The sequence below is a fragment of the Mobula hypostoma genome, chromosome 16, assembly GCF_963921235.1.
Source record: "Mobula hypostoma chromosome 16, sMobHyp1.1, whole genome shotgun sequence".
Lineage (NCBI taxonomy): Eukaryota > Metazoa > Chordata > Chondrichthyes > Myliobatiformes > Myliobatidae > Mobula > Mobula hypostoma.
In genome coordinates, this window is record NC_086112.1 from 65,440,019 (window position 1) to 65,563,502 (window position 123,484).

Here is a 123,484-nt window from a genome sequence, read left to right on the forward strand (position 1 = left end):
AGTCTTGTCTGATTCTATTGCTCTGGTGCTCTGTGCTTGTTCCTGTTCAGCCAAAAGAAAATGTGTGTGTGTTTAAGCACAGCTCCAATGCCATATTCAAGTTTGTTGATGACACCACTGTCGTGAGCTGAATCAAAGGTGGTGATGAATCAGCGTATGGGAGGGAGACTGAAAATCTGGCTGAGTGGTCATGACAACAACCTCTCACTCAGTGTCAACAAAACCAAGGAAATGATTTTACACTTTTGGGGAGGGAAATCAGAGTCCATGAGCCAGTCCTCTTCAGAGGATCAGAGGTGGAGAGGGTTAGCAACTTTAAATTCCTGGGTGTAACTATTTCAGAGACCCTGCCCTGGGTCCAGCACGTACGTGCAATTGCGACAAAAGCATGGCAACGTCTCTACTTACTTGGGAGCTTGCGGAGACTCAGCATGACATCTAAAACTTTGACAAACTTCTATAGATGTGTGGTGGGGAGTATATTGACTGACTGCATCACAGTCTGGTATGGAAGCACCAATGCCCTTATGTGGAAAATCCTATAAAACGTAGCAGGTTTGGCCCAGTACATCATGAGTAAAGCCCTCCCCATTATTGAGCACATCTACGTGAAACGCTGTCATAGGAAAGTAGCATCCACCATCAGGGAACCCCACCATCGGGATCATGTTCTCTCCTCATTACTGCTATCAGGTAGAAGGTACAAGAGTCTTTGGACTTGCACCACCAGGTTCAGGAACAATTATTACCCCTCAACCATCAGGCTCTTGAACCAAAGGGGATAACTTCTCTCAACTTTACTTATCCCATTATTAGAATGTTCTCCCAACCAATGGTCTCACTTTCAAGCAACACACATCAAAGTTGCTGGTGAACGCAGCAGGCCAAGCAGCATCTATAGGAAGAAGTGCAGTCGACGTTTCAGGCCGAGACCCTTCGTCAGGACTTTCAAGGTCTCTTCGTCTCATGTAATCATTATTCATTGCTATTTATTTATAATTGTGTTTGCACAATTTGTTGTCTTCTGCACTCTGGTTGAACAACCTAGTTGGGAGGTCTTTTTTTGATCCTGTCCTGGTTACTATTCTATAGATTTGTTGAGAATGTCCACAAGAAAATTATTCTCAGGGTTGTATATGGTGACATATATGTACTTTGATAATAAAATTTACTTTGAACTTCAAACTTCTTCAAGTATCTAATTACCCAGTCTCTTCTCCTTAAGAAAAGTCCAAAGATCCCAATCCAAATAATTCCAGCTCTACACCTATAGCTATCTTCTCATTATGCTGATGCTTCTTTGATTAATGGTGCTGGTTGTTTCTCACTGAGCTGCCGATGGCTGGAATTCCTGAGGATTAATCTAAGTAACGGGGATAGTACTAAGAGTCTTCAAGAAATTATGAGTTTTTTTGTTCTCCAGTGGAACAGAAAATTTATCTATTCATCTGTGCAAGATGACATTTTTCAGTAGCCAATATATTCTGTCATTGAAAATGGAAAGATAATAAAGCACTATGTATACTATGTGTATATACAGTACAAATTCAAATCATGGTTATTCAAGAGTGGAATGAGGCAATAAAAGAAATAAAACTCATAATGTTGTAAATCAAAGACTTTATTGCGGTCAATTTGCATTGCTATACCTGACATGAAAATGGTATACTTATATAATATTATGCATTTTTGTTCTTGGGGTCACAAAACCAGATGCACATTATCACACCTTAAGTGTTGTGTTTGCCTTGCCTGTGTTAAGGAAAGCACTGATCAAAAGCTAATTATTCCAGGTTTGGGTGTCATTTCAACATTGTAAATGTAACAACATGATCTGGAGCAGCAGTGATTATTTTCTATAACAACAGTCATAATATCTAAATGTGAGACATATTCCCAGGTGCAAGGCAGTGAAGAGCTGAAAGTGGGCTTTAGTGTTTGTATTGCCTTAGTAGTCAGTTATTTTTATTTGTCATTTAGCACCCTTTGCTGGTAGTTTTGTATAGCAGTCATTTAGGTCATGTGATCCGTGTCTCTAGTTGATGACATCATCAGTAGGGTCAAGACAGTTCTCCATGTAGAGTTGAGAGAGAGCTTGTGCCTTTTCATCCGACATCATCTTGATGTTCAGGTCCTTGAAAGCATCATTGTTTTACCCTACTGCCAGTTGCTACTGTAAGGGGTTTCTTCTTTTATGTTACTGTGTAGGTTAATCAAAATGGCTTCTTTGTTATGTTAACTGCTGAGAAAGTTCTCTCTCTAGCAGCTTGTTTGGGTTATAAAGAGAGTTGTATTCATTTGCTAACCAATTGGGATAGATGTTATTCTTTCTTGTGTGTCTGTAAGCCATTGTGATGCGCGGGCTTTGGGGCAGAAGGCCCAATGGGGACAGAGAGAGTGGACGCGATGCTGTAATCTGGCTGACGGAACAGACCCCGAGCGGGAGTCATAGGCCCAGGGTCTTCGGCAAAGAGAGGAGACGAAGGCAGACTCGTGTGGAGCGTCTGGTCGACGACCGTGGTTGGTCCCAGGCGGCAGGTCAAGGTGGTCAAAGGGGATTGAATGGTGGAAAGAGGACTCCGTTACTTGAGTTCCAACTGTTGTGCACGAAGTGGTTGAACTTTGATAAGTTTGGCACCTTTTACTTTCCTTTTATATTTTATCTCTATTAATTACATAGTTCCAGTAATATTTATAAATTGTAATCATTTAATCGCATATGGTGTATTGTCTGTTACTTGGTGGGGTGGGGTACATCACACAGCATCCACACAAACTTGATTACCCAGTTTGGTGGGGCCAAAGGCTACTCCCCCAAGACGAAAGCGAGCTGAGCGAGCTTGAGGCTTACCAGGGGGCTACATTTGGGGCTTTTGTCCGAGATTGAATTCAGTGGTGTGCTGCGTGATTGCCCTGTTTAAATCAGTAATGAGTGTCTCTGTGGGATTGCTGGTTATTACTGCATGCGTATTGGCTGGGGTGGTTGTTGGTACCCTGGAGGTCTTTGTTTGAGTTCAGACTGGCACTGACGAGTTGGTGGTGGGACTGCCAGTGTCTATTGGTGCCCCGGGTGAGGCGGGACCATGGGATGTCCATACTGTAAGGAGAGAGAGGAAAGAGTGGTCTGATTCGGAGAAAGTGTCTGTGAATAAATGTTCCAGCTATGGCAGGCTCCGCCTGGCTTTTGGGATATTGTCCACCCTAAAGGGGCAGAGGAGTACGAGACGTGGGCGGAGCGGATCTCTCAGTTGTTAGATGAGTGGCAGTGCTCGTTTGAGGGAGAGCGACAGGGATTGGTTGAAAGTTTGAGTGGGCGGGCTGGTGACGGTGTTAGAACTGTCGGGGTCAGTTACCCTATAGTGACAGCTGCCAGTTATCTGAAAGCAGGGGAGAATGCGTCTGGTTCGACTGGAAGTAAAATGCAGCGCCTGGGGGGCTTTCCATACCTGTGTCAGGAGATTGGGGAAAAGCTTTCAGTGTATCTTCTCTGGCTAGGGGAGCAGCTAAATTGCTTGCAGTGTCAGGGGGATCATTTCAGGGGATCAGCCCCTCCCTCAGTTGTTCAGCTGCTCAGAGAGGTGTCGGGAAACTTAGGAGAGATGGCTCTCGCACGGTTTTAAGTTCAAGGAAGAGCATAATGTTCCTTCTCCACCGTTTGCCTACTTTGTGGATTTCGTTTGTCGGCAAGCCAAGATGTGAAATGATCCCAGCTTTTCTCTCATTCCAGACAGTATTGACCCTCCGGTGATGGGAAAGTCAGCTCCTTGGAGTTTAGAAGAATGAGGGGAGACCTCATAGAAACATTTCGAACGTTGGAAGGCATGGACAGAGTGGATGTGGCAAAGTTGTTTCCCATGATGGGGGAGTCTAGTACGAGAGGGCATGACTTCAGGATTGAAGGGCGCCCATTCAGAACAGAAATGCGAAGAAATTTTTTTAGTCAGAGGGTGGTGAATCTATGGAATTTGTTGCCACGGGCAGCAGTGGAGGCCAAGTCATTGGGTGTATTTAAGGCAGAGATTGATAGGTATCTGAGTAGCCAGGGCATCAAAGGTTATGGTGAGAGGGCGGGGGAGTGGGACTAAATGGGAGAATGGATCAGCTCATGATAAAATGGCGGAGCAGACCCGATGGGCTGAATGGCCTACTTCTGCTTTGTCTTCTGGTCTTATGGTCTTATGGTCTCCTAAGTCCAGCAGTCAGAGGCCTCCAGTCTCAGTCCACAAGACTGAAGTGTCTCCTTACACCTCCTCTTCGGCTGATACAACACATAAGAGTAAAGTGGATCCTGCTAGGCAATGCCCCTTACACAACAAACCACACCCCCTCCAAAAATGCCGGGGGTTTAGGGAGAAGTCCATCAAGAATAGGAAAGCCTTTTTAAAGCAGCATGGCATCTGCTACAAATGCTGTGCATCATCAGCACATCGAACCAAAAATTGTGACAGCAGCATAAAGTGTGCTGAATGTGGAAGCGAGAGTCACAGCTCAGCCCTGCACCCTGGACCTGCTCTTTGGTCCTCAGAGGCCCAAACCTCTGCACGTGAGCACAGCAGGGAGGAAGGGGACAATATTGAAGAAGCTACTGTTTCCTCAACTCAAGCTGTATACAGGTCGGTGGAGGAGACCTCACTAAAAAATCGTGCTCTAAGATTTGTCTCGTGAAAGTTTACCCAGCTGGCCAGCAGGCAGGAAAAGGCAATTCAGTTATATGCGATATTGGACAATCAGAGTAATCCCAATCGCTCATTAGTAAGTTCCGAGTTCTTTGACCTTTTTAACATCAAAGGCCACAACTCTCCTTACTCCCTGAAGACGTGTGCTGGTGTGGTTGAGACAGCAGGCAGAAGAGTGCATGGCTTTCAGGTGGAATCCATGGATGGGCAGGTTATTCTCTCTCTACCAACACTGATTGAGTGTAGTGCGATTCCGAACAATCGCTCTGAAATCCACACACTGGAAGCAGCACTGCGTCATGCACATCTGAAACCCCTGGTGCAAAAGATCCCAGAGCTCGACCCTCAGGCTCCCACCATGATCCTGCTCGGAAGAGACACCATAAGGATCCACAAAGTACGGAAGCAGATAAATGGGCCACATGACTTCCCTTATGCTCAAAAACTGGACTTGGGGTGGGTAATTGTTGGCAACGTCTGTCTGGGAAATGTCCACAAGCTGGCCACTGTGAGCACCTTCTATACCAACACTCTGGAAAATGGTCGCTACTCCGTCTTTGAACCATACCCCAATCACCATGTTGTAAAGGAAAAGTGGTACGGCAGCAAGGCCCCAGGTCTCCCCACACCTGTCCATGTGGAGGGTCCCACATCTGAGGACTACGGAGACCACCTGGGATGTAGTGTCTTTCAACAGACAAAAGATGATGACAAGATGGGCCTTTCAGTTGAGGATATACTCTTTCTGAAGACTATGGAACAGGAAGCCTATAAAGATGAGGACAATAGCTGGGTAGTTCCCCGGCCATTCAGAGAGTCACGACCTCGCCTTCCCAACAACAGGTCACAAGCAGCAGACTGTCTTTCTTCACTGTGCTGATCCTTTAACAAGAAGCCGGAGATGAAGGATAATTTCATCTCATTCATGGAAAAGATATTCTGGAATGGCCACACAGAGGTATTTCCTCCCCTTGGAAGAGGTGAAGAACGTTCGTACCTCCCTTGCTTTGGCGTTTACCATCCAAAGAAACTGAGCCAGATTCGGGTGGTCTTTGAATCAAGTGCTCAACACAAGGGAGTCTCACTGAATCAGGTCCTCCTGACTGGCCCGGACCTCAACAACAGTCTTCTCGGGCTACTTATCTGCTTTCGTAAGGACATCACAGTGGACATATAACAGATGTTCCATTGTTTTGTTGTCAAGCTGGAAGACAGAAATTTCCTGAGATCTCTTTGGTATCGAGACAACAACCTGGAAAATGACATCACGGAGTATCGCATGAAAGTGTATGTCTTCAGGAATAGACCATCGCCAGCAGTCGCCATTCACTGTCTCAGACGAGCGGCTGAAGAAGGGAAGAGGGAGTCTGGCAAGGATGCAAGACAGTTCGTTGAAAGAGACTTTTATGCTGATGATGGGCAAGTCCCTGTCCACATCAGAGGCTGCTATCGACCTGCTCAAAAGAACGCAGAACATGCTGGCTTGTTCCAACCTCAGTCTACATAAAATAGCCTCAAACAGCAGAGAAGTCATGGAGGCATTCCCCAATGAGGATTACGCCAATGACCTTAAAGATCTGGATCTTGGTGTCGACTCCCTACCTATACAGCGCAGCCTTGGACTCTGCTGGGACTTGAAGACAGACACTTCCCTATTCCAGGTGGCAGAAGAAAGGAAGCCATTCACTCACCGGGGTGTATTATCAACAGTGAACAGCTTATATGACCCGCTGGGATTCGTAGCACCGGTCACTATGCGAGGCAAGGCCTTATTTCGAGAACCCTCAATGGAAACGAGTGATTGGGATGCTCCATTACCTCCAGACAAAGAAGAACTATGGGAAAAGTGGAGAGAATCCTTAAAAGAGTTTCAGCACCTGAAGATCCCAAGGCCATACACAAGTGTGTCTCCAACAGAGGCCCAGCACAAGGAACTTTGTGTCTTTTCAGATGCTTCAGATAAGGCAGTAGCTGCAGTTGCCTATCTAAAGATCTCAGATGCAGAAGGGAACTGCCACATAGGCTTTATATTAGGCATGGCAAGATTAGCTCCATGTCCAGAACAAACTATACCTCGGTTAGAGTTGTGTGCTGCTGTGATGGCTGTGGACATGACGGAGCCCATTACCTTTCAGATTGAGATCGAGTGTGATGCAGTCACTTTCTATACAGACAGCAAGATAGCTCCGGGTTACATTTATAATGAAAAGCCGAGATTCTACGTTTATGTCAACAATCCGATCCAGAGGATCAGGAGGGGCACACAGCCACAACAATGGAATTATGTATCCACTGAACACAACCCTGCGGACCAGGCCACAAGGTCCATCCCTGCAGCCTGTCTGAAAGGCACCATCTAGTTTACCGGCGTTCTTATCTCAGCCAGAGAAAACTCCTCTCAAGACAGCTGTCTTTGAACTAGTGGACCCAGAACAAGATAAAGAAATTAGCATGCAAGTGAGAGTGCTCACCTCCACCACCCAAGACAGACGACTTGGATCTCAGCACTGTGAGTGCTTTTCTACCTGGAGGGCTCTTACTCGTGCCATATCTTGTCTCAGACGTATTGCATGCCTTTTCAAGAAGACCTCAGAAGACTTGACAGGGAGCTGCAAGGGATGATATCATTGTGAGACACCATACACAGTGGAGGAACTCAGTCAGAGCAAAGATGTCATCATTCGATCTGTGCAGCAGGAAACTTATGCTGAAGAAATGGAATGCATCAGGACCCAAAGAGATATCCCTAAGGTCAGTCCTCTGAGGATGCTAGATCCATTTATTGGTGAGGATGGCCTATTAAGAGTCGGTGGACGTATACAGGAATCACAGTTGGGATATGCAGAGAAGAGGCCTCTAATCATTCCCAAACGGCATCATGTTACATCCCTCCTTGTGCAACATTACCATGTGGAGTCACAACATCAAGGACGCCATTTTACAGAGGGCGCTGTCTGCTCAGCTGGCTACTGGATTGTGGGTGCCAAATGGTGTGTAAGCAGTTTCATCTTCAAGTGCATCACCTGCCGTAAGCTTCGGGGCACATGTGAAGTCCAGAAAATGGCTGACTTACCTCCTGATAGGCTCAGCATGGAATCGCCTTTCGCGCATGTTGGTGTTGATATATTTGGACCTTGGACCATCTCTGTGCACCATATGAGGGGTGGCCATGCCAAAAGTAAAAGATGAGCAGTTTTATTTACCTGTTTAAGCGTCAGAGCCATCCACCTCGAGGTCATAGAGTCCATGGACAGCTCAAGTTTTATAAATGTCCTGAGAAGGTTCCTGCCGATCCATGGGCCAGTCAAACAAATCCGTTCTGACCGGGGAACAAACTTCATCAGAGTATGTAAAGATCTAGGAATCTCCTCCAATGTTGACGAAGATGTGGTGAAGAGGTATCTCTCAGTAAAGGGCTGTACCTGGACATTCAATCCGCCTCATTCCTCCCATATGGGAGGGGCGTGGGAGAGAACGATCGGCATCACCCGCAAGATCCCGGACTCCATGCTTCTCCAGTCAGGGCCTTCTAGACTCACTCATGAGGTGCTCACCACCTTTATGGCCAAGGTGATGGCCACTGTGAACAATAAACCTCTACTGCCCGTGTCTACAGATGCAGAAGATCCATTCATTCTAACTCCTGCCACACTGCTCACACAGAAAAGCAGCCCTTATCCCATTCCTCCAGGTGAGTTTGACAGCAAGGACCTGTACAAGAGACAGTGGTGGCAGGTGCAAAGCCCCGCCAGTACCTTCTGGGACAGATGGCGCAAACAATACTTGCCTACCTTGCAGTTACGAAGGAAATGGACGTGCAGTAGGCCAAACATCACACCAGGATCTGTGGTGCTAATGAGGGATTGTCAATCCAAAAGAAGTGACTGGCCTTTGAGAGTCAGAACTCAGGAATTTCCCAGCAAGGACAGAAGAGTCTGTAAGGCTGAGGTGAAGATCAACAGAGGTGACGGAACAAAGCTGTTACTCAGGCCTGTGGCTGAAGTGGTCCTGCTGCTCTCCCCTGAGGACTAGGAACAAGGGACTTCCACATTTAGAGGTGAACTGTGAAAGGGTTAAATTGTGGTATCTAGGGATACCAGGTGGGGAGTGTGCTGCCTTAGTAGTCAGTCATTTAGCACCCTTTGCTGGTAGTTTTGTATAGCAGTCATTTAGGTCATGTGATCTGTGTCTCATGTCATGTTGGTGACATCATCAGTAGGGTCAAGACAGTTCTCCAAGTAGTGTTGAGGAAGAGCTTGTGCCTTTTCATCCGACATCACCCTGACGTTCAGGTCTTTGAAAGCATCGTCGTTTTACCCTGCTGCCAGTTGCTATATTAAAGAAAGTCAACTTGGAACATCTTTGTCAGTGTAGTAATTGGGGATGGAGTTTAACTGCCTGTCAAGTCATGCAAGGCGCGTGAAGAGGACAGGACAGTGTTTAAGAATTAAGCTGTTATTATGACCCAAAGGAGATGTTGAATGATCTATTTTCCTATCTTCAGAAATTCTTATAATCTGGACATGACATTAACAATTTAATACATTTAATGAAACTCCAGGTGAAACTCACAACTGAATATAAAACCAACTTTTACAAAGCAGAACCAAGCCCTTTGAATTATCAGGTTTTACTTCCTTATCCCAAACAAATCATTCCTTAACCCCTACTTCCATATACTGTATTCCAGCGCTTTGGAGCCTCAAACTCCAGGAATATTGAACTTCTCATGGCATTGTTCTATGACCACATCGGCATAGATAATTCATGAGTTATTCGTTATTTTCTTTTTGTTTTATTTAAGCATTCTTCACCCTCTAAAAGTAACAGTTGCAAATTAAAGCACTCTGGTAACTATGTCAGGTGTCTGAATCGGAGTGCACTACAGAACCGCTCTAGCTATTAAAGGACCAAAAGCCATTTCCTAAAACAACAACTGTCATATTGATTATGCCTTAGTTGCAGGCATGTATCTCTTGTAGTGTATCTCAGCCACTGTACATATCATTCAGTGAGTGATTATCTGCAGGGACAGTTTTTTTTCCCCTTTTTTTTTTACTTACTTATTCATTGTTAAAGTCAGAATGGGTTAAGTCAATTTTCAGAACATCTCTTACTGACATACAGCATCCTTTTGCATGTTGCTGCAATGTGCAAGTGGAGGAAAACATTCCTGCTGAGAAACTTGAGAGGATTGCCTGTAGGTGCCTGGCAAATTCTGTGGGTACCATTAATTCCATCTTGGACCTTGAGAGGGAAAGAACAATAGCCCTGTAACACTCAAAATCAAAGTGAGTACATCAGTCAATGTAAACCGGAAGAATCTATTCTATCGGGAAGCTGAGGTAGAACATACTTCCTAATAGGAAAAAGGGCACCAGTGAATTTAAAGGGAGTCTGGGAAACTAGGTTTTGATAAGTTTAAATAGAGTATGGGAAACATAGACACCAGTGAATTTAAAGTGGGCACAGAATGTATGGCCCCAGTAAGTTTAATAGGAGCACAGGAAACAGAGCACCGGTAATTTACCAAAATTTACCGAAAACAGAATAATTCACAGGAAATAGAGCCCAGTAACTTATTGGAATTTACCGGAAGAAAATTCTAAATTTAGAATTAGTTGGCACATTGGTCAAATAGTTACCAATATTTTGGTTGATGAACCCTGGCATACTGATTTACCTCATGTCAACCAAATCAAGAAAGCTGAAGAGTAACCAAGAAGCTATGATAGACTTGTCTCCCATTTACAGAACCACTAGGGGAAACTGAAGAAAAAGTAAGAACAAAATAGTTCTGCAATTATTCAGTTTTTATAAACTATTACTTTTTAAATGTACTTCAAGTCATTTCCAGAGAGAGAAAATTAAAATCCTGGATTCTGAAATAAATCAGAGTGAATAGAATTTTTTTCTGTTAGCTACTGGACACTCAAGTTAAATTATTAAACATCCATCGCTGTTAAACTGAACGATAATTGCTACCTCTAGCTTTCCTAGACTTATGGCCATATTAGAAAATGACTGTAGTTTACTACAATTTCACTTACAAATTCAGTTTACACTGCAGAGAATTTTGCAACTCAGCATCAATTTATTCACAAAGGCACACTGCTAAACATGTCTTGGAGCAAATGATAGAATGCATAAGATATAAGCAAATGACATGAAGAGGGTATTTGCAACCCATTCTCAACATCCTCTGTCTCAGTTGGATATCAAGATCTGAATATTAAAGGCACAATCAGCATTAAACCCTTGGAAAGATCAACAAAAGCATAAATTGTAAATACTGACCAAGGCATCAATAGTCTTTAAGATCACTACAGCCTACCTCTACCTTGGATAGAAAGAAAATCTACTTTTATTGTGTAGGTTATTGGGAGATAAAGGGGCAGAGATCAATCAAGATGATTCTACAGGGATTCCTTTTTGATATCAGGGCAAATTGAAATACCTTCAGCTCGATCAAGCATGTAGCTGAATTGTAGGAACATAATAGTAATCGATATATAAACAGTAATCTCAATATAAATAATTCACTAATACAAACAGTAATAATTGACAACTAAAGAACTGTAAATACACCAGAATAATTCATAACAAGTTAACTGCTCTTTTAGACAAGGTGATTCGTTGTACTAAGTCTTTATGATAAATTTTAATTTTTTTTAAAATTCTAATTCCAAAGGGAAATCTATTACAAAAATTCATGTTCCCAGCCTAAAGAATGCACTTCACAACAAGAGAATCAAGCATTCTATCGAGAACCTTGTCCCCATCTCTATAGGAATAACTGCAGTATCAGTTACTCCAACATTAGACTTGATTCAGTGATAACACTCACCAAGTCAGAAGGTCCATGTTCTTTCCCCATTCTGCAGAGATTTGAGCAAATAAATTACATTGACATTGCTGAGTGGCACTATATCTGTACTAAACTGTTGAAAATAGGATTTTAAATTCAGATGTTATGAATTCAGGTGACAATTAAAATTCATATGGGTTCCAAGGTCTGAAATGCTCAATTTACAGAACTGAATGTCAGCAATAGTTTTTTAAATTGCTAAAATATTAATTTCTGGGCCTGGTAATCATGACATTATGCTGCTCATTAAGGGAACAAGTTGAACAGGCACTATTTAAAAATCTAAATCCAGCTTACATATTCTAAATTCCTTTTGCCTTTGATAATAGCAAGCTCAAATCACTCAAAGGGATCTTCAATTTCAGAAAAGCCAAACACAACTACTGGAAATAAATATATGAATATTAAACAGAATAAAGATTTACACTGCATAATATTACCCAGGAATATGCATAAAAGATTGTTTTGAATGTTTCTCTCCAGAAAACGATAGTCAACATTCACAACATACTAAATTATATATCAAATTCAGAATTGAAATGCATATTTCATCAGAACCTTCTTGTAGGTTACTCCAGTATCTGTCATTTTTGTATATGGCAATATGATGTCTTTTTAATGCTCAGGTCAGCAGACCACTCTGATCAGTAATTGTGTAATTTGATCTCAAAGTTCATACAAATGCTTTTGTTTCTCCAAATAAAAATTATAATGCTCAAATTAAGTGTTTCAATGTAGTCCATCAACTTTTAATACTTTGCTTTGATATATTTATTTTTGCCCTGAGTTGTATTTCTGCAAGCTGGATTTATGATGTGCAATTTGAGAACATATAATGCACAAAATTTCCTAGAGTACTTTTGTACCAATGGAATATTTTTCTTTATCATCTAGTCATTTCTATCCAGCTGTCTTTCTTCATTGTTGAAAATGGGTAAAATCTGTAAAGTTTTCTGAAGCTAGATTAACAATGGTATCATAGATTTATACAAGATGGAAAGCGGAATTCTGTCCTGCATTGCCCATGCTGCTCTTTTTGCCCACTAATACCATTAGCCCACATTACATCTGTATCCTTATGTTTGTCTAATTGTCTCTTAAACATTGTGATTATATCCGATATACGTGATTATGTATGTTCCAGATATCAACTACACTCTGTGTAAAAAATCTTTCCCCCCAGATTTCCTTTAAAACGCTTTCATCTCACCCTAAATCTAAGTCCTCTTGTTTTTGATACTCCTACCTTGGGAAAAAGATTTTGATGAACTACTATATCTATGCCTTTCAATTTCTTTCTCTCCAGGGAAATCAAGGGTACAGCGGGATATACTTTAAATGGAAAGTGTGCAAAATACTGGCAAATGGAACTTAATTCCAACAAGTGTGAAGTGGTGCATTTTGTTAAATCAAACAGAGGTAGGACATGCACAGTAAAATGTAAGGAACTAACGAATGTCGAGCAATATACGTTTGTATATATGCCTAAGACTTTTGCACAGTACTGTATTTATCAATGTGGAACAGAGAGTGAGTTGGTAAATTTGGCGGCAGCAAAGGATGTTGGGAATGGTGAGAGTGGAGCACCATGGGAGAGGTGCAGGATAGATGGCAGAGGAGTGCCTGGGGCAGGGGATGTTGTGATGCAGACACCAGGTAAGGTCATTTGATTTCAAACAAACGGCTTACTTATCATTACAGAATGTCCCTCTGGTACTTTCCACTCCCTCCCCTCTCCCCTCCCCTATTCCCAACCATGATTCCTCTTCCCTTGCCCTCTTCCCACTCTCAGTCCATAATAGAGACCCATATCAGAATCAGGTTTATCATCGCCCACATATGTCTAGAAATTTGTTTTGTTTTTGTAGCAGTAGTACAGTGCAATACATCAAATTACTACAGTATTGTGTAAAAGTCTTAGGCACCCTTGCTATATATATGTGCCTAAGACTTTTGCATGTGTCTTTGGAATGTGGGAGGAAAGCTCTGTGGTCATCGGGAGAATGTGTAAACTCTTCAGACAACGGTGGAACTGAACCTGGGTTGCAGGCACTATTATTATTATGATTATGAGGACACACAGTCCTCTTTTATTGTCATTTAGTAATGCATGCATTAAGAAATGATAAAAATGATTTTCCAGAATGATATCACGAAAACACATGACAAACTGACTTAAAAACTAACAAAAACCACATAATTATAACATATAGTTACAACAGTACAAAGCAACACTGTAACTTGATAAGGACAGACCATGGCACAGTAAAAATCTCAGAGTCTCTCGAAAGTCCCATCATCTCACACAGACGGTAAACCTCCAGCGCCGTCAACTTGCCGATGCAGCATCCTGGAAGCATCCGACCACAGTCCAACTCCGAGTCAGTCGGAAAAACTCCAGGCCTCCGACCACCTATTCGACACTGAGCACCGAGCACCATCTCTGCCAAGCGTTTTGACCCTGGCCCCAGCAACAGGTGATACACAAAGCCGAGGATTTGGGGCCTTCGTCTCCGGAGATTCTCGATCGCACAGTAGCAGCAGCAGCGAAGCAGGCATTTCAGACGTTTCTCCAGATGTTCCTCTGCACTTTCACGGCTGTCCCCGTCAAATCCAGATTGATGTATGGCACCCCTAGTTACACATATCGATATTCATTCGGAACGGCCGCGCATGCTGCGTCGCGCCGCCATCTTCTGCTCCCTCCGAATGATAACATTACGCTAACCACTACACTGCCTTGCCACCCAAGACACTGTTACAAGGGACAGTTATTTGTGGAGAGTGTCATGAGATTGCTTGGATTATTAGGCACTTGACAAGGGCCAATAAAAAGTTAGCTTTAAGTGGAGCAGCCACGGGCGGACAGAGTTAGAGTGAGAAACTGAGGCTTCGAAGGAGAGGTGGAAGCTAGGTTGAGGTTTCTGTTGTTTCTTATTTCTTTTTTATTAGTAACTAACTAGAGTAATGTGAATGGATCCCAGGTCAGTGGTGTGCTCCTCATGCAAGATGTGAGAGATCTGGGAGACATTTAGTCTACCTGATTTTTATATTTGAGAGAACCGCAAGTGGCTGCAGCTCCTTACAGACCATGTTAGGATGGACATAACAGCAACGGCCGGGACTGAACATATGATAACAAGAGGGCTCAAGCAAACAACGCTGACCTGAGAGGCATTCATTGCAAAGTGCCACTGTGGCAAAATCTGCAAAAACATCGAAGGCCTCAAGATACACTGAAGCACAGGTCCAGCTGTGGAACAAAGGTGACTCACAGACTCACATCCAGTGAGACGATGAGGAACTCCAGGCAGGAAGCACCCCACAGAGCTGAAGATCTCTCTGCACCTGAGCCGCCCCAGTGCCAAAGAATAGACCAAGTGAGTGCTCCGTCTGACAGCCTAATCCATTAAATCATGGAAAGAGAGGATCAGGTGGCCTAGATCATCAGACAACGTATCTTGGAAGCAGTCTGATAATGACCCGGATTGCATCTTGGAAGCTACAATGGAAGGACCTGTCTACAGGAAAATGAACTCCCTCACAACCATTGTGATCAACTTTGATAAAGAGCAATTTGACCCAATGGAGAAGAAAGGGGATCTCAAACCATCACAGCAACCAAACAGGAGGGAAAGGGAGATTCACCACCTAAGAGCGAGATAAAGACTCTGTACAAACAATTGAAAAACAGTTCACTTGACGAAAAAGAAGGTGTCAAAGATCTAACCAGCAAACTGCGGGAACGGCTGCACAAGCTCAGGAGGGTGGAGCCGCAGCGAAAGTGAAGAAGGGAGAAAGAGAGGAGGAGAACGCAGTTTGTTAAAAACCCATTCAGGTTCACCAGGGCTCCTTTGAGCCAGCAAAAATCTGGCACCCTAACCAGCACAAAACAGAAGGTGGAAGAATTTCTGTGGAAATCACACAGCAATCCCTGTAGGAATCAGGGACTAGAATTCAATCCAAAAGTCCCCCCACCAAGAAACCCGCACCAAGCTGAACATGGCAGAGCTCACTTGGCAGAAAGTCCAGGATATCATCTGCTGCCCCAGGACCAATTGGTATACCCTACAAGGTATATAAGAAATGTCTAAAACTCCTCTGGAGGTTGTGAAAGATAATGAGGAAGATTTGGACCAAAGGCTCAATCCCACCAAGCTGGAAAATGGCTAAAGGATACTTTGTTCCCAAGGAAGAAGATTTCTCTACAATCACCTAGTTTAGGACCATCTCCCTCCTTAGCATGGAGTGCAAGATATTGTTCTCGGTATTTGTGAGAAGGCTGACTTTTTTACTTAATGGAGAACCACTACATTAACACATCCATCCAGAAAGATGATATCCCGGGTTTCTCTGGGTGCCTTGAACACATCTCAATAATCAGCCAATTGATCCTAGAGGCCAGGCAGAAGAAAAGTGACCTAACAGTTGCCTGGTTAGACCTAGCCAAAGCCTACAGATCAATTCCACATGTCCTCATCCAGGTTGGCTTGGACCACTACCATATCTCGCCAGTAACGTGAGATATGATCACCAGCCACCGTGGAGAAACCAATCTATGCTTCACTTCAGCCCACTTTGCAAACAGGTGGCAAAACCTCCAAAACGGGATTCCAACCAGCTGTACCATCTTCCCCATTTTGCATGTCATGGGTATGAACCCCCCTCATATCAGCAGCAGCAGACGTAACCTGAGGCCCAGTGTTGAAGCTTGGCATTTGACAACCCGCAATACAGGGGTTCATGGATGACATCACAGTAACCACGGTAACCCATATCCAGGCAAGATGGTATTGGAAGCACTGGACAATGTAGCTACACAGGCAGGATGACCTTCAAGGCTAGGAAGTCCAGATTCACGGTGATCAAAAAGGGCAAGGTTACCAGTAAGAACAAGGAGAAGTCATTCCATGCATAGTACATAAAGGGTAAAAGAGAGTTGAGGGTAGATATAGGACCAAAAGAAAATGACGCTGGAGATATTGTAATGAGAGACGCAGAGAATGCAGAGGAACTGAATGCATGTTTTGCATCAGTCTTCACAGTGGAAGACATCTGCAGTATACTGGACATTCAAGAGTGTCAGGGAAGTGAAGCATGTGCAGTGAAAATTATGACTGAGAAGATGCTCAGGAAGCTTAATGGTCTGAGGGTGGATAAATCTCCTGGACCTGATGGAGTGCACCCTTGGGTTCTGAAGGAAGTAGCTGGAGAGATTGCAGAAGCAGTAACAATGATCTTTCAAGAATCAATAGATCCTGGCATTGTACTGGATGACTGGAAAATTGCAAATGTTACTCCGCTATTTCAGAAGGGTGGGAGGCAGCAGAAAGGAAACTATAGACCTGTTAGCCTGACATCAGTGGTTGGGAAGTTGTTGAAATTGATTATAAGGGATGAGATTACACAGTACCTGGAGGCACATGACAAGATAGGCCAAAGCCAGCATGGTTTCCTGAAAGGAAAATCTTGCAAGGGTAGACAAGGAGATGCAATAGATGTGGTGTACTTGGATTTTCAGAAGGCCTTTGACAAGGTGCCACACATGAGGCTGCTTAGGAAGATCAGAGCCCATGGAATTACAGGGAAGTTACTAGCATGGGTGGAGCATTGGCAGATCAGCAGAAAACAGAGAGTGGGAATAAAGAGATCCTATTCTGACTGGCTGCCAGTTACCAGTGGAGTTCCACAGGGCTCGGTGTTGGGACCGTTGTTTTTTTACGATGCATGGCAATGATTTGAACTATGGGATTAGTGGATTTGTGGCTAAATTTGCCAATTCACAATGTTAGGTGGAGGAGCGGGTAGTGTTGAGGAAACAGAGAGCCTGCAGAGAGACTTAGATAGTTTAGAGGAATGGGCAAAGAAGTGGCAAATGAAATACAATGTTGGAAAGTGTATGGTAATGCACTTTGGTGGAAGAAATAAATGGGCAGACTATTATTTAGATGGGGAATTTAAAATGCAGAGATGCAAAAAAGGGACTTGGGAATCCTTGTGCAGGATACCCCGAAGATTAACCTCCAGGTTGAGTCGGTGGTGAAGAAGGTGAATGCAATGTTGGCATTCATTCTTAGAGGTATAGAATATAAGAGCAGGGATGTGATGTTGAGGCTCTATAATGCACTCATGAGACCACACTTGGAGTATTGTGTGCAGTTTTGGGCTCCTTATTTTAGAAAGGATATATTGACATTAGAGAGGGTTCAGAGAAGATTCACGAGAAGGAATGAAAGGGTTACTGTATGAGGAACGTCTGGCAGCTCTTGGGCAGTATTCCATGGAGTTCAGGAGAATGAGGGGGGAATCTCATAGAAGCATTCAAATGTTAAAAGGCCTGAACAGATGAGATATGGAAACGTTATTTCCCATGGTAGGGGAATCTAGGACAAGAGGGCACAAGTGTGGAAGATCTGTGGAACTCGTTGCCACGAGCAGCTGTGGAGGCCAAGTCACTGGATGCATTTAAGGCAGAGATAGACAGGTTCTTGATTGGCCAGGGCATCAAAGGGTATGGGGAGAAGTCAGGGATGTGCGGATGACTGGAAGAATTAGATCAGCCTATGAATGAATGGCGGAGCCAACTCGATGGGCCGAATGACCTACTTCTGCACCTATATCTTATAGTCTTATGGTCATAGAGGAAAACACAATAAAATTAATTGGAAAGTGATTTAATGCAGCAATGACAGACAGCGCCAACATCACCAACGCAGTAAAGCAGACTGAAGAGTAGCTGAAGAAGATCAACAAAACTGCACTCCCTGGCAAATTTAGACATAGCTGTACCACCATGGTCTTCTACTAAGGCTATTCTGGCTTTTCATGGTGTACAAGTTCCCCATGACCACTGTAGAAGGCATCAAGAGCAAAGTCAACAAGCACCCGCAGCGGTGGCCGGGAATCCCCCCCAAGTTTTTCTTCAGTCGAGCTCTATGTTAGATTAGGCCAGCTACAGCTCCTGTTGTCATCAGTAGTGATGGAGTTCAAGGTGGCAAACTGTAGAGTTGTGTTAACACTGAGGGGCTCCAATGACAAGCTAATGAATCAAGCAGGCGTCACAATGAGGTTGGGCCACCACTGTAGCCATAGACCAGGCAGTGAGCTCCCTGCAATTGAGAGACATCATTAGCAAACCATTATTGGGAAGGCAAGGCCTTGGCTCTGCACGCTACCAACATGGGGGAGTGCAAGGGCAAAAGATAAGCGTGTGACATGGTCCAAGCAGAGGAACAAAAACATTGAGGATGAAAGGGCGGGTATCAAAAGCAGTGGACTTGGGGTCGCAGGGCGCCTGGAAGAAATGGAATCTTCCCAAGCGCAAGATCACTTGGGCAGAGCTTTGGAAACTGGAGCCCTTCCGCACTTCTTTCCTCCTGCGGTCTGTATGTGACACTCTCCCTTCACCATCACAGCTGCATACATGGGGGCTGAGAGAGGACCCTAACTGCAAGCTTCATGGTCAGTGGGGTTCACCAGCAGACATGCTGTCAAGGTGCAAAACAGCTTTAACACGAGGGCGGTATAGGTGGCACCACGACAAGGTCCTGCTGTCCCTTGCTGACACACTCAAGAGGCAGAGGTGAAAAAAGAGACCAGCTGGCAGAGGGACAATCAGGGCAGTCGTTTTCATCAAGGAGAGGGCCATGCCAGTCATATCAAAGAGACCTAAATCCAATCTGCTGCAAACTGCCAAATAATGGGAAGTGAGGGTTGATTTGGTGAGGAAGCTGCAGTTCCCAGAGGTGGTGCAAACCACACTTCAACCAGACTTCATACTGTGGTCCACCAAAGAGCTCACAGTGCCATGGGAGGAAGGATATGAGGTGGCTCACATAGAAACATAGAAACATAGAAAATATGTGCAGGAGTAGGCCATTCACCCATTCGAGCCTGCACCGCCATTCAGTATGATCATGGCTGATCATCCAACTCAAAACCCTGTACCAGCCTTCCCTCCATACCCCCGATCCCTTTAGCCACAAGGGCCATATCTAACTCCCTCTTAAATATAGCTAATGAACTGGCCTCAACTGCTTCCTGTGGCAGAGAATTCCACAGATTCACCACTCTGTGTGAAGAAGTTTTTCCTCATCTCGGTCCTAAAAGGCTTCCCCTTTATCCTGAAACTGTGGCCCCTCGTTCTGGACTTCCCCAACATTGGGAACAATCTTCCTGCATCTAGCCTGTCCAATCTCTTTAGAATTTTATATGTTTCAATAAGATCCCCCAGTCAATCTTCTAAATTCCAGCGAGTATAAGCCTAGTCGATCCAATCTTTCATCATATGAAAGTCCTGCCATCCCAGGAATCAATCTGGTGAACCTTTTTGTACTCCCTCTATGACAAGAATGTCTTTCCTCAGATTAGGGGACCAAAACTGCACACAATACTCCAGGTGTGGTCTCACCAAGGTCTTGTACAACTGCAGTAGTACCTCCCTGCTCCTGTACTCGAATCCTCTCGCTATAAATGCCAGCATACCGTTCGCCTTTTTTACCGCCTGCTGTACCTGCATGCCCACTTTCAATGACTGGTGTATAATGACACCCAGGTCTCGTTGCACCTCCCATTTTCCTAATCGGCCACCATTCAGATAATAATCTGTTTTCCTGTTTTTGCCACCAAAGTGGATAACCTCACATTTATCCACATTAAATTGCATCTGCCATGAATTTGCCCACTCACCTAACCTATCCAAGTCACCCTGCATCCTCTTAGCATCCACCTCACAGCTAACACTGCCGCCCAGCTTCGTGTCATCCGCAAACTTGGAGATGCTGCATTTAATTCCCTCGTCTAAGTCATTTATATATATAGGAATGCAGGGACAAAGGATAGCAGACGCGGCTAGTCCCAGTGGAGACCGGCTGTAGAGGATTCCTGGCAAGGTCAGCATGGAGGTTGCTGTCTGCTCTGGGCCTTGATGAAAAGAGCAAGAACCAAGCAACTCGCAGGATGCGGTGGCTGGGGTGGGGGGGGGTGCGGAAGCGGTTGTGGGGAAAGCAGGAAGAGCCTCTTGCTGGATATAGAGCAGGCGAGAGGAGTTGAGCTGGAAGTCAGGGACAAATGGACATGACTTGGCCACCACTGTTGTCCTGCCAACTGGAGAGTGTATTGGTTAAGGGTTGAAACAGTCTATGAAGGTTGGGCACCTCCTGATAACATCTGCCCCTGGCCAAAGGCTACGGTTATCTCATCAAGTAGCTGAAGAGCGCACCCTGGTGTATGATACAAGGAAACTGGAACTAGAGCTGGATGACCTACAGCTCATTTGGGGGAATGAGGAGGTGTTAGACAGGAGCTCGGGGAGGTTGTAACACCAAAATTGCTGGAGGCAGATAGCTGGGTGACTGTCAAGAGAGGGAAAGGGAACAGACAGAAAGTGCAAAATAGCCCTGTGGCCACTTTCCTCAATACCAAGTACATAGCTTTGGATTCTGTTGGGTGGAAGACGTATCAGAGGGAACCTCAACAACGAGTCTGGCTCTGTGGATCTGAATACAAGGGGGGAGAAGAGGAGAGAGTTAGTGATATGGGATTCAATGGATAGGGGAACAAACATGTGAAAAAGTCTCCTGGACGGTATGTTGCTTCCCAAGTGCCATGGTCAGAGATGTCTCAATCGGGTCCATAGCATTTTTAAGGGGGCGGGTGAGCAGCCAGAAATCATGGTACATATTGGCATCAATGACAAGTAGGAAAAGGAATGAGGTTGTGAAGAGAGGATATAAGGGGCTAGGTAGGAAGCTAAAAAGCAGGACTTCAAGGGTAGTAATCTCTGGATTGCTGCCTATGCTATACACCATAAGAATAGGGTGATATGGCAGTTGAATGTGTGTCTGAAGAATCGGTGCAGGGGCAGGGTGTTAGGTTTGTGGATCATTGGGATCTCTTCTGGGGGAGGTACGACCTGTACAAAAGGGACAGATTACATCTGAACTTGAGGGGAACCAATAACTTGCAGGTAGAGTTCTAAAGCAGTTGGGAAAGGTTTAAACTAGTTTGGCAGGTGGATGGAAACCAGACTGAAAGGTCAGAGGATGGGGCAGTTGATATAAAGGTAGATGCAGTGTGTATAGAGTGTGAGGAAGGATAGGCAGTGGACAGGGAATTATTGCAGTCAGTTGGATGTATTGAATTGAATATTTAAATGCAAAAAGTATCAAGAGCAAGATTGATGAACATGATGATCCTATCAAGGAGCACAGAAGGTGTACCTGTTTGGGTTACCTGGGGAAATCGGTAGTAGCAGAACATTACATTCGCAATGGCCACAGGATTGACTTCAGCGGCACAAAACTACTGTGCAGTGCAAATTGGTTTTGGGATCACCTGGTGAAGGAAGCCATTGAAATAAAACTGGAGGAAAAGAATTTTAACAAGATGAAGGTCTCGCTCTATGTGAGAACTGGAATGAAATTGTAAGCAAAGTAGGACACTGGAACACCTGATTGGATGAGGACTAACCAATCATGAGGGACTATATACCACTGGACTAGACATGCCTAGGCATCATCCCTGATGAAGATGACAGAGTTTGGCATCAAAGTGTCAGTTAAAATCAATACCTGTACCCCTTCATTGGCTATATTTAAGAGGGAGTTAGATATGGCCCTTGTGGCTAAAGGGATCAGGGGATATGGAGAGAAGGCAGGTACAGGGTTCAGAGTTGGATGATCAGCCATGATCATACTGAATGGCGGTGCAGGCTCGAAGGGCCGAATGGCCTACGCCTGCACCTATTTTCTATGTTTCTATATCTGGAAGCCCAAGAAGAGTTTATTAATCACCACTCTATGGGGAGTATTCTATAGGCCTTGCTATAGCAACAGAGACATGGAGGAGCATATGGTGGTAGGGGGAGGGGGGAGCAGATCTTGGAAAAGTGCAAAAATAACCAGGTTGTTGTCATGGGTGACTTCATTTTCTCTAATCATGACTGTCAGCTTCTCAGTGCAAAAGGTTGAGATAGGGTAGAATTTGTTAGGTATGTCCAGGAAGGATTCCTGACACAGTATGTACCAGGCTGACTAGAGGAGACGCCACACTGGGGCGAGGCAATGAACTAGGTTAGGTGACACATCTCTTGGTAGGTGAGCATTTTGGAGACAGCGACCACAGCACTTTGACCTTTACTTTGGAGACAGGGATAGGAGCTGACAGTATAGGAAAGTACTGAATTCATGTAGGGCGTATTATGATGCTATCAGGCTGAAACCTGACAGCGTGCATTGGAAAGATGCACTCAGGGAAATGCACAATGGAAATGTGGAATAAGGTTGGAAATGGAAATGGAGCATATGAAGATTATAAAGAAGCCAGAAAAGAACTAAAGCATGGAATTAGGAAAGCTGGGAGAGGCCATGAAAAGTCCATGGTAAGTAGGATTAAAGTGAAGCCCAAGGCATTCTGTACATACATCAAGAGCAGGAAGATAACTATGGTAGGACCATTCAAGGATAAAGAGGGGAACATCTGCTTGGATGTGGAGAATATGCATAAAGTACTTAATGAGTACTTCACTTCAGTATTTACCAAGGAAAAAGGTATGGAGGACCAGGAGAATGGTGCTGAGTGTATACATATGTAAGGGTGTTTAGAGCTCAAGGAGGAGGAGGTGTTGGGTCTCCAAAGGTGGATAAATCCCCAGGGCCTGATGGGATTTACCCTAGGTTATTGAGGGAGGCACAAGATGAGTTTGCTGGGACCTTGAACACTATCTTCATGTCCTCTCTGGGCACAGGCAAGGTCCCAGAGGACTGGCAAATGGCTGAAGTTGTACTTCTACTTAAGAAGAGAGCAAGGTAAAATCCTGAGAACTATAGACCAGTGAGTCTCACGTCAGTTGTAGGGAACTTGCTGGAGAAAGTCCTTAAGGATAGGATATTTGAGCATTTGGAAATCCACGGCATAATTAAGGAGAGCCATCATGAGTTTGTGTGTGGTAGGTCATTCCTGAGTTTTTTGACAAGGTAATGAGAGAGATTGATGGATGTAGAGCAATAGATGTCTACATGGATTTTCGTAAGGCATCTGACAAAGTCCCTCATAGAGGGCTAATTCAGAAGATCAGGATGCAAGAGGTCTGCAGCAAATTGGCTGTTTGGATTCAGAACTGCTGTGATGTATAGCAGTAGTTGTATTGTACAGTAGATAAGTTGAGATGCATTCTGTATAGAGTTGGAGTTTCTAGCTTGGTTCTTGGTTCTTGATTCTCCAGAATATTCCGCATGGAATTTAAACTGGAGGTGGCGGAGGGTGGGCTTAAGGAGATTTTTGAAGAAGAAGAGCTGCCTTAAATTTAATTGGGTTTGGTTGTGTGACTGTGTTAGGATTAAGATTATTCCATGCTTTAATTGTGCAGGAGAAAAATGAATTGCTGTACACATCTGACTTGGTAGTTAGTATTTCAAATTGAGTTGAGTGCCCTCGTCTGCTCCTAATAGGTTTGGGTTTGATGCGGGATGGGTAGTCTATGTCGAGTTGACCATCTAACATTTTGTAAAAACAGGTCAGGCGGTGTGCTCCACGTCCATCTTGGAGAGAGTTCCACTGTAATGTAAAAGTTGAGTAACACTTGCTTCTCTCTCATAGGTATTTGTGACAAATCCAGCTGCCTGTCTTTGGGCTCGCTCGATGGAAGTAGTGTTTTTGTTTGTGTATGGGTCCCATGCAGCAACTGCATATTCCAAATGTGGCCTAACGATGGTGAGGTACAACTTCTCCTTAACTGAAGCTGAACAATGATGAAAATTATGAATCAAAAAAATTTAGGACTCCTGTTGCATGATGCGTCTGACTATTCCAGCGTAGATCATTCTGGATTTTGATACCAATTTACTTGAATATGTTCGGTTTCTTCAAGGGTGACACCTAGGATCTTATATGATGTTTTACCTGGTTTTCTCTTCTTGGTGACACGCATGGTTTCACATTTGGAAGGATTGAACTGCACGCCCCATTGTTGAGCCCACTCAACCATACTATCAGGGAGCTAAGCAGGGAGGAGTGTTTTGTATTTAATATTTCAGTAATATTTGAGTAATATTGTAAATACATAATTTGATAAAACATTCTTTGTTGTGTATATAATTTATTACAGGTTATACGTACCTTAAAGGTACGTGAATAGCATGTCTTACGTCATCACTTTAGTGAGCCTCACTCAAGTACACGTTATCCTGGGCTCCCGTGTTTTGCTTTCGATTAATTTCTTGAGTTTCATAACAAAAGTTGAAAAGTTTAAGGGGAACGCGAGAGGGAACTTCAAGTAGAGGGTAGTGAGAGGGCTGAACGAGCTGCCTCGAGTTAAGAGGTGGGCGCGGGTTCAATTTCAACATTTCAGAGAAGCTTGGAACCGTATACGAATGGGAGGGCTTTGATCCGGGGGCAGTCCGAGGGGAATAGGCAGATTAATAGTTCGGCAATATTTGGCTGAGGTGCCTATTCCTGTACTGTAGAGTTCTGTGATTGTTACTCTCTTACCCCTAATCTTTCTCTTCTATTTTCGGTAAATTATGAAATGCGAGGTAAAAACTGCAGTGCAGTCGGCTAAACTGTTTCTACGTGAGAAAGAACAGGGAAGCCGTGGTAAGTCATCAGCAGGAAATCAGAACGAGGAAGAGAGGAAATTATGCCTCTACCTGCCGCTCCACTGGGGCTCGCGTCTGTTCAATGGCTTTGCGCAGCTCACCACCAAAGACCGAACCGACGGTCAGCGAGCCGAGCCGAGCCGAGCCGAGCGGAGCCGGCCCGGCCCGACCCGAGCCGAGCCCTCCAGCAACGCCCGAACTCCCCGAGTGTACACCGGCCCGCATCTGATTGGCCCGTCGGGCTCGGACAGGAAGTTGTGTTTGAAGGAGGGAAATTTGATCGTTGGGCTCGAACTGATTTTAAAAATAAAGCGAGTTGGCGGACCGAGTCCCAGCTCAGGACGGGACACGGGAGATCCGACTTCTGCCGAAACAAGGTAGGGGCCGCCGCAGGAGAACTTAGACCTATCTTGTCTCTCGGTTCTTTTGTGGACCGGGGCACATTTCCAATAAAAACGGTCGTTGATTGAAAACATTAACCCTGTTCCCCCGTAGCTTTTTTGCGTGACTTGAATGTTTTCAGTATTTTTTAATTCAAATTTTCAACACGTGCAGTTTTGTTTTGTCTTTTCGATTACCGTACTTGGGCTTGCTCTCACCCAAACTTTAAATTGGCCGAAGGAAACATTTATTATTTGGAGGTCACAGATAAAGGTGTCTGAAAAAACTCCTTCCAATTATGTAACGGTTTTCCTTGAAGTAACTTCATAATCAATTGGTTTCTTTGGAGTATTGTCACTCTAGTCTTTATAGTGACTTCCGTTTGTTACAGCGATTAACTGATGATAAAATACCGGGAATTTTCACTACTAACGTTGGAATCTCGTGTGACTAAAGGGGAGGATGGGAAAAATGCTGGTCTGATGGCCCAGATTTTGCTGAACGAGCTTGTTCGCTCTTGTAGCTTGCAATTCCCCCATAAGCTCTATACTGAATAATCAGGTGCTTTTCCATAAGGTTACCTGTTACTCTTTGAACTACCAATGACGAAAAGACTTTTCTGCTTGGCCCTTCATTTCAAGAATCTAATATAGTGAAATTTATTTGAACGCCCTCCTGCATATGAATATCCCTTTTTATCCATAAGGGTACACGGAACATTGTATGGTCTTTTGGTTACTTCATGTAGCATTCTCTTTACAATAAAGGCTATAATTCCATTTGCTTTCCCAATTAATTGTACTTCAACTTTATTTCCTATCCTTCATGTTGGTCTTTGATCTCTTCACAACTTATTTTCTCATTTAAAACGAACTTGACTATAAAACATTCAGTTAGAATGTTTAGAAATTTAAATATTGAAAAGGAAATGACTAAAACATGACTGACTGCAAGAAAGTGCAGAGTTGTGGATACAGCTCAGCACATCATGGAAACCAATCTCCCTTCCATTGACTTGATGTACTCTTCTTGCTGCCCGTGTAAAGTAGCCAATACAAGTAAAAGACTCAACCCACCCTGCACATTCTCAGTTCTTCTCCTCTTTCCCCCCCCCCACCCCATTGGACAGAAGATACAAAAACCTGAAAGCTCTAGGACAGCTTTTATCCCACTGTTATAAGCCTACTAAATCGTTCACTTGGATGGACTTTTGACCTCATAATCTATTTTATGACTTTGCACTTTATTGTCAACCTGCACTGTACTTCCTCGGTAACACTTTGCCTGGAGGACCCACACCATCAAGTTCAGGAACAGTTATTACTCCTCAACCAATAGGCTCTTGAACCAGGGGAGATAATTCACTCATCTTCACTTGCCCCAACACTGAAATATTCCCACAACTTATGCACTCACTTTCAAGGACCCTTGAAGGTCCTTATTTATTTCCTTATTTGTTTATTATCATTTGTTATGTTTGCATAGTTGGTCTTTTGTACATTAGTTGCTTGTCTTCCATTGATTCTGTTGTATTTTTTGGCTTTATTGCCCCCAGGAAAACAAATCTCAGGGTTGTTTATGGTGACATGTATGTATTTCACTAATAAATTTACTTTGAATTTCATTTTGCATGCTGTTATTTTACCTTGTACTATGTCATGTCAACACACTCCATAATGAATTCATCTGTATGCAAGACAAGCTATTCACTACGTATGTACTTCAATACTTGTGACAGTAATAAACCAATTTACCAGTGGTTATTTTAATAATGAAAGGAAAAACGGCATGCAGAATATTGGATAAGCTTCTTTAAATGAATAGGCGCGAATTGGGGGAAATCAGGTCACCATTAGTTCTGATATGAGCCTGGCTGTTGACCAAATTTAATTGGTCCTATGTGTCAAATTATCAATAAAACTATGGGTTTGGGTTAGGTTTGGATTGGCTTAGCTTTTTTGAAAAAAAAAATTATACCCTGGCAAACTTGTACACTAGAGCATGCTCTAGGATTTTTCCAAGTGTATGTTCCAGAGCAGAGAGGGCAGGTGAGGGGGAAAGTGTGTGTGGGGTGGTGGAGGAGGGGTGACAAAATAAGATGCAGGGAAGGAATAGGTGGAAGTGGTAAAGGGCTGAAAAAGGAGGAATCTAACATGGGAGGACAGTGGGCCATGGAAGAAAGGGAAGGAGGAGTGGAACCAGAGGATGCCTCCCCTAACCATGCACCTTCCCCCTCATCTGTTCGCACCTATCATCTGCTTGCTTCTACTCCATCCCCTCCTCCCACCTTATTATAGCTTCTGCCCACTTCCTTTCTACTCCTGATAAATGGTCTCATCCTGAAACGTTGTGGTTTATTTTCCTCCATTGATGCAGCCAAATTTCTTAAATTCCTCCAACATAAACATGAGGAATACTGCAGATGCTGGAAATTCAAGCAACACACATTTTGTGTTTCTGAATGACATATTAGCCTTTATTGCAAATTCGCTGGAGTTTATAAATTGAGAAGTTTTGTTACAATTATACAGGGAGTTGGTGAGCCCATATCTGGAGTACTGCACTCAGTTTTGGTCTCCTATGAAAGCATTGGTAGCCGTCCAAAGGTGATTTATCAGGCTAATTCCCTTCATTCAGGATTGTCCCTTCAAGAGGATAAACAGGTTTGGTTTATAAAATTAGCAGTGTTGAAGAATGAGATATGATCTTATTTGAAGCACAAAGAAGATGTTGAAATACGTTGACTGTACCTCTTCCATAGATGCTGCCTGGCCTGCTGCGTTCCACCAGCATTTTGTGTGTATTGCTTGAAGTTCCAGCATCTGCAGATTTCCTCGTGTTTGCGTTGAAATATTTTCACCTGTTGGAAGATGTCACATGAAGGGGCATGCCTTCAAGATAAGGGGCCAGCATTTTAAAAAAGAGGCATGTAAAAATTTTCTTCTAGTAGAGAGTTGAGTCTCTGCAATTCTTTGACCCAAAGTATTGTGGAGACTAGATCATTAGTGTTTAATGTGGAGGTAAGGAAGAATTCTGAAGATAGTACACTATGGAATTCTGACATGGAGGAGGAGTAGATCAGCCGTAAATATACTGAATAGTGGGGCAGACTTCAAGGCTCCTACTTTCCTGTGTTCAAAATATTTCATGGTATTGAATTACTAAGACATAATCTAGCCATGTGTCATCTTGCCATGCAAAATCACAGTGATGTAGGACACGATTACAATTTGATCTGAAAGTAATCTAGTTTCATATTAGATGTCTTCAGGCAATGAAAGGAGCCAGAGTATAGGCAAAATTTTCTCCAGTTCTTTTTCTGCTTCCCATTTTCTCTGCCTTGTTGCAAAGCCAAGGATTTTGTTTTTTTGTTTTGAAGTTCATTCCTTGAGCCTCCACCTTTTCTTAAATATGGAGATTATGTTGTTCAAGATTTACAGCAATGGATGTGGTTTCACTGGGCCGCCTTTGAAAATGTGTAATTACTTCAGATTGCAGCAATGGTCTATCTTGAGGTCTCCAAATATTTTACCAAATGGACATTAACAAACTTGGAAGAGTCATCCTCTGAAAACATCGGTGAGATTGAAGTGCTTGCTTCTCACAAGTTAAGTGGCCAATGTATCAGAGTTTTGTTTTGAATTCAGCAGTGTAGACTCTTGCCTGCACATGATCATAATACCAACATGATTTAGGATTTGATGTGGCAGTTCTTGCCTGTGAAAGGGTCTGTTCACAAATGAGCATATCTGCAAACACAGCAGTGAACTTCTGCACAATTTTTGTCATACTGGTCACTTGAGACTGAGATGCTCTGTTGGCTGGAGTTGACCATGAGATGTTGCATCCCAGCTGTCTACATGAGATGCATACCAGTACGCAAGCTAGGACAGTCTGGTACGTAGAGCAATCTGTTGCCCAAGCAGCAGGCTCACCCTCTCCATGGAGCTGATAAATCCAAAGGAATGGCAGAAACTAATACAGTTTGGAACCGTTGGTATCGCAGGAGTTGCCAGTTGGTGTTGAATTCTATATAGGACTGTCTTAGGGACTCCAGCTCCAGATACTTCCTCCGGGTTTACTCCTGAAGCCTTCCCCGTGAGTGTGTATAGCTGTAAAGCAACAGAGGTTTGAGTTTCCCTTCTAGGTGAGCTGCCAGCCATAGCTGATGAGCCTCATTTGTTCAAAACAACTGGTTTTAAGGCTCCAGTAACCTGCTTTTGCATCTTCTCCTGTCAGTAGAAACAGTTCTGCTGGGCTCAGTAACTAAGCCCCACATGAAGACCAGGAGCCTGACTTGGTTATCAGGGGCTACTTGAGAAGCACGCTACTAGACACATTTTATAGGTAATGGAAGATTATCCCTACTACCTCCTCTGGCTATAACTACCACTTGAGAGATGCTTGTATAAAGCGGTTACATCATTATACTTGCCTTACAAAACATTGTTTATCTAGTGATCAGTGAACACCATTGCAGAGATTTGAGTGTTGAAACAACTCTGACAGCAAAGAGATTTTCAAAAAGTCAAATGCTGGTATTCTGTTAGTGGAAGCATTAGAATCTCTGAGTGATTGTAATTTAATGCCCTGAATGTGTCATTCTTTCCTAAATCTGTGTCCATCTCTCCACAGAAGTTGATTGGAGATACTGCCAGAAGTTTATCCCTACCACAGCTCTGAAATGTCTCCAACAATAAAATACAAATAATTATATTCTCCCAATATTATTGTGAGAAATTATCTCTCCAACATGTCTATGCAATTTATAATTTATGAAAGATGCACAACAAGATGAATCACAGCAAACACCAAAATATTTATATTTGGAAGTGACAAGATGAATGAAGGTTTCAAGTCTGACACAAGGAAAGCAGTCACAATTTGGAATTGGATAAATTGTATTTTTCCTAAGATTAGGCATAAAATTAGCAAATGGCTGCAGAGTACTGAAGGATGATGGAACATTATCAATTGTGTGCAGAAACCAATTGCATATCTGTAGATAACATAATTGAAGGCTGCTGTGAAGATAAGGAAAGGGTGGAGGCAAAGTGGGGCTTGAAATTCCAAAAGTGTAATGTGAAAGGCTGAGGAGGTCTCTATTTTGTAATAATGAGACAGGTTAAGTGAAACATGGGATGATACCAAAGCAACACCCACAAAATGCTGGAGGAGCTCAACACATCAGGCAGCATCTACGAAAGTGAATAAGCAATCAACATTTTAGGCGGATACTTTCATCAGGACTGGAAAGGAAGGGGGAAGATGCAGCATAAGAGGTGGGGGGAGGGGAAATGAGGACAAGCTTGAAGGTGAAAGGTGAAGCCAGATGGGTGGGAAAGGTAAAGGGCTGAAGGAGGAGGAATTTGATAGAGGAGAGTGGATCATGGAAGAGGGGGAAGGAAGATGGACACCAGGAGGACATGATACCACTTTTGTTCTGTATTTTCTTCCCGCTTGCTTTCTAAGTGCTTCCCATATCCCTCTGATTTTGCTGTTGCATAAATGGCTCAGTCTTTTATTTGTTGAATACAGGTTTCCCCTACCACCCGAAGGTAGAGCTTTCCTATGAAATGGTTCAAAAGCCGGAATGTCATAAAGCGAAGAAGCAATTACCATTTATTTATATGGGAAAATTTTGTGAGTGTTCGCAGACCCAAAAATTACCTACCAAATCATGCCAAATAACAGATAAAACCTAAAATAACAGTAACATATAGTAAAACCAGGAATGATATGATAAATACACAGCTTATACAAAGTAGAAATACTTTTCCACAATCATTGCCTGAACTGTTCTCCGTAGCGAAAATCTCACGCAAGCGCTCTCCAGTAACCTTTAAGCTATGAAGCTGCCAAATCATACCAAATAACACATAAAAATACACAGCTGATGTACAGTAGAAATAACGTATGTACAGTGTAGTATCACTTACCGGAATTGGGAAAGCATGGAGCACACTGATGGTGGTGTGTTAGACTGAGTCGTCAGAGTTTAGGTGGTGCAGTGCCCCCACCCTCCGGGCAGCGAACAGATACCAATTCGCGGAGAACGCAGCGGTAGCTGGGAGGCACCTAGCACATCTTTAAGAAAAAAGCCGAAATAAACAAGCTAATTAATTAGATGTCGCCCGGCACATAATTGTCGGGCGACACCTAATTAATTAGCTTGTTTATTTTGGCTTTTTTTAAAAAGATGTGCTGGGTGCCTCCTGGCTACCGCTGCATTCTCCGCGAATCGGTATCTGTCTGCGGCCTGGGTGTTGGGGTGGTGGGACACTGAGGTGTCATCTTGTCATCGTCTGTTTCCATTAGAGCAGGCAGCTAATCTTCTCCTATGACTGCCCGCCTCGATGTCGAAGGTTGAGTTTCGTCGTCTGCTGTGGCTGATGTGGAAGGCTTGCTTGATTGCTGAGCCTCGCGCATTTTTCTATCATACAGTTCTTTGTAAGCACTCAAACCATCCTCCAAATATCCCCTAAACCGACATACCCTTTCAAAATTAAGGTCGTACTTTATCATTACTCATTCAGTTTCGATTGTTATCCTTTCCTCTTCCAATTGCATTAGCTCTTCATCTGTCAGTTCTTGGTCATGGGATGTCAAAACCTCTTCAACATCATCTTCGTCAGCTTCCACAAGCCAAACTCACGTTGTCCTTACTTCGTTCACCACGATCAAAATGCTTAATTATATCTAGTTTTACACTAAGTGTAACACCCTTACGAGCTCTTTCAGGCTTTTCCGATCCCATAGAACTCATCTTGCAAACGGCTGCTCACAGGCACGTGTTTAAGCAATGCCGGCGAGAATGCAGTTCCAAATCCGGGGGAGAGTGAGTGCTCGGGGCAGGCGCTGCTTTTTTTTTTCGCGCACTGCCTTTTTTCGTAACAGTAGAATCACCTTCTGTTCGCGAAAACAGGGTAGTAATGTAGTTCTTTCGTAACAGTGAGGTTTCGTAAAGCGAATGTTCGAAAAGCGGGGGACACCTGTATAATTAGTCCATACATTTGTACCTGGTAATCATTTTTATTATTTGCACTAAGTATGCATGAGAAATTGCTATACAGTTGGCATTTTTCATCCTTTTATTTTGAATACAACATGCATTTCCTCCACAGTATCTAGTAAATCTATTGTCATAGCTGCCTTTTCCCAAATTTCCTGTTTATTGCATATTTTCTGAATTCCAGGATAAATGCACTTCTCTCCTAATACAGAAATGCATTGCTTGGTCCATACAGTACAACAGTCACCCAAATTCAATGAAATAGTTTAAAATGCATTTGCTTACCCTATTCTTGTATCTCTTCAGCAATATTCCTTAATACAAACTGATTTTGAATATTAATGTAATTTTTGGCCTGTCGAGTAAACCTGGAAAGAGAATTCTAAATCCTTGTAATTCTAATCGCAAAGAAATTTCTCCTGTCTACTATTCTCTTCCTATCGCATCCGGGATTTTCATTCTGATCTCCATTATGTTATCCGGAATATCATGCCAAAAACAGGGAGTAAATTGTTTACTTTTTGAAGGGATTCTTACGGGTACATTGCCAAGTTGCTGACGAATAAATCCATTAGAGTTTCTACGAACTTGTGTTCAATTTTACAAACGTTAAGGATGACCTCCAAGTGCATCACTGAGGGGAATGCTACACATCTGAAGGGACTGTCTGAAAATTGAATCATTATTAGATTAGATTATGAACACACGCAATCCTCTTTTATTGTCAATTAGTAATGCACGCATTAAGAAATGATGCAATGTTCCTCTGGTGTGATATCACAGAAACACAAGACAGACCAAGACTGAAAAACTGACAAAAACCACATAATCATAATATATAGTTACAACAGTGCAAGCAATACCGTAACTTGATGAAGAACAGGCCATGGGCACAGTAAAAAAAAAAGTTCAAAGTCTCCTGAAAGTCCCATGATCTCACGCAGACGGTAGAAGGAAGAAAACTCTCCCTGCCATGCTTCCAGCTCCGCAAACTTGCCAATGCAGCATCCTGGAAGCACCCGACCACAATCCGACTCTGAGTCGTCCGAAAACTTTGAGCCTCCGACACCGAGCACCGAACACCATCTCTGCTGAGCGCTTCCACCCTAACCCCGGCCGCCAGCAACAGGCAAAGCTGAGGATTTCGGGCCTACCCTCCGGAGATTCTCAATCCACACAGTAGCAGCGGCAGCAAACCGGGCAGTTCAGAAGTTTCAACAGATGTTCCTCCGTGCTTCTCACGACTGTCTCCATCAAATCAGAATTGTGTACGGCCCCCTATTTAACAAATACGATATCATTTCACAGGAGAGGCTGCGCGCGCTGCATCGCGCCGCTATCTTCTCCTCCCACATGGAAGAAAGCCATGTGCCCTATGAAATCTGCGAGATACCGTTCCCCTTGTGGTTATCTTTCTCAGAATTTTATACATTTCAAGAACAAATAACTCCAATTTGGCTAATCATTCTGGAAAAACTAAAATCTCTGACCCTGGCAACACCCTCTGGACCTCTGTACCTTTCCCTTTGCAAATGGATCCTTGACTTCCTCATCAGGAGAACGCAGTCAGTGCGGATCAGAAGTAACATCTCCTCATTGACAGTCAATACTGGTGCATCTCAAGGATGTGTGCTTAGCCCACTGCGGTAGTCTCTCTACATTCATGACTGAGTGGCTAGGCACAGCTCAAACACCATCTATAAATTTGTCCATGACACAACTATTGTTGGCAGAATTTCAGATAGTGAGGGGGGAGGAATACAAAGATGAGATGGATTAACTGACACTCAATGTCAGTAAGCCCAAGGAATTGATTGTGGACTTTAGGAAGGGAAAATTGAGGAAAAACACCAGTCCTCTTTGAGAGATCGGTAAGGGAAAGGCTGAGCAGTTTCAAGATCCTAGGTGTCAGCATCTCCGAGGATTTATCCTGGGTCCAATATATTGATGTACTTACAAAGAAGGCACAATAGCTCTATGTTTCATTAGGAGTTTGAGAAGATTTGGTATGTCAACAGACTCTCAAAAATTCCTGCAGGTGTACCGTGGAGAGCATTCTAACTGGTTGCATCACTGTCTGCAGGGCCCACTACAATGGATCGGAAAAAGACGTAGGAAGTTGCAGACTCAGTCAGCTCCATCATGGGCATTGTCCTCCCCAACATTGAGGATATCTTCAAAAGGCGATGCCTCAGAATTGTGGTATCCATCACTAAGGACCCCCATCAATCAGGACATGCCCTCTTTTCATTGCTACTATCAAGGAGGAGGCACACAAGCTAGAAGACTCACTCAATGTTTTAGAAAGTGCTTCTTCACTCCACCATCAGATTTCTGAAGGGACAATAGATCCATGTACACTACCTCACTACTTTTTCCCTTCCTTTTGTACTACTTATTTAATTTTTATGTATTTCTTAGAAATTTGTAGATATTTATTATGTATTACACTGTAATGCTGCTGCAAAAAGACAAATTTCATAATTTATGCCAATGATATTAAACCTGATTCTGAAAACTTTGCAATTCTGTCTCTAATGCTCCTTTTAACATGATATAGTACATTAAAACATTAGTATTTATTATTGTAGTAACACTAATTGTTCACAGTTGTCATTTATTTGTATTCACTTTGCAGTAATACTTTCATCTGAGAGAATATGGGTGCAAACTGCATTCAGAGCAGATAAAACACTTAGAATCCATTAAATGTTATTTATGTAGTTAATCTCTTATTGTGAAAAATAAAGTGACCTCTAAAAGATTTTGTCCATTTTTCTTATAGTTTTCCTTTGGATATAGACAACTTGTTATGTGTAGAACAGCCTTTCACAACCTTTTTCCCCTGAAGAAACCTTTGAAATAATTTCAGGTCTCGGGGAACCCCTGCATGACAATTATGAGCTCTAGAGCTCATGGTACATTAACGTGGTTGGTAAGTTGTAGATTTAATAATCCAAGAATAATTGTCGATGTTGTTTTGAGCAGGGAATGAATTTTTAGCCAGCCTGCCTGGGGGTGGGGGGGTGCGGGTGGTGTAAGCAGGTAGTTAAGCTTAACTTACTTTTCTTGAAATTACTATTTCTTTCTCTTTAATAAATTTTAAAATCTCATAAGGCAAACATAATAAATTTCTCAATTATGGGTCAAACTTGAGATAAGCACACACAGATTTCACCTTCAACTGAAATGAGATGATTTCTGTCCTTGCTGTTGATGCTTGTTAAACAAGAAAAAGCTTGCTCACACATATAAGAGTTGAGAACTGCAGCAAAATATTTATTGCTTTCCTATGATTGGCATGATACTCTTTCACAGAAATCCAGAACTTGTCCAGGGGCAGGTCAGTAAATCTCTTCTTGAGTGCATGATCAGACTGCACCTCACAAAGTTCTTCCTCTTCTCTCAAAGTCAAGTTCACAGCTGAACAGTAGATTCAGAGAAAGGGTCCCTCACCCAGTCATACACTTGTGTTGTAAGGTTGGAAAAAATTTTGTTCTGCAGTTCTTCCAGGTGATTTTCAATAAAACAAGTCTTTTTAATATCCTTCCTCATGCTCAAGCCCAAGCAGCAGTGGAAACATTTCAAGATTTCTTTTTGCAGCATGATTTTCCAAAGATTCAGTTTCCTTTTAAATCCAAGAATCTTGTCACTTGATGTCAAAACATTATCTCCAGGGCCTTGCAGAGACTTTTTCAACTGGTTCATATGATGAAAAATATCTGTTAAATAGGCTGGTTTCTGCAGCCATTTTTCATCTTCAAAACACTCAGCAAAATCTCACCTATTTTCTTGAAAGTACTCCGGCAATTCATCTTTCACCTTTGAGAACTCTTCCTCTGAAAAGCCATCAGATTTCTGTATGTAGCAGGAGATTGGTGTGCTCTTTGTCCAGGTTTTCACACAATTTTTTAAAAACATTCTCAAGTGAACTGGTCTTAAAGCTACTAAATAACTTGCTTCCTGAATTGCTTTACTGACTGTGACTTTATTTTAAAAAGCTTTAAACTGTTTGTTTTGAGGTTCCAATAGTTGTTTAAAATCGTCTCTTTTATGTGTCATATAACTGATTTGTAGTTAAGTGTCTTTTCAGTTTTGCTGGAACCATTGCTCCATTTATAAGTTGTTTGCCACAGACTAGGCACAATGGAATAGGACAACTTGGATCACCATCGATAAGTGTCTTTCATTGTAAAGATATGGTATCGGCTGATTACATTAGTCCCACCTACTGATTTTGTCCCCAGGACCCAGAAGAGGCTGGTGGACGACTTCTGGGGCAACGGGAGGCATTGGATCTTTGCTGCCGCCCTCCGTCTTCCGATTGCGGAGGACGGTCAGTCATTGATGTGTGTGCACACCCAGCTGGTGCCTCTTCACCTCAGGACCCTGCAGAGATGCCTCTGTAGCGATCACCCCCAAGATGGCATACGCTGGCAACACACTTTCTCTGCTGGGGACATTGCCTGCAGGGGGATGTGCAGCTTCCAGCAGTCAGTATCAGTCGTGCCACTTTGAGGGAACTGCCTCACTTTTACCGAGAGCTGTTGAGGGTATGGGGTCTAGTCTCATCCAGACAGAGTGTTTCTGTGCCGCTGGGGGATGCTGATCTGGTTACGAGGGGACTGGTCCCCATCCTATCACGGTGAGTGTCGAAGGGGCTCGGGGAAGTGGAGGGGTTCCGGCTGCACCACCACCTGATGGGATGGATGTACTCGTCAGACCCAGGCCTCTGGAGACCACGAGAGGTGGATCTCCTGGTGGACTTGCTGCTGGGCCCAGCCAAGATGGCCATTCATGGGTCCAGGCGTCGGAAAGTCGAGGACTCTGCCTGGGCCTGACTTCCTGCCCCTCTTCCGAAGATACTCCGGAGAGCCGGACATGAAAGTATGTGGTCACAGTGGGTACTGTGGGGGATCTCCGAGAGTGATGCCCCCTCCCGGGAATTGACTGTCATATAGACAGTAATAATCATATGTTAATTTGAATATATTCACTGTCTTGTAAATACTTCAAAGGTACATTTAATGTCAGAGAAATGTATACAATATACATCCTGAAAAGCTTTTTCTTTGCAACCATCCCTGAAAACAGGAGTGCCCCAAAGAATGAATGACAGTTAAGTGTTAGAACCCCAAAGTACCCCCCCCCAGCTCCCTTCCTGCCCGTAAGCGGCAGTAAGCAATGAACTCCCTCCCCCACTGGCAAAAAAGCATCGGGACCCGCCACTGAGCATTCAAGCATGCAGCAAAAGCAACAGCAAAGACACAGACTTGCAGTATTCCAAAGACTACATGTTCACCAGGTATTCGACTACCGCAGGTTCGTTCTCTCTCGTGTTCTGTCTCTCTCTCTCTCTCTTTCTCCCCCTCCCCCATAAGTGAGAAAGATGTCTCTGTTTCACAGCAAGAGCAAAGACCTAATAAACAACTTGCTGGTTTACCATGTTAAAAGTCCGTTGCGTTGCTTTTGCCAAGCTGTGCCCAAAGGTCTCAGGTCTCCGGGCACATAGCCAAAGATCTTCCAGCTCCCACGACACACCGGTCTGGGACACTGACCTTCGATCCGCCCGTCTCCAGAGCCCCGAGATCCTAGGCCTCCAAAGGTGTACTGAACTCTTAGGCTGCACCCTTGGCATGTTGGATAATGGCCAGTCGTGACACCCCCAGAGTGGGTCCCATCCCACAAAGAACTGAAGTCAGCGTGTAACTCCAGGTCAGGGTCTTCAAAAGAACCCTGAAAGGGAAAAATAGAGATATTAAAGATGGAAATAGCTGTTTCCGAAGATGCAAGCAAAGGAGTTGCTGTTTAGCGCCATCTTGACTACTACTTTGTAGTTTATGTATTTGTTGTGTAAACAAATTTGTATAGTTTTCTGAAAAGACTTTTTTTTGTGTCCATTGCTGTACTAGTGCAGTAAAATGACTCAGAATTTTAACCTCCTCTTCCATCTCACACCTCTCCTTCACAAATCGCCACACCAGACCATCTTTAGAATGAAAATTTCCCTCCAATTTTTTACTACACCAGCAGAGTAGTAGACTGCTCGATTACTAACTACCACTGTGAGTTCTAGCATTGTGCATTGCGTGAAGTTCAAAAATCTGTTTGTTTCATTTTGATCATGGTCTCTCACAGAATCCCTGGCAGTTCTGTGGAATCCTATGTAGAATATAGATGTGAAGCTATTCTAAAATGCTTTTTAAATATTTCAGGTGCAGATTTGAAGGTCTACAATGGCTATCGATAATGAAGAGCTACTTAAACACTATGAATTACAGGAAACTATTGGTTCAGGTATATCTTATATTTTAAATTTGCCTCTAAAATTATTCTACCATTTTCTTACACTGGAATGTACCTTGAGAAATTTTGAGCAGGTTTGCCCTTGCTATATGTATTACGTGAAAGGTTTTAAAGTTAAATATATGCTGGTTTGCTATTTTTTACTCTCAATTTAAAAAAAATTGTTTTCCATCAATCTGTATATTTGAATTTATCCTTCATTTAGGAAGATCATCCTTCAGTTGGCATGAGAAATGGTGATTTTATTTTTGCTTTAAAGTGATCAGCACATAGGTCCTGTGTTCTTATTTTTAAATTTCTAATGTTATTGGCTTTCAGTCTTCTATAAAAGGCCTTGTTTATAAAAGCAGACGTGAAGTAGCTACTTAAGTGTCTATCAGTGAAGCACTATAGGAGTATCAGTGTTTGAATGGAGCATTTAAGGAAATGGTAGCAAGGGTTCAGAAGAAATATCCATCCATTTAGGAAAACAATGGGAGTGCCCAGTTCTGCATCTTAGCCTGGATGTGATGGATGATGGAGCATACAAGGGTGATAAAAGCAAAATAAAAGAAGCCCATGACTGATAACCAAAATATATTGGGACAGAAGTTGTAAAAGGAATATAATCTAGAAGCGTGAGGTAATGTATTTGGGAAAGTTGGCCTGAAGTGGTGTAGAAAGTATAATTTATAACTTAGAGCACTTTTCATACAGATAATGTTGTTCAAAGAGCTTTACAATGAGATAAAAATACAAATACGAAAATAAAATTAAAAAACATGAAAATAAAAGACGTCAAGATGTTAGTTAAAAGCAAAGTTAAATAAATAAGGCTTGAGCTGGTGTTTAAGTGTCAATTGAGTCTGCAATAATTGTAGGTTTAGGTATTGAATTCCACAGTTTAGGAGTGTAGTTTGAAAAAGTTGACCTGGCAAATTATCTTTTGAGGATGATAGTTTAAATTTAAGAGACAGGTGGAAGAAGACCCAAGAACTCCAGCAGGGTTATAAAATGAAAATGATTCTGTGGTGTACTCTGGTCCCAGACCATAGACAGCTTTAAAAACAAGTAAGAGAACTTTGAAATCAATTCTAAAAATGCAGGAAGCCAATGCAGAGTTGCTAGTACAGGAATGATGTGTTCCTTCATCCCGGTTTTGGTTAAAAGTCTAGCAGCGGCGTTCTGAATGAGTTGAAGTTTATCAATAGATTGTTTTTGAAGGCCAGTAAAAAGTGCATTGCAGTAATCTAGTCTATTTGATATAAAGGCATGAATTAATTTTTATCATTATGTGACAAACAAATGTACCTTTTCAATATTTTTAAAGTGTAGAAATGCTGCTCTGGTCATTTTCTTTATGTGGGATTTAAAATTCAAATCTGAATTGGGACTAACACCCAGGCTTCTGATTTTACGAGGGTAACCAAGTTCCTAAGTTTATCTCTTTTGGCTATGGGACCAACCAAAAGTATTTCAGTTTTATCTTCATTTAGTCTTAGGAATTTATTGCTTATCCAGTTGTTATTGCAACTAGACCACAATTTAGAGAAGATAGGATGTTATCATCATCCGACTCCACCGAGATCTACAGTTATGTGCCATCTGTCTAACAGTGGATATCAAGTTATACTTTCTAATGATAACAACAGGAATTCTGCAGATGCTGGAAATTTGAGCAACACACATAAAAGTTGCTGGTGAACGCAGCAGGCCAGGCAGTATCTCAAGGAAGAGGTTGCAGTCAACGTTTCAGGCCGAGACCCTTCGTCAGGACTAACTGAAGGAAGAGTGAGTAAGGGATTCCCTTACTCACTCTTCCTTCAGTTAGTCCTGACGAAGGGTCTCGGCCTGAGACGTCGACTGCACCTCTTCCTATAGATACTTTCTAATGATGTCTCCTAAGGGGAGCATATATAAGGAGAAGAGAAGGGGACCAAATCAGTTTTCCTGAGTAACACCAAAAGATGCATTGTATCTGTTAGAAAATTGGTCTCTTAGACAAGTGGTCCCCAACCACCAGGCCGCAAAGCATGTGCTACCGGGCCGCGAGGAAACGATATGATTTGGCGATGTGAGTCAGCTGCACCTTTTCTCATTCCCTGTCACGCACTGTTGAGCTTGAACGCACACGAGGTCATTACCCGCACGTCATCCATGTCAGCGTGGGAAGAAGATCAACTCCTCGAGCTTGCAAATGACAGCGGGCTGAAAAGTATGTTTGACATAACATCTCTGCCGGCATTCTGGATCAAAGTCAAGACTAAGTATCCTGAGATAGCCACGAAAGCACTGAAAACGTTGCTTCCATTTGCAACATATCTCTGCAATGAATGCAATGAAAACTAACTTGTGGAATAGACTGGACATAAGGAACCCCCTTCGAGTATCGCTGTCTCCCATCACCCCTCGATAGGACTGTCTTGTTGCAGGGAAACAAGCCCAGGGCTCCCACTGATTCAGCGATACTGGTGTGTTGCAATGATTTTATATGTTCATATGGGGAAAATATGTGCTGTGTCTTTAATATCCAAATGTTACTTAAAATGTTATGCTATTGACTTATAAGTGACTTATATAACCATATAACAATTATACTTTATTGTCGCCAAACAATTGATACGAGAGCGTACAATCATCACAGCGATATTTGATTCGGTGCTTCCCACTCCCTGGATTACAAATATTAAATATTTAAAATATTAAAAATAGTAAAAATTAGTAAATATTAAAAATTAAATTATAAATCATAAATAGAGAAGGGAAAGTAAGGTAGTGCAAAAAAACCGAGAGGCAGGTCCGGATATTTGGAGGGTACGGCCCAGATCCGGGTCAGGATCCGTTCAGCAGTCTTATCACAGTTGGAAAGAAGCTGTTCCCAAATCTGGCCGTACGAGTCTTCAAGCTCCTGAGCCTCCTCCCGGAGGGAAGAGGGATGAAAAGTGTGTTAGCTGGGTGGGTCATGTCCTTGATTATCCTGGCAGCACTGCTCCGACAGCATGCGGTGTAAAGTGAGTCCAAGGACGGAAGATTGGTTTGTGTGATGTGCTGTGCCGTGTTCACGATCTTCTGCAGCTTCCTTCGGTCTTGGATGGGACAACTTCCATACCAGGTTATGATGCACCCTAGAAGAATGCTTTCTATGGTGCATCTATAAAAATTAGTGAGAGTTTTAGGGGACAGGCCAAATTTCTTTAGTTTTCTCAGGAAGTAAAGGTGTCGGTGGGCCTTCTTGGCAGTGAACTCTGCTTGGTTGGACCAAGTCAGGTCATTTGTGATATTGACCCCAAGGAACTTAAAGCGTTTGACCTCTTCCACTTGCGCACCACCTATGTAAATTGGGTCGGGCAGTCCGCTGCTCCTTCTGAAGTCAACAACCAATTCCTTCGTCTTGTTGACGTTGAGAGATAGGTTATTGTCTTCACACCATGCCACCAGGTTCTTAATTTCCTCTCTGTACTCAAACTCATCATTACCCGAGATACGGCCTACAATTGTTGTGTCATCAGCAAACTTATATATTGAGTTTGATGAAAACTTGGCTACACAATCATGGGTGTACAGTGAGTACAGCAGGGGGCTGAGCACACAGCCTTGTGGGGCACCAGTGCTCAGAGTGATTGTAGAGGAGAGCTTGTCTCCTATTTTCACAGCCTGGGTCCTGTCTGTGAGGAAGTTGAAGATCCAGCTGCAGATCTGAGTGCTAAGGCCCAGGTTCCGGAGCTTAGGAATCAGTTTATTTGGAATGATGGTATTAAAGGCAGAGCTGTAGTCAATAAAAAGGAGCCTTACGTATGCGTCTTTATTCTCCAGGTGTTCTAAGGAAGAATGTAGGGTCAGAGAGATGGCATCTGCTGTTGACCTGTTGCTCCGGTAGGCGAATTGCAAAGCGTCGAGGTTGACCGGTTGGCTGTGGTTGATGTGTGCCATAACCAATCTCTCGAAGCACTTCATAGTAATCGATGTCAGAGCCACAGGTCGATAGTCATTCAGGCATGCCACCTTGCTCTTCTTCAGCACTGGGATTATCTTTGCCTTCTTACAACATGAGGGGATCTTAGACTGAAGCAAGGAGCAGTTGGAGATGTCAGCAAACACTCCAGCTAGCTCATTTGCCCAGGCCGGAGAACCCGTCCTGGGACGCCATCTGGGCCTGTCGCCTTCCTTGGATTTATCTTCAGGAAGGCCCTTCTAACGTCCTCCTCGGTGACAATGAATCTCGATGCCACCAGGTCCGGTTTATCCGGAGGGAGCGGGACGTTCCTCTTCTGTTCGAATCTTGCGTAGAATACTTTAAGTTCATCAGGAAGAGAAGCGCCACAGTTATTGATATTCCCAGCTTTTTCTTTGCGCCCCAGTGATCTCATTTAGACCTTGCCATAGTCTACTGGCATCCTCGTGGTTAGCCTAGGCTTCCAACTTGTCTCGATGTTGCCTCTTGGCGCCCTTAATGGCTTTCCGGAGTTCACGCCTGGATTCCATGTAGCGACTGGTATTCCCGGACCTAAAAGCCGCAGCTCTAGCCTTTAAAAGGGACTTGACCTCATAATTCATCCAAGATTTCCGGTTAGGGAATACCTGGATTGTCTTGCGAGACACACAGTCTTCCATGCATTTCTAAATAAAGCACGGAAACAGGCCACCTCTGCCCTTCTAGTCCGTGCCGAACGCTACTCTCACCTAGTCCCACCGACCTGCACTCAGCCCATAACCCTCCATTCCTTTCCTGTCCATATACCTATCCAATTTTTCTTTAAATGATAATATTGAACCTGCCTCTACCACTTCTACTGGAAGTTCGTTCAACACTTACTTCAAGCTCCCCTTTCCTCCCCTGATAATTGACTTATCACTATATTCATGCGAGGAAAATGTGCGCTGTGTGTTTAATATTAAATTTGTTAGATAAACTCTTTTAGAAATGAAATTGAGCGTATTAGCCACTTATCACCTATATTCCGGTCATGATTAACAACCCCCCCCCACCCCCCCCCACTGAACAGAATTTCCAAAAACGATTTGTACACGCACTGGTGCCCACGTAAGGCTTCATGGTCATGGTCGTCTTCTCGGGGTTAAAGGCATCTGTTAGTCTTGCGAGACCATGGGTCTGCGCCTGGAAAGTCTTCACTCTCCAGGGTGCAGGCCTGGGCAAGGTTGTATGGAAGACCAGCAGTTGCCCATGCTGCAAGTCTCCCCTCTCCACGACACCAACATTGTCCAAGGGCATTAGGACCCATACAGCTTGGCACCAGTGTGATTGCACCAGCTCGAACTTACGACCTTCAGGTCACTAGTCCAATGCTTTAACCACTTGGCCACGTGTCCACATGGTAAACACAACGTTTTTGACTGCTACTCTTGTCTGTTGGCAACCCTCCTCCCCACCCCCCGGATCGGCCGGTCCGCAAGAATATTGTCAATAATAAACTGGTCCACAGTGCAAAAAAGGTTGGGGACCCCTGTCTTAGACAGACAAATAATTCTAAAATAGATGACTGAAACCAAATAAGGGCACTACCAGAGAGGCCAATCCAGTTCTCAAGGTGACTTAGGAGAATGTTGTGGTCAATGGTGTCGAAGGCAGCACTTGGATTTAGAAGAATTTGAACTGGGACGCTGTTGGCATCGCTGAGCCTAAGGTCACTGGCAATCTTGGTAAGGGCTGTCTCCATGCTATGGTTTGCTCTAAAACCTGACAGAAAATTTTCTAGATTATTGTTCTTATTCAGAAAGATATTAAGTTGATTAAAAATGACTTTCTCAAGAATCTTGCCCCTAATTCTCAAGGGCCGGTACCACCCCCCCCTCCCCCACCGCCCCTAAGGAGGTTGTTACATGTCCTAAGGGTGCATGAGGGGAAATAGAAGTCATGGGGGGAGGCGTACAAGATTCTTGGAGGTGGCGGTAAGCGACACCTTAACTATGGCACTATAATTATGAGATCTTGTGTGATTGGTCAACTGCTCTAACTGGAGTAGTATAAAGGTAGCTTGCCAGACACCAGCTCTACCTTGACTAACATTCAGATTCCAGTGTGAATCCTCGTCAATGTAATTTTCGTATGTAAATACATATTACACGATCTCTCGAGTCTGAAGGTGGTGAAGCCTTGAATTCTAATCCTGCTAAGAAACAGAAACTACAGAAAGTGCATCAATACAATGTTACATATCTAGGGTATGGTTTTATTCCGTTCCTGTCAGATCAGTGGTGCCCCATGTGTCTAATTTGTTGGAATATATGGAATTTGTTGCCACGTGCAGCTGTAGAGGCCAGGCTGTTGTGTGTATTTAAGGCAGAGATTGATAGGTTTTTGATTGGACATGGCATCAAAGGTTACGGGGAGAAGGCTGGGAAATGGGGTTGAGGAGGAGTGAAAAATAGGATTAGCCATGATTGAATGGCAGAGCAGACTCTATGGGCCAAATGGCCTAATTCTGCTCTTATGTCTTATGGTCTTATTTGTAATACTGTACTGTCTAATGAAGCCATGAAACCATCAAGATTGCAGGAACATTTCTGTAAAAGACACCCTGAAAAGGCTACTTGTGGTATTAATCAGTTCCAGAAGATGAAAGAAGCATTTGAAAAGTGTTGCGCACACAAGTCATTTGCTAAAAAAGCTAAAAATGTCCTTGATAGTGGTTTCATTGCTTCCTATAACATTTCCAAAATGATAGCATTGTGGAAAACCTCATACAATTGGTTAATATTGATTAATATTGTCTGCTGTATCAGAAGTCCTCGCCACTGTTCTCAAAATGGATACCAATATTTTAAAATCAATTCCTCTGAGTAATAACTCTATAGCTTGTTTTATTGATGAAATGAGAGAAGACATTAAGTATCATCTATACACGGAGCTACAATAAGCAGAATTTGGTGTACGACTGGATGAGTCAACTATGCGATACGAGACATTGCTAATGACATATGTACAGTTTGCAAAAATGGAGATTCTCTTTTGTAAAAAGTTAAAAACATATCAATATAGAATCAATCTTTGAGCTCAAAATGTATATTGAGGATAAAAGTATTCCAATTAGGAACATGATTTCTTGTGCAACAGATGAAACACCAAATATAACAAGTTGCCATGCTGGTTTAGTGGCATTTATGAAAAAAGAAATTTTAAGTCTGTTTGCAATCTATTGTGTAATTCATCATCAACACCTTACAGCCAAAAACCTCAGCCAGCAACTTTTTTTTTCCCAAGCATGACTCTTGTAATAGCTGCCACCAACAAAATTAAAGCTCATCCATTAAATAGCAGAATATTTCACCAGTTATGCCAAGATAACGATGAAGAGTTTGAATGCTTGGCTGTCAAAAGGCTGCTGCTTAACATGTTTCTTTGATTTTTTTTTGACACTGGTTGAAATTTTGCTCAAAGTCAGTAAGAAGTTGGGAAGCAAGGTTAAACTTCTGCGCGGCAATGTGGCATACCTATCTGATCTGTATGACAACATGAACATTCTAAATATGAAAGTGCAGGGTGAGAATTTCAATTTAATCCAGGCAAAAAGTGCAGTCTCCACTTTTATCAGAAAATTGGAAATATATAAGCAAAACATTGGGAGAAGAATGTTCTCACAGTTTCCCTGCATGGAAGTATGGCACTTCCTTTCACAGACGGTGATTTGTCAGCTCGGAGAATTTAAATTGCATTGCAGCTTCAAGAACTGTTCTTAAACTCTAATTTATTTTGTGGTATTGGTTTCAGGCAGGAGGGCATCTAGAAGTACACAAATGATCAGAGACAGTGGTATCAGACAGAGACATTAACAATATTTAATCCTTTTGTCATTACTAAATCAAATGTATTTCCAAGTCAATGAGTGGGCTCAGTGACATGCTGGGTAAGTACAGGGGGAAATTTAAATGGGAATTAGGAAGTTAAAGTGGATGTACAGAAAATAGCTGGGTAGCCACACAAGTGACAAAAGGAATCCAAAGCAATATACAAAATACTGGAGGAACTTAGCAGGTCATGCAGCATCTATGGAAATGAATAAATAGTTGATGTTTTGGGCCAAGATCCTTCAGGATTATAAAGGAATGCAATCTAGAGAAGTGTGAGGTAATGCTTTTGGGAAAGGCAAATGGTAGCACAGAGGAATTCTGGAGTCCACAGAAAGGAGAACTGTGTACTGTTCAGACCACCACACAACAAGGAAGGTTTAATAGCACTGGAGACTGCATATGACATTTACAAAGTTGTATCAGGCTAGTAAAATGTAGTTACATGGAGTGGCTAACATGGAATTGTATCTTGTGGAACAAAGATGATTGAGAAAATTTAGCTGGTGTTTCATAAAAAGAAGAGGCTTTTTATGAAACTGGAGGAATAGATTTAAGTTAATTAATGGAAGAAATAGATCAGGGTTGAGAGAAAGATCATTTTTGCAATGATTGATGGGAGTCTGAAAGGGATGGTGGAAGCACTACATTTAAGCAATATCTGAAATACAGGGAAAGTCATAAAGTGAAGCACTCTTGACCAAGAAATAGAAAGCGAGATCATTATAAAGTTGATTTTGAATAGCCTGAAAATGATGGGCTGAATGGCTTCCCTCTATGTCACTCATTTCTGAGATCATGTGACAGCCCCAAGTGACTTGCCTGAAGTAATTAATTAATGGAAGAAATAGATCAGGTTTTAGGTAGTGGGTAGTGGCTCCATATGTCACTACTACAGGGTGTGACGACCCTGCCTTACACGAGTCCCGTGCTCGGCTGGCTCCAGCTGACTGTACCCGGTATGGGCCCCTTACGGATCCCACTGCCTTGTGGGTATCTTCGGAAGAAGAGAAGGCTAAAGAGTAAATCCCACACAAATCCGGAGTGGAGCCCCTAAGGCAGTTGGATGACGTATCATGTCACCTCCCGGCAGGCCCTGCAGCCAAGCTGATGCCAAATGTACTGCTTCGCATTCCTTTGAACCACATCCACGAGGCCGAGAGGGGGATCTTGATGTCTGGGCAGCCCAAGATCTCCATATTTATCGCCTACGTCTGCGCCCCGGAACAGGTGTGTCCATTGTCTACTTAGACAGATGGAGCCAAGATGATGAGATCAGATTTGAGAGAAAGATTATTTTCACGATGATTGATGGGAGTCTTGAACTCGCCACCTGAAAGGCCGAAGGGTCTCGGCCCGAAACGTCAACTGTATTTTTTTTTATATAGATGCTGCCTGGCCTGCTGCGTTCCTCCAGCATTTTGTGTGTGTTCAGACTTCCAGCATCTGCAGATTTTCTCTTGTTTGTGCTTGAAGTAATGTTTTGGACTTAATGCTTGTTTATCAAGTTTCTGCTTCTGGTAGTGTTTTCCTTTTACTGGAGTTCACCTTTGTACCTGTGCTCATGTGGAGACTAAATGTGGCATGAAGGGCCTGTAATGGCATATTTCTAGATTAGAACTTCTGTGCCATTTTTATTTGCCCCTGCACTTTCTTTCATCCATATGGGGTTGATTTTACATTTACAACAGCTTTATAGCCTCCAGTTTTTCAGTGGGATGGTTAAAAAGCCCCTGTGGATATTCAAAGGTTCATTTTATTATCAAAGTATGTACACAGAATACAACTGAGATTTGTCATCTCCAGATAGCCATGAAATACAGAAAAACCATGGAGGTCATTTGAAAGAAAATACATCACCCCCCCCACACGAAAAAGAAACAGAACTCGTAAACCCCAAACCCATGAACCCCTCCTTCACACAAAATAATAACAGATTACTCACCCAGACATGGCAACTAATACATCAAACCCCTAACTCACAAGCCTCTCCCACGCAAAAAAAAGTGACAATCACATCATGCTCACATGAAAAAATACTAACAAGACCATCAGACCTCAAATCTCAAATTCCCAACCCCTCCGTTGCCCACGAAAAGTAACATATTGCCCACCTGCCAATCAGCAGAAAGAAAGAGAACAGGAAAACTGAAGGAGACCAGTATAACCTACATTCCACACCAATGGTCACATGTCTTGGAATTTCGAAAATGTCCTCCGTCACTCTTTCTGTGGGGAGCGACTGACAACCTCCGGCCTGCCCGTGAAGAGTAACCGCCAACCCAGCCTTCTCTGCATTTGCCTCATTGTTTTCAGTCTTCCTCAATGCTTCAGTTGCTGGGAAATGGAGTTGATCATGGCCCCGTGCCCTATCTCTGGTCTCCAGATCGGTACAACTCGTGCTCACGGTCCTCTCATGGAATCCTCTTGGGGAGGGCAGAATGCTAGATCACTTGATTGAACTCTAAAGTATAAGTCACAGGCTCCAACAGTTTCCAAAACACAATTAAGATCAAAAGACCAAGTAAAATAATAAGTTTAAAAAAATATATAAAAAATATGGTGGTTTTGGGAAATTGGTTTATTATTGTCGAATGTACAAAGTGCAGTGAAGTAACTCGTTTTGCTTTTCGTTCGTACAGATCAATTGATTACAATACCTCATTGAGATAGTCCAAAGGAAAACAATAACATTGCCGAATAAGGTGTTACAGTTGGAGAAAGTGCAAGTAGACAATAAGGAGTAAGGTCATAACGAGGTAGATTGTGAGGGCAATAGAGCATTTTATTATACTAGAGGACTATTCAGTAGTCATAACAGTGGGATTGAAGATTCCTTGAGCCTGAGGGTACACACTTTCAGGCTTTTGTAACTTCAGGGGAGAATGGCCGGGGTAGGTGATGTCTTTGGTTGTTAGCTGTTCACCAAAACAGCGAGAAGTGTACACAGAATCTATGGATGAGAGGCTGGTTTCCGTGATGTGCTGAGCTGTGTCCACAACACTTTGCAGTTTTTGGTGTTTGGGGGTAGAACAGTTTTATTGACTATAACTTAGTGAGGGTTGAAAAAATGTGTCTATATTTTTGTGTACTTGAAAATGATTACTGTTTTTTTGAATAGGCTTTTCTATGGTTTTGGGGGTGGGGGGAGGGAAGAAAAGAATTATTTTCTAATGTTTGTTGTCTGCCCACTATATAAACACTGGGCATTTCCAGAATATACAAAATCACCAGAAAAATAAGTGATGTTTGAACCCTGTTAATTCAGCTCCCTCCCATGGCCATTTTGTGTAACGTTTTCCAGCCGTGTTTCCAAAACATTGCATCCTGTTTAAGTACGAATAGTGGAACTCAAATAATAGTTTTGAGTATTTTGTCTACTAAACATTGATCTAGTTGGTATTGGAGTCAATGGATAATTCTTCCCCATGGCTTGAGCTAAACTTAGCAAATGTAAGATGGTTATTGTTAGAAGTTGATCCTTTTAGCTCTGGACATTGCTGAAGGATTCTCAGTGCCGTGCAACCACCTTCAGCTACTTCATGGGGAAGAAGTTGGGTTGGAGATGTTTACTGCCAAATGTACTGGGTTCAATTACATAAGAAACTCTTCAAATAATGATGCTGTCTGGATCAGCATGCAAGAAGAATGGAACAATATTTGGATATGGATAAATGGCAAGCAACATTTATGGCATAAAAGTAACAACCAGTGAATATCTTCAACTATGTGCCTTTCACTTTACAAAGCATGAGTGTAATCTGTTAACTCTAAAGAAATTTGATACTGGCCAGGATACATTGTATTCATTCTTCTTCCCTAAAGGTTCACTTCCTTGACCACTGGCAGCCCACACATTTTTCAAACAATGCATAAACAGCAGACCTGGGGGAAATTGCTGATCATGAGGGAGATTGGGTACAAATTTTGACCTTGTCAGTGATATCCAAACTTCCTAAAGTATTTTTATTAATGTATTCACAGTTATAGTGTGAATTACTGCCACTGGAAGTGAATTGGCCATGATCCTTGTAAAATTGCCAGGATTTTGAAAAGTGTCTTTACCAAACTACAAAAAAATTTGAAATCTACTAATTTGGCTGTTTTCCTCCATATGTATAATCTACTGTAGATTTTAGAAAGTGACTACTTGAAGGTGTCACTAATCATTAATTTTACATTTGCAACACACATCAAAGTTGCTGGTGAACGCAGCAGGCCAGGCAGCATCTCTAGGAAGAGGTACAGTCGACGTTTCGACTGTATTGATGTGGCCTTCTATATATTGACAAGACCCGACGCAGACTGGGAGATCGTTTTGCTGAACACCTACGCTCTGTCTGCCAGAGAAAGCAGCATCTCCCAGTGGCCACACATTTTAATTCCACATCCCATTCCCATTCTGATATGTCTATCCACGGCCTCCTCTACTGTAAAGATGAAGCCACACTCAGGTTGGAGGAACAACACCTTATATTCCGTCTGGGTAGCCTCCAACTTGATGGCATGAACATCGACTTCTCTAACTTCCGCTAATGCCCCACCTCCCCCTCGTACCCCATCCGTTATTTATTTATATACACACATTCTTTCTCTCTCTCTCTTTTTTCTCCCTCTGTCCCTCTGACTATACCCCTTGCCTATCCTCTGGGTTTTTCCCCCCCTCCCCCTTTTCCTTCTCCCTAGGCCTCCTGTCCCATGATCCTCTCATAGCTCTTTTGCCAATCACCTGTCCAGCTCTTGGCTCCATCCCTCCCTCTCCTGTCTGGATCTCCCCCTCCCCCTCCCACTTTCAAATCTCTTACTAGCTCTTCCTTCAGTTAGTCCTGATGAAGGGTCTCGGCCTGAAACGTCGACTGTACCTCTTCCTAGAGATGCTGCCTGCCCTGCTGCGCTCACCAGCAACTTTGATGTGTGTTGGTTGAATTTCCAGCAGCTGCAGAATTCCTCGTTTACAATTTTACATTTGCACTTATTTTTAGGGCCCCTGGTAACGTAGTTTCAAAACATTTGCAGCATCTGTGACAAGGAATTCCAAAGAATTTTAGCACACTTTAGCTAACGGAATTCCTTCTCCTCATATCTAAAGGGACACCCATCTATTTGAGAGGCTGTGCCCTCTCATTCTAGACTCTTTCACTATTGGAAACATCCTTTGCATATCTGCTCTGTTTAGGCTTTTCAATAATCGGTAGGTTTCAATGAGATCCCAAAGTATTCTTCTAAATTCCAGTGAGTACAAGCCCAAAGCCATCGTATATTACATGCTCCTCATACCTGTCGTTCTTGTGAACATCCTCTGGGCCCTTTCCAATGCCAACACATTCTTTCTTAGATACGTGGCCCAAAATTGCTCACAATACTCCGAATGCAATCTGCCTTATAAAGCCTTAGCAATACATCCTTGCTTTTATATTCTAGTCCTCTTGAAATTAATGCAAACATTGCATTTACCTTTTCTACAACTGACTCAACTTCCAAGCTAACCTTTAGAGAATCCTGCATTGGGACTCCAAGACCCTTTGTACCTCTGATTTCTGAATTTGCTCCCCATTTAGAAAATAGTCTGTTCCTTTATTCCTTCTACCAAAGTGCCTGACTGTACACTTCCCTATGCTGTATTCCATCTGTCACTACTTTGTCCATTCTCCTAATCTTCAGGCTTCTCCAGTCCTTTAGTCTTTCTGCAGGCTCCTTGCTTCCTCAACACTACTTGTCCCATCACCTATATTTGTATTATCCACAAACTTGGCTACAAAGCCATTGATTCTGTCATCCAAATCATTAATGTATAACTTGAAAATGAGCAGATCCAACACTGACCATTCCTCCTAGGCAATTTTTCTTTGATGTTTAGGTGGATTTTTTTTGGATTACACTATTCTACCAGTTTGATGCTTAGCCATTCTCTTTGAATTAAGGTTAGCTCATTGATGTTGACTCAGTAAGCAAGATGGCTTCTTCATATACTGTATCAAATCTACAATTCCAGGTTGATAATTCTACATTGTGTAATTCAGTCATGTGTGTAGATATCTAATGATTTAATTGGACTCATTCCTTCTCCTTGCTTTCTTCCAGTTTAGGAAAAAGGAAATGATAAAGGTTGAAATGGCTCCATTATTGTTCAGCTGAGATTAAGGAATTCTACAAAGATTGAGCCCAACGCTACTTTATTTGCAGTATCTTGATTATAGCAGCTAGTGAGGGAACCTGTGCTGTTGGTCAAAAATTTTTTAAAAATGCTGAAATGAATGCTTTCTCTGTAAGGCAACATTCAATTTTTGATTACAATGAAACAGTTAATCCAGGTTTATGAGTAATCTTTGTACAGTATAGAAAAGAAAACATTGTTAGAGATACATGTAAACAGAAATTATGCAAACTAATTCTTGAAGAGAGCACCCTTACTCTAACTTTACTTTCCAGCCCATTCTCTGCTTCTTGAACTATCAAGATTTCATCTTTCCTCTCCAAATGAGAGAGACATATACTAATTGTTTCTGTTATTGTAACCATATGGGTAGCAGGGTGGTGATGCTTCTCTACCAAAGGAGGTATAAGGCGCTCCTTCCCTCCGCTAGCCTGGAGGTCACCCTTGGGTAAGGTGCAGCACCTGCTTAGCCATCCCCGATCAGGGTCATGTGAAGCCATGGGAGCAGATGATGGATGGTCATATGAGCAGCTGGTGCATATCACGAGTTCTGATTATGCGACTACTGGCGCCAGGCAAACAATCTCTGAAGAGTATTGATAATGGCTGGGGTCACTCATCTTGTAAAGACACTGCCCAGAAGAAGGCAATGGCAAACTACTTCTGTAGAAAACTTTGCCAAGAGCTATCACGGCCATGGACAGACCATGGTCGCTCGCGTCATATGACATAACACATAACAAACGAACAATTGTAACCATGCTGAGGTTATGTGCTTCTCCCCTTTAACACTGTGATATTGATTTCCCCCCACCCTGACTTTCTCTTCCCCACATTTAGTTTCAGTGTTCCCCAGCTTCTAAACTGGAGGGTATGATATTTCAAATTCATCCATGTGCTACAACGTAGGAGATTCTAAATTTACATTACTTGCAGAAAATAAATCTTTCAACTGAAAAGTGTGAGATGATCTAGTTTTCCTAAAACTACCGTTTTGTGGAGGACACTACTATGTAATTCTTTCTTGTCTTGGAGAAACATCAAGTAAATCTTATAGATTTTTTTTGTACTCCAGGAGGTTTTGCTAAAGTAAAGCTGGCTTCTCACAAACTGACAAGGGAAAAGGTTGCTGTAAAGATAATGGACAAAGAATCACTTGGGGTAAGTTTGTAGAAGGTTGATGAAACCTATTGTGGTTAAAGCCTTGAAAGCTTGATATTCATTGTTTCAAAATTTTGAATCAATTAACACTGTACTTATTTTACTTAGAATTTTTAAAACTTTTTATCTTAAAAGAAATAGGCTGGATTCAAGATAAGTCAATCAATTGTGTGTTCCCTTGTTTGATAGGAAGACCTGCCTCGTGTTCAAACAGAAATTGAAGCGATGAAGAATTTGAGTCACCAACACATTTGTCGTTTGTATCATGTTATTGAGACTGCACATAAAATCTTCATCATTATGGAGGTAACCATCTAACTAAAGTAACTGAAACTGCATGCATGTAATTTGGACTAAAATCTCTGCTTTAAGTTAGATTTATAGATGAAAATGTTGATAAATTGATGTGATTTGAGTTCCATCCCATTCCTAGATGAATGGGGAATGTATGGGCAATTCATCTACATTAGCTGTGCCGCTGTCTTCTAGGAGCGTGTTGACCATAGTCTTGGGAGGGCGCCCAGAGATCATCCTCCTGTGCTTGGGCTCCCATATGATGACTAGGCTGGCAGGTAGCTCGGGGTGGCATAGACAGTGCCCCGCTAGTTGCAGTCTTCTCGCCTCAATTTTAGTGGTGAGCATCAATAGGTTTTTATAGAGCTCAACATTCGTCATGTGCTGTTGCCAACTCACATCAAGAGCCATCCTGAGCATTCATGTATAGCAACCATCTAGAGACTTGGTGAGTGTCCACGTCTCGCATCGGTACGTGAGAATGGACTCTGACTGCTATGAAAATCCTCTTTTTAAGCCCTCTGGTCAGGTTCAGCTTCCAGATTTCCTTCATGTTGTTCATAGCCCTCCACGCCAGTGCCTTCCGTATCTTTATGTCCTTCTCTGAACTCATCATTCTTGACCCGAGGTACTTGTAGTCAAAGACTTTCTTAATGGTATCATTCTCTACAGTCTTGAGAGTACCTTTGTCGCAGTTAAACACCATGTACTCTGTCTTTTTAGCGTTTAAGTGATATCCAACTTTATTGCACTCTATTTCCACTTTTGTCAGTAGCTGCTGTGCTTCCTCCATCTGGTCAGAGAGCAGGACTATGTCATCTGCAAAATCGAGATCTGTGAGCGTAACTGGTCTGACCCTTTTGGTTCGCCCTGGTTTTATGGTAAAACCAAGCTTGTCATGATCTTTGGTTACTTGACGCAGAGTGTAATCAAGGACGATTATAAAGATGTAGGGTGCCAGAGTGTCTCCTTGCAGCACACCAGCTAGGAGCTCGAACACTGCTGTTTTTCCGTCTGGTGATACAACTTTCGCCATGGTTTTGGTATAGCTGGACTCTATCGCTCTCAGTAGATGGTCTGGCACTCAGTAGGCTTTCAGGATCTTCAGCATTTTACCTCGGTGAATGGAGTCAAAAGCTTTGCAAAAATCGATGTAAGTAAGCACGGCTGGTAGGTTATTCTTCCTGACTTCCTCGATGATCCTACGGAGAGCAAGTATTTGCATTACTGCTGTGCGCTTCGGCCGAAAACCATTCTGATTGAATCTTAGCTTGGGGTCAATGGCGGTGCGAATCCTGTTCAAGATCATCCGATTGTACAACTTTGCGAAGATGCGGGTCAAGCTGATACCGCGGTAGTTATCTGTCTTTGAGAGGGATCCAGACTTGGGGACTGGGATAATGTTTGAGAGTGACCACTGTTCTGGTTTGTCGCCTTTCATCAATGTTGTATTACATATGTCCAGCAAGATGTCGTCCAGGTCGCAGTTCTTCAGGACATCTGGTGGTATTCCTTCCGGCCCAATGCTCCTGTCCTGTGTGAGTGTATATTTGGCCGCCTTCAGTTCCTCAATGGTGAATGGGCTGTCATCGATGTCAACTTGTATTAGTATTGTGGGTATGTCCTCTTCTTCTTCTGTGATTGTTGGAGGGCTTCCCAGCAGGTTCTTAAAGTGGGTAAACCATGTCAGGACATGGTCCTCTGCTGTTTTCCCACTTATTTGACCTATTGGGGACTTCTTCCGTCTACTGATCTCATTGACTAGGCGCCATGTTTCTCCATGCTGCATGTCTTCATTAGCAGCTTCTATCTCTCTAATCCTCTCAGCTAGTTCTTCTTCCTTCAGTCGGTCGTAGGTGACAAAGAGATTCTTCTTTGCTGTCTTGAACTTGTCTCTTCGCTGTTCTGTTTCGCTCCTTCTCAGTTTGACATGACAAGCATTGACCACGCTTCTTGCTGCGACGACGTCAGGATGTTTCGAGATCCGACTCTTCTTGATTCGCTTCACAGTAGGCAGACATTTCCAGGAAACATAAATACAATAGAATATATGAAAAACCTTGCATAAACAAAGACTAGCAAACAAGTAATGTGCAAGGGAAGACAGAAGTTATATTTAAAAATAACTGAAAATGTGTACTGTAAAAAAAAAAAAGTCCTTAAAAGTGAGTCTGTAGGTCATGGTAGAGATGTGGTCAGTGAAATTACTCATGCTTGTTACAAACAAAAAAAAAGTGGAAAAAATAGTTTCCTCTTCTTATCCTAGCACGTCCTTGTTTATTGACTTCCTAATTCTCTTAACTAAACCCTAGTTTGCATTTCCAATTTCTACATTTGATTTCTGTTTGTATCTGTTCTACCAAAATTAATTTTAGAATGAAAATTGTATTAATATATTTGGTATAAAAGAATTCAAAATATTCAAGTATATTCAGATTGTTGGGATTGGTGAGTTTATGCAAGGGATGCGTTTCTGCTGAAGCCTGATCAGAAGAATGGTACAGTTTTGTTTTGGCACCACCAGTGACGCTATAGTGCAGGTTTTGACCCAAGCTTAGTAATTTTCCATTCCTTCAGATTTTATTTATTGCAAGTCATTTTCCTTGCCTTTGCCTGTTATGCTTAATGTCTCACTTTCTAAATGAGATTTAACATTGAATTTAAATGATTTAACTTGTGCCTTTAAAGTTTTGACTGGCTAGAATTTATTCCTTAATCAAATCCATTAAATATCTGAAACTGTAGAATGTAGAGTCCTCTACATTTGAAATTTGAATGCACTGAATTCAATGGAAGCAGATAATAAGGAATATGTTGCATGAAACAGTTTTTAACCTCTTATCCCATCGAAGATACTCCACCCTGGTTGAAGATACAGACAGGATTCCCTGTAGAGGTTGCCCTTTTTTTTCAGTTGATATTCAGTGATTAAGTTATTGCTTAACAGTGCCTACGTATAGCTGAAAGCATAACAAATATCACTTCATTTGCTGTAGATCAATTTAATAAATTGACAGTTGGCTTCCTCAAAATATTCTTTGTTATTATTGTAAGGAATAACATGTATCCCATGTTGCACTGTTTGTTTATCATAACACCAGGCTAAATGACTGAATTTTGGCTTCCATCTTGAAACTGCAAATTTTTAATAATTCTCATTTGAGCTTTCAAATTCTGACATAACTTCATTCCTTGTTCTGTTATCTCTTCAACTCACAGTTCTTGGTGATATTTGCATTCTTCTGATTCTGGCTTTGTTTATTCCTGATTTTAATCACTCAGCATTGATGTCTGTTCCTTCAGCTGCCTTCACCTCTTAAACACCTTTTAAAATTTTTATGAACCTTGACCAATCTTTCAAAAAAGCTTTTATCTCTTTTATGTGTCATAATATCACTGTAATTGGCTTGTCAAGTTTTGTTCGATAACATTCCCCGTGAAGCACCTTCTCTGTAAAAGATATTGCTCAAATGTAAATTATTCCTTTGCCTGAGGCAAGTCCAGTTTATCACAGAGCACATATTACAATAGCCTGCTGGCAGTTACATTTGTAACCACTTGAATTTAAAGGTTTCTCACTAGGAGATGGGCAAATGGCTAGTGCATACGGTTGATTACTTTCTTAACAGCCACCTGCAAATCCAACAGCTTTCTGGTGTAATGCTGAAGCCTCCTATAGCTTCTCAGACCTGTAAAAAATTTCCTGATCCATGCATCAAAGGATAAGTAATGACACTGGCAATCAGATGAGCTGATGCATTTGGACTATTGATTGAATGGAGGCACACTCATGCTTTCTGTTTACCTGACTGTCCCATCCTTTGTCCCAAGTGTCTGGACCTGATCCTAGGCTATCATAGGCCTGATCTCAAGAGTCCTGCTCTGCTAGATTATTTTTTTCCCCTATTTTTTTCTGAGCCATTTGACCTCATCAATTACAAGTGAACTATGAGTGGTTCTTCACTGCAGTCAAGACTGTTTGGGACACAGCCAATCACAAATGGTCAGAAAGGCTTTGGCAATAAGCAGGAAATCCAATCCTATTCTATGATTGCTCATAGAAGCATGTTGGAAGGAATTGCATTATCCTGGTGATCTGGAATGATCACTACTCATCAGGTGACCTTACAGCAGACATTTGTAAGAATCAAGTTGCAAAATCGTGCTTCTAGAGCACTAACAACTGCATACTTTTTAAAACACAATCTTTGTGCTCAACATTCTTTCACCTTATTCCAGTACTGCCCTGGTGGAGAATTGTTCGACTACATTATTGCAAAAGACCGTTTATCAGAAGAGGAAGCTCGAATTTTTTTCCGACAGATTGTATCGGCTGTAGCTTATGTTCACAGCCAGGGCTATGCTCATCGAGATCTTAAACCGGTGCGTATTTATAAATTACCTTATAAATTTATAAATCACCAATAATCAAATTGATTGAAGTTAATACATCAGGTTTCTTATAAGGAAAGCTGCAATGCTGGCAGTTGTGTTTACAAGTACTAATGGACATAAGGTCAGCTATGTACTGTGGAAGGAGAGTTCTACATGGCTAAATATGATTCACCTGACTGAAGGTGTAAGGTGAAGGTTGTGTTTATGCTACAATCAGACAGCTTTTGTAGATTTTTTTTCTCTAAATTCAACAAAATAATAATTAGAAAGCAAAAAAACTGCAGACATTGAGAAAGTGAAGTAAACAGAAAAGTGCTGTTAATACTCAGCAGGTCAGGTAGCATCTGTAGAGAGAGCAATATTTGAAGCACCAGTATAGAAGACTGAACGGGTACTGTGGAACAGGACAGCTTTGTTATTTCTCTCAACAGACTTGACATGTTGAGAATTTCTGATATCACTTTTTCACCATGGTGGGATTGGAACTCAGGGTAATGGGTTACTGCTCCAGCTCCACAATGATTTTTTTTAATGATTATTTACTCAGGTGCACACAAGCACATTGGAAGAAATTGCACACTCCTGAATGGAGGAATGTTAGTGACATTAGACACTAATTAACTTTGAGAACATGATGCCATGTTTACCATTGCCTTGATCCTTGAGTTGCCTTTTGGCTTTATTCTTTTATTGTATTTTGTGATTTATGTAAAACTAATTATCTTATAGGATCAAGTCATTTCATGGTCACTTTCAATTTTATCTTATTCAATTAACTATAATTTAAATTCCCTAACTGTCGTGGTGATATTTAAACATGTTTCCCAGTTGGCTCTGGATAATTATTCTAATAGTTTAACTGCTGTCCTTGTTAGTTCCTGAAAGGTTGAGTGTCATATTAACTTGAATACACTGTGGCATCATTATTTTTTCGTCACCCTTCATCCTCATTTTCAGGTCAGATACACATGCAGTTTTCATGCTGATATTTAAAATACCTTTTAAAATATACTTTCAGTATTAAAATGGACATCTCTGTAGTAAATTAACTGACCAGTGTAAATCTCAACAATACATAGTTCAATATAATAGAATTCGATAGTGAATTTAAGAAAGAGCAGGGGAAATTTGGGCAAAAGGTTTACACCGAATCATTTAGTTTATGAACAACAGTAATCATTTTTTAAATAGGACTTTTCTACTATTCCTTTCTGGCCCTTCTTAAAATGGTGAAAATGACAATTATAGTTTGTCCATTCACATTGCGATATGATGATGTGTAGATCATTGGCATTCCTTTGGAAACATCCTTTGCAGACACAATTGACGGTTACAGCGATGTTGTTCCCTACATTTTAGGATAAGAGATTTAACTGTGCTTGCAACAAGGGAAAAGATCCAGTTGTTGTGCTTTATGTTAGGACCAACAATATTTGGAAGGAAAAGATGGTCTGAGTGAGGGAATGTCTAGAATTGGAATTCTTAAATAAATTAAGTTGCTGGGCTTATTAACCAAACTTTGCAAGTTGGCATTGGGCAAACTGAACAGGAAATGTAACAGCTAAAGGATTTTGCAGGAGGGAGGGAGATGGGGTGGAATGGTTCTCTCTCATGAAATATTTCCTGTAGAATTGGGACAAGAAGGAATTGCAGGTGCATCAACAAGCCTAACCTGAATAAGATAGATTAAGCTGTTAGCTAAAAGGTTAAGAAGGGTTGTGTGATGTGGAGAAATGTCTGAACTATTTGTCAGTAGACTCTTCATGGAACTTAGTGTGATCCAGGTTAATTGAACCCAAAATTATAATGTTAGTTCTACCTGCGGAAGGATGAAAATGAGGTTTACCGATTTATTTATTTTCTTTAAACGCTGTGCGAGGGAGGGGCGGGCTGGACACAGGACGGACAAGGAGAAAAACGCAGCATTGATTAGAACCTGAAGACATGAACTGTTAAGAGTGTAATTAGTAGTGAGTATCTTTACCCTACTAACTTGAAATCCTCAGGGTGAAATCCCTGGAGAAGAGATAATGGCGATAAAAGATTTATTGAAGCTACGGCTATAACACACAGCAGATTTAACAAGACAATATCGGCAGAGACCAGTGTCCAAAATCCCTATGGTGTAGTTGGGAATTACTTCTGCAAAATTATACCAAGGCATTTGGTCAAGTTTTGTACAAGTTTGTGAATTAACTTGCCTTGGATGATCAACTATTTCATCCAATGAACTAGATGGCAAGCCACCCAGATGAAGAACCAGCGCGGGAAGGAAATGTGTAATGACGCAGAGGTTTTAGTACAGTTGGATGTATAAGTTATTTTCATTTGAGGAATCCAAATTTGATTTTCTACAAGAACTGATTATTTTTGTACAGAATTTGATAAGTTACTGAATGAGGTTTACTTGGTTTAAGAGTTGTGATGTTGGAACATTTATGAAAGGAGTTAAACTATATATATAATTTTTGAAATTGAATTTAAACTTGTAGATATGCTGCCTGGAACTGAAACGGAAGTTAACTATAATACTTGAGATTAGGAATTATATTTGGTTTTCTAACAAACTAGGGATAAGTAAAAAAGGAAGTTTAGTCTGTAAACTTTTAAACAGAGAATAACACTAGATCCAATTAGTTCGAGAAATTGGAGTAACAAAGAGTATTCTAATGAATATCACTGATTCTAACTAAACAGGAATTTGGCTTTTGTTGATATCTAAGATTTGGAATGTAAACAGAATGTTTGAATTTTGAATTGGTCTTGCACATGTAAATATTTTGTACATATTGATTTTTCCTTATAAACAAAACCTTATTTCCAGAAAAGTGTGGTTTCTATTCACTGCCTCCTTCTGATACCTGAGCTCTCCTGATGGCCTATTAGCACCTAGTGTAATTTGATTTTCTCTAAAGAGTGCAACGACTAGTCACACACGATAAGAGTGGTGCTACACAGGTGTTACATTAGTCAAACAAAGATAAGCAAATAACTTTAGAGTTGGAACAAATGATGCACAGTGACGTAGTGATTAGCACAAGGTTTTACAGTATCAACAACCCAGGTTTAACTCCCACCAGTTCCTGTAAGAACTTTGTATGTTCTCCATATCGGTTTCCTCCGGGTGCTCTGGTTTCCTCCCACAGTCCAAAGATGTACTGGTTGGTAGGTTAATTGTTCATTGTAAACTGTCCCATGTTTAAACTAGGATTAAATTGAGGGATTGCTGGGTGGCACGACTCAAAGAGCTGAATGGCTCTATTCCATGCTGTATCTCAATAAATAAATACAGTTACTGTGCAATTCACATGTTTAGAAAACTTCAGGCAAAAAGCAGAAAGCATTCTTTTGTTAAGATATCATTTTTATATAGTTTGTTTCATTTCTTATAAATGTTTTTGAAGTACATAGTGCTAAGGCTAGCTACAGACACGATATAGCTAGGGTACAAATGATCCAAGTTACAAAACTTTTTGAAAAGGTATGTAAGTCAAACAGTGAGATGGAATTAATTTGTTGGAGGGCAATGCCAATAGATGTGAACAGGCCGTATAAATTTTTGAAGGTAAAAATGTAGAAGAGAAAAGAATTCCACGAATTCAGCAGCAAATTCAGGCTGCAAGGTGGAGCAGAAAGTGATGAGAAAAGGTGATGTGGTCTATGTTACTACTGATCAAGCGTTGGGATACACAAAGATTAAGACTGCAAATATGGAGTACCTGCAATAACTGGAGAGTTAAAAATATTCGGGAAAGCAGAACTCCAAACTGAAAAGCAGTGGGCTTTCTTTACAATGTATTTGCAAATTTTCTGGAACAATATGTTCTTAAACCAACATAAAAGACTATCTTTAATTTTCAAGAAACTATGAATCAGGAAAAAAATTGATAAATGACTGTATATCTTTTTAAAAAATGGATCTGAGAAGAAAGGAACAAGATTGTGACAGGGAGAGTTGTAAAAGGGGAACCTGCAGGTGTGGTGTATCTATATTTCCAAAAGGCATTTAACGAGGTTTCACAAGAGGCTTTTTTATAAATTAAGAGCCCAAGGTATTGGAAGAAGTGTTTTAGCTTGTATTGAAAACAGACTGTCAGATTGAAAATAGAGTGGGAATAAGTCCGTCATTTTCAGGCTGGATTTAGCCCAATCGGCCCTCGGTTCTTTACTATTTACAGTAATGACCTGAAAGATTCAAAGTTTGCCGATGATGCAAAGAGGGTGGATGAGCATGTTATAATGACTACATTGTAATTCTGCAATAGGGTATAGATTTGTGATTGGACATAAATTGGATTGGTTCTATTTTCTATTAAGATTGGAAAGTTGACAGGAATGCAGAGCCTAGCTGCTATTTTGCTTCTTTAAACTAGAGACACCAAAACTAGTATATTTTCTTCACTCGCCAGCAATAGAACTCTCGTAATATTGTCAAACTCTCAGTGCTTATTTTCTTGGGTATGTTAGGACCCTAGTTATCATTTGGGTAATTTTGATTTTGGCTGGAAGAGGTAGGATTTTGCCAAGGCATGAACAATGTAGATGATGTCTCTTAAAAGGTTTTGCAAATATTTTGAGTGAGGAGGGTAGTCAAGAATAACTATTTAAGAAAACTCAAATGGATTGCCAGCAGACTTTGCTTCTCAACTGTTATATTATGGGTGCCTCTTTTTTTTTTCCTCTTTTGACATCTTGACTTTGCCACTCTGAAATAGGAATATAAAAGCAGAACATTTCTAGAATAACATGTGGCACCTATGTGAAGGTCATTTTAGCAAAATGTAATAACTTAAAATCGATTTGATAGAACGGGATTTGCAACAGTAGAACATGTAGCTGTAAAAAGGCATTCTACTTTACATGTTTTAGATGAGCAGAGTTTTCTGATTCTAAAAGCTAATCCTTGATGTAAGATGAACATTTCAATTTCTGTATTTGTAACGTTATCTAGTATTCTTGAACATAGGAAAATCTACTGATTGATGAAGATCATAATTTGAAGCTGATTGATTTTGGCCTGTGTGCAAAGCCCAAGGTATGTACAATCTTTTATAGTTCCAAAATGCTCATTCTTCACTTATTTTTCTGAAACAGCTGACGTACTTCTTCCTGTCAATATAAGGACTATTTTCACTTACCATCCCTTTTCCTTTGCTTCTCTGTGCACAGTTGACCTGCTGAAAGTGTCTCAGAATGCCAAAGGCACTTCAACAAATTACACAACTATAGCACTTTCTGCCTGACTGCCATATATGTTCACTCTATGGGAAAAATTCTCTTGGTTTCACCAATGTGTTCCTGGTACCCAGATTAATTTCTCTTACCTAGGTGTAATGAAGGATCTATCATCTGAAGCCATTTAGCATTTTCACTTTCCACAGATACCACATGCACCACATGCCCTGCTGAGACTTTCCATTATTTTTTTTATATTTTTTACCTCCTTGTTTTGCTGTACTATAAAGAAACCACTTTGGGGAGTAAAGTAACAATAGAGAATAAAATTAAGGAAATGTGTATTGAATTATATGAAGATTTGAAGAATAGGTATTGTTGTGGCAAATACAGACATTAACTTACAGATTCTCTTTGCTGTAGGGTGGTTTGAGTTACCAGTTAACAACTTGCTGTGGTAGCCCTGCCTATGCAGCTCCTGAACTTATTCAAGGCAAAGCTTATATTGGTTCTGAGGTGAGTGATGCATTTTATTAGTGTATTTTATATTTAAATACTAAAACTTTAAACAGTATTTTATTCCCGTCTTTCCTCATGCTGGTAATTCTTTTGCTCCTTTAGTGAATTCTTTGATCTATTCCATTCTCTCCCAGAAATCTCGATTGGATGCCCAATCGTGGCAGAAGTTTAATGTAGTGCAAAATCTTCCAGTCAATGAATGATAATTTTAAATTTGTTTTTCTTCCAAAAACATGTCTTTGTTTTCCAATGATGTGCAAAGTAGCAAAGTAAAAATACTCTTATTTAAGAACACAAGAAAATAGAAGCAGCAACAATTCATTCATCTCCTCAAACCTTCCCACAATGTATGTAATTATATCTGATCTTCCCAAAGCTTTTTCTCAAGTGCCAGTCCCCACAGCCCTCTAACCCTCATTTTCAAAAATTTGTCTTACTTTTTTTTTAAATAAGCCTTCACAACCTCAATGGTTAGGATATTTCAGAGATTTGTCAACCACCGTGAGAAAAACCTGCATATCCTTGTTTTAAATGATTGCCTTCTAATCCTTGAACGGTGTCTCCTTGTTTCAAAGGGCAGTGGGAAGAAGTTTTTAAAAAAATCTTTGGATCTCTTAATGTTTCACCTATAGTCACACAATACTACAAATTACAAGTTGGACAGGAAAGGAATGGAGGGTTATGGGCTGAGTGCAGGTCGGTGGGACTAGGTGAGAGTAGCGTTCGGCACGGACTAGAAGAGCTGAGATGGCCTGTTTCCGTGCTGTGATTGTTATGTGGTTATATAGAAGCAAGATGAGGTTATTCTGTCCCTTGGGGATGCTCTGCCATTCAATAAGGTCATGGCTGATCTGAACAATTCTTCAATTTTTATTCCAGTTTCACCTGCTTCTTTATTAACAATCTATCTAGCTCTCTCTTTAAAATATTGAAAGCTGATTCTTCCATCACCCTCCAAGGAAGAGAGTTACAAAGTCTCATGCTATTCAGAAAAAAAAACCTTCTCTGTGTCCTAAATGGCAAGCACTTTATTTTTAAGATCCCGCCCCAGTTCTATATTATGTCTCAAGTGGAAAAATCCTTTCCACACCCACCTTGTCAAGATTCCTCAGAATCTTCTATCTTTTTCAGGTTCTCTTTCACCCTCTAGCTTGTGAGATCTAGAAAGAAGATGCATTTTCAAAAGTCATTATTATTAGTTATAATGAGGATGATGTAATTTCATGAAGGAAAAATAACCAGTAGATCTATGGATTTTCAAAAGCCATTTGGTAGGGCAATATATTATTAGCTTGTTAGAATTAAAATTATTTTTTAATATTGATTCATGCATAGAAAGTAGGGATAAACTAGCTACTTTCAAGATGGCAAACACCGATTCATGGATGCTACAAAATTAATCCTGGGCACTCAGCTATTCACACTTAACATTTCCTTTGTATAAGTCATTAATATAACTAAGTTAGTTGATGATACCAAGTCAGCTGGAAAAGTTAGGTTTGAGGAAGCTGCAATAAACTATAGATTAAGCAAGTGGACAGAAAAATACTGAATGGAGCATAATGTGGAATGATGTGAGAGTCTGCACCAGGTAGGTGAACTGATAACCACATTTAAGTTGTTCAAAGCAAATAAATGTCGGTAAACCTACACAAAATGCTGGAGGAACTCAGCAAGTCAGGCACCATCTGTGGAAGGGAATAAATAGTCAACACTTTGGCCCAAAACCTTATTATTTGAGATTTTAATATGATTTCTGGAATGGTAGAAAGTGAAGGCTGGGCTCTTTTGTTAAGTATGTTCCTCAGTAGTTTTGAGGGAAATTGAGCATACTTTGATTTGAAAAATGAATGTTCAAATGATCTGATGAAATTTTCTTATTTGAATAAAGCTAGTAAATGATGGTGTTACACAATATTATGATTACCTGTGTCACAGTTATGATGTCTGAAAGTTTAAGATGAAGAAGATGCTCTCAGTAATTTCCCTTTTTCAATTTAAAACATCAGGCAGATATCTGGAGCATGGGGATCCTCTTGTATGCACTACTTTGTGGATTTCTCCCATTTGATGATGATAATATGGTGACTCTATACAGGAAAATAATGGTAAATTCTTTTTCTTCAATTATCTATACATTTTGCATAAGCACATCCCTGCCTTCTCTTTATTCTAGCCAGTGCAATAAACCAGATCTTTTGGGCTGCTCAACAACATGTCAATTGATCTTCTGTAAATGACAGAACAGAATTATAGTAGAATTTGGACTAACTTGCACAACTTGTGCAAATTAAAGATCTGTTCTTATAATCCACACAATGTCATAACTAAAAACAAAAGTTGTATGAATGCAAGTGCTTGAGAAATTATCTGATGGACAAAGGGAACAATTCAAGGATGTGCTTAAAATCTCCTAAGAAGGGAGGGAGGTGGTTGGGGGTAAGAAACTGCAACATCCTCACTCACTCAATCATCCCTACCCTTATTGAGAACCTAAAGTTTGTTTCAGAGTCATTGAAGCCCTGTAATTCCTACATAAGGAAACTCCATAAACGACTCATCTGGTGTGGCAGGATAGAGTAGCAGTTAATGTAATGCAATTACTGTGACCCGGATTCAATTGTACTGTTGGCTGTAAGAAGTTCAAACATTCTCCCTGTGACTGTGCGGGTTTCCTCCAGGTGCTCCAGTTTCCTCCCATATTCCAATGGTGTACAGGTTAGTAGTTAACTGGTCACATAAGTGTAATCGGGTGGCATGGGCTCTTTGTGCTGCATTTCTAAATAATAATCTGCCTGCTCCAATCAGGCAATGGGGTTTCCCATATTTGGCCTCATTTTCACTTTGAGGTGCACAAATTCAGAGGGGAATCAGGTCATCCTCGATCCCAGAGATAGCCTAACAAGAAGGTTGCTAACTCTGATAAAGGACGTTCAAGTACAAGGTGTAAGCAACTAATGGGCACTATGGAAATTTATCCATGCAAGAAATTGTATAATGAAGGTGAAGTGCAGGGAATTTGCATAAGATTTTGTTTCCATTGTGCCACCAGCCGGCCGAATGTTAATTGAAAAAGTATCTACATAACCCTTCTGAGAAGATTTGTGTTTTAATTGATAGCTTCCTTTTAGAATTGAGAATCAGTTAAAAATTGAATGGATCCAAAAATACAAGCAGGAATTTAGTCTTGTACTTGTTTGCCCTGTATGCAAAACTATTTTTTTGTGTTGGAGCAAATATATCTCAATGAATAAGAGATGATAAGCATGCAGTGCAAATGTCATATTCTTTCCATTCTTAATCCTTAAATTTTTTTCAGGCTTTATCTAATGCCCAACAGCTTCAATATTATTGATTTGCAGTCTACCAGTTTAATCATGCCTTCACTCCTTCAATCCTTCAATTCCTTGAACTTTTAATGCATATGACTCAAGTTTTTGCACTGTAGCTTCTTATCTCAGATTTGTTATCGTCTGATTCCTTTAAAGCACACAACAGAAAAGTAGTTTGATTTTTGCCATTGTGCCTTCAGCTTGATAACTTGTTATTCCTTTCGGCATATTGAACCTTTGGCTGTTTGAGGAATATTGAACATACTTAAAACAAACATTTCAACTTACTTTTCTTTTTGCAGAGGGGAAAATATAACATACCCAACTGGCTCTCACCTGCAAGTGTACTGATTTTGAATCAAATGTTACAGGTAGAATTCTATTACATCAACTTCTTGAAATCTGTTTTGAAGTGTTTTAAGAAACTTGAAAAGTGTGCGGTTTTATTTCCTCTCAGGTGTTATATTTATTGTGTAGTTTATTACATACTGCATATGTCTTGATAGCATTAGCAGTGGCCACTTTTAAATTACTCAACGCTGTATATTTTAAATACTGCCAACGTTCTTTACCTTCAGCAAAATTTATCTCTTCAACAAAAATAGATTTAGAGCTTCCCAAATGGGAATGTAAGAGTATAGTCTCTGTATGGTAGCCCAGATATAAAGTAACTCTTAACACTTTACCTGTTAAAAACACCAAAACTCAGAGACTGCCAGCTGGCAAATACAAGTTCGTGGCCTAACATAGAAGGAGTCTATTTTAGAAAACCTGGCACATTTATTTTTCAACATAGTCCCCTCCTACATGTACACACTTAGTCCAGCGGTCATGGAGCATACGGATCCCTTCTTTGTAGAAGTCGGCATCTTGGACCTCCAGAAAGTGGTCCACAGCAGGGGTGATTGATAAGTTCGTGGCCTAAGGTAGAAGGAGATGAGTTATACAGCTCTTGCTACATGCACATGCAGTTCAACTCTGAGTGAAAATGCAGGAAGTTTGTAGTTAATAACTCATCTCCTGGAGGTCCAAGACGCCGACTTCTACAAAGAAGGGATCAGTATGCTCCATGACCGCTGGACTAAGTGTGTAAATGTAGGAAAAATAAATGTGTTGGGTTTTCTAAAATTGACTCCTACCTTAGGCCCCAAACTTATCAGTCACCCCTCGCATAGCCTCTGCAATACAATGGTCATGTCAGAAAATCAACATTCATAAGAATCAGCATCAATCCAAAATACTGATACATTTTACATTTTTGTTTTCTTTTAAAAATAGATTTTAATCTAAAAGTGAATAACTTAATTCTTTTCCTAGGTGTATTCTATGGCTATTTAATTAAGTTATATTCAATAGCAATATAATGTAAAACAATAATTGACCACTTTTCCTGATTTATATGTAAATTATACAACTATGAAGATCAGGCAGTATTCTGGCAAAAAAGGAGAAAAAAGTGACCACCTTGTTCTTGGGATTACACTATTCCCTGCTTAGATTGTCCTATTTCTAGTTGGAGTTTTGGTACAGCATTGCTTAAATGTCCCACTTGCTATGAAACTAAGATACTGAAGTGTATCAAAGCACCTTTGGGCACCTGATTCTATAGATTGTTCTAATACCTTTTAAATTAAAAAAAAAAGGCCAAAGATCATTTTTGAAATTTATTTTTAATTTGATTCTACAGATGTTTTGTTTTTGACAGCAGAGATTTTTTTAATATTAGAATAATCCACAGATTTATCATGACATTTGATCCTAAATGATTTTAATGTTGTTTGGTCATCCTGCTCTGCTATTTCATCAAGTGAAGGAAATCTTTACTTCAATTGTATTTGGTTGTTTACCAAGACAGTGGATCAGAATCTCTTGAGCCGAGGAAAATGATGAATAAATAACATTTTGTTAGCCTTCCGTTCTTTAAATGAATGTTAATTCACAATTTTAGTTTATGAAATTCATAAATTTATAAGGATTAGAAAATAGTTTTAGGGCCATTAAGCCTGCTGCAGTGTTCAGTGAGTTCATGGGTGCTCTGATCTTCAGCGAATACTCCATTTATCTACCTGATCCAAAAGCCTTGATTTTACCCTTATTTATATCCTTAAAAATACTTAAGTTCTCAGTATCCACAGTTGACTTTGGTTTAGAGTTCCAAAGATTCTCAGCTTTTGAGAGAAGAAAATGCTTCATCATAATTTTTAAGTAAATGACTCTTGTACTGATAACCACTTATTCACTGCTAATTGCAGACACTCTAGCCACCAGAAACGCTCTGGCACCATCTACCCTGTCAGATCTTCATGTGTTATATTACAAATCTTATACTTTATTGGGGTTCATTCAGAAAAGGTTGAAAACCTTCATAGATGGTGTGTTTGGAGCAATATTACAAGTTGTAGATGTGGGGAAAAACATTCATGTCAAAAGCACTTCAAATTTGAAATACAGATATGTTATAATGAAATGTACTTAACTATACTGATTTAATGCCCGAAATATTCCAAGTTGTAAATTATTTTGCACTTGTTTCGGGGAAAATAATCCAGGATAATTGAAATTTGGGGGGGGGGGGGTGAGTCATAGAGTTACACAATATATAGAACCAGGCCTTTCGGCTCAGCTAGACCATGCCAACTCAGATGCCCCATCCAGGCAGGTCCCATTTGCCAGCATTTGGTCCATTCTAAACCTTTCCAATCCATGTACCTTTTCAACTGTCTTATTGTACCTGCCTCAATCATTTCTTCGAGAAGCTCATCCCACATCAATATCACCCTTCGTGTTTATATATTTAAAACTGAAGTTTCCCCTCTCACTTTAAATCTGTTTGCTCTACTTGTTGATTACCCAGCCCTAGGGGGGGGGGGGGAAGACTGGTGTATTCACCCTATCTATGCTCCCAATGATTTTATGCACCTCTATAAGATCACCTCTGGAGTCCTTAAGGCAATCCTACATTGAGTTCAATGCTGACTGGCTATTTTTGCGATGCCACTGAAGCCGAACTGTATTGGTCTCTGCTGTTTCTTTGGATTCATCAGCTGCATTGGCGGGGGGGGGGGGGAGGGCATGCCGCATGGGCAACAGCTTGCTCTCCATATCGTACTGCCTGGCTTGTGTACCGACACATAGACCACTAGGTTGCAACATCAATGGTAGACCCTGACCAACAAATGGCCTCTATTTATAAGAACACTCCTGTCTTATCCTATGAATTATGTCCTAGCCTGCCTAACCTACCCTATAACTCAGTCCCTCAAATTCTGGTAACATCCTTGTAATTATTTTCTGCACTCCTTCCAGTTTAATAACATCTTTCTTACAGCAGTGTGACCAAAATTGAACACAATATTCCACCTTTGACCTCAGCAACGTCCTATACAACTGCACCAACACCTCCTAACCTTACTCATGGCCATGTCATACATGGGTCAGCATAAAATAGCTGCCTTCACTGACCAGTCTACCAGTGAATCCGCATTCAGTGAACTATGTATTTGTACTCCAAGGTCCCTCTGTTCCATGACACTCTGCAGGATTCTGCCATTCACTGTGAAAACCCTATCTGGTTTGACTTTCCAAAATGCAACACCTCACATTTATCTGAAATAAACTCCATTTGCCATATGTTGGCCTACATATTCAGTTGATCAAGATTCCCCTCCCCTTAATTTTTTGATAACCTTCATTGCCAACTATACCAACTGTTGTAGTGTCATCTGCAAACTTACTAACCATGATTTGTACATTCTCATACAAATAGTTGATATTCATGATTTTTTTAAAAATGGACCCAGCACCAGCCCCTAAACACCCCACTAGTCAGGAGTCACCAGTCTGAGAGGCAACCTTCCATCATCATCCTCTGATTTTTAACAAGCCAGTTGTGTATCCACATAGCCAGCTCTCCCTGGGTTCCATATGATCTAACTTTCCAGAGCATATGGATCGCCATCAAGGGACTTACTGAATTCCATCTAAACCTCATCTGCTGCCCTGCCTTCATCCTTGTTTACACTATCAAAAAGCTCAACAGGTTCATGCTCTTCCATGCACAAAGCCATGCTTGACTATCTTTAATCCACCCCTATCTTTTCAGATGTACGTATATCTCATCACTCAGAATTCTCTCCAGTAATTTACCTACTACAGATATTAGACTTACTGGTCTGTAGTTCTCGGGTATTTCTCTGTTTCCCTCCATAAATAAAAGCACATTTGCTACCCTTCAGTTTACTGCAACATCATCTGTGGCTAACAATGATGCCAGGGCTTCCACAATTTCTTCTGTAGCCATCCACAGTGTTCTTAATCATAGATAATATGTACGAACAAAATATTTAATTGTTCATGAGTTCTCTAATCCACTATCTTAATATCAACTGTCAGTATTTTACCTGAATCAATATAATCCTGCAACTCTGCTTAAGTGGTCTCATGAGTGATGCCTACAGCTTAATTTATGAATTGACAAAGGCTAGTTTGAGATGTACATTAATTTATCCAATACAATTGAGCATCTACAATTGAGATAAAGGTAAATTGGATAGATTCTTTAAAATAAATGTAATTATTTTTCTCTCAACATTTTCAAAGAATTGTGACTTCCAAAAGCTTCTATCAGATGGGCATTTAAAACATAGAATTTGAAAACTATGCATTGATTTGTGCAGATCTTTCACCAGAGCACCTTCAATTAGTTGAATTTAACATTGCTGGAGTGCAAGGGCAATTATGTTGCCAAACATCAGCAATTCAAAATATTTATACTGATAAATATTCACATTAAATTTAAGGTTTCAAAATTTAATAACTAACTAAATTGGATCTGAAGGCATATCAGTGATTTTAAATTTTGTTTGATTTATTTTGCGTTTTCAAAGATATTTGGATGGCCATTATAGTTCTAATTCCTCCTCACAGGTAGATCCAAAGAAGAGGATCACTGTAAAACATCTTCTAACCCACCCCTGGTTAATGCAAGATTACGGCTGCCCAGTTGACTGGCGTACCAGATATCCAGTGAGTGTAAATAAAATGTGATTTTCATATTTAATGTTAAAAGTACAATTCTTAATTATTGAGACATCTCTACCATATGATTTGGTTTCTAAATTTATAAATGGTAATAATTAAAAGGTTCAATGTGCATTTTTTTGATCAAAGAATATACAAGTTGTAAATTATGCAACTTTGAGATTTGTTTGCTGAACAGGCAGTCACCTGTTAATAATGGCAGTGCAGTCAGTTTGGACTGGTTAGCCCAAAGTGCCTGTATCCGTGATCTGCTGCTCTATGACAATCACATTCTAAAACACAGTCAATTCATTATGTCTTAAAAATTCTTATCTTGGGATTACATCTCCTCCCTCACTACCATTTAGAGCCTCAAACAGCCCTTCCAGGCAAGGCGACACTTCACCTGAAAGTCTCTTGGGGTCATATACTCTGGTGCTCTCAGTGTGGCCTCCTGTGTATCGGTGAGACCTGACGTACATTGGGAGACCGCTTCGCCAAGCATCTACGCTCCGTCCGCCAGAACAAGGGGGATCTCCCAGCGGCCACCCATTTTAATTCCACTTCCCATTCCCTTTCCGATATGTCCATCCGTGGCCTCCTCCATTGTCATGATGAGGCCAGACTTAGGTTGGGGGAACAACACCTTATATTCCGTATGGGTAGCCTCCAACCTGATGGCATGAAAATCAATTTCTCTAACTTAAAATAATGCCTCACCCCCACCCCCCCTTCACCATTTCCCATCCCTTTTTCCCTTTCTCATGTTATCTCCTTGCCCTCCCTCTGGTACCTCTTCCTACCCCACCCCCACCGCCTTTTTTTTTCTTCCATGGCCTTCTGTCTCTTTCACCAATCAACTTCCCAGCTCTGGGTTTCATCCCTCCCCTTCCTACTTTCACCTATAACCTGGTGTTTCTCTCTCCCCTCTCCTCTTTCCCCCCCCACCTATCAAATCTACTCCTCAGCTTTTTTTCTCCAGTCCTGCTGAAGGGTTTCAGCCCGAAACATCGACTGTACTTTTTCCATAGATGCTGCCTGGCCTGCTGAGCTCCTCCAGCATGTTGTGTGTGTTGCTCGGATTTCCAGCATCCGCAGATTTTCTCTTGTTTGAAGCTTGGGCTTACATCTCTTGGGATTTTGTGTATCTAAGAATTTTTGAAAAGCCATCTAATCAAAATGTAACAATTTATATAAAAAAAATAAAAAGTATATATTCTGTTTCTGCAAACACCTTTAAGAAAATCTGATAGGTTATTACTTGAGATCCCATTGCTATTTTAGTGTTTTATGTCTCCTAATATGGATTCTGTAAAGTCAAGTGAAATTAGTCAATCTTATCCAAGCTAGTGAAATTTTCTTGGACTGGACTTCACAGCTCCAGCAATCAACATCTGATCCTAACCTCTAATGCTGGCTGTGTAGAGTTGCACATTGTCCCTGTATCTGCATGGGTTTTCTTTGGGTACTCTGGCTTCTTCTCACATTCCAAAGACATTCTTGTTGGTAGGTTAATTAGACGTGGTAAATTACACGTGTAGATGAGTCAGGATGGAGTTAATGGGCGTGTGAGTGAGGAAAGTTTGTGGAGAACTATGTATGTTGTAAAATTTGATTGGTTTGCTGTGAGAGCCAGTATAAACTCTGGGCTGATAGCTTGTTTTCTTATAAGGAGAATATGGGAAATGTAGCATCAATAAATTCAATAGGATATTCTGGAAAAATTTCATTATCTAAGGAGTGACTGGAATGTGGCTAATAGAATTGTGGATGAGATGAGTAGTAAAAAGAAATTTAAATGCCTGAGGGAATGAAATGAAAGGTCATGTTAAAGAAGAACAGTTTAGACTGTTGTATAATAACCCTGAAGCAGCGGTTCAAACTAGTGGTTACATTTCACCTTGCTTCTTTCTTAAAAGGGGTACCCGACAGGGTTCCCCACTTTCTCCAATGTTGTTCTGTCTAGCTTTGGAGCCTCTGGCAGCAGCTATCAGAAAGAATGAGGACTCTATAGAGAAATCTGTGGGAGGACAGGTTCATAGACTGATGCTTTATGCGGATGATATTTTATTATTTGTGTCGGACCCTTGTCAATCAGTGCCATGTCTTTTTAACATTATAAAGTCTTACTCTAGATTCTCAGGTTATAAGGTTAATTGGACAAAATCGAAAGCACTACCGTTGACTGCATATTGCCCTGCATCTGCTTTTTACCCAGGCCAATTTCAATGTCCAAAGAAGGGTGTACGATATTTAGGTATTAATTTTCCCCCCCAACCGAAGGATTTAGTAAAGGTAAATTTTGATCCATTATTGCAGAGAATTTCATGTGATGTAGACAGATGGTCATCATTGTATTTGTCAATGTCCGGAAAAGTAAATGCCTCGAAAATGAATAGCATTCCAAAGGTTAATTATCTGTTCCAATCGTTACCAGTTCAAATCCCATTAACACTTTAAGCAATTTGTTATATAATTTTATTTTTATTTGGATAAGGTATTCGCAAGTATTATACAAACATTTTTTTTACATGTATAACGTTTTCAATTTTTATATATGTATAGATCTATAATTATTTATACATTCACAAGTACACATTGAGATGATATAAAAAGTAATTAGGCACTTAAATAGATAATTATGTGCAGTTGTAATTCCACTCTATTAGACTAAGTATTGATAATGGTTGTAAAAAAAAAGTAATAATAGTGGATTAATAATAATTTCCATATATCTCTTCTGGACCATTTCTTTCTGGTCCAAAATATTGTATGTAACCCTGTGTAACTTCCATCGTAGGTATTTATATCTTAACTGCGTGTGCGCAGCCCTCCGGTGAAAAATGATATCATTTCTGTTAAATAGGAGCCGTGGACAATTCTGATTTGATGGAGAATTGACGTGAAAGCACAGAGGAACATCTGGAGAAATTTCTGAAACGCACGTTCGCTGCTGTCGTCACTGTGTGGCCAGGAATCTTTCGGAGGGTAGGCCTCAAAATCCTCGGCCTTGCCTGCTTTTGGCTACCGAGAAGGAGGTCGAATCGTTCGGACAGAGATGGCGCTCAGTACTCTGTGTCGGAGAGCTGATCAGAGCTCGAAGTTTTCGGATGACTCAGAGTCGGACCGTGGTCGGCATGGCAGGGAGAGTTTTTCTTCCTTCTCCCGTCTGCGTGAGATGTGGGACATTTGAGAAACTTTGAACTTTACTGTGCTCATGGACTTCTTCGTCAAGTTATGGTATGGTTACACTGTTTGTAACTATATGTTATAATTATGTGGTTTTGTCAGTTTTTTCAGTCTTGGTTTGTCCTGTGTTTTGTGATATCACACTGGAGGAAATAATGTATCATTTCTTAATGCATACATTACTAAATGACAATAAAAGAGGACTACATGTCTTCATAATCATCATGTTTGCTCCTACCCACAAACATATTTATCCAATCCCTATGTACTTATTTACTTCATTTTATCATGTTTTTTTCCTTTCCCAAATCTTATCCTTTACTAGTGTTAATTTCCCGTTTTCCAAAAAAAAGAACAGTAAACATTCGAACCAAGGATGCTTATGTTAACTCTATTATTATGTTGATGAGGAAAGCAGTATAAACCATTAGATTAGATTATGAGGACACTCAGTCCTTGTTTATTGTCATTTAGAAATGCATGTATTTTAAAAAAAAATGATATAACGTTCCTCTAGAATGATATCACAAGAAAACACAGGACAAGCCAAGACTAAAACTTACAAAACCACATAATTATAACATATAGTTACAATGCAGAGCAATACCATAATTTGATAAAGAGCAGACCATGGCACAGTTTAAAAAAAAAAGTCTCAAAGTCCCGATATCCTCATCATCTCATACAGGCGCAGAAGGGAGAAACTCTCCTCGCCACTGAACCTCCAGCGCTGCAAACTTGCCGATGCAGCACCATTGGAAGCACCCCACCACAGCGGACTCCGTCCGAAAACTTCGAGCCTCCAACCAGCCCCTCTGACGCAGCCTCTCCGAGCACCATCCTCTGCCGAGCGCTTCGACTCCGCCCCGGCCGTCGAGCAACAAGCAAAGCCAAGGACTCGGAGCCTTCTCCTCCGGAGATTCTGGACCACACAGTAGCAGCAGCAGCGAAGCAGGCATTTCAGAAGTTTCACCAGATTAGAAGAGTCATCTAAAGTCTGCTCACTTTGGGGTTATGAATTCAATCCATTTATTCCAAATTTGATAAAAAATTTTCTATTTGAATTCTCAGAGAGTAAGTCGTCTTTTCCATTTTAGATATTTCCAAAATAATTTCATGCCAATCTTCTAATGTAGATGATATTGGATTTGGCCACTTTCTGGTGATTGATTTCTTACTTGCCACTAAAAGGACCTGCAGCAGCTTTATATCTGTTCCAAAAACAATACATGCCCCAAATAGAGAGTCTCAAAGTTCAGAGGTATCTGGGTCTTAAATACCTTAACCAATGTTCTGTGAATGCCTTTCCAATATAAACTTAATTTAGGGCAATCCCAAAAAAACATGGAAATGATTTGCCTCCTTGGAGCCACACCTTCTCCAACACGTCACGTTTGTGTCTTTTATATTTTTCCTGGTATAGGGTCTTGAAGTATCTTATAATATTTTTCCAACAATGTTCTCGACAAATCAAAAAGCTGCATATTTTCCCCCAAGCATCCTCTGGAAGTACCGACCCCACTTCTTTCTCCCACTTCTCTTTAATATACAAAGTGTTTTCATTTTTGGCATGAAAGAGGGCATTATATAATCGAGAAATTGATTTACTTGGTATTGAACTGTAAACCGAATTCAGAATCTTGAAAAATTATAATTCTACTGTTGATAAGTCTGTATATCTACAACTCTGGTTAATATAGTGTCATACTTGAAGGTACTTTTAAAAAAAAAATCATTGTGTTCTAGGCCATGTTTGTCCTGCAGGGATTGAAAACTTTGTAATACTCTTTTATGTGTGAATAAGAGGTAGGTTGTAAGACCTTTCTTTATCCATAGTTCAAGTCTTTTATCTCCTCTGCTGGGAAGAAATACGGTATCATATGCACAGCATCTGAAAAGTTTTAAGATGTTATTAATTCCACATGAATTAGCCACTTTCTGCCATACTTTTAATGTGAGATTTATCCAGCTGTTTTTAAACTTTTCTAATTGGGCCATCAATCCTTTGTCAGCTATTGAGGCCTGTAGAGGAAAACTGTCAATCAATCCAAATTCTATTTCCTTCCATCTAGCCTTATATTCCCTATTACACCAATATAACAGAGGGGTTATCTGTGAAGCATAAAAATAATTTCTCAAGCAAGGAAGTGCCATACCTCCTCCTTCCTTCCCTAACTGTAAGGTGTTAAATCGGATTCTAGGTTTCTTTCCTTGTCAGATAAAGTGGGAAATCCACTTGTCCCATTCCCTGAATTGATTATCGTCCACCTCCACAGGTAAAGTCCGGAAGAGATAAAGTAACTGAGGGAGAATATTCATTTTTATGCTATTTATTCTTGAATTTAAACTTAAGGGGATAAGATTCCATCTATGTATATCTGCTTTTATCTCTGAAATCAATGGCCCATAATTTACCTGTGACAACATTGAAAGATCATTTGGCAGGGTTATTCCTAAATATTTTAATGATTTAGCTTCCCACTTAAGATCATATCTATCCTGCAGTTTTTTGGATGTTGTATAATTTAGGGACATAACCTGCGTCTTCTTTACATTAATTTTATAACCTGATATTTTCCCGAACTCATCCAACAGCGTAAACAATCCTATAAATGATTTTTCTGGTTCGCTCAGCCATACTAAAACATCATCTGTGAATAACGCCACTTTCTGTTCAATCCCTGCCATCTTGATACCTTTTACGATTTCACTCTGTCTTATTAGTTGAGCAAGAGATTGAATGTATAGTGCAAAAAGGAGAGGAGAAATTGGGCATCCCTGTCTAGTTCTTCTCTCTAAAATAAAGGAGTCAGGGAGGTCCCCATTTATCTTAATTCTAGCTGTAGGGCTGTCATATAAAGTCTGGATTACTTTAATAAACTTTTCTTGAAAGCCAAATCTTCTTAACACTCTGTATAGGAATACCCAACTAACTGAAGCATCTAATCCCACTACCATTGTCTCTGTCCCATTCTTAGTAACCTGTTGTAGTATGTGTAAAGTTCTCATGTTGTCCTGAGTTTGTCTTTGTTGAATAAATCCAGTCTGGTCTAAGTGGATGAGGCCAGGTAGAAGCTTTTCCAGTCTGCGCCCTAATATAGATGTAAATAATTTGTAATCCAAATTAAGAACGCTGACTGGCCGGTAATTACCACATTCTAGTTTATCTTTACCCTCTTTAAGAATAATGAAATAATCGCTTCTCTCCAGGAAGGTGGGATTTCTCCTCTGTAAGATCCAACTAAAGGTGTTAAGTAATAATGGGGGACTTCAGTGATTTGTACCATTCATACCCATCAGAACCTGAAGACTTTCCAGCCTTTAATCTTTCTGGTGTTCAGTTCTTTGGCAGTTACTGGTTCTAATAGGCATTCATTTTGTAAATCTGTGAGCTTGGGTTGATCTAAAGAATTCAGGGAAGTGTCTACATAGGGCTCATTGGAGGCCCGGGGTTGAGAGTACAGCTCTCGATAATATGTTTCAAAACTCTCCTGAATTTTCCCTATTGTACTCTCCACAAGCTTTATTTTTGGATTCTTTATTTTATGAATTGTATTGTCTGCTTGTTGTTTACGTAATTTATATGCTAATAATCCAGCTGGTTTACCTCCTACTTCATAATTCGTTTGTCTCAGATAAAGAAAATTTCTTTGAGTTTCCAATGTATAAATATCATCAATTTCACTTTGCAATTTCTTAATTTCCTGTTTTACATTAGAATTAATTTTGTTGCTATCCACAACTTGAAGTTGTTTTAATTTTCCATGAAGGTCTGCTAATTTTTGTGCATTGATTTTTTTCATGTGAGTGGTAATGGAAATAATTTTCCCCTCAGTACAGCTTTCAATGTATCCTATAAAATCACTGGTGGTGTTTCTCCTGTGTCATTAAGGTCTAGGTATTTGATTTCTCCCCTTAATCTTGCCATTACTTTCCGGTTATTGAGTATATGTGAGTTTAACCTCCATAGTGTTTTCCTCATTTTCCTTTCCAGGATTAGAGACAGAGACTGGGCTATGATCAGACAGATCAATTGTTGCAATATTACAGTCTTTTATCCTGAGTCTATCTGTGTTAAATATTTAAAAAAATAGTCTATTCTTGAATAAGCTGAATGAGGGAAAGAGTAATGTGTATAGTCTTTACTAGTGGGGTGTAATTCCCTCCACACATCTATAATTCCCAACTCCTCCATCAATGAATTCACTTTCCTAGTCAGAAGTTTATTCTGAGTAACCATTCTGAAGAATCTAATGCAGGGTTTAAACTAATATTAAAATCCCCTCCACAGATTACTACCCCTTAAGAATTGACCATTAGGTCAAAAATGTGTCGAGAGAATGACCATTCACAACCTGGCGGAGCATAAACATTCAACAATATTACTTCAGTACCTTCTATTCTTCCATTACTTTTTACAAATCCTCCATCCTTGTCTTTAATCTCTGAAATATGTTCATAATTACGAGCACTTGATATTAAAGTAGCTACCCCTCTTTTGTGGCTCAATTTATATGATGAATAAAATACATGCTTAAAGCCCATTCTTTTTAATTTTGCATGTTCGGATTGGCTCATGTGTTTCCTGGAGGAAAGCTATTTGTGCCCTCTCTTTTTTTCAATTTAGACATAATCTTATTTCTCTTAATTGGATTCAAAACCCCATTAACATTATTAGAAAATTATTTTTACCAGTTCAATTTGCAATTTTCCTCTAATAAGGAAAAAAAGACACTCTCCTTTTCTAACCAAACAGTAAGCAATCCCTTCTCAACAGTAAACCAAAACATAAAACCACATCCTAGACATTTTTGAACATATCACATTTGAAAATTTTCCCTAACTTCCAACAGTGAGGCCTGAACACCGACCTGCCTCAGTTCAGAGGGCTAACCCCAATCTCCAGTCTGTGTTAGAGGACCCTCCGCAGTGTGAATAATCATAGAAAATTCTCTCCTATTTATGTCTTGACCATATTGCTATCATTCAAGTTATTCCGCCTAGTTTATTTTCAGTTACCAGCTTTCATTTTACCTTTAAGTCCGATTTACTCTTTTCAGTCATTTCTCTTAATTAATCTGTACTCTCTGTGCGTTTGCGTCTAAATATTTGCAGCTTTTCCTTGTAGTTTGACACTCTAGTTCGCATGGAGTGTCCTCGCCGCACTGGCTGCCATGACTTCTGCCGAATCCTCTCCAGTAACGACTCCGATTGGGTGATAACTTTTATGGGTAGTCCCCGGTCCGCCAGGTCCAACGTTGTCTCTTCCACTGTAGTGTAGGTTTTTGTCCCTTCATCGTAAAAGACTCTTAGCCGAGCTGGATACAGGGTCTGCAATCTGATGTTGCTTTCCTTCAGGACCCTCCGCGTTTCCGCATATTCCTTCTGTCTGGCAAGGATCCCCAGTGCGTAATCATGGTCAAAGCTGATTTTACAGTTGCTCCACATGAAACCTTTCTTTTGCCATGCCAGTTTAAGCACCTCTTCCTTTGTTGTGTAACTGAGAAATCTGACTAGAATCGATCTGGGCTGGGCACCTGCCGGAGGCTGTGGTGCCAATGAACGATGGGCCCTTTCTATCTGTAGGTCTTTTGCGTCCGGTATGTCAAGGTTCTCTGTAAGCAGCTTCTCCATGAAGGGAATCATCAATCCGGGTTTACCTTCAGTTCCTTCGGGAACTCCGTAGATCCTCACATTTTCCCTCCTTGAGCGGCCTTCTTAGTCTATTACCTTCCACTGGAGCTGCTCTTGTAGCTTTAGCATTTCTGCTATCACTTCCTCTGCGTTTTGCAGCCTCTCCTCAGTCCCTACAATCCTCGCTTCAGCTTCATCTAACCTCAAATTAATTTTTACTATTTCTCCTTTAATATTTTCCAGCTGTTTGTTGTTATCTTGTCGGAACTCACGAATCTCTCTGAGAATCAAAGTCAGATTCACCGATTCTTCTTCAGTACCTCCGTCCTGGCTAGCCGTGGGGGAGCTGGGCCCCTCGTCTTGCTGTGTCTCTTTGTATTTATCAGCCTTCTGAGCAGACTTTTTATTCTTGTTCTTAGACATCATCCTTGCCCCTTTTATTGATATATAATGCTAACTATTTGTTTAATTTCGACTTTGGGGCAGTTTACCTTTTTTGTCAAGAGACCTTTCCCTACACCGCCAGTCCCTTGATGACCCGGAAGTCCTCCCATTTTAAGCAACCTGATAAAATAATTAAGACTTTTATTTGGAATGGTAAATGCCCACGCTTAAACTTTAACAAATTACATTTGCCAGTTGAAGCGGGGGGCGGATCTTAGGTTTGCCAAAGTTAATATACTATTACTATGCCTTTACTCTTAAGCACTTAGCACATTGGTCTCTCCCTCCGGAGAGAGCGCCTCCTTGGTATCGTATTGAGAGTTCTGCTCTTCCTCCCATCCCTCCATTTTGTCTATCAAGTTACCTCCTGAGGCACGGTCTCACCCAATTATATCGCATGTGCATTTGTTTTGGAATAAGCTAGTCAGATTATTTAAATTTAATCCATATTTGAATGAAGCCTCGAGTATCTGGATGAATCCAAAGTTGTGTATTGATAAGTCTCCTTTCTTCTGGAGGGAATAGCAAGGGAAAGGTGTAATTAAATTGGGAGACCTTGATAATGGTGACAGTTTAAAATCTTTTAATCAATTAACCCAACAGTACGATATCTCTAGGTCACAATTTTGGAGATATCTTCAACTGCGTCATTTGCTACATACAACTTTTGGTTCTACACAGCAACCCCCACAAGATGCTACGATACTGTCTACTGTACTGGCTGCATATGGTAAAGGTCATGAAGCCTCAATATTATTCAGCTTTAACACAAATCTCTGGGGACAAATTTCTGTTGGGTCTTAAAGAGCATGGGAAAAAGAACTGATTGTGACATTTGAGACAAAGGAGTGGGACAAAATTTGCAAAAATGTCAAAACAATGTCAAGAGACCTTATTCAGTTTAAGACTCTACAATGTTTTTATTGGACTCCAACAAGGTGACATAGATTTGGGTTGGAAAAATACCCCTAAATTCTGGTGCTGTGAGGTGCTGTGAGGTGGATAAAGGGAACTTAGTACATGCACTCTGGTCCTGTCCCAGAATTCAAGAATTTTGGATTATGAAACATAACTATATTGGTGAAGTTTCAGGTATTCAACTCCGTTTCTGCCCCAGACTTTTTGTCTTGGAAAACACACTTGGGTTACTTGGGGATAAACACTCTCAAAATTGGATCCAGACAACTATAATAATAAGAAGACAAATTATATGTAGAGGTTGGAGGAACTTGTTGGGGGCGGGCGGGGGGGGAAACCATCATTTCAGGAGTGGACCACAGAAAGCCAAAGTGGCAGCTTTTGAACGCATGTCTTACAAACAGTTCGATAGATTGGACATTATAAACAAAAATGGGGCAAATATTTAGGTTTCCTGGGGGGGGGGAAATAGTGGTGAATGTGTGGTGAAGCATATTGCTGAATGGCAGTCTTTTATGCTATTAGAGGTCTAAATAAACACACATGGCTATTATATTGATATTTATTTCTGCCATTTTTTTATTTTATGGATAAATTTATGTTTTGTAAACTATGATTTATATATTTTCAACACTAACTCAAGGGTTCGGGGAAAAATTTGTAAAAAAATTCAAAATTTAAATCATAAAAAAATAGAAGAACAGTGGAAGAGATCTGTGGTTCATAAGCATTTGCATGGACTAGTTGAACTAAATAACCTGTTTCATGGTTATATGCTTCATATCTATGAAGTACACTATTTTGATTTATTGTTTTCAGTTAATTATTTTTTAAAACATAATGATCTTCCGCATCTATATCCCAGATAGAATGCAGAATTGTGTAGAGTCAAAACCAAAAGTTGAAATGTAGAAAATGATACAACATTTCATTATGGGAGAGCTTGAATCCATACCTCACCTAAAGAAATCTTGTTGGCTTCAAATAAACTGAGGTAGATGGTATATTAAAAAAGATAGCATACTTAAGCAACAATTCAAGACAGCTGCAGAAGAACACCTCAATGAAAATGTAACAACACCTATTTGGGACAGATTTAAATATGCTATACAACAATCAGCAGAGGAGATAATCCCCGTACAAGAAATCCAACACACCAACAAGGGGTAGATAACCCAAGAAATTCTTGATCTGATGGAACAAAGAAGGTTAGTGAAGAATAATGAAATGCCGTACAGAGAGCTAGACAGACAGACCAGACAATTGTGCAATATTGCAAAGGAAGAATGGCTGAATCAAAAATGCAATGAAGTAGAAGGCCATATTAACAACAGCAAAGAAATGCACAAGAAAATTTAAGGAAATTGCTGGAGTTAAGAAAACCACCTCTACAGGATGCATAAGATCAGTAGACGGATCCATACTAACAGATCCAAATAAAGTATGTGAGAGGTGGATTTGGTATACAGAGCAGCTGTTTAAGGATAATAGAGAGGAACACCCAGATATTAAACACCCTAATTCCGGCCCACCTATTACCAAAGAAGAAATAACTAAAGCAATGAAAAGCATGAAACAGCATGGACCTGATGAAATTTCAGTGGAAATGATACAAACCCTAGAAGATCTGGGCATAGATATTCTTTTCGAACTGTTTAATGGTAAATATGAATCTGGTGTATTTGCCTGACAATTTCTTGAAATCGGTATTTATAACTGCCAAAAATTCCTGGAACGATTGACTGCAAAAATTATAGAACAATCAGTCTTATGAGTCACATAATAAAGATTTTGTTGAGAATTGTTCTGAGTCAAATTAGAAACAAGTTAAGGCTAGAAACTTCTAAACTGCAATATGGATTTATTGAGGATAGGAAACCAATTTTCATACTACGATTGCTTTCAAAAAGGGCAATTGAATATCAAAGTTGTGTCTTTTTATGTTTTATTGATTTCACTGAAGCATTTGACAAAGTGCAACATGAAAAATTATTTCAAATTCTCGCTAAACTAAACATTGACGGAAGGGACCAACAACTGCTTCAAAATTTATATTGGAACCAAATGGCGGCAGTAAAAATTGATGATAATATAAGCAGTTGGACTAAAATTCAAAGCGGAGTTAGACAGGGATGCGTTGCCTCACCAGAATTAATAGTGAAATGATTCTCAGAGAAATAAAAGACCTAGATGGGATAAAAATTGGAGGTGTTAACATCAACAGTATAAGATATGCAGGCAATACTTCTGCAAGTGCTGCAGAAGACCTACCTCCTAGACAAGTAGTACAAACAAGTGCAGATTTTGGTCTAACCATCAACTGTATATATAAAAAAAAGCCAAATGTGTGGTAATATCAAACCAGCAGGATACTCCCAACTGCCAATTGTTCATCGCTAACCAAGAGATTGAACAAAAAACCCGCTTTAATTACCTTGGTAGCTTTATATCACAAGATGCTAGAAGTAAAGTGGAAATAAAAAGAAGAATTGCCATTGCCAAAACCAACTTCCAAAAATTGAAACCCATTTTTACCAACAGACACATTTCTATAACAACAAGGTTTAGGCTACTAAAATGTTACATCTGGTCAATGTTGCTGTATGCTTCCGAATCATGGACTATAACACCAGAACTCCAAAGAAACTTAGAAGCAACTGAAATATGGTTTCTTAGAAGAATGCTGAAAATATCATATAGAGATAGGGTAACTAATGAGACAGTACTCCAACATGCCCATACAAAAAGATCTTTAATGAGAACATCGAATGAGAGGAAACTTAAATTCCTGGGCCATGTCATCAGAAAGGGAGAAATAGAATGCCTTACATTACAAGGCCGTATGCCTGGGAAACGCAGAAGAGGAAGGCAAAGAAGAAAATATACGGACACTGTGAAAGAACTGACAGATCTAAGTGTGCGAGATACCATTGACGCTGCGTGGGATCGTTCGATGTGGAAAGCCATGATTGCCCAAGCGTGTAACATGCAAGGCACATGAAGAAGAAGAAGATGGTAGCATTTAAATTTGTGCCAAAACTTTTGAATGAAGGTCATTTGAATTAAGCAAGTCTTTGGGATTGATTTTGTATCAGTATTCACTGAGATTCAAGAATGAGGAAACTCAAAAACAAAAGAAAGCTCCAAGTATTTTTTTACACTTAATTTTGTTTTGGTTTATTATGAAAGATAAAACTACTTATGATTGTAGACTACTTTCAGTAGATCACAGTTAAGCAAATTGATCTGGTAGAAGCAGTAAAAAATTCATGGAGATCCGAACCTGTGAAATTTGCTTCTAGGGTTATTGTTTGAAGAAGTAAAACCAATGTACAAGGTTACACTGGATAGGCAGATGATATAGATCATAAAAGGGTGGGTAATTATCATCAGAATTATAAGCTGCCGTGTTGGGTAAACGTGTATTTCTATGCATATTGTATCATTTTGAAATGTAACATTTTATGTTCCCTTTCACTGTGGAAGCGGGCCATCTCAAAGCTGTCATGCAAATTATTTTTTAGTACAAGCTGTTTGGGTAATCAACATTTGCTCTGCAGAATTCACAAATGACTGCCCAAAAATTTGAGATAAGGAGTAAAATTTGCCAAAGACTTCTGGAACAGTTGAGACTAAGAGATTATAGAAATTGTAACTGTTGCAAAATATTATTGTGACCTAAAAGTGTTGATCTCAAAACTTCCATTTGGATCAATTTTACAGTGAATACCAATTCCTTCCCCTTTGTGTAAAACAGATATAATGATAGTTAAACAAAACTGTTAGACACCTAAGTAGACAGAAAATTGAAGAAGGTTGCAGATGTTGCAAGGTTTATTTTGATGGGTTAATTTAGATATTCACATTGAAATCATCCAATGGGTTTTACAGGAAGTAAATTATTCAGAAAATAAAGTCAGTAAACAAAGTGCAGTTATTCTTGCAGGATAACTTGTTACACAAGTTTGATTATTGATCAAACTTCATTAGAACCAAATACAGGTTTGATTCTGATACAAGTAGCCCTAGTATCTAGCAACACACATCAAAGTTGCTGGTGAACGCAGCAGGCCAGGCAGCATCTCTAGGAAGAGGTACAGTCGACGTTTCAGGCCGAGACCCTTCGTCAGGACTAACTGAAGGAAGAGTGAGTAAGGGATTTGAAAGTTGGAGGGGGAGGGGGAGATCCAAAATGATAGGAGAAGACAGGAGGGGGAGGGATAGAGCCAAGAGCTGGACAAGTGATTGGCAAAAGGGGATACGAGAGGATCATGGGACAGGAGGTCCGGGAAGAAAGACAAGGGGGGGGGGACCCAGAGGATGGGCAAGAGGTATATTCAGAGGGACAGAGGGAGAAAAAGGAGAGTGAGAGAAAGAATGTGTGCATAAAAATAAGTAACAGATGGGGTACGAGGGGGAGGTGGGGCCTAGCGGAAGTTAGAGAAGTCGATGTTCATGCCATCAGGTTGGAGGCTACCCAGACGGAATATAAGGTGTTGTTCCTTCAACCTGAGTGTGGCTTCATCTTTACAGTAGAGGCCGTGGATAGACATGTCAGAATGGGAATGGGATGTGAAATTAAAATGTGTGGCCACTGGGAGATCCTGCTTTCTTTGGCGGACAGAGCGTAGATGTTCAGCAAAGCGGTCTCCCAGTCTGCGTCGGGTCTCACCAATATATAAAAGGCCACATCGGGAGCACCGGATGCAGTATATCACCCCAGTCGACTCTCAGGTGAAGTGTTGCCTCACCTGGAAGGACTGTTTGGGGCCCTGAATGGTGGTAAGGGAGGAAGTGTAAGGGCATGTGTAGCACTTGTTCCGCTTACACAGATAAGTATCTATATACTTTAATCAAAATTGAATCATCTCATCTATAGCTATTTTTCTGTAGTCTGGCTTGAAATCATATGCATATTTTCCTATATGCTATGTCTTGACATCAATGAAACGAGGGCACCAAGAGATCTGTGTTGTATTAAAGTAACTTTTTTTTAAATAGTGAAGGCCCAAGATAAAGAAGCTAAGGAAAATGTTACTTCCACTTGTAATGTCTGATCCTTAATGTTTCTGTGTACTCTTTCAAAACAACCAGTTTTAAGTAAACACAAAATACTCTGCAGATGCTGGGGTCAAAGCAACACTCACAACACACTGGAGGAACTCAGCAGGTCGGGCAGCATCCGTGGAAACGATCAGTCAACGTTTCGGGCTGGAACCCGGAGTCCTGAGTCGGCCTGAAATGTTGATTGATCGTTTCCACGGATGCTGCCCGACCTGCTGAGTTCCTCCAGCATGTAGTGAACCAATTTTAAGTTTTGTAATATTGCAATAGTGTTAATGCATTAATCTACCAGTAAATATAAGTTACAGAATGCATTTTGTACATTGCAAACTTAACGCATTGAACAACATTCTAACTATATTATATCTTAACTTTTTTTTCTTGACTGTTTACATTTCAAGATTGACCGTCTTGATGAGGACTGCATTACAGAGCTGTCAGTGTTCTTCAAATGCTCCAAAAAGCACATGTCCAGCTTGGTATCAGAGGTATGAATCTCCCTCCAAAGTTGTTCATTTTTGATCTTCAATAAATGAATTCATCCTATTCTAGAGCCTGAATTACATTTGTCTTTTTTTATTGTTGTTCTCAGTATTAAAGGAAGATTTAACATTTTTTATTGCAGCCTTACTATCTCCATTAAAATTTAAGATGATCAAGTTTACTTATCTTAACAGCTACAATGTTGTAGATGCTTAACTAAATCTAAGTGTTAGTCTTTTTATTTTCTTATAGCAAGCAGTCGAGAAGAGGACTAGCTCTTCATTCATAAAAATGCTAAATCTCTGTCTAACAACAAAAATTTCATTACATCCTTTATTCTATTGTGGTTCAACTGCAGAAAATTCACTGCTGTATTATTAAGGTATGACCTGTACGAAAAGATTGGGCTGTACCTGAGCTCGGGAGGATCAATTTTCTTGTGGGCAGGTTTGCTGGAGCTTTTGGAGAGTGTTTAAATTGATTTGGCAGGGGGATGGGAACCCGAGTGATAGGCCAAAGGATGGGGCAGTTGGTATAAATGTAGATGCAGTGTGTATTGAGACTGCGGAAGGATAAGCAGATAATAGAGGAAAATTGCAGATAGTGGGTTGGGTTGAAGTGTGCCTTTTAAACTAAATAGTAGGTTCGTGGGGTAAAATTTAAAATGGTGACGAATGCAGGACTGAAGATGTTCTATTAGAATGCATGTAGTATACAGAATAAGGTGGCTGGCCTTGTAGCACAGTTAGAGATTGGCAGGAACGATGTTGTAGGCATCACTAAGTTGTGGCTGAAAGAAGATCACAACTGGGAGCTTAACATCCAAGGATACACATTGTATTGAAAGGACAGGCAGGTAGGCAGAGGAGGCATGGTGGCTCTGTTGGTATAAAATGAAATTAAATCCTTAGAGATGACATAGCGTCAGAAGATGTCGAATCCTGGTATGTAGAGTGAAGAAACTATAAGGGAGATAGAAAAGACGTATAAAAGGCAATGTTACGATGGACGTGGGGGAATTCAATATGCAGGTAGCTTGAGAAAATCAGGTTGGTACTGGATCCCAAGAGAAGGAATTTGTAGAATCCCTACAAGATGGCTTTTTGGAGCAGCTTGTGATTGAGCCCACTAGGGAAATGGAAATTCTGGATTAGATATTTTGTAATGAACCAAATTTGGACATCTATGGAAAAGAGTACAGTTTACATTTTGAACCGAGACTCTTCATCAGACCTGCTGAGTTCCTCCAGCACTTTTTGTGTGTGTGTGTGTGTGTGTGTGTGTGTGTGTGTGTGTGTGTGTTGCTTGGATTTCCAGCATCTGCAGACTTTCTCAAATTTAATTAGCGATCTTAAAGTAAAGGAAGCCTTAAGAGGCAGTGATCATAACAAAATTCACCCTGCAGTTTGAGAGGGAGATGATAAAATCAGGTGTATCAAAATTACAGTGGAGTAAAAGCAGTTAAAGAGGCATAAGAAAGGAGCTGGCCAAAATTGATTGGTAGGGGACACTAGCAGGGATGACAGCACTGGAGTTGGTGTGCGAACACTATGTGCAGCTTAAATGCAAATGATTGTCTTGGGTGATTCTCTTGCAAGCGCAAGACCTTGTTGGACATTGTTAGTGTAAAATGTTGTAAGTCCACTTCTCCTCTTTATTGGTGAGACAGATGGTGAGGGAGCTGAGTGGCTTTGGTTGTAGCGAGGATTAGGCCTCATGCTGCAGGCTTGTTTTTGTTTTTTTTTTTCAGTATTCCAGGAGAAGAGATGCTGGAGCCAGTGTAGTGTGGCATCCATGCTGGGTTGGGGTCTGGCCCCTCCCGTGTTTGATCGGTGGAGTGACATGCTGGATTGCATGTGTGCATGTGTACGTTCCTCTGCTTGTTCTTACCAGTGATTCCCATGCAGCATCAATTCACAGGGCGTTTCACTTAGTGTGACTATGTTTTACTGCTATCTTGTATGAGCCTTGTGTTGTGTATGACTGTGGATACTGTATTTTGCACTTTGTCCCCGGAGGAGAACTGTTTCATTTGGATGTATTCTTGTATGTTTGAATGATAATTAAACTTGAACTTGAAAAGATTTTCAGATATTTAAAGAGGAGTAAGGGTGAATATTGTACCACTGGAAAATGAGATTAGAGAGATAGCAATGTGGAACAAAGAAATGAAGGATGGATTTGGTTGATGGAATTGACGGCCTTGTAGCCAAGTTTGCCATTGATATGATGATAGGTAGGGAGGAGGGTGATGTTGAGGAAGCAAGAAGTCTGCAGAAGGACTTGGACAGATTAGGAGAATGGGTCAAGAAATGGCAGGTAGAATACAGAGTCAGGAAGTGTATGGTGATGCACTTTGGTCAAAGGAATAAAGGAGTTGACTGTTTTCTAAACTGGGAGAAAGTTCAAGAATCTGAGGTGTAAAGGAACTTAGGGGATCCTGCACAAGGACTCCCAAAGGTTAACTTGTGGGTTAAGTTGGTGGTAAGGAAGATAAAAGCAGTGTTAGCATTCATTTTGAAAGGACTAGAATATAAAAGCAAGAATGTGATGCTTGGGCTTTTTAAGGGATTGATCAGACCATGCTTGGAGTATTGTGAGCAGTTTTGGGTTCTTTATCTAACATGGATGTGCTGACATTGGAGGGGGTCTAGAAGAGGTTCATAAGAAAGATCCCAGACATGACAGACTTGATGTAGGAGGAGCATTAGATGGTTCTGAGTATGTGCTTACAAGGGCTTAGAAGAATGGGGGGGGGTAGGGGTGGGAAATCTTAATGAAATCTATTGAATATTGAAAGGCTTAGATAGAGTGGATGTTTCCGAAAGTGGGAGTGTCTAGTATCAGAGGGCACAGCCTCAGAATAAATGGACTTCCCTTGAGAACAGAGATGAGGAATTTATTTAACCAGATGATGCTGAATATGTGGAATTCATTGCCACAGATGGCTGTTGAGGCCAAGTCATTGGATATATATAAAGTGGAGGTTGATACATTCTTGTTTCATAAGGGTGTCAAAGATTACAGGCAGAAGAATTTGGTTGAGATGGGTAATAAATTAGCCATGATTAGCAGAGCAGACTCGATGGGCCAAATTGCCTAATTCTACTTCTATGTCTTATTGTCTTGAAGGTTTAGTAGAGTGGCGGGGGGACAGTGGGAGGAGGACAAGCTGAAAGAAGATAGGTGAAGCTAGGTGGGGTGGGAGAACTAAAGGGCTGGAGATGAAGGAATCTAGAAGGAGAGGAGAATAGACCATAGGAGAAAGGGAAGGAGGGAACACAAGATGGCAGGTGAGAAGAGGTAAGAGGCCAGAGAGGTGAATAGAAGGGGAGAGGAGAAGGGGAATTTTTACTTGAAGGAGACATCAATGTTCATGAAATCAGGTTGGAGGCTACCTAGACGGAATATGAAGTCCACCCTGAGAGTGGCCTCATCATGGCAGAATACAAGGCTATGGACCAACATGTTGGAACAGGAATAGGAATTAAAATAATTAGCCACTTGGAAATTATGCTTTTTGCGGATGGAGTGGAGGCGTTTGACAAATTTGTCCCCCAATTTATGACTGGTCTCACCAATATAGAGGAGGTCACATTGGGAGCACAGGATTTGTGGGTAAAGTGTTCATCACCTGGAAGGACTGTTGAAGACCTTCAATCAAGGTGAATGGGCAGGTGTAGTATTTCTCTCACTTGCAGGGATATGTGCTGGGAGGGAGATTAGTGGAGAGGGAGGTATGGACAAGGGAATCACAGAAGGAGCGATCCCTATGAAAAGTAGTGTCCCTTGTGTTATCTGGTCCCTTAGAATACCTTACAATAATTTATCCACTACTGACATTAGGCTCAAAGGCCTATAATTTCCCATCTTATTCTTAGAGTCTTCTTTAAACAGCTTCTCATCATTAGCTCTCCTCCAATTGTCTGACAGCTCACCAGTGGCTAAAGACGTTTTAAATACTGCTGCTGGGGATCCCTGCGATTTCTGCACTAGCATCCCACAAGGTCCAAAGGAGCCTCAGTACTTCACGCAATTGTATCAATTTCATCATGCCACCTATTTTTAACCTGCAAATGCATCTTTGGTTTTCTAATAAATTTGTTTCTACTATCTGAATGCAGTCATTGGTTATGGGAATTAGTTTGAAATTGAACCCCTGATTCTAGCTTGAGCATTTGATTTTATTGCATTGAAGGTACACCTGCTATAACTAAACCATTAAAGGCTAACGGTCAATTTGGATGCTATTAAATGGAGTCTACTTTCTAATTTGAATGACCCACTGTCTTAAGTCTTTTCTTTAAATGAAAACCATTGCATTGTTCAATTTAATTCACAGATGGAAGTTCATTTGGGTTCTATTCCACTAGCAGTAATTTAAGCCCGACAGAATGTCTACATTAGAGAAATGATGATTCTATATCAAATATCATTGGTTACTTTAGGCATAATTTCTTGGTTTAATGAGATAGAAAAGTAATTGGTGAGGAATGGATGAGGTATAGTTGTGTCTTAAGAACACAAGAAAATGGTAGCAGGAGTGGGCTACCCTGTGCCAGGTCTCCATGATTCTTGATTTCACAGTCTTTCAAAAGTGTATCCCCCTCCACTTTAAATACTTCGGATGATCTGCCCCTGAGAACTCTCTGGAATAGAAAATCCTAAGTATTCGCTGCCCCTTTGTGAGAGCCAATTTCTATGTGTTTTAAGTTGTTTTAAAGTTGAAAGGTTAACTAGTATAGTGATTGGTTATTCAAAACCAATAGGAACCAGTCTTGACCAAATTGTTCCCATCTTGTTAAATATGAATTAGTTTGGTCTTATTTACCATCAGGTTAACAAACTTGGTAACCAGTTATACGGATCCTGAGCTGGGAATAAAACCCAACTAGTTTTAATAAAGGGGTTACTTTTAAAATTTACAGTATTTTAGAATTATCCCTGCAAATTGCAATGTAAAAAATGTAATTCTGTGATGAAAGAAAGAATAAGATTTGTAGACCAGTTAGGGAAGCAGTAGTCCATTATGAGGGGTCTGATAATAGAAATGTGGTTTTGGCACATTCGTGCACAAACTTCATATTCCTTGATTTCCCCTAATATCTAAAAAGCTATTTATATCTGGCTAATTTGAGATCCAGCAAGGGAAACATCGTTTCTCCACCTACCTTGTCAAACTCCAATCCTCCTGCCTCCAGGAAGAAAAAGGCAGGTCAGATGACCTTTCCTGTCATTCCAGGAATCAATTTGATAAAACCTTACGGTACTTCCTCTACCACAATGTCAGACCTGGAAACAATGCTACAGATGTGGTCTCACCAGAGCTGTATATAAATGGAGCAAGACATTTCTAACATTACGGTACAGCAGACTATTTGCTGAAATTGAATGTTATATTTTCACGATCTGTGTACAACACCCAGATCTTTCTGAACACCAGCACTTCCCAATCTTTCACCATTTCTTTTTAAAAAAAGTGTAATTTTTCTATTTTTTAAATGAATGATCCCACATTTTTCCACATTGTATTTCATGTGTTATGTCTTTGCTTATCACTTAGACAATAGGTGCAGGAGTAGGCCATTCAGCCCTTTGAACCAGCACCACCATTCACTGTGATCATGGCTGATCATCCACAATCAGTACCCTTTTCCTGCCTTCTCCCCATATCCCTTGACTCCGCTATCATTAAGAGTTCTATCTAACTCTTTTCTGAAAGAATCCAGAGAATTGGCCTCCACTGCCTTCTGAGGCAGAGCATTCCACAGAACCACAACCCTCTGTGTGAAAAAGTTTTTCCTGAACTCCGTTCTAAATTGTCTACCTCTTATTCTTAAACTGTGGCCTCTGGTTCTGGACTCCTGCAACATCGGGAACATGTTGCCTGCCTCTAGCGTGTCCAATCCCTTAATAATCTTACATGTTTAAATCAGATCCCCTCTCATCCTTCTAAATTCCAGTGTATACAATCCCAGTCGCTCCAATCTTTCAACATATGACAGTCCCGCCATCCCGGGAATTAACCTCGTGAACCTATGCTGCACTCCCTCAATAGCTAGAATGTCCTTCCTCAAATTTGGAGACCAAAACTGTACACAATACTCCAAGTGTGGTCTCACCAGGGCCCTGTACAACTGCAGAAGGACCTCTTTGCTCCTATACTCAATGCCCCTTGTTATGAAGGCCTGCATGCCATTAGCTTTCGTTACTGCCTGTTGTACCTGCATGCTTGTTTTCAGTGACTGATGAACAAGGATACCTAGATCTTGTTGTACTTCCCCTTTTCCTAACTTGACACCATTCAGATAGCCTGTCTATATCCTCCTGAAGCCTCTCTTCTAAAAAGTCCTCACTGCAATCTACCTTTGTATCAGCAAACAGAAATAAATTACACTTGGGGGCTTCATGAAATCAGTGATCAAAATTTTGAGCATCTTGGGCACCACTGGTCACATCTTCCCTCTTCCAGTTTCTGTTTGCTAACCAATTCTTGATCCATGCCTGTATTTTACCAATACGGTGCATCTTCTTCATGGGCCTTTAGCTCCCAGTGGAACACAGACCACTGATGACCTCCCATCTCCATCATCCAAAGTTGGTGGTATGGTTGGAGTTGATCAATGTTTCTGTAATCATTGCATACACTCTACAGGGGATTGGCCTTTACAGCTTCACCAGAGCCCCATTGGCTGGCCTTACCCATTTCCATCTCTCTCGTCGGGGGGTGTTAGGTTGGACTTCGAAAGGCACCAATACTGTGCTCTTCACTTTTACTTAATCTGTCTCTTGCACAGTGTTGTAGAGGTTCTTCTTTGAGTTCATAAGCACCACATTAACTGGTTCAATCTTATTTACTGTAAGTTAAAGCATAAAAAATGCTTAACGGATTTGTCAGACATAACTTTCCTTGGACAAATTTGTGTTGCTTTTGCCCAAAGCTATTGTTATTATGTAAGCACACTGTTTCTAATTTGCCAATAATAGTTTTCAGCATCTTCCTTAATGTTTGATATCCAACTGGCCCAAAGTTGTCAGATTTTCTCCCTTGCCTTGTCTTACTACAAACTGCTGAGACCATACAGGAGTATTATATAATGGGGAAAATATATACTTGCCTTACAAAATAAATTAAGTGTAATGCTAATATCCTAGTAACATTAAATCATTGATTAATTTTGGTTGTCCATCGTATCCAACAATGACAGTAAACCTGTGCGGGAGATTTTTTAAAGCAGAAAAGCCATTGCACTGAGGCCGCTCCCCTCTCTTGGCCTTGGAAGTCCGATTCCAGTGGTACAGGTAGTCTTCACAACTGGGTCTTCCTTGGTTGCAGTGGATGACCATGACTATTTTTGTGCCTTGTCATGCCCTTTGCTTTCCATGCTGTATTGGTTGGTGGATCTCACTGTTGAACTCATCTGTCCAGTCCGCTGGAGCCGACTTTGCGTCCTAGGACCGGCATGTCCCTATCACTCCAGGGTATGAACGCCGCCTGCCACAGTAGTGATTCGTGGTGTGGCCTGTGTCATTAAATCATAATTGTTATTGGAAACGTGTATTAGTTCAAATACAGCTTCCTTTTACACAATAGATCAAGTTTTTTACTATTTTGTTTTAGTGGAAATACGATAGAATAACTGCTGCATACCTACTGCTGTTACACAAGAAAATCCATGGAAAGTCAGTCCGCTTATTCTCTTGTGCTGAGAAGCAGCAGGTATCAACACCTCTAGCAGAATTGAAGGTGAGGAGTTCATTTAAGACTTAATTTAAAAATGTCTTAACAGTAGCTTAATTTTTTATTGCATATTACAACTACTGAAATTTTTAAAAATGCAACTTTTGAGGAAAATGCATAAATCTCTATTTTAGGTACAAATCCTTTATTTTTAATGTCCTACTTTCATGCCCCTCAAGAACCTGAGGCTCATGATAATGCGGAGTTGTCTGGCACCACTCCCTATATAATCCATTGCTACAAAAGTGGTCAGTGCTTGACTTTCAGAAGGACCACATGAAGAGGAGCTTCCTAGCCTACAGCAAAACCAATCTGTCTGCTTACAGGCAAAAAGCAAGAAACCCGAAAGAACCCAACCAACATCTAATGAACAGAGAAAGAGGAGAAAAAATAAAACACAAATCATGCTAATGATAGAAGCAAGCAAATTGAGTCCATAATCTTAAAAAAAAACAACCCATATCCCAGAGCAGCCGATGTAGGCCCAAAGCCTCAGTCTCAAATTCATCATAAAGTGGGCAAATCACCACAAAACACACAGACACAATGTGGATAGCAGCCAGAGGAGTGTCAGCGCCACGGAGATGGGAGTGAATGTCGCAATAGAGCAAGTGCAATCAGCCTGACCCTCACCTCTGGCTCCGACATCCTACCTTTCCAGTCTATCCGGGCTGGTCGTCCCCCGCACTGGGACTCAGGCCCTGCTGCAGTGATAAGTTCTCAGCCTGGACCTTACCACCCAGCCCAAAGCCATTCTCAACCTTTCCAAATCGGCTTGCTGCTTATATCAATCCTACCTTGCAGCTGGTTTAGACGGACAGACATCGAAACTCCCCTGCCTCGACTCCTCTCTGAATCGCTCGCTGCAACTGCTTCCCCGACTCTGAAACCGTGTCAGACATGTTCCGTTATGACTTTGCAATATACCAGCATGGCTCATACTTCGAGTCAGCTTCACCTTCGCTCACCCCTTCATTGCTTGTGGTGACAGTCTACCACAATTTATCTCAGAAAAGGTGTTCTTAATGATGTTTTTAGTTATACTTCTTGCCTTCCCTTCTAGTGGGAGAAACTTGGTCTCCCAATAGAATTATGAGGTAAAATTCTAAATTTGATCCTTGGTTGCATTCTATCTACTCCACTCTTCTCTCCCCCCCACCCCCCCATGAAAAGAAAGTTTCTTTTTACAAGCCTTTTTGAAAATAAATGAAGGATATAATTAGTGGATTGGCATGTAGGTTGTTTTTTCTTAAAGAGTAGGATATTATCTTGTGGAAGAATGTGAAATGGATTTTAAATGGTTTATTTCCTATGACATTGTTTCATCTTTTTGCAACAGTATTAGTGTACGTTTGAATATAGATGTTTATTTTACTGATGTGACAACTGTGCCAAACTAGTGTTTGTAATGCAAATTTTATCATGTAGGTTCTTTGAAGAACTGTTTTTCTGAGAAATTTATGGTGATCAAATGAGTATTTTTTACTTTTTGTGGTCACATTACTATTTAATGTTAGTATTTTGTAGCAAATTTATCTCCTATTTTTTATTAGTCAAAGAGAAATATAGACTTCGAAGATTTGGATGACGATCAATCCTGCATGCGTGGATCACTGGACTTTATGGATAAGTGCATCCTCAAAGAGAAATTTCCTTTTACAAACTCATCCCAAGTTACAGAGGTTGGCATAATTTTTCATTTATTTCTTTATGATCTGTTTCTTCATTTTGACAATTTCATTTTACCAAAAATAACAATATCAAATTGTAAGAATTCTTGTGTTTGGAGGAATCAAGTTCTGCATTTTTGCTCATGACTCCAGCCATTTCTGGATCCTTAAAACTGCGGGGATCTTAACTTCTCAACCAATGGCAAGTGCATTCAAAACAGCAAAATTTGGAGTAATCTGTGCTTGTTTACTTAATACAGTGACTTCTTGATCAAAGCTTCTTTCTACTGTTAACATTTCTTGATAAACTTGTCTGAGGTCAATATTAAATAATTAGCTAACCTCCATTTAAATATATCAAAATAAAGTCCTTCAACTTGGGAATCAATTACCAGATGAATCATCATGTCAATATTTCAATATTGCATGCTCAGCATGTTATTCCCCAAAAATCACAGAGATATTGGGCATTCGTATAATTCAATTAATGAGGAAAACCCAATGGATTGCTAGATTTGTTTTTCTGTGTGTAACGTCTGTCTTTGTATCTCTGGTATATCTGTATTTTACGCATGTGTGCGCGCGTACACACCCACCAAATTGACATGTTGATTTACTGCAAACTTTAATCAATTTGTACTGGTACGTTTGAAGTGTTTTAAACTATACAAAACATTTCTTCCATTTGAGATTAAGCACTAAATTGCTTCAATTTTGACTTGAGGTCAGATCGATGCCCAATATAAAAGCTGCTTCTGTATTGTTGGATCTTGTGCAGCCAATAAAATGGAGTCTGCTTAAAACTGTTTGGAAAATGCGCTGCTCATATGTTTTTCGTAGGAATAGTCTTTGTGCCAAGATGCTCATGTTTCAAGTCTCTTTATTATCATTCACAGGCATGTTGTATTTTTGAAATTCCATGAGGTTAACTCATCGATTTCTTTAAAATACTTCTTAATCTTATTACACAGCAAGCACTTAAAGATCATTCAGAAGATAATTTACAGTTTTTGGATAAACAACAAAAGCTTACTTCAATGAAATCTGGAAACAAAGAAAATATAAAGCAAATAAAAGTGAATATGAATGCCAACGATAACTTTGTGCAGCCTGAAACCAGAACACCAGTTGTTCAGAAAAGCCGTGGAAAGAAAAATCTAGTTACTCCCAGAAAAAGTGAAGATGTTCCTCATAAAGGTAACCTTTTCCATTGTTAAGATCTTAGATTTTTGTGTCGGTTATGAAACAAGAAGTGGTCCACATGGTTCAGTTTCCAGCCAATGTAGTCTGGCAGTCATAGATAAAGAAAGAGTTGTTTGTTCTGTAGAACACTGGTCCCCAACCACCGGGCCGTGAGGAAACGACATGATTTGGCGATATGAAACAATATGAGTCAGCTGTACCTTTCCTCATTCCCTGTCATGCACTGTTGAACTTGAACACCACCCCCTCAATCGGCTGGTCCGCAAGAATATTGTCAATATTAAACCGGTCCGCGGTGCAAAAAAGGTTGGGGACTCCTGCTGTAGAACAATAATAGTGTAACAGTAGGGATGTATGTACAAGCTATGAAACTGTTGCCACATTTCTTTCTGATATTTTAAATACTGATTTGCTTTATAGTGACCACTATTTTCTAGCAAGACAGATGAAACATGTTGCATTACAGAAAATCAGTATACCTCATGACAGCATAGAAATAAGACCAGGAATAAGCTAGACAGCCTCTCAAGCTAGGTCTGCCAATGAGCAAGGTCACTGCCAATCAACCATCTCAACACAATTTTTTGTCCTATCTCCATTTCCTTTGATTCCTATAGTTTTACTCAAATTTTAATGACATCAGTCTTGAGTTTCCACAGAGGGAATTCCAAAGATTTGCCATCCTTTGAGTGGTGGTGGGGTATGTGAAATTAAGACATAACTTAATGATATATCAAAATATTAAAGCATTCTTGGAATTACACAGCAAACAATGATCAAAAATGATCTTTTACCTCTGGTTTGGAACACTATTTTTGTACCTGGTCACCTAACACTGATGTGCAAGATACTATTTTTGTTCAAAATGAACATTGTCTTAATTAACTCCAGCATAAAATAATGGTTGATTTCAGAAATTTAGTTTTTGAGGAATTAGGGTTTAAGCATATTTTATTTGGAACAGAAGATATATTTTCAATTTATAAAGAACTATCCAGCACATTAGAATACAAGGAATTTAGAAATTTGGAAGAGAAGCTACAAAGAACAACTTAATTGAAAGGGTGATAGACCTGTGGCATAACTGTAGTTCAAGGACATATAGTTGTGTTTCCACAGAGAAGACATTGAGAATATACAGAAGTCGGCAATTTAACTGATTAGTGAATATTGGAGGTATTCATGAAACAGCATAAAATTTTTTTTGGTTGATTTTTGCTTCACGTGGAATAAATAACGCGCTTTAGATATTGCATAATTTAAAATTAAATGCTGATATAGAGGAATTAACTTTTTCATTGTTTTAGGATTTAAAGGAAAATGTAAAAGAAAACCCTTTAAATGTCCTGCTTCCTTCTTAACTCTTTCCAAACAAAATTATCTTTCAAACACAGAACTTGCATTAGTTTTTACTTTGCCACCAACTTCCACCTCACCCTCAAATTTATCTGGTCCATTTCTGACACTTCTCTCCCCTTTCTCGATCTCACTGTCTCTATCTCTGGAGACAGCTTATCCACTATTATAAACCCACGGACTCTCACATTTGCCTGGAATATACCTCTTCCCACCCTGTTACTTGTAAACGAGCCATCCCCTTCTCTCAATTCCTCCGTCTCCGCCGCATCTGCTCTCAGGATAAGGCTCTTCGTTCTAGAACGAAGGATGTCCTCCTTTCTCAAACGAAGGGGCTTCCTTTCCTCCACCATCAACACTGCCCTTAATCACTTCTCTTCCATTTCACACATGTCTGCTCTCACCCCATCCTCCCGACATCCTACTAGGGATAGGGTTCCTCTTGTCCTCATCTGCTACTCCTCCAGCCGCCATGTCCAGCATATAATTCTCCAGAACTTACAGCATCTCCAACAGGATCCCACCTCCAAGCACACCTCTCCCTCCCACCTACTTTCTGCTTACCATAGTGGTTGCTCCCTATGCAATTCCCTTGTCTATTCGTCCCTTCCTACTGATCTCCCTCCTGGCACTTATCCTTGAGAGTGGAACAAGTGCTACACCTGCCCCTACACTTCCTCACTCACTACCATTCAGGGCCCTAAACAGTCCTTCCAGGTGAGGTGATACCTCATCTGTGAATCTTTTGGGGTCATTTACTGGGTCCGGTGCTCCTGGTGTGGTCTCCTGTGCACTGGTGAGACCCAACGTAGATTGGGAGACTGTTTCGCTGAGCACCTATGCTCGGTTTGCAGAAAAGCGTGATCTCCCTGTGGCCGCCCATTTTAATTCCACTTCCCATTTCCATTGTGATGTGTCCATCTACGGCCTCCACCACTGTCATGATGAGGCCACACTCAGGTTAGAGGAACAACACCTTATATTCCATTTGGGTAGCCTCCAACCTATGGCATGAACATCAATTTCTCAAACATCTGGTAATACCCCCCCCCCCACACACCATTTTCCCTCCCCTTTTCCCTCTCTCACCTTATCTCCCTGCCTGTCCATTGTCTCCCTCTGGGGTTTCTCCCCCTTTTTCTTCATGGTCTTCTGTCTCTTTCACCAATCAACTTCCCAGCTCGTTACTTCATCCCTCCCCCATCAGGTTTTACTTATCACCTTGTGTTCCCCCCCCCCACCACCTTTTAAATCTACACCTCAGCATTTTTTCTCCACTCCTGCTGAAGGGTTTCAGCCTCCAGTGTTTTGTGTGTGTTGCTCGGATTTCCAGCATGTGCAGCTTTTTCTCTTGTTTGTGATTGGCTTTCACTTGCTCTTTTCCAAGTTAGAATACTTTTTCAATCCGTTCTTAAAAATTTTGTTTACTTTGAAGAAAGTTAGTATTTTAAATATCACTAAGTTATCTTGCTACTTGTACTGAATGGTAATAATACCCATCAATGACAGGAAATACATTTTTCTATTCACATACTGAGTTGTATTGGAACTTCGATTTGTTTTTGCATAACTACAAAACTTTGCTGCAAATTTTATGGTTGAGCTGAGTTTAAAGCAAATATTGAAAAGATTTTATTTTGTATTACATTTTAATTTCTTTGTCTCATTGTTTAACTGTCAGCTGTGGTCAATAGCTACAAAGAGACATCTTTAAATCAGGACTCAAACCAAGATGTCCCACAAGAACATACAGCTGCTGCATTTAGTCCAGAAAGACGGTATGTGCATACAGCAACTGTATGATTCAAAGTAAGCAGTAGAATATTTAATGATTGGGGAAATTGTTTTTGTCTTCACATACAATTATTTTCACCACAGCCTGTGAGGTGCGTGTACGTTCTCCCCTTGACCACGTGGGTTTCCTCTGGGTGCTCTGGTTTCCTCCCACAGTACAAGGGACGTACCAGTTGGTAGATTAATTGTTCATTGCTAGGTTTACATTGGGGGATTGCTGGGCGGTGTGGCTCGAAGGGCCACAAGGGCCTATTCTGTGCAATATCCCAATAAATTTTTAAAAATGCCATTTTTGGAATTAGGAATGTACGTAGCTCCTCCCATTTCAGTTCCAGTTTCCTTTCCTTAAACTACTACCGGCATTGGATATTTTCCAAATAGGAAGAACTTATGAATTCGGTACTAAATTTAAAAGTTCCCCAATACAGAAATCAGTTTTAAAGAGAAGTAAAAAATACAATTATAAAAGTATTAAATGTTAGCCTTTATCTCAAGAGCTGGAAATTGTTATCAGAGTCCAAGTTGTATCTTGATTAGAGTACTTGTTCATATCTGGGAATTGCACCTCAATGTATATATTATATACCATATAATCATATGGTCTGACACCAGTAGAGAAGTGGTTATTGGTGAACTCACAGTCCCCTGGGAAGACAACATCAGTGAAGCCCATGAGCGCAAGTTAACCAAGTATGCAGAATTAAGATCAGAGTGCAGAGACAAAGGGTGGAAGGTCTCATGCTATCCATTCGAAGTAGGCTGCCGTGGGTTTATTGCGTTCACTTTCCAGAAGTGGCTGCTTGGCTTCACTAGAAGAGTGATCAAGTCAACCAGCAGGGCTGTAGCTGAGGCAGCAGAGAAAGGATCAGCATGGGTGTGGACCAAGTATGTCCAGAGGGGCAGATAGTCAGACAGTGTATACATATCTTGCAAACCCCTCAGTAGTTGCATAGACACCTGAAGAGCAGACTATCTGTTGGATGGAAGTGACCAACAACTCTGATAGAGGCAGATGCCAAGTTTTTAAGCTCCCCAGTGGGAGGTGGTGCTTTAGCACTGCTGGCCCACCACCTTGAGGGAGTCTTGATCATAAGCAGGCCAAAACTCCTGAAGACAGGTGGCAGATCAACTGATGATCCCACTGGTGATAGCACAGGACAGTTAACATCTTAGTCCACATGTATTTTTTAACTTTGGCATTTGAAGGCATGTTAATATACATGCCTTCAAATATGTTATTTTCCTGAAATTTCCAAACAGTAAGCTTCTGCCATTTTCTTCATCCCCCTTCTGATAAGTTCACACTTATGCAGATCTTAAAACACCATCTTCTTCCAACAGGTCTAATTAATTGATAAAACCACACCCAAAGAATTGCTTTAATAGCTGGATAAGCCAAGCTCCCAGCTGCTAAAGCTAACAGTTTGAATGTCTTTCATGTGCAAACTATAAAAATCGCACTATTAAAATGTAATTAATAAAATAAATAAAACTATTTACTTGGATGTATGTTTAAATCAATCACTGAAAAGCAACTATCCAAAAGGTTGTTCGTTGAATTAGTGAATTATTTGACCTTATACTTCAGCAAACAACAGATATCCCAATATAACTGCTGGGAAACTGCAGGAAGTTGGTAATGCATAATACATCTAATACAAGAATGCATTTGGAGAACAGCTGGGAAACAACTCTGAAGAAGTTTAGTATTTCCACACCCTTGTTTGGTAGTCTGAAGTTGCCTCGAGAGAAATGATAAGAGTTCGACAAAAACTATGGCATTTCTCATGGAAGTCCACATCACTATTTTCCAAAATTTTTTTTTTACTTTGAATAAAACTTTTTGATAGGGGTGGGGCACACCATTTCACTTGATGTCTTTTCCAAATGCCCACTCAGTATCCCTTCTGGTATTTTGAACAAAGACTGTCTCTGTTCTGCATCAAGTGAAACAGTTGGTTGCAATCAAGATTCTCCTAAGTATCTTAAAGTCAGTTATCAATTAAGAAGTTTCTTAATGCAATCTATCCAGCCATCCACTATAGGATGGAAGTGATTAAAATAGGAAAAAGTGCAGAAAGGATTCACAAAAGTATTGCCTGGTTTGGATGGCTCTAAGGAGAGGTTGAATATCCTTGGTCTGTCTTCTCAGGAGTGAAAGGAGGCTGAGAAGTGACATGATAGAAGTACATAAATTATTAGAGCCATGGTAGATAAAAGTCTATAGGTAGCCACTGTTCATTTCCCATGCTGAAGGGTCTCAGCCTGAAACATCAGCTGTACTCTTTTCCATAGATGCTGCCTGGCCTATTGAGTTCCTCCAGCATTTTGAGTGAGTTGCTTGGATTTCCAGCACCTGCAGATTTTTTCTCATTAGTTCATTTACCAGGGTAGGGTTGTCGAAAACTGGAGAGTATACATGAGTGAGAAGAGCCTTAAAGGGGATCTGAGGAGCTATTTTTGTTTTAAACCATAAAGACTAGTTGGCATCTGGAATGAGGTACAAGAGATGGTGGAACTGGAACAGTAACAGCATTTAAGAAGCATCTATTCAGGTACTTGAATGACCAAGGAATGGAGAATATAGAATCATGCAGGCAAGTGGTATTGGTGGATATGATGGTCAGCATAGACAAAGTGGGCTGGAGGGCCTTTTTCTGTGTTGTACAACTATGACCCAATGATTTTACTTTCTGTTTTCTGTATTTAGGGACTATAGTATTTTTCTACAGGATTATTTAAAATTTCAGTTGAACCTCTGTGCTTTCTTAACCCTTTGCTCATTATTAAGATTTCAATTATTATCAATGGAAACTGGATTTCCCTTTTAACAACCACATGTAGTAGGTCCTGTCTGATTTCTGAAATTTCTGATTTGCATTTTTAATCTTTGAATTCCATCTTTCTCTTGGCATACTTCCCTGGTCAATTCAGTTCTATCTATAATTTATCTTATTCAGCTTTAGAATCCGTCATTTTCATTAGGTTTGTATCATCTGAAAATTTTGCCAGTGGTATTTCTCTTTGTACCACATACTTTATGAAAACATTGACAAGATACCAGACTCCCAGTGGAGTGTTTGCATATTGCTGCATGTTCACAATTGGTTATTTTTCATGGTCAGTCATAAACCAACTCTCATCCTGGTAGGTCTAAGAGCTCCTGAACAGTTAAGTGAAGAGCACTGTATATTAGCAAAAGATCCACTCACTGATGATGAAAATTATGTAGTTTTATTATTTACAGAATTTTGGATCTGCTTTATAAGGAGTGGATTAGGTTTTTCATATTAAAATAAAAGAACCTATTAAATATTGGAACTTACAGGACTCGTTCATTGGACCTTAATTTATATCAGAATGATGGTGAAAGCAGCCAAAAGAAAAAAGGAACCAAGATGTTTGGAAGCTTGGAGCGTGGGTTGGACAAGATGATCACAATGCTAACTCCTAGCAAACGAAAAAGACCCTTTAAAGATGGACCAAGGAAGATTAAGGTTAGCCTTTCAGGTTAACTTTACCAACTGATCCATTGTTAAAAATCAGATTGAGTGTTTAAGCTGTGGAATCAGTTATGTTGAACATACTCTAGCAAGGAGGGATATTTATTAATTTTATTTGTTTCTGCTAATTGATGTAAAATAACAATATTGGTAATCCATAATTTTGTAAATCATCTTGACTCTTGGATGTTTTCCTGCACCATTTGTACTTTATTGGCAAGCTCCATAGCATAGTCTTTGCTTTGCCTCAAATTCTATTGTAGCCAGAAATAATTTCCAACTGTAGGCCATCAAAATGCAACTACTCAATGAACCTTCTTGACTGTTTTTCTTTGTTGTCACCTTTCACAAATGTAGGCCTTAAGTGATCATAACATGATTGAGTTCACTGTGAAATTTGAAAAAGAGAAGCCGAAATCCGATGTGTCGGTATTTCAGTGGAGTAAAGGAAATTACAGTGGCATGAGAGAGAAACTGGCCAAAGTTGACTGGAGAGAGACACTGGCGGGAAGGACAGCAGAGTAGCAGTAGCTGGAGTTTATGCGAGAAATGAGGAATGTGCAAGACAGGTATATTCCAAAAAAGAAGAAATTTTCAAATGGAAAAGGGATGCAACAGTGGCTGACAAGAGAAGTCAAAGCCAAAGTTAAAGCAAAGGAGAGGGCATACAAGGAAGCAAAAATTAGTGGGAAGACAGAGGATTGGGAAGTTTTTAAAAGCTTACAAAAGGAAATTAAGAAGGTCATTAACAGGGAAAAGATGAACTATGAAAGGAAGCTAGCAAATAATATCAAAGAGGATACTAAAAGCTTTTTCAAGTATATAAAGATTAAATGACAGGTGAGAGTAGATATAGGACGGATAGAAAATGATGCTGGAGAAATTGTAATGGGAGATAAGGAGATGGCGGAGGAACTGAACGAGTATTTTTCATCAGTCATCAGCAGTATACCGGACACTCAAGGGTGGCAGGGAAGAGAAGTGTGCGCAGTCACAATTACGACAGAGAAAGTACTCAGGAAGCTGAATAGTCTAAAGGTAAATGAATCTCCTGAACCAAATGGAATGCACCCTCGTGTTCTGAAGGAAGTAGCTGTGGAGATTGCGGAGGCATTAATTTTCAAAAGTCGATAGATTCTGGCATGACTCCGGAGGACTGGAAGATTGCAAATGTCACTCCGCTATTTAAGAAGGGGGCAAGGAAGCAAAAAGAAAATTATAGACCTGTTAACTTGACATCCGTGGTTGGGAAGTTGTTGGAGTCGATTGTCAAGGTTGAGGTTACAGAGTACCTGGAGGCATATGACAAGATAGGCAGAACTCAGTATGGTTTCCTTAAAGGAAAATCCTGCCTGACAAACCTATTACAATTTTTTGAGGAAATTACCAGTAGGCTAGACAAGGGAGATGCTGTGGATGTTGGATATTTGGATTTTCAGAAGGCCTTTGACAAGGTGCCACACATGAGGCTGCTTAACAAGATAAGAGCCCATGGAATTACGGGAAAGTTACATACGTGGATAGAGCATTGGCTGATTGGCAGGAAACAGAGAGTGGGAATAAAGGGATCCTATTCTGGTTGGCTGCCGGTTACCAGTGGTGTTCCACAGGGGTCCGTGTTGGGGCCGCTTCTTATTACGTTGTACATCAACGATTTGGATTATGGAATAGATGGCTTTGTGGCTAAGTTTGCTGACGATACAAAAGTAGGTGGAGGGGCCGGTAGTGCTGAGGAAACGGAGAGTCTGCAGAGAGACTTGGATAGATTGGAAGAATGGGCAAAGTAGTAGCAAATGAAATACAATGTTGGAAAGTGTATGGTTATGTACTTTGGCAGAAGAAATAAATGGGCAGACTATTATTTAAATGGGGAGAGAATTCAAAGTTCTGAGATGCAATGGGACTTGGGAGTCCTTGTACAGGATACCCTTAAGGTTAACCTCCAGGTGGTGAAGAAGGCGAATGCAATGTTAGCATTCATTTCTAGAGGAATAGAGTATAGGAGCAGGGATGTGATGTTGAGGCTCTATAAGGCGCTGGTAAGACCTCACTTGGAGTACTGTGGGCAGTTTTGGTCTCCTTATTTAAGAAAGGATGTACTGACGTTGAAGAGGGTACAGAGAAGATTCACTAGAATGATTCCGGGATTGAAAGAGTTAACATATAAGGAACGTTTGTCCGCTCTTGGACTGTATTCCTTGGAGTTTAGAAGAATGACGGGGGACCTCATCGAAACATTTCGAATGTTGAAAGGCATGGACAGAGTGGATGTGGCAAAGTTGTTTCCCATGATGGGGGAATCTAGTACGAGAGGGCATGACTTAAGGATTGAAGGGTGCCCATTCAGAACAGAGATGCGAAGAAATTTTTTTAGCCAGAGGGTGGTGAATCTATGGAATTTGTTGCCACGGGCAGCAGTGGAGGCCAAGTCAGTGGGTGTATTTAAGGCAGAGATTGATAGGTATCTGAGTAGTCAGGGCATTAAAGGTTATGGTGAGAAGGTGGGGGAGTGGGACTAAATGGGAGAATGGATCAGCTCATAATAAAATGGCAGAGCAAACTCGATTGGCCGAATGGCCGCCTTCTGCTCCTTTGTCTTATGGTCTTGTGTTATGTATGTTTGTGATACAATTCTCAGCTCCCAACTTTTTCACTGCCTCTCTGAGCAGCAACTGTTTAAATGTTTAATGTTAAATGTTTAAATGACGAACAATTCAGTCTTCTGCTTTAACTTCTGCAAATTTTAAACTATTAACTTTTTAGTTTCTGTATCACTTACATATTAGCAAATTGCCTATGAGCAACTTCATATTGCAGCCTTGTGCTTCTGACTCATGTAGAGTCATAGAAAAGTACAGCTCAGAAGCAGATCCTTAGACCTATCTAGTCCATGCTGATCCACTTAAATTCTCCCATCGACCTGCACCAGAACCATAGCCCTCCACACCCCTTCCATCCATGTACCTATCCAAACTTTTCTTAAACTTTGAAATCGAGCTCACGTGCACCACTTATACTGGCAGCTCATTCCACACTTTCGTGACCCTCTGAGTAAAGTTTTCCCTCACGTTCCCCTTAAACTTTGCATCTTTCATCCTTAACTCATGACCTCTAGTTGTAGTCCCACCCAAACTCAGTGGAAGAAGCCTGGTTTAATTTGCCCTATCTATACCCCTCATAATTTTGTATACCTCAATCAAATCTCCTCTCAATCTTCTACATTTCAAGGAATAAAATCCTAACCTATTCAATCTTCCCATATAACTCAGGTCTTCAGATCTGAATTTTCTCTCTATTCTTTCTACCTTATTTACATCTTTTCTGTAGGTATGTGACCAAAACTGCACACAAGTCTCCATAGTAGGCCTCAGCAATGTCTCGTACAACTTCAGCATAACATCCCATCTCCTGTATTCGATACTTTGAGTTATGAAGGCCAATGTGCCGAAAGCTTTTTTTATGATCCTATCAGCCTGTGATGCCACTTTCCTGAATTATGGGCCTGTATTCCCAGATCCCTTTGTTCTACTACACTCCTCAGTGCCCTACCGTTCACTGTGTAAGTCGTACCCTGGTTGATCCTACTGCAGTGCAACACTTCGTACTTGTCTGCATTAAATTCCATCTGCCATTTTTCCAGCTGGTCCAGATCCCGCTGTAAGCCATGATAGACTTTCTTGCTGTCCACTACATCCCCAATCTTGCTGTCATCCGCAAATCTGATGATCCATTTAATCTCATTGTCATCCAGATTGTTGATTATACATGACAAACAACAATGAAACCAGCACTAATCGCTGTGGCACTCCGCTATTCACAGACCTCCAGTCAGTGAGGTAATCATCTACTACCACTCTCTGGCCTCTCCCACAAAGCCAATGCCTAATCCAATATATTACTACTACTTGAATGTCAAATGACTGAACCTTTTTGACCAACCTGCCACGTAGGACTTTGTCAAATGCCTTACTAAAGTCCATGTAGATAACCTCCACTGCCTTGCCTTCATCAACTTTCCTGGTAACTTCCTTGAAAAACTCTCTATAAAATTGGTTAAGCACAACCTACCACGCAAAAAGCCGTACTGACTATCTTTAATCAGTCCGTGTCTATCCAAATACTCATATATCCGGTCCCTTAGAATACCTTCCAGTGACTTTCCAACTATTGCTGTCAGGCTCACTGGTCTATAATTTCCTGGTTTAGTTTTAGAGCCTTATTTTTATCCCCTTCATTACATCCTAACTTTGTCCGAACATTGTTTTTTCCATTGGATATTTTTTTCTGCATTAAAGACACTTTTGGGATTCTGTGAATCATGTCAGTTTGGAAAATTAAATGCCAAAGACACAGCTAAATTTGTCACACTAAGTGGCGAGTAGAGGACACAATACGCTGCCTCGGCTGGGGCTCGAACTCATGACCTTCAAATCGCTAGTCGAATGCCTTAACCACTTGGCCACATGCCTACGCTTTTAAGGATATGACTCATTAATAAAACTCAACTTTCCTAATTTTCTTATTTTGATATAGCAAGAAGCAAATTCGTAAACTAGTTTTTTGATTGAATTATGGTGCATTTTGTGGTAATAAGCTTTCATAATGAAATCTTCAGAATCTCTTTAACTTTCAGTGCAGGGTCAAGATACGAGTCACACCTGCACAATGTACATCAGTACTGACCGCATACCTGATGACAGGGTTCTTGTGTGTCATGGAGAGGGTGCCCCTCTCCCATTAACTTTAGTTCCTCTTGACTTCAAAACACCTGACTGCTACCATTCACAAAACAGTTCTATTAGTGAAGCCCAGAAAAATGAAACTCAAAGTCACTAATAAATTGTCTATGGAAATGATAAAACAGTACTTTCTGAACACTTTAAAGTTAGTGACAGTGAACCTTATGAGATATGACTAATCATAGCCTGCCAATTTAGATATCAACCCATCATTCCTGTCTGTCCCTTTTGGGCCCACCTCATGCATGAAGCATAATTGACACTGATTCCATTAACCTACATTAGGCCCATATCTTTCTACTCTTTTCCTATCTCAGTATCCACCCAAAGTGCCTTTAAATGTTGTAATCATATCTGTCTCTGGCAGCTCATTCCAGATAACTATGGATTTCCTTTAAATTTCTTTCCCTCACCTTAAACCACTGGCCTCTAGTTCTCAACTAGCCTGTCCTGGAAGAATAACTACCTATCCTATCTATGAGTCTCATAATTTTATAAACCGTATAAGATTACCCCTCAGCCTCCAGCATTTCAATGAGAATAAAATCATCCTATCCGCACTTACTTTATAACTACAGCTCTCCATTCCGGGTAACATCCTGGTGAATCTCTTCTTTACCATGTCCTTCCTAAAGAGTAGAAACTGGAGCAACACATAATACTCCAAATGCAGTATTACCAACATTTTGTATAGCTGTAACATGGTGTCTGATTTCCCAGCTCCAATACCCAATGCCTTCTTTGTACCAACTCCAGCAATAGAGTCAAGGCACTACAGCATAGCAACTGGCCCTTTGGCCCATTTGGTTGGCACCAGTGTATTATTCTGCATAGTCCTATTGATCGAGGTGTAGATCATACTGTAGCTCTCCATACCCTTCCCATCCATGTACTTATCCAAATTTCTCAAGTGTTGAAAATGAACCCACATCCACCGTTTGTGCTGGCAGGTCATTCCATACTCTCATCACCCTCTGAGTGAAGATTTCCCCCTCAGGTTCTCTTAAATATTTTACTTTCACCCTTAACCTATGACCTCTAGCTGTAGTCTCACCCAACCTCAATGGAAAAAACCTGGTTGCATTTACCCTATCTAAAACCTTATAATTTCTTAAACCTCTATCAAATCTCCCCTCGTTCTCCTATGCTCCAGAGAGTGAAGTGCTAATCTAACATGCAGCTTTTATTTGTCCTTTCTCTGCAGTCTCACAGAAATGCAGATATGCTTGCCCTGATACTATAATCTGTTATGCAGTAATTCACACTGCCATCCTGAGAAATCTTTTTAAGTAAATTATTTTGGAATACTTTAGATGGTCTAATAACCCCACCTGGCTTACTTTAAATACTGAATCATTAAGGAATCATCATACTTATTTTCTCTGACAATATATTATATACAAATGGATCCTTGAGGAAAATTCTAATTTGTAGTATTACAAAGGAAACTATTCCAAAATTGAAATTGCACTTTTGTATTCAAAGCTTGTGGTTAAACAAGTGAAAATTCTTTGAATTTCTAATATGGAAACTGCAGTAAAATCATACTTGCTCTTTTAGGCACAATATAATGTGACAACAACCACCATGGTGAATGCAGATCAAGTTTTGGATGAAATTATTCAGATTTTACCAACCAAACGTGTAGACTTTGTGCAAAAGGGGTAAGTTTTTAAAATTAGTCCAATATTTGAATGAAAATAATGGGATATTAGTGTTAAAGTACTGCAGGTTTGATGGGAATTAGGTACCTGTGCATTAACAAAAATGAAAACACATGTTTAATAGTTCGGTCTCGCAAGATTTATTGTTTTAGTGTTTACTACTGTGGCAATGAATTAGTGCAAAGTTCTCTATTTACAACTTTTTTAAATGCAGTTATCTTTTATACACACACAAGCCATTATATAAATGGAATACAGATGATTATTTACTGAAATAATTGTTTAGAACATTTTAATAATATTTTACTTCCTACTGTAATATATCCCAATTGTAGCTCTGTAAATTGTTCAGAGTCAATCTATTTTAATTTGGTGATTTATGAATTTGACCATTCACCTTGTTAGGTTACTTGGGCTGCTTGATGACACCTTATACTAGATAACCAAGATTTCCAAACATTTCTGATTATGGACTGAAAATGAGTCACAATCTGGCTCCTTTCGTCTTCACCAAATCCAAGCACCACTGGCATCATCCTTTTTTTTCCTTTTTCTTTATACAGTCTGATCTGGATATGCCCAGTAGACTAGACAATACACATTACATAAACTTTGTAAGATTAGCGACATATTGCTTAGACACAGGTTTTGCTGTTTTTTAATGCCTTAATGGACATTTTATTTAATCCAATCAGAAACAAATTGATTTATTCTAGCTATTGCTGTACTTCACCTTCAATGATACCTGCAGTTTCTTCCTTCCTTATTCTGATGAAAAATCTCAAATCTGAAACATTGTTTTTCTTTCTATAGATGCCGCCTAATCTGCTGATTCCTTCCAGTATTTTCTGATTTTATCTCAGCTTTCTAGCATTCATACTTCTTTTGATTTTCACTCTTTTCAAGTTGGAAGATGGCACACAGTAGTGTTCATTAGCACACAGGATTGGTGCTAGAACAGACTAAAGTTTCAAAAACTGCAGTGATGCCAAACTTTAACATGTGGCAAATGAGAGGAATTATACCATCTCTGTACAATAGGACATGGTTTAGCAGAATAGACAGGCAAGTGGCAAATGGAATTTAATGCACAGAAGTTTGAAGTGTTGCATTTTGGCAGAAGGGATGGGAAAAGACAGAGTAACACAAAATGCTGATGGAACACAGCAGGTCAGGCAGCATCTATGGAGAGGAATAAAGAGCTGATGTTCGGGCATCAGGACGTGAATTCCTCTAGCATTTTGTGGGTATTACTCTGGATTTCCAGTATCTGCAGAATCTCTTGTGTTTAGGATGGGAAAAGGCAACAGGTTTGGTGAGATAGTTCTGAGAGGTGCAGGAACAGAGGGAAATGCGGAGGGGTAAAGTGCAAAATTTTTTGAAGATGGAAAAGAAAGGAAAAGTACGTCGCATCCGGAGTTTCTCCGGTTAGCGGACGATTTCCCTCCACGCCTCTCTGATGTAGTGAGGAACCGTGTACAAGGCAAGTACCTTCTGCCGGGTGGTGTTTCCAAAGAGATCACCAGCTCGTAACCCAGCACAGATGGAAAGTGTGCAGGGGAGCCGGCTGGATTCGAACTCGGAATCTTTCGTCCCAAAGTCCGGCACTGATGCCACTACGCCACCAGCCGGGTCCTTTGAAGATGATAGAGGTGAAAGAGAAGTAAGTAGCTATCTATGAAGTCCAAATTTCAACATGCTCTACTGAGTATATAAAAAATTAAGTTATGACGAACCTTTATACAACTCTTGATTAGACCACAAGTAGAGAATTGAATTCAGTTTTGATCACAACACTTGGGGGCGGTGTAAAGGTTCTAATACAGTGATATTACAGGTGTCCCCAGCTTTTCAAACATTCGCTTTACAAAACCTCACTGTTACGAAAGACCTACATTAGTACCCTGTTTTCACTAACAGAAGGTGTTTTCACTGTTACGAAAAAAGCAGCGCGCGAAAAAAAATTAGCGCGCGATAAAAGGCAGCGCGCACCCCGAGCAGCCGCTGTCCCCCGGATTCGGAACTGCATTCCCGCTGGCATTGCTTAAACACAAGTCTGTGAGCAGTCGTTTGCAAGATGAGTTCAATGGTATCGGAAAAGCCTGAAAGAGCTCGTAAGGGTGTTACACTTAGCGTAAAACTAGACATAATTAAGCGTTTCGATCGTGGTGAACGAAGTAAGGACTAAGTGAATTTAGCTTGTGGAAGCAGACGAAGATGATGTTGAAGAGGTTTTGGCATCCCATGACCAAGAAATGATAGATGAAGAGCTGATGCAATTGGAAGAGGAAAGGATAACAATCGAAACCGAATGAGTAATGATAAAGTACGACTTTAATTTTGAAAGGGTACATCGGTTTAGGAGATATTTGCAGGATGGTTTGAGTGCTTCCAAAGAACTGTATGATAGAGAAATGCGCAAGGCTCAGCAGTCAAGCAAGCCTTCCACATCAGCCACAGCAGACGACGAACCTCGACCTTCAACATCGAGGCGGGCAGTCATAGGAGAAGATGAGCTGCCTGCTCTAATGGAAATAGACGACAAGATGACACCCCAGTGTCCCACCACCCCAACACCCAGGCCGCGGACAGATACCGATTCGCAGAGAATGCAGCAGTAGCCGGGAGACACACAGCACATCTTTAAGAAAAAAGCCGAAATAAACATGCTAATTAATTAGGTGCCGCCCCGCACGTAATTGTCAGCCCAGATCAGAGGCGATGCAATCGACAACCGGCAAAGAGTTCTTAGAGCAAAGGAGATTGAAAGGTATGAGATAATTGGGTTAGAAAAGGTAGACAAATAAAAGCTGTCCCTATTAGTTGATGGTATAGTGGCTCTGGCTTATGGATCTCGGATGATGATGAAGGGATGCACATGGACAAGGAAGGACTTCTTTTCTTAAACAAGGTGGAGACCATCAATATTTTCAAAAGTAAATTAGATTAACACCTTAAAGTTTAGGCAGGAGGAGAAGATGGCGGCGCGACGCAGCTCGCAGCGGCCACTCCGGTGGTAATGTCTGTTATTTTTCAAGTAGGGTGCGTGCACAATCCTGATTTGATGAAGGCGGACGTGAGAGCATGGAAGAACATTTGGTAAAACCTCTGAAATGCCTGCTTCGCTGCCACTGCTACTGTGTGGTCCAGAATCTCCGAAGGAGAAGACCCCGAGTCCTCGGCTTTGCTTGTTGCTCGGCGGCCGGGACGGGGTCAAAGCGCTCGGCAGAGGATGGTGCTCGGAGAGGCTGTGTCGGAGGGGCTGGTTGGAGGCTCGAAGTTTTCGGATGGACTCAGAGTCCGCTGTGGTTGGGTGCTGCATTAGCAGGTTGGCAGCGCTTGGAGGTTCATGGCAGGGAGAGTTTCTCCCTTCTGCCGCCTGCGTGAGATGATGAGGCTATCGGGACTTTGAGACTTTTTTTTACTGTGCCATGGTCTGCTCTTTATCAAATTATGGTATTGCTTTGCACTGTTGTAACTATATGTTATAATTATGTGGTTTTATAAGTTTTAGTCTTGGTTTGTCCTGTGTTTTCTTGTGATATCATTCTGGAGGAACGTTGTATCATTTTTTAATGCATGCATTTCTAAATGACAATAAACGAGGACTGAGTGTCCTCATAATCTAATCTAAAAAAAAGTTGCAGGATTACTGGCTTGTGCTGGGGAATTGAATTGATTAGATTACTCAACAAAAAGCTAAATTGGGTTACAATATTGCCATAATGACTCTAACTTAACACTGGACAGCAAAAGGAAAAATGGAGTGCATGCTATGGAAAGCATGAGATCTTTGTGGCCAGTTTTCTCCTTTGTTTTCCGTACTCTATCTTTACACTGCGATATCGCAAAGGTGGGGACGAGATGGTGTACAGTTTTTGGGTCACTAAAGTTAGAGGTTGGAGTGAGTAGCTTTCATGGGATGATGTAGGAGGAAAAGGAAATGGTAAGCCTACGTAACGATGAATAAATAGCAAAGATCAGTTGAGCTTTCAAATGATACAACATTAGGAAGTGCAGTGACCCCAGTGCTGATGCCTCCTCTGATATCCTGCCAGTTGTCCTCCTGGAGCATGTTGAGAAACATTGTCATCAGCAACTTCATCAGCTTCCTGTAAATCTGAAACTTAATGTATTGATTTTGTTAGATGAGCCAAGACAATTTTGATGTAGGATAGGTAAAAAAAATGATCATTAACGTCCTTCACATGCTAATACTGCCCTCCCTACAAGTCATGCTTACGTACTAAGGCTGTTTAAATGTAAAGCAAGAGCTGCTCTTGAAATACTTCTCATCTAGAAAGTGGCGTAGTATAGCCTATAGAGCAATTTTTTTTTGCATTGCAGGTAATCCCACTGGTTATATTACAAGACACTTTGCAGTAAATGCATTGAAGATAGAATCAGTATTAGTTACATGGGGGGGGGGAGAATGACTAAAATTTAATTGAAAATTTCTTTACATTATTTTTTCACATTCAGAGCTTTGTTTCGTAAACAATACAAATCTCAGTATATTAGCAATTTGTTACTACTTCTGAATTCTGTTTTCTGGATAACTTGCATTTGGCTAAAACACTTCCTTCTTTTCTGGAGGAGCAGTTAACACTGCAGCTTGTCTAATACTCTTGCATGCTACTCATTTTGGTATAATGTACTGTCTTTTTTTAATAGGTTTGAGTTGTACAGCAATGTTTCCTGGTATAAATATTGTAGGAAGGATTCAGTAAACTAAACAAAATTGTTTCTTTCCCAATTTCTATTACTTCTTTTCAGATTTGAAATAATTCGTTTTATATAGAGTGTTAGAATGGTCCTGTTGGTTACCCTGTCAGCTAGTTATTTCCAGCACCAGATCTTAATAAATAAGCTGACTTTTTTTTGTAAAGCTATCTATTCCCAGGGATTGAAACTGAAGAAGTACTTCTACTGGGATTTGTGACATTAAACCAGTCAAGCCACCTCCATTTGATTTTATGAACTCAATATTTTTTTATATCCTTGTAAGATACTCTGACATTGACGTTCACTCTATCAATACTGACATTAATCACATAAAGCACAAGGAATAATTTTGCTTCCAGCAAGAAATACAAACCTAGAAGCAAAGTAATTTAGCCTTGTATAAAGTAAAGGAGATTAGGTGCAATAATTGACAAATGAATGGATTAAGTAAATCCATTCTGCTAACCCATTAGTGGTTGGAAACACTCTAAAATTCAAAATAAGTTTATTATCAAAGCACATACAGCATGTGTCACCATATACAGCCCTAAGATTCATTTTCTTGCGGGCAATCACAGTAAATACAAGTGACACAATAGAATCAATGGAAGATCACACCAACAAGACAAAAAAAAACAACAAACTGAAAGTAAGTAAATAAACAATAAATATTGAAAACCTGAGATGATGAGTTCTTGAAAGTGAGTTGTGGGAACATTTCAGTAATAGGTTGAATGAAGTTATCCCCTTTGGTTCAAGAGCCTGATGGTTGGGAGGTAATAAATCTTTCTGAACCTGGTGGTGTTGGTCCTGAGGCTCATGTACCATTCTTCCTGATGGCATAGGAGAGATCACGGCCTGGAGGTGAGGATACTGCTTATCTGCGGCAACACACCTTGCAGATGCGCTCAATGGTGAGGAGGGATTTACCCTTGTTGGACTGGACAATATTCACTACATTTTTTAGGCTTTTTATACAAGGGTATTGGTGTTTCCATGCCAGGTGTGATACAACCAGTCAATATACTCTCCACCACACAGCCGTAGAAATTTGTCAAAGTTTTAGGTGACATGTCGAATCTTTGCAAACTTCTAAGAAAGTGGAGTAGATTATCGTTGTACACAAGCCATTGGCTCCGTGCCCTCTCTCTGCAAATGCTACCTGTCATGCTGATTTGTTTCCAGTTTTAAGTTTTTGTTTCAGATTTACATCTGTAGTTTTTTCTCTTTTCAGTCCCTAGCTGAGTTTGATGTGCCTGGCCAGTTGGACTTCCCCAATGATTCTCCTTTATTTCTGATTTCAAGCAAGAATTTTTATTTTTGCTTCTGGGACTGTTCTCTTTATCCAGATAGAATGGCTGTCATTAGCAAGCTGCTTTCATCATTTCTGTTGACACCCATTTGCTGTCTTTTTTTCTCCTGGTCTTCACTTTGTCACAGACATCACCTTTGTTCTTCCCATTCGTTTCTCTTCTGTGCAACTTTTAAAACATACCTGCCTTCTAAATTGACCCAGTTAGATGCAAATATTATAAATCTGAAACCTAGCTGTGTCTCAATCCACAAATGTTGCTGACCTGCAATTTCTGCTTTTATACCAAATTCAGAGGCATATCAGTTGCAATGCTTTATTTAAAAGTACTGAGTAAATAGGCTGAATCATTGTGACGTATTGAAATATATTACCTATATATTTTTGCATGTACAGTAAATATTTCCCATGCAGGCAGAAGAATAATTAGTATTCTCTTTATTGGAAAATGGTAAAACATGATGCATCTTTTTCCTTAATCTTTATCTAAATTGTAGCATACTACATTGGAAATATGAGCTTGGCCATTGTCTCTCTTAGATTCTTAACCAATTTTTTGCTGAAAATAGCTGTTGGCCAATCAGTGCTATAAATGACAGAACCCCAGAAAATGCTGAAAATATCAGGTTTCTAAATTCCAGAAAGTAATCAATAGGAGTGCAAATTTTACTATTTTATGTTAATCCTGCTCTTGTTTGGGAAAAATATTTTTTGGTAGACCAGCTCATGATTGTTTCTGTTAGTCAATGTTACAATTCCTTTCTATACGCAGCTTTCAAGAATCAGTTTATATTGCTTCCTCTGGATGGTGCTATTGTATTAATTACTCAATGTTCCAACATTTAGACATGGTTGATACACCAAGAATACTTTTGCAAAATAAACCTTTGCTTGGGAGTTGGATTAACTTTTATCGCATGGTGCGGCAAGCTTTTCAATTTCCCAAATATTATCAAGGACTGTTAAGTACTGAAGACATTTAACATTCCTATCTGGATGAATGAATCCCCTAACAAAAAAAAGCATTGTCGTTCTTCCTTCATAGTGCTTTTATGAGCACCGATTGAGAATTTTATGTGAACGTATTCTTCTTGTGCTGTTTTACCTTCATCTTAAATGCTTCTATGACATTTACCTCAACTATATATGGTAATGCAATCTATATTTATAGAAGGCTGCATTTGGTAGTTCCCATGTATGTTTGAGTGGAAACTCTGGTGGGAGGCAGTGGAAAAAATTGTATCTTTTGAAATGGAAGTAACTTTGGGTGTAATTTGCAGCAAAATTAGTAATTCTGTTCAAAGTAGAAATATCATTTTACTTAATGTTCTCACTGCTTTATTTTTCATTCAGAGAATATCTTGTCTTTATTATTAAAAAATGACTTTAAATCTATTAATGGCTTGGTAATTCTTAGCATAACAGATATGGAGAATTTCCTTTGGTAATTATTTTGAAAAATCAAAACTGGTAATTGGGAGCAATTGCAATGCAATAAAGTCTCCTGAAACTTGCCACAATGCCATTTGAAATACAGTGTGAACATTGATGAGATTGAACTTTTAAATAGTTCACTTCTGTTTTGACTAAACTTTGTGGTCTCAACATAAAAATCTTCTGTATGTGTGCACTCAAGGAATGATAGTCTCTCAATGGGTGATTAAAGTATGCTTTTTATAAATGCATTTCTTTCATACTTTGCTCATTAGATGCATTAAGCCAATTTGCTCCAGTTAGATCAATATTGAAGTAACAAAATTTTAGAAGAAATTCTATATTATGATTGTATATTCATACTACGCAATCATCACCTTGTTCTCCATCAGCTATACTTTAAAATGCTGGACGAGGTCAGATTTTGGAAAGGTCACCATGCAGTTCAAGTTGGAGATGTGTCAGCTCAGCAAGCCTGAAGTGATTGGTATCAGAAGACAGCGACTAAAGGGTGATGCCTGGGTTTATAAACGTTTAGTCGAAGATATTTTATCCAGTTCCAACATCTAATTAGTGTGTATATTAGAAATTTAATTTTTTTTTAAGTTCTTCGATTGATGAAAGGAGTATTTTGTTGTTGTGGCATTGTGTACCATCTACTATTTTACTTGTGCCTTCACTGATTTCTCAGTTTAATGTAACCTAGCTGTATCAGTATACACTGAGCATAACAAAAAAAAAGTTTTGGAAACATGTGCATGTAGAGGATATTTTTTAGTGATTCTTTTTATAAATAATTCTAATATCTTTTACAGCAACATTAGGACAGTATCGCCTGAGAAGGTTTCTAAAATACATGAGGATGAGGATGCATGTACTAGGCATGTTACCCTAGGTACTGAGAAGTTTGTGTTCCTAGCTATGTAAACCTAAGAAGCTGTATAAAAGTATGATCTTCCTAACGTAAATTAGCCATGAGTGAGTGAATCTTAAAACTCATTTGTATGCCGAAATAGAAATATTTATATATGGGAGGGTTAAACAAAGAAGTTTGAAATGGAGTGGTCCATTCAATTTTAAATTGCTTTACTAATTTTTAAACCTCTCTTGGTAAAAATTGAGGCATAATTAATGGAGATAAAGAAACTCATGATTAAATTGTACAACATAGCTTTGTAGTAGTTCTATTTTATTTTCTGTTTATTTTTTGTAATCATGTAATATGTAATTTGTAAAAAGTGCATTTTTTTTATCTGTGTGAGTTGGTTATACTGTCATTCCTTAATAAACTTGTAAATTTTCTTAGATTTGGTCTTAATATACCATTTTATTTTTGAACCTTAATTGTTAATTTTCTAATTTTCAGACGTGACTATTCCAATTTTTTTGAAAATCCAGCATTCACAGAACACTGCATTCAGTCAAAGATTGCTTAATATATCATTTGCATAATTCTCTTCCTGTCTGTGATTTAAAGAGGATTTATTGGGATCGTTAAAAGAGTCACAGCTGCAGTTACCACAGTTGAACTATACACTCAGTATGTTGCATAAAATTAAGTTGATTTAAATAACTTGCCTGTCTTTCTGAATGTTAAATGAAATTTTGTATTTACTAACTAATGATCTAAAATGGACTGACATGACACAAGGAAATTGCCTCTGGAAGCTGATTTCAGCTTATCAGTGACTTGTGACAGTACTATTAAAGGGTACTGTGACAATGCTGAGAGTACATTTTACCTGTAGAGTATTTGCAATGATCCCTTTTTACCTACTTAAATGTTTCCCGTTGCTGGTTTACATTATTCAGCTTGTTTTGATTAAACAGCATACTATAAATTGACTGGCTTACCAGCCAAAAAAAAATTATACCATTCTTAATGGTTAAAGGTCTCGGAGCAATTGCAGGGAATATCAAAGTGTCTGATTAAATTTACGGTATTGAAAGCTGTTTACATTGCTCAACCACACTTCAGCTAATCGTAGAACTATAAGTTAAGATAAATTTGATTTTTATGACAATCAACAAAGTGATGAATGAGCATACCAATTTACATATTTAACGTGTAGTGCAAGGCCATTTAACGTCTGACAGTTCTCAGCAGTTGTATGAATATCTGATACTACTGAATATTTAGTTCATAGAGGTTATAGTATATTGCCTCATTTTGCATTCATTCCCCAAGGATAAAATTGCACACTTTGCCTATACAGATACAGTCCAAATTTGGTCTGCTGTTTTCTTTTTGAATCTGCTTTGGTTAAGAAATTAGCATCCATTGTTTATGAAATTCATTGTTAACTGAACTTTTTTTGTTTCTTTTCTTTACTTCTGTTCCTATTGGTATCAATGTGTGGGCATCCATGTAGAGAAAAGCAACAGTTTTTAAATAAAAATAAGAAAATACACTGGGATTTTAAATGCCATTTTACAATATCATACCTCTGTGTGCCGATTAGAGATATTCACTTAGTTAAATTCTTGGTGTTTTTTAATATAAATATAATCTACCTTAATGATTCCTGCTTCTGTAAAAATATTGTACCATCTCTGAAATTCTCACCCACCTTATCCCTCATCTCCCACAGTCTAGTATGTTCCTCTGATTCCAGCCTCTTGGTTATTCTCAAATTTAGACCCTAAAACTCTATTTCTACATCACATTTGTCCTTTCAGGACACTCACTGCTTAAACCAAGTGCTTGGACACCCATTTTTATACCTCCTTATGTTTCTCAGTAAATTTTGATAATAGTGGTGTGCCTTCAGTAATTTTAGTATTTTTGAAGAGGAAACATAAACAATGCTTATGCCTTTTCAAAAAAAAACCCCTCTATTTCTGATTCCATAAATGTCTGTCATCTTTTATAGCACACAAAATGCTGGAGAAACTCAGCAGACCAGGAAGCATCTATGGGGGAGAAAAGTACAGTCGACGTTTCTGGCCGAAACTCTTCAGCAGGATCTGGAGAGAAAAAGCTGAGAAGTGGGTTTGAAAGGTGGGGGAAGGGGAGAGAGAAATGCCAGGCAATAGGTGAAACCTGGAGGGGGAGGGATGAAGCTAAGAGCTAGGAAGTTGATCGGTGAACGAGACAGAAGGCCATGGAAGAATGAAAAAGAGGAGGGGGGAGGGGCACCAGAGGGAGGCGATGGGCAGACAAGGAGGTAACATGAGAGAGGGAAAAGGGAATGGAAAATGGTGGGGGGAGGGGGGTCATTACTGGAAGTTAGAGAAATAGATGTTCATGCCATCAGGTTGGAGGCTACCCAAATGGAATAAAGGTGTTGTTCCTCCGACCCGAGTGTGACCTTATTCCAACAGTGAAGGAGGCCATGAATGGACATATCAGAATGGGAAGTGAAATTAAAATGGATGGCCACTGGGAGTTCCCATTTGTTCTGACGGTTGGAGTGTAGATGCTCGGCAAAGCGGTCTCCCAATCTGTGTCAGGTCTCACCGATATACAAGAGGCCCACCATGTGCAGCAAACACAGTACATGACCCCAACAGATTCAGGTGAAGTGTCACCTCATCTGGAAGGACTGTTTGGGGCCCTGAATGGTAATGATTTCATCAAACAACTTCCTACTCTTTACTGCATCCCTCCCCTTCCAAGTTTCACCTATTGCCTAGAGTTTCTCTCTCCCCTCCCCCACCTTTCAAATCTACTCCTCAGCTTTTTTTCTGAAGTCCTGCTGAAGGGTTTCAGGCTGAAATGTCAACTGTACTTTTTTCCGTAGATGCTGCCAGGCGTGCTGAATTCCTCCAGCTTTTTGTGTGTTGCTCGGATTTCCGGCATCTGCAGTTCTCCTCTTGTTTGTGATTCTGCTATCACAGATTGCTATTCTGCTTTTCTTTCGCACTAAAAGCTTAAAGAACATTTCTATGGATACTGGAATTAAGCAATAGGAATAAAATACTCTGCTGTTCTGCATTTAT

At 40.4% G+C, this 123,484-nt stretch overlaps 1 protein-coding gene across 2 annotated transcripts; it reads left to right on the forward strand.

The window, feature by feature from the left end:
- Positions 1 to 25,380: 25,380 nt before the first annotated feature.
- Positions 25,381 to 120,977, forward strand: melk (maternal embryonic leucine zipper kinase). Of its 2 annotated transcripts, XM_063069220.1 has the most exons (18): positions 25,382 to 25,516; positions 38,748 to 38,829; positions 53,850 to 53,935; positions 54,125 to 54,241; positions 58,469 to 58,612; positions 63,591 to 63,659; positions 64,223 to 64,315; positions 66,328 to 66,426; positions 67,953 to 68,021; positions 72,577 to 72,675; positions 88,320 to 88,406; positions 96,023 to 96,148; positions 97,696 to 97,824; positions 98,784 to 99,009; positions 102,053 to 102,149; positions 105,494 to 105,662; positions 111,968 to 112,071; positions 119,935 to 120,976. In XM_063069220.1, the coding sequence occupies exons 2-18, from the start codon at positions 38,769 to 38,771 to the stop codon at positions 120,110 to 120,112; spliced, it is 1,953 nt and encodes a 650-aa protein (XP_062925290.1). In that variant the 5' UTR covers positions 25,382 to 25,516; positions 38,748 to 38,768; the 3' UTR covers positions 120,113 to 120,976. The 2 variants fall into 2 exon arrangements, with proteins under 2 accessions (XP_062925291.1, XP_062925290.1); XM_063069221.1 differs by lacking the exon at positions 58,469 to 58,612 and having other exon boundaries at positions 25,381 to 25,516; positions 119,935 to 120,977.
- The last annotated feature ends 2,507 nt before the right edge of the window (positions 120,978 to 123,484 follow it).

Bases quoted from the DNA above. Each gene is read 5' to 3' on its own strand.
- melk (XM_063069220.1), top strand. From the start codon at position 38,769: ATGGCTATCGATAATGAAGAGCTACTTAAACACTATGAATTACAGGAA. The intron at 53,936-54,124 runs GTAAGTTTGTAG...CTTGTTTGATAG, and splicing joins TGGACAAAGAATCACTTGGG to GAAGACCTGCCTCGTGTTCA. The intron at 58,613-63,590 runs GTGCGTATTTAT...TCTTGAACATAG, and splicing joins CTCATCGAGATCTTAAACCG to GAAAATCTACTGATTGATGA.